This window comes from Gorilla gorilla, chromosome 17 (genome assembly GCF_029281585.2).
Source record: "Gorilla gorilla gorilla isolate KB3781 chromosome 17, NHGRI_mGorGor1-v2.1_pri, whole genome shotgun sequence".
Lineage (NCBI taxonomy): Eukaryota > Metazoa > Chordata > Mammalia > Primates > Hominidae > Gorilla > Gorilla gorilla.
Genome location: NC_073241.2, coordinates 83,454,645 through 83,577,690, shown reverse-complemented (window position 1 = coordinate 83,577,690; position 123,046 = coordinate 83,454,645). Strand labels below are relative to the sequence as shown.

Sequence of the window (123,046 nt, the reverse complement as noted above, 5' to 3'; positions counted from 1 at the left end):
GAACAGATTGGTACCCAGACAATTACTGCTGTTGAAATAATCACTTCTTTAAAAACTTTGTACGTAAGATGATTCTTACTTGTCTATAAGCTTTGGCTTATTTTTCTTTTGAATAAATGCCAGAAAGATTATTAAGAAATCAATGGTAGGCCGGGCACGGTGGCTCACATCTGTAATCCTAGCACTGTGGAGACCAAGGTGGGCAGATCACTTGAGGCCAGGAATTCGAGACTAGCCAGGCCAACATGGTGAAACCCCATCTCCACTAAAAATACAAAAATTAGCCGGGCATGGTGGCATGCACTTATAATCTCAGCTACTCAGGAGGCTGAGGCATGACAATTGCTTGAACCCAGGAGGCAAAGTTGCAGTGAGTCAAAATTGTGCCACTGCATTCCAGCCTGGGTGACAGAGTGAGACTCTGCCTCAAAAAAAAAAAAGAAAGAAAGACATGGTAATGAGTACCTGACGAAAGAATTCACAAATTCTGTGAAGGCCGAGGAATCTCCTATCCATCTGAGGATAAGATAAATGGAACGTTAGCTATAGAGTCTTCTGCCAGTGTCTGAAATGGTTCCTATTATAAGGTAGCAACTATTCAAGAATAAGAGGAGTTTGTTCTTTTTGGTCACTTGGGCAGTTAAATTCAAGTTGGTAATGCCATTTGCTACATTCACTTGTGTAATGACAAATTAATTAATAATCCACCATAGAAAATAACCTGGTTTTGGATTTATAAAGAATTACCTGAAAAATTGATACTTAAGACACTGAAGAAAAAACTGTTGACTTGATTTACATTTCTTTACCTTCACGGAACCACAGATCAAAGTCATGAAAGACAAAGAAAGAGTGAGAAATTGTCACAGTTTGGAGGAGACTAAGTAAATATAATAAATAAATCAAAGGTGAGATCCTGGATCAGATTCCAGGACAGAAAAAGGACATTAGGGGAAAAACTGGCAAAATGTGAATAAGGTCCGTTTTTTAGTAATAGTTTTGTTCCAGTGTTTATCTCCTGGTTTTGATAATTATACTATGGTTATGTAAGTTGTTAGCCTTAGGGGAAGCTGGGTAGAGAGTAGATAACAACTTTCTGAACTATTTGGACAACTATTTTGCAACTTCTGTAAGTCTAAAATTATTTCAAAATAAAAATATTTTTTAAATTACATTGGAAAATTCCTCAGGAAGTTGTTACTTCAGAGAGAGGCATAGTATTTCTCAATGTTCTAATTGAGTTTTTCTTCCAGCTTTGAGGCAGAACGTTGTTTCTTCACTTGAGCAGCAGATAAAGTGCAGTTGGCTTGTGCTTTAGTAGCAGTTTGCACAAAAGTATATATTTTTAAATACTAGAATTATGCTCTATACACTGAGATGTTGATACTTTTGAGAGGCCATTGAAAAAAAGGTTCACATTTCTTATATTTATGCCAGAGTATTTGCTCATTGAGAGGAATATTGGGCTGATTTTCCCAGATAAATTAAAATTGAGGGATTTTTTCCTTTTATTTTTTTTTGTTATCAAATGCATATAGTTGAATTTAAATATGTTAAATGTAGATATCATGTGACTTTACTGTGATCCAATGGGGGAAGTAAATATTTAGGAATTTTGCTAAACTGGTTATGGGAGATTCGTTCTTTGAGATTACTCTGTAAATTACAATCATTAAAAGGAGGCCCTTTTGGCAGCTCAGTAATTATACACTATTTTATAATAGTGACCATTCATTAATCACCTACCGCATGCTTGACCATTAAACTGTCTCTAGTCTAATACAGAATCCAGCAATGAAATGTCCCATTTCCTTAGAGATGAAGAAATGGAGGCTCAGAGAAATTAAGTAACTTGCCTGATCCAGGCTTCAAACTCAGTTTGGGCTCTTTCTAAATGTCTAACTATTTACTGGTTGACCTACCCTGCAAGAAATTCTACCCTTAGTGAATTGTGGCATAATGAGATTTCAATGTAGAAGTCTTTTGACTTACTTGAAATATCTTGTTAATTTTAAGAAAAAAATAGGATATTTCATTTGAACATAGTCATAGGTAATTATATTTTCTTCAAAATATAGAAAGTCAAGAAAACCCAAAGTCTTCTAGTAATTAATTGAATTATTAGGTTCTGTTAACAACAGAATATATTAAGCTAAAAATTATATGTTTTGTAAGTACATTGACTTAATTGTATCAAGATCAAGAATGCCTTTAAAAAATGTATAACTATAGTACTCTAAATGTATTTTGTTTAAGCAAGAAAAAGTATCAATGATCTGAAAGAAGTAACTCTTAATGTTTACTTTCAAAATCTACTTTGGCCCTGGATGGTGGCTCACGCCTGTAATCCCAACACTTTGGGAGGCTGAGGCCGGCAGATCACAAGGTCAGGAATTCGAGACCAGCCTGACCAACATGGTGAAACCCCATCTCTACTAAAAATACAAAAATTAGACAGGTGTGGTGGTGCGCCCCTATAGTCCCAGCTACTTGGGAGGCTGAGGCAGGAGAATCGCTTGAACCTGGGAGGCGGAGGTTGCGGTGAGCCGAGATCACACCACTGCACTCCAGCCTGGGTGACAAAGCAAGGCTCCATTTCAAAAAAAAAAAAAAAAGAAAAAGTCTACTTCCTTGGCCCTATATTTACCATACAGAACCATAGTAAAAAATTTATGGGTAATCTCCTTGGCTGAAAGGTATCCTTTCAAAGCAGAAATAAATAATTACCCTTACTCTGATCTCATTGAGCGTTTCTAATAAAATATTTAATTATGGACTTCGGATATGGGAAATATTTTCTAGTTGATCTTTTATTCTAGTATGTATGCTTTATAATTGGATTGAGTGACAAAGATCATTTACCTGATAAAGAGATTAAAAGTGACATAATTAGATCCTATACTTTAGCACCCTGTTATAAGATACAGGTTTAAACCTATCCCTTACATCATGAAACCAACAAGTTTCCCTCCATCTGACCCAGCAGCCCTTCTCAGTGGAGCTGATGAGCATTAAAGTGGTTCTGATATCCTGTTTGCCTGAGCAGACAATGTTCCCTCAAAGCTCTCTAATAAACACAGAACACCAATGTTCCCTACTGGAGTTTTCAAAACTAAAGTGTGACCTAGATGATCAGTTTCCCAAACATTCCTGGTCCCAAGAATCACCAATCAGTTATCATTAAAAGTACCTTCTTTTAGGCACCTCATCGATAAATTATGGTGAAATAGATTGTGCAGGGGCTTGAAGATCTGAATTTTAGACAAATGTCACTGGTGATCAGGCATATTTGAGGCATCGGTCTCAAATTTCAAAACAGTAACATACAATAAAGCATCAGTTACTCCTGTGGGGTGTTATTAGGGTACTGGAAAGAATATGAACTTTGTTATTAGATAATCCTCATGTTTCCCCATTTATGAATTTTTAACGTCTCTTTTAAGGTCTGTTTTAAAAGATGATAATATCTATCTCTCAAATTTATTTTAAGTATTAAATACGAAGGATCTGGATTTGTGATAAAGTGTGGTCTGGGAAACAGCAGGTAGCAGTCGCTAAAACCTTGTAAAAAAAAAAAAAATGCAGAATCTCAGGTCTCTTCCCAGACCTGCTGGATCAGAATATACTTGTTAAAACAATCCTCGGACGATTCACATGCACATCAAAGTCGGAGGGAGGCACTGACCTAATCACTAAGTGTTCAGAAAATGCTAGATTCTTTCCTTCTCATTATGTTTCTTGTACCAATATTTCAGCTCAGCTGGGACTCAGCGTCTGTCATCGCCGCTTCTTACTGTTGGTTTAAGTCCATCGGGTACACTTTGAGCTCTTGCATGAGGGAAAGGCATTCATAAATAAACAAATGCATGGGCTGGAAATCAGGCTACTGCAAAAGGTAACTGAGGATTTCTCTCTCAGACCTTTGCCCTCGCATGCTGCTGCAGGCATGAAGCTGACAACACTCATTTTTCAGTCTTTTCTAAGCCTGGTTTCACGGCTTCTTATATGGGCTTTACTGATAGTTTCCTACGCAGCTTTTACTACCATAGGAATTGTTGTTAGCAGGGGAGACCTACAGCTAATAACTAAACCTGTTACTGCTTAAATAAAAATTGGGGGAAGCCTTCGTGAAAAAGTTTTGAGTTTTTTTCATTTCCAGAGTTTATCATTGAACCCTGTGGAGTCAGAGAATTAGGCAGAACCTGTCTTACTGCATCAAAGACATATTCGGTAATTGCCTGTAAGATGTATGGCACATGTTAGTGTAAGACAAATGAAAATGAAGATTATATTTTGAATTTTGGGGGTTCACTGAGGGAACAATGGGAAAGGCTTGCTGTTGCAATTAATGTTTTTGCTGGAATAATTTTATGAAAATGGCACATGAAATTAATATTGCTTTTAAATAAATAGACTCACTCTCAGATTTACAAATATTTTAGCCATAGAAAGGCTTCTCCAATGCCTTGAGTTTCTTTTCCTTTTGTTTTTTGTTTTTTGTTTTTTGTTTTGAGACAGGGTCTTGCTGTGTCGCATAGGCTGGAATGCAGTGGTGTAATCTTGGCTTACTGCAACCTCCGCCTCCCAGACTCAAACTATTCTCCTGCCCTGCCTCAGCCTCCTGAGCAGCTGGAATTACAGGTGCATGTCACCAAGCCTGGCTAATTTTTGTATTTTTAGTAGAGATGGGGATTTCACCGTGTTGGCCAGGCTGGTCTCAAACCCCTAGCCTCAGTGCCCGCCTCAGCCTCCCAAAGTGTTGGGATTACAGGCGTGAGCCACCACGCCCCAGCCCTTGTGTTCCTTAAAGAGTTTGTTGTCCAACAGAATTTATTGAGATCTGGTATTTGTAAGTGTTCTATCACTGATATATTCCCTAGAAGAATATTCTTCACCTGAGGTCAGGAGTTCAAGACCAGCCTGACCAACATGGAGAAACCCCGTCTTTACTAAATATACAAAATTAGCCAGGTGTGGTGGCGCATGCCTGTAATCCCAGCTACTCGGGAGGCTGAGGCAGGAGAATCACTTGAAACCAGGAGGCAGAGGTTGCTGTGAGCAGAGATCGTGCCACTGCACTCCAGCCTGGGCAACAAGAGCGAAACTCCAACTCAGAAAATAATATATATATATTATTTTTTATTTTCCCTTTAACACCAGTGAACACCCATCCTCAGAGGCTTCTCGTTACACTGTAGTCTGTAGCTAAGCCCACAGCTTGACTTCAACCATAACACACCTCTCTCATTTTCCACGGGTCCTATAGAAAGTTTTAAGGTGTGTTTTCGCTTACTGTTCCTAAGTTCTTGGAGAAAGATCTGTATATTGAAAGACTGACACACCAAGCTGGGTATGTTAGAATTCCACATGGTAGGTCTTTGAATTCACTGTCCACCATTTGCAATACTATGCAGGGTAAGCTTATATACTCCTTTGTTTCAATAACATAGATTCAGCAGGATTAATGAGACATGCCTTGAAATTGAGGAAATAAAGAAAGAAGAAGTTTCTTTCACTAAAATTAATGGATTATCATGGCCAAGTGCAGTGGCTTACACCTGTAATTCCAGCACTTTGGGAGGCCGAGGCGGGAGGATCCCTTAAGCCCAGGAGTTCAAGACCAGCCTGGGCAACATGGCAAAAATCTGTCTCTACAAAAAATACAAAAATTAACTGAGTGTGATGGCACATGCAAGTGATCCCAGCTACTGGGGAGGCTGAGGTGGGAGGATCACTTGAGCCTAGGGGTCAAGGCTGCAGTGAGCCATGATCATGCCACTGCACGCCAGCCTGGGAGACAGTAAGACGCTGTCTCAAAAAGAAAAAAGGACAATTTTCTTTTTGGTCTAAATATCTGGCACAGAAATCACTGAGTGTCCTAAAATTTATAATTTATAATGGTTATTGGTTTTAATGGCTATTACTTCTACCATAGAGATTGGCAACCATTTTCTATAAGGGCCAGATAATAAATGTCTAGGCCTTCTGGGCATAAGGTCTCTGATGTTTATCACAACTGTTCTACTCTGCTGTTGTAAGTGAAAGCAGCCATAGAGACAAAATGTAAACAAATGGGTGTGTTTCATCAAGGTATTCTTTTTTTTCTAACCATTTAAACAATTTAAAAACCACTCTTAGCTCAGAGTTTCTACAGGAGCCAATGGCTGGGGGATTTGGCCCTTGGGTCTGATATACCACAGTTTCCCCCCAAACAACTGAAGCCTGTGAACTCATGCTTGAAATCAGCCTTAAAGGTCATCTAGTTCACTGGCTTTGGGAGGAAAAAAAAATGTTTTGAAACAATGGGAACTTAAAAAAAAAAAGTAAGTAAAAAAAAAAAAAAAAGGAATGCTTCTCCGGTTAAACGGGGACAGGGATGGAAGGCACGCCTGGCATACTTCCTGCTTTGCTGTTTTGGGCCCAAAATACTTTTCCAGAATCCACAGAAGAGTTTTTAAATCACTGATCTAGTCCAAAACCAATTTTTCCAAAAATAGTCCAAGACTGCATAGCTACTTAGAGGACAAATGTGAACCAGAATTCAAGTCCACTGATCTGTGTATGAAATACTACATGAAATTCTTCTCAGCTCTATTAAAAGTCTTGTAACATTGCTGAATGGCTTAATGGCTGTGCTTCTATCACTGCTTTTTTCTTTTACATTTGATTTTGAAATGATTCAGACCTACAGAAAAATTTTAAGAATAATGGAAAGAACTATCATGTATCCTTTACCCAGATTTATCAGTCTTTAACATTTTGAGACACACACACACACGCGCACACACAAACACAATTATTTTTTCTTAACTATTTCAGAATACATTTTGCACATCATGTCCTTTATTCCTTGGTATTTCAGTGTGTGCTTCTTGTGTCCTATCACTTTTTACAGCTGTAATTCTGTAGGCACAAACTTTGTTTTTACTGCGACCTAACCGTCAAGTTTATATCCTCTTCTAGTCTTACTTTTATCCAACATGGTACATGATATGTTTCTCATATGCTATTGCATTTCAAGTGTTTTTATGCCATTAGTTTTCTCATTAATTTTCACCTAGCTATGTAATGAGGGTTTCCCAGTTTTTCCTCTTTCCTCATAGCTTTGCTTCTCCAAACACCTCTGTACATTTTCAGTACAGGGGAGAGCCATAACTGAATCATAACTGTGCTCCACACTGTTGCCTCAAACCTAACCCTCAGAGCTCAGCTGTTATTTTCCAAACCATTGTAATTAACCTCCTATTCATATTACAATAAAGCACTGGTTATTTTATTACTTTTATTTCTATTATTAACTTTGAGTTTAAGTGTAGTGTAGTTTCAGTAGTTAAAGGAAGTATCACTTCCTTTAGAAGTAATTCATGCATATAACTAATGATTCCAAGCAGTTATACTTCCTGTTGTGTGTGTTTCTGTGGCCTATGTAGAAATTTGCTGGAATCAGAGGATCTGAGTTTATGTTCCAGTCCTGCTATTTACCAGATAGGTAATTTTTGTTTTTTTTTTTTTGAGGCGGAGTCTTGCTCTGTCACCCAGGCTGGAGTGCAGAGGAGCGATCTCTGCTCACTGCGACCTCCGGCTCCCAGATTCAAGGGATTGTCCTGCCTTAGCCTCCTGAGTAGCTGGGACTACAGGTGTGTGCCACCATGCCCAGCTAATTTTGTATTTTTAGTAGAGACGGGGTTTCACCGTGTTAGCCAGGATGGCCTCGATCTCCTGACCTCATGATCTGCCCACCTTGGCCTCCCAAAGGGCTGGGATTACAGGCATGAGCCACTGCTCCAGTCCCCAGATAGGTAATTTTTACCAATCACCTTGAATTAGTCCATTTTCACACTGCTGATAAAGACGTATCCGAGACTGGACAATTTACAAAAGAGAGGGAGATTTAAGGGACTTATAGTTCCATGTGGCTGGGGGGGGCCTCATAATCATGGCAGAAGGTGAAAAGAATGTCTCACACGGCAGCAGACAAGAGAAGAGAGCTTGTGCAGGGAAACTCCCCATTTTAAAACCATCAGATCTCATGAGACTTATTCACTATCACAAGAACAGTACGCAAAAGACCTGCCGCATGATTCAATTACCTCCCACCAGGTCCCTCCTGCAACACGTGGGAATTCAAGATGAGATTTGGGTGGGGACACAGCCAAACCATATCACACCTAATCTCCCATAACCTTAGTTACCACATCTAAAATGATACCCAACCTACCTATCCTCTAAACTTCTGCCTTATCTATTTCAGGAATTCTTGTGAGGAAAAAATAATAAAGTAAATGTGAAAGGGCTTTATAAGAAATGCCAAAATATTTAGAAACAGTAGATATCCAAGTATGCAGAACGTGGAAGGGATCATAGAGATTATCCAATTGAACTGGGTTATTATTTTACAGATAAGGAAACTAAAAACCAGAAAGAACTCACTCACAATTCTAACTCTTGGGCAGAATCAGGTTTTCTGGTTCCTAGACCAGTACTTTCTAACTTCAGCAAACTGTCTTCCTAGGCAGAGTCCACTTCTTGGTGGCTCAAGTTTATCCTCTCCATATCATGGTTTGATATTGTAAAGAACACAAACACAAGAGCCAAGTATTTTTTTAAGCACCCACTGTAGAGAGTTTAAATAAATATAAAATTTAGAAAAAGCTAGATTATTTAAAGAAAATACACAAGAATTGTAGGTGGCTTCAAATTATATTTAACATTATTTGAAATATGCCAGGACATTATTTGAAATATGCCAGGACATTATTCTTGTCCACTGAAGTGCAGGTTTTATAAAAGTGTCAACAACCAGGATCTATATTGAGCTTGTACAGATTAGCCTTTAGTTCAAGGTCAATAAGTGGCCAATAAAAGCTGCCAATAATATTATCTTTTTTCAATTGACTTCATTATAAGATGTTAAAATAGTATAACAGGTTAATAGCAGAATAGTCATGCCTGAAACCCATTTCAGTATTGATCTGAAAATTTAGACTTGCAATTATTGAAGAGGATGCTGTCATAACTAGTAGATGAAATAGGCAACAAATTAATTTGTCTATAGTGTTAGGTGTTGGAAGAATATTCTCTTTGACATTGGGTTGAATCTACTCTTTAGTCCATTCAAACAGATCTCATTGATTGAATATAAGTAGGTTAAAAGATTGGCAAGACTTGAAGTCCACAAATCTGAAAAGGTTTTTGAACTGTTCTGATAGCAAAAGTCTTTTACTGTATGCCCTATTTAATTCAAACCTTTTATTCACATGAATTATATAAGGAGATATTAGTAGATTTCAATCAGAGAAAAGACTGCAGTTTACAAAGTTCAAGGCAGTTGTCTTAAGATGATAGAATTGAAAAGGCCTCCAAAATGTCTGTCAGATATAGAACCTTCATAATCTTAAACACCAGATTAACCCTACTGTCAGGGAAGGTTTGAATGGCCAGATCCAGGATTTTATAGATACTTTTATAGGTAATAAATTTATGATAACACTAAAAATTATCAAATTCTCAGATGGCCTCATGTGAGTTTGTACCTCTAGCCGGCTAACTAATCATAATTTTTTTTTTTTTTTCCGTGACGGAATCTAACTCTGCCACCCAGGCTAGAGTGCAGTGATGTGACTTTGGCTCACTGCAATCTCCACCTCCTGGATTCAAGCCATTCTCCTGCCTCAGCCTCCCAAGTAGCTGGGACTACAGGTGGGTGCCACCATGCCTGGCAAATTTTTGTATTTTTTAATAGAGACGGAGTTTTGCCATGTTGGCCAGGCTGGGCTCCAACTCCTGACCTCAGGTGATCCACCCACCTCAGCCTCTCAAAATGCTGGGATTACAGGTGTGAGCCACTGCACCCGGCCAGTCATGAAACTTTAAACTTTAGAAGGATAAAGTCAGTTTCGAGGTTTTTACTGATCTGTTTTTAAATATCTGGAGAAAATTTCAGGAACGAATCAATATAATTTATAATGTTGATATAATTTATAAGTTTATAATGTCAAAGAGGGTATTCTTCCAACACCCATGGGTATTTTGGATGTGCCTCCAGCTTATGATTTTCAATCAGAACATTTAAATTATTTTATTTTTATATTTAATGATTCCCTTACCCACCCCACCCCCCCCCCCCCCAACAAATCTAAAAGGAACATGTTCATCAATTATAGAGGTTATGTTCCTGAACGGGACTGTGGTTGGCAAAACTATTATTGCTAAGATCATGATCACAAAGAATATACAGTTTTAAGGGGAAAATGTATGCCATAAAAATATTATATGCATTTTTAACTCAGTAAATTAAAGGAGACGTCGTCTGCTTTTGAAACAAACCAGATTTGCTGGCATCCATACCTGCTCTGGTATTTTCCCTGAGTCACCTTTATCAATTCTTCAAGGAAAAATTTCTGAGCTTCTCAGGTTAGCATCATGTTATCAGACTATAGCTCTATTTAATGCTTTTGAATCAGCCCTTTCTGCCTTGAAATTTACTGTTTCTTTGACTTATGCTTTCCTCTGTTTCCTGTCTCAGCAAATGCCTGTGTAACACCCAGGCTTTTTACAAGGTATCTAAATACTTAAGTATTGAACGAGACAGGAGGGAGTCTGATCTTGAAGGCATCTGCAAAGAAGGTGGGACAACAGAGTTCTTCATTAACTGCGTTTCCGCTGAGCTGAGCAAGTCGGCCACGAAGGGAACAGAACAGCCATGTGTTTACATAAGTCAATCACAGCGTTTTATTTTTGTTGTTGTTTTTTAATCTCAAAGCCATAGTTAAAATCCCCTCCAGATTCTACTAACTCAGAAATAGACCCAAGAAGGTAAAAAATGTTTTGATTCTCAACTTTATTAGCAGTAAAAGTGGTTATGGAGGGGAAAAAGATGTTTTATCCTGAGGTCCCCTTCCTACATCTCTCATAGCTCTACCCATGGTGAATTGGAAATGAAGAGCCCCATGTGAACAGCAAACCTGATTCTTCCACTTAGTGGCAGGGTGAGAAGCTGCTTCTGAGAGAACAAAGGCCTGTCGGGGCCTGCAGGAGGCCGAACACACCTGCCAGCTTACTGATGAGAACCTGAAGCACAGTGAGCCCACAATGCCTCGGGGGAGGAAACCCAGAAAGGATTCTAAAGGCTGGGCCACAGCACCATTAACCCCACAATAGCCTTACGATTGTCAGACTCTCCTCCTCTCACTAATTAAATAAACATCTGTTCTTGCCTTGGGGAAGAACAAAGATGGGGGGTGGGGCTGTGGAGAGACAGAAAGAGAGAGAGAGAGAGAGAGAGAGTGTGTGTGTGTGTGTGTGTGTGTAAATACAGCGTCTCTGAAAGAGGAGAGCAGAACTCTTCATTATTCAAATGGTAAAGACCAAAAGGGTTTAAAAACTATCCCCTCTTTAGGTTGATTTTTTGTAGAGACAGGGTTTTGCCCTGTGGGCCAGGCTGGTCTCGAACTCCTGGGCTCAAGAGATCTGCCCACCTCGGGGCCTCCCAAGGTGCTGGGATTCCACACCTGGCCCTGAAAAGACGCTTAACATTACTAGTCATCAGGGAAATGTAACTTAAAATCACAATGAGATGCCAATACACACCCACTGAAAGGCTCAACTTTTTTTTTTTTTTTTTGAGACAGTCTCCCTCTGTCACCCAGGCTGGAGGCTGGAGTGAAGTGGCATGATCTTGGCTCACTGCAACCTCTGCCTCCTGGGTTCAGGTGATTCTCCTGCCTCAGGAAAGTCTCAACTCTTTAAAAAAAAAAAAAACTGACTCTACCACATGAAGATGAGGATATGGGGCAACTAGAACACTTAGACACTGTTGGTGGGAATGCAAAATGGTGCAGTGACTGTGGAAAGTTGTTGGTAGTTTCTTTAAAAGTTCAATATACATCTATTATGTGTCATTCCTCTTCTAGGTATTTATCCAAAAGAAATGAAAACATATGCTTGTATAAAGATTGCAAATATTCATTGCAGGCTTTTTAGCAATAGTCAAAAACAATCCAAATGTCCATCAATATATGAGTAGATATATTGTGGTACAACCATGTAGTTAAATACTACTCAACAATAAAAAGGAACAGAGTATTGATGTTCACTGTTTACCACAACATGGATAAATCTTAAAATAAGTTGCTGAATGAAGGCTGGCATTGTGGCTTATGCCTGTAATCCCAGTACTTTGGGAGGCTGAAGTGGGAGGATTGCTTGAGTCCAGGATTTAGAGTTGGAGACCAGCCTCGGCAACATAGTGAGACCCTATCTGTACAAAAAAAATTAGCCAGTCATGGTGGTACTCACCTGCAGTCCCAGCTACTACTCAGGCGGCTGAGGTGGGAGGATCACTTGATCCCGGGAGGTCAAGGCTTCAGTGAGTTGTGATTGCACCACTGCACTCCAGCCTGGGTGAAAGAGCAAGACCCTATCTCAAAAAAAAAGAAAAAAAAAAGAAAAGAAAGAAAGAAAAAAAGTAGCTGAATGAAAAAAGTCAGGCCAAAAAAAAAAAAAAAAGTACGTACTGTATAATGCCATTTATGTAGAAGTCTGGAACATGCTAATTAATCAATGGTTACAGAAGGCTCAGTGGCTCTCTGGAGAAGGGGTTGGAGGCAGGGAAGGATTGCCAAAGGGCAAAGGAAACTTGAGGCTTATGAAAACGTTTGTTACCTTGACTATGGTATGTATATATGTTAAGACTGATCAAACTGTACTCTTTAAATGTGTTTGGTTTGGTGTACTTCAATTATACCTCAATAAAATTGAAAACAACAGCAACAAAATACATTGAAAAAGCTAGCACTTCAGGATCTTTCAATTTAGGTCCTTTCCTGGCCCCATTGCAGAGGAGGAATCTTTGTCACTTAAAAGCATATACCAAGGAATCTACTTTTTTTTCTCTGTTTGGAAAATTGTATCATGAACATCTTGAAGCCTACAGTTGACTAAAACTATAGCTGACAGTCAAGACTAGACCTTGTCTGATAAAATGCATATAGTCAGCTCTTGGTGATAGGAGAGTTATTTATTCAGATATATGGCTTAATCAGCCACACAAGATGGGTTATCATGTGTCACTGTAGGAGAACATGAATGTCATCCTAAGTGGGTTCAATAAACCCGTAGGTTAAAGAGGTGACATCAGTAGTCCTGTTATCAGACTAGGTAGATATGGTCAAATTATAAAATAGCGCTGTAATCGAAGGAGGAATTGAATGTAATTATTACTTGATGAGGCTCCTGAATTTCTTAGATTCATTTACCAGCTACAGGTCCAGGCTTCCCAATACACTACTATCATTGCTCAAATTGTTTTGTGGCTTTCAAATGTTTTTCAAGCAACAGACCCTTTAGTCAAGCAAAATCTCCAATATCTCACTCAAAACACCCACCTTGGGCCGGGCGCGGTGGCTCACACCTGTAATCCCAGCACTTTGGGAGTCCGAGGTGGGCTGATCACGAGGTCAGGAGATCGAGGCCATCCTGGCTAACACAGTGAAACCCCATCTCTACTAAAAATACAAAAAAAAAAAATTAGCTGGGCGTGGTAGTGGGTGCCTGTAGTCCCAGCTACTCGGGAGGCTGAGGCAGGAGAATGGCGTGAACCCGGGAGGCAGAGGTGGCAGTGAGCCAAGATCGCGCCACTGCACTCCAGCTTGGGCGACAGAGCAAGACTCCATCTAAAAACAAAAACAAAAACAAAAAAAACCACACACACCTCAATCACCACCCCGCTGTGCATAACAGAATAATTTTATGACTATGTATTTACTTTGTAATCCTTAATAAAAATAATGTAACTAGAGAATAATGGCCATACGATTTCCCAAGGAGAGTTTGTGGATGACCGTTGGTGATGTATCAGCATCAGCATTCATTTCTATATCGTGTCTGTGTGAAATTCCAGATTCACACAAACAAGAAGTTCCAAATGGTGGTGGTTGTTTCTCTTTTTTTTTCTTTTTTGTCACCAGTGCCAGTTGAAAACTGAGTATACTCTTCAATTAAACTGATTCAGAAGCTTGAGAGAATGACAACAAATATTTGCCTCTAAATTGAATTACTAAGGATATCTAACAATTGATTTCATTCCTTATAAAAAAATTCAGGCAAGAAACACAAAAATTTAAAATAAATGTCAAACTGATCTAATGTGAAAACATCACAATTCAATATGCTGTACATTTACTTGTTACTGATAATTCACAATGGTACCCACATGTTCTAAGAGTGTTTTTAGTTGTACAATTTTATGTGTTCAGACATGCAAAAACCTAAATTAAAATTGACGAGAAAAAACAAAAAGCTAAGTCAGAACAGTCAATAACCATTAAAGCAATACAAAAACTTTGGCCAGGCTCGGTGGCTCACACCTGTAATCCCCAGCACTTTGGGAGGCTGAGGCGGGTGGATCACCTGAGGTCAGGAGTTCAAGACCAGCCTGGCCAACATGGCAAGACCCTGTCTCTACTAAAAATACAAAAATTAGCTGGGCGTGGTGGTGGGCACCTGTAATCCCAGCTACTCAGGAGGCTGAGGCAGGAGAATCTCTTGAACCAGGGAGGCGGAGGTTGCGGTGAGCCGAGATCGCGCCATTGCACTCCAGCCTGGGCAACAAGAATGAAACTCTGTCTCAAAAAAACAAAACAAAACAAAACAAAACAAACACTTTAAATATATTAATCCAGATGGCAGAAAAGTTGTGGTGGTCAGAATCTTACGTGTGACCCTGAAAAGCTATAGATTTTGTATACTCCCCTCCCCTTTGAGTGTGAGCAGAACCTTTAAGTAACTTTCAATGAATAGAATATGGCAAAAGTGATGGGCTATCACTCCTGTGATTACATTATGTCAGCTGGCAAAGGTAAAGAAATTTTGCAGATGTAATTAAGGTCCCCAGTTAGTTGGCTTTATGTTAATCAAAGGGAAATTATCCTTAGTGGGCCTGATTTAACCAGATGACCCCTTTCAACAAAGGGTATCCAGATGGAAGTCAGAGGCTCTCCTGCGGGTCTTGAAGAAACAAACCATCAAGAATTCTATAGCTAGCTGGCCGGATGTAGTGGCTCACATCTGTAATCCCAGAACATTTGGAGGCTGAGGCAGGAGGATTGCTTGAGTGCAGGAATTTGAGACCAGCCTGGGCAACATAGTGAGACTCTGTCTCTACAAAAAATACAGAAATTAGCTGGATGTGGTGGCTGTGCCTGTAGTCCCAGCTCCTCGGGAGGCTGAGGCAGAAGGATCTCCTGTGCCGGGGAGGTTGTGGCTGCAGTATGCTGTGATAGTGCTATTGTACTCCAGCCCCAGTAAGAGAGTGAGATCCTGGCTCAAAAAAGGGGGTTCGGTAGCTGCAACGAATGAACTGTGCTAACCACCACATGTGCTTGGAAGAGGAGTCTGAGCCTCAGATGAGACTGTAGCCCTTGTCAACACCTTCAATACACCCAAGAGCATAATATTCAGAAATGAGACTGATGGCAATGGCAGGCCGTCCGGAGCGGCTGCTACCATCATGCTGGTTGCAGCAGGGAGGCACGAGCAGTGGCAGCAGGGGTGGCTGTGGGAGTAGCAGTAGTGGCGGTGGGTGCTCTGTGCCCCGCATTTCCGACGCAGCCAAATGTGCCACCCCTACCTCGCACAGCTGGGCAGGACCTGCTCCCAGGTCTGGAGCCTCCACCGTGACCTCAACCTCACTGCCCCCTGCATCCCAGGAGCCCACGAGCACCCAGCTGAGGGCGCAGCCGGGACTCACAGGGCCAGCCCTGGAAGCACTGGGTTCATTTGTGTGGGGATGGCCGGGGCCAACGCACTGCGGGGAAAACGTGAAGAGAAGGCACCGCCAGGGCTGCGCGGGGTTCCACTGAGCCTGCTGGAGCCGGGGACAAGTGGAAGCTGCGCCGCTTCTGAGTTGGTGGGGCAGGAGTTCCCCAGGTGCGCCTGCAGCCGCTCAAGCCTTCTGTGACCTGAGCACCCCTGTTCTCTTGGGAGCCAGGAGCTCCCCAGGCCCAACGGCAGCTGCCCAAGCCACTGCTGCCACCCAGGTACCCCTGTGCTCTTGGGAGCCAGGAGCAGGCAGGAGCTCTACCCTCTCAGGCACAGCTGCAGCCACAAAAGCTGTGGCTATGGGCCCAGGGATCTCTGCACTCTTGGGGACCCAGGGAGCCGCGGCTTCCCTTGCAGGCTTGGAAGTGCCTGCTCCCACTGTCTGGTATCTCCCCACTGTTGGCTCCCACTCCAGTTGCCCAATCCAATCTTGAAGCAAAGTTGGGGCTGAACCCGAGTGCTGTTGCAGCCTGGCAGGGTGTGCAGAGGCTTGGGGCAGTGCTGACACAGCAGCACCTGCCATCTCAGACCCCTCCAGACTTTGGGTGCCGACAAACATGAGAGAGAGGCCAAGGGGGTACTGAGGACAGCCCAGCACTGGCCTGCAGGCGGCCCTTGGCATGAACAGCCTGGGCATATGAACAATGGCAGGAGGCAGACAGGCTCCTGGATGGAAGGGGGTGGGTCCCTGGTGAAGCGCCACCTTCAAGCCCATTGGGCCTGAAGCCTGGGGGCCAGGCTGCCCATCCCGGGGGCCAGAGTGGGAACTTGTGGTGCTTTGACCTGGGCCCGCCCATGGCCACCCATAGACCAATCAGCCCACACTTCCTCCCCTCTGAGGCCCATACTCCCACCTCATTCAGCCAGACTTGAGGTGAGGAAGGAGAGACACGGGACAACCAGCTTCCAAGAGGGGCTACCCTCTCTGCTGAGAGCTGAACACTCATTGGTATAACCTGCCTGTAGAGAAGAGGTACCCTCTCTGCTGAGAGCTGAGCACTCACAGGGAAAATCTGCCTAGCAGAGAGGAGCTATCCTCTCTGCTGAGAGCTGAACACTCATCAGGACACCCTGGCTATGGAGAGGAGCTACCCATTGTGGGTCTCCTCTGAGCTGTTCCATCACTCAGTAAAGCTCCTCTTTGTCTTGCTTATCCTCCACTTGTCTGCATACCTCATTCTTCCTGGATGCAGGACAAGAACTCAGGACCCGCTGAATGGCAGGGCTAAAAAGAGCTGTAACACAAGCAGAGCTGAAACATGTCCCTTGTTCACCACATTGAGGGTGACTAGAAGAGAGAAGCAGAGAACAGCTGCAACCCTTCAGGGATCCCAGACCTAGAAGCTCCCCAAGCCGGGGCTGTGACACCCTCTTTAGGGATCTATGGTTCCTGGTGTTTCCAAGCTTTTGGGCACCACTGCATTCCCCGGTGTCAGCTGTGGAAGCTGCTTATGGTACACCTGGTCTAGCTGCAGCATCGCAGGGAGCCGGTGCCTGTGCTGGGCCTGGAGCTGCCCGCCCCACTGCAGCCAGTATGCCTGGCTATGCGCAGTGACCAGACCCCACGCTTGCTCACAAACCCCTCACTGCTCCTTGCCTGGCTCACCCTTGGCAGACATGGGATCCAGGCTGGTAGTGGAAGCTGAGCACAGCCTGCCAGGCCGAGTGGGTGGAACAAGCCCAGCGGGCCAGAGCAAAACTCGGGCAAAGGCACCACTAACCACAGAGGTTTCCAGCTGGCAAAGAAACGCCCCAAGGATCCCATGACCCATGACAAGACCATTAGTAGAGGACCCAGTGAAGCCATTTCCACACTCCTGACCTATGTAAATTGTGTAATAACAAATGTGTGTTGCTTTAAGCGGCTAAATTTGTGGTAAGTTGTCATCTAGCAAAAGAAAACTAACACAGATGCTTTATTCCCAGGCAAATAAATACTGAGAACAGTTCAGTGTTCTCATTCAGTGTTAAAATTTCTTTAAGCTCAGAATTATAGCTGAGCATAATCTCTGAAATGCAGCTCAGTTAGAGAAAAATACAATATGAAGAGTCCTTCAATATTATACTAAGAACCTGAGGAAAACAATAAACTGCTTGCTAAGCTCTATGCAAAAATGAGTTAAGCCAGCAGCATAAAATGACCTCCAATAAGTTAAAAATTGATGGATGGCTGGACGCAGTGGCTCACGCCTATAATCCCAGCATTTTGGGAGGCAGAGGCAAGCGGATCACGAGGTCAGAAGATCGAGACCATCCTGGTTAACACAGTGAAACCCCATCTCTACTAAAAATACAAAACAATTAGCCGGGCGTAGTGACATGTCACTGTAGTCCCAGCTACTCAGGAGGCTGAGGCAGGAGAATCGCTTAAACCTGGGAGGCGGAGGTTGCAGTGAGCCGAGATCGTGCCACTGCACTCCAGCCTGGGTGACAGAGCAAGACTCCGTCTCAAAAGAACAAAAACAAAAACAAAAAAATATCATTGAGACAATTGTCAGAACTTGAATGTCGTCTGAGGATCATAGTAATGTATCAATTTTAATTTCTTTATTTTGATGGTTACATTGCCATTATTAAGGAGGAGAATGTCTTTATTTGTAAGAATTACAAATTAAAATAGTTGGGGTTATAGAAGGTCATGTTAGCAATTTTGTTTTAAAATGGTGAGGAAACAGATGTTCTTGCAATCTTTCCGGAAGTTTGAGATTGCTTTAAAATGAAAAGTATACAGAAAGCTAAAACTTGGACTTTAAAAAAATTATGCATTTGGGAAACGCCTCAAAAAATTCCCCTGAAGCACTGTTTTAAAAGTCTCTGTTTTGCCTATCTTTAGAAAAATAACAATGTTTAACGAAACTATTTCTTATCTATATGGCAACCATATAATTTTTTATTCATTTTTAAAACTGTAAAATTCATCATTTTTTGATTTGTGGTTTCACTAATTACTTTTTTCCTTTGTGATAGATCATGATTTGGCTTTGAAAAGTTTGCAGAAGATATATGCTAAAATAAGAACAAATTTATCTTTTCATATTTTCATACATCTATTAATTCTCCATTTCTCTCTATAATTAGTTTGATGCCAGGCATAGTGGATCATGTCTGTAATCCCAGCATTTTGGAGTCTGGGGCAACAGGATCGCTTAAGCCAGAAGTTTGCTATGGCAACACAGCAAAACTCTTGTCTCTACAGAAAAATTTAAAATATAGAAATTAGCCAGGCATGGTGGCACATGCCTCTGGTCCCAGCTACTCAGGAGGCTGAAGCTGGGGGATTGCTTGAGCAATTTTAAAACATTGCTACTAGATTCCAAGAAGTGTTATCTTCTTATGTATTTACTCTAGACAAATGGCATGTTTAGAAACATTTGCAAACATTTCTGTTTATATGTCTTTTAAAGAAAAAATATTTCTCATTAAATGTTTTGATATTGCTTTAATCTTTTTATTTACTTTTATCTTCATGAAACTCCTATATTAGAACTCCCTGATTAATAGATGAAGGAGATGAGTAAGGGGAAGGAATGAGGGCATAATTCTCACCCAAAGAGCAAGCTTTCCTCTCTGTCTCTGGTAAGACTGCTGCTCTAATATTCAGCTTTGTAGTCATTGAGCCTACAGGGACTCTGATTTTCTAGACACAACTCTCCTTCTTTAACAGGTATTTTTATTCTGCCTTCACCAAGCAATCAGACTTGCCAGTAAACACCATGAACAGTTCAGAGCTATCACTCAGTGCTAAAAATTTATTTTGGCTCAGAATTACAGCCAAGAGCAATCTCTGAACCTCAGGTCAGCTAAAGGAAAAACAGGAAGAGTACTCCAGTACTATATACTAGGAGCCTGAAGAAGATATTAAGCTACATGCTGAAAATGTCGATTTAAGGAATAACGCCATCACAAACAACAGTGACTCAAATGTACATAAAGTGCACACAGGGAATAATTAGTTACCGTACAAAAATTAAAATTGCATATAAACAAAGGTATAGTTGTACTTACCCACGATGTGTAATGGAAAGAGCCTACGTTTTAAAACTAGATGGACCTAGGCTCAACTTCAAATTTATTATTTGTCATTTGGGTAAACAGCGATGGGTAATTTAATCTTTCAACGCCTTAGTTTTCTCATCTGTACACTGAAGATAATAATATCTACTTTGCATGGTGTTGCGATGATTAAACATAATGCATGCATAGTGTCTAACACAGGGGCTGGCATGTAATAGCCACTCAGGAAAAAGAGATAATTAACCTTAATATCATTAGGTTGTTAATGAAGGTACCAAAAGAAAATCACATTACAATTTTTAAAAATTGTCAGATTTTATTCAAAATAACACAGGCACATGGTTCAAAAAGTTAAAGAATGGAAGTATATAAAGGAAACATGCAGTACCTTGTTGCATCTCTTTATTTCTTAGTCCCACTCCCCAGAGGTAACACATTTCTGCTTTTTTAGCTGCCTCCTCTAGTGTAGGTTCACCTTTCTAATTTTTGATTCAATCACTTAACCACCGTTACATACTACAAAATATCACTATATTATGACCATGATTATATTTCTTTTCTTTTTTCCCTTCATCAAGGAAGTTCATCAAAGAATTTCATCAAAGTTCAATGATGACCTCTTTTTAAAATTTTCTTAGTATTCTATGTAACTATCACCGATCTTTTCCTCCCACACTCCAAGAGCTTTTTAATATAATTTTCTACACAGCCATCAGCACAGATAACCAATCCTCTTTTTTTCCCCACTAGAGATGTGCCTTCCGTAACCTCTGTCCTCTTCCTTTAACCTGGAATATTGCTCTTCAGGCCTGTTGTGCAGCTAAGAGCTTCATTCCTCATCATCCTGGGGTTCCTTTCCCCCTCTCTTGTGCTGGAATCCCTCTTGCCTGGATCTCTCATCTTCATAAATCTAGTCTACTCCTTTGTTTTGGTAGAACACATCCTCCAGCAGCTTTCTAGGGAAGGGTGCTCGAGAAACATATTTTTTGAGATCTACCTTGTAGTTCTGAGGATGATTGTTGACTGGGTATAGAATCCTAGTTTGAAAATAATTTAAAAGCAAATTTTTAAATGCATTGTTTCTTTGCCTTGTAGCTTTCAGTGTTGTTGAGAAATTCAACGAAATTCTTATTGTCAATCTTTTACATGCGCATTTTCTTATCTCTGAAGCTTTTATGGCCTTTATTTGTGATGTTCTGAAGTTTCATGACATTGCATGTAGGCGTGGGATTGCATTTTCTTCATTATGCTGGGTTCTCAGTGGGCCTTTCAATCTAGAGGACTCATGTCAAGAAAAATTCCTTAATTAGAAAAAAATCATTTCTCTATGTTATGTCTGTTATTTGTTTCTGGAATGTCTGTTATTTGTTTCTGGACCTCCTTGTTTGATCTCCTTTTTTTTTTTAACATCCTTTTCTGGGAGTTTTCTTAACGATTTTCTAATATTTCTATTGATTTTTTTAAAAAAATTATGCTATTATAGTTACATTTCTAAGAGCTCTTCCTTATCCTCCAATTTTTTTTTTTTTTTTTTTTGAGACCGAGTCTCACTCTGTTGCCCAGGCTGGAGTGCAGTGGCATGATCTGGGCTCACTGCAAGCTCCGCCTCCGGGGTTCATGCCATTGCCTCCCTAGTAACTGGGACTACAGGCGCCCACCACCACGCCCGGCTAACTTTTTGTATTTTTAGTAGAGACGGGGTTTCACCGTGTTAGCCAGGATGGTCTCAATCTCCTGACCTCGTGATCAGCCCGCCTCGGCCTCCCAAAGTGCCGGGATTACAGGCGTGAGCCACCGCGCCCGGCCAATTGTTCTTTTCTAACATTGTCTGGTTCATCCTAAAGGATCTTCCGAGTATGTTAATCTCTGAATAATATTATATCATCAGATTTTTTAAAAGCTTCTTCAGTTCCCTTTGTTTCCTCTGTTTCTGCCAAAGTTATTTTTTCCGCTGGTTTTTTTTTTTTTTTTTTTTTTTTGTTGCGCTGTTTTTCCATGTTAAAGGCTTTCTTCAAATGCCTGGAGATCCTGGCTGCCCATATTAATGAGTAAAACATAGGAAAGCTGTTTGGAATCTCTGTGTATACGGGCAGGAAAGACCCTTAAAATGTCTTGAAGGAATAAGAAAATGGTACAATATACAGAAAGCAGGGCTTCTATGTACCTAGAAAAAAAACTTGGAGATATGTGCTGAAAAGTTAAATAGTGTCCTCCTAGAAAAATCTATTTTATTTAAAAAAGTGGAAGAAACAAGATAGGAAGAAACCAACGCGTTCTGGCCAACCTGGTGACGCATTTGAAATGTAATCAGCTGAAGGACTTTATCTGTTTAAGACAAAGTGAGAAGGCACAGTAAGAACCTAAGAATGGGATGGCCTGATCAAGAAGATAGTGAGAGAAAACATTCGGAAATGAGTTAAGAACAGGCTGTTGTGCTGAGGAATCCGGTGATGATATCATAATGTTAGTTCAAGGAAGCGAAGTTAGTAGCCTGCACATTCTGCTATTTCTATGGGGCTGAAAATCATCTGCCCCTCTGCCTATGGAAATAAGAGCAACACCAAAGTATCCATGAGTAAAAGGAATGTTAAAATTTGACATCCTGATTATTTCTTTTATTTCTACAATCCAATTATCTGAGCAACGGACATGCAAAAAGTGCCATCTGCACAACCCAATCCCCCTCCAATTCAGCTGTATCTTGGAAGAGTAAATAACACATATTCTAAAGTCATAGTTCTTTGGCAAAGAAAATATATATATTCTCACAATGGTCACAAAAGGCTCATTTAAAAGAAGTATGTTCAGAGATTATCTCCTTATCTTAACTGTTTCATGATAAAACAAGGTTAGGCAAAAACTAGACCTGAATAAAATTATATTTCTTTTAAATCACATTACTGACTTTTTCTTGTGCTACCCCTACCTTTACAATATATGGCCCAGTGAAATCTCTAAACTTGCTTTACTTTACTGAAATATTATGGCAATATCTTGTCCTTCTATCTTTTTGGACCATTTAGATTTTATAATCTGGTATTCTAAATTTAGTATTAATTCATCTGAATATTTTCCAAACTTCTCAGAAAAAATACCAACACTTTAACATAAAATTTTTTAAAATTTCTTTTAAAATTGTCCTGGGTATGTAGTAGATATATATTTATGGGGTAACATGATTTTGAAACAACACTTAAGGAAACAGTTTTTAGCACTCACAAATGATATTACTATTAAAGGGGAATGTCACCTTTCTATTCCTGTTTTTCAACAGTGTTTTGTTGTTGTTGTTGTTGTTGTTGTTGTTTTCCTTCTTCTTCTCTTCACACTTGTGGTCTTTTTCCCCAATCCCCTGAAGAGATAGAGTGAATGGTGAATTTAGAAAGAACAGGATCTTGGTAGCTCAGCTCCTTCCTCTCTTTTCTTCTTTGTTTGGCATTTTCCTGCCTGCTTAGCACATTTGTTCTTGGTTATTCTTGGTCATGTTACAAAATGTAAGAGTAAAGGCCAGACCTCAAGAAGTGGATGGAGAGAGACTGTCGACAGCCTCGTTACAGCAAGGTAGGTTAGGCCATTAAATTTTGGAATTCAGTGACAAGCCCATTCAGCTTTCACACATCCTCTAAGCGATACTTTCTCATGATGGAGTTATTCTGGATGTCATTTTTCTCATTCCTTTTCTTGTTTCTTAATTAGTTTCACTACTCAGGAGGGACAGGGGTACTAGTTTTAGGACCTCCTCAAGACCTCAAAAGTAGCCAATGAGTGTGATCTTTCATCTGGAAAACTGCTATAGGGTTATCTACAGCATATATAGGATGATCTTGCCAATGCCGCACAAGCCATGTTGTCATTGGAGGGCAAGGGTGAGTTCCTGTAGCTAAAGCTGGTAGGTAGGTGACATTGACAAGGCGGAGCAGGTAGAACGAGCAGAAAAGGCATGTAAAGATGGAACCTGGGAGAACAGAGCGTTTGAGGAACTATCCAAGAAAAAAGGTATACCAAACAGAACTGGAAAGTAATAGAAGGACAATCAGAAGGGTATAATATCTCATAAGCCAAGGAGAGAAAGAATTTCAAGATGGGTCATGAGAGACACTTACACTTATTAATTTCTCAGAAATCTCATCACATAGGAAGAAAGAATTTGATGGTGAGACTGAAAATTAGAGAACTGTTTCTCAAAATTGAAAAAGGATATATATTTCTTTTTTAAGGAAAAAGTTACTGAGGACGCTATTCCACAGTGTTGAGTTAAATAGTAAAAAGAATTACTATTATTTTGAGACAGGGTCTCACTCTGTTGCTCAGGCTGGAGTTCAGTGGCACCATCTTAGGTCACTGCAGCCTTGACCTCCTGGGTTCAAGCAAGTCTCCAGCCTCAGCCTCCTGAGTAGCTGGGACAATAGGCAGGCACCACCATGCCTGGCTAATTTTTTTGTTTTATTTTTAGTAGTGACTATGTCACACTATTTTGCCCATGCTGGTCTTGAGTCTTGAATTCCCAAACTGAAGCAATCCTCCCGCCTCGGCCTCCCAAAGTACTGTAATTACAGGCATGAACCACCACACCCAACCTGTGTTATATTCTTGTTCTGATGTTACATAAATATGTGAAAACATAAAACTCATTTTAACCTCATTTAACTCATTTTAACCTTACGGCTGTTACGTAATTATAAAAATTGAATACATTTATAAGTTAAATACAAGTCAAATTATTAAACAGTAGTCAAGTCAAATTGCTATTATAGATTATTATTTTCCTAGAAACCAAATTATTGATCCCAAAGTGATGATGCAAATTGACACTAGTCAGATAGTTTGGGTTTTGGCCTATAGATGCCACTGTGTTCTTCAGGTGACTAAGTTTTCCCACCACTTTTCTCTGATGGAATGATTACAAAACTTTCATTCAGTGTGCCCTGAAGTCTTCATACGCACAAATTCGTTATTTGCATATTATGTTGGCATCTGTTCCTTTATCATTAGTCAATGTCATTCAAAGTAGCATTCCTTATTACCAACTAGATCAAGCTGGGGCAGTGAAATAAGGAAACATGACTCAGATACCAGATGGTTATGCAGACAGTCCATTGTATGCTTATGTTGGGGCTTAAAAGAAAATAAAAACATTATTATGGAAATGAAAATTTTATGCGAAAATTTTGTGGTAGGGAATTGGCAAACTGAGTCCATCTGTGGATCTCAGTTGGAGAAACGCTGATCAAGGGTCTCCTTCCCCACACCTGTTACTGTATTCAGAAAAGAGGACAGTTGCTATGAAATGATCAAGTTCAAAGATAATTTACTGGGCCATACCTTCTGGAGCTGGAGCTTCCATTGTGCCTAGCAAGGGAATTAGAGCCCAAGTAGAGGTGGCCCCTTGGAATGCCTTTCTTTCCACCAGAGTGTGAAAGGGAGACCTCTCCTGGACTGCTGCTACTAGGGGAAAGCCTACTAACCACTTTCCCCTGCTCTCTCTTTATATTTCTCTCTGGCTTCTTCCTTTACTCTTTGCAATCTCTTACACCGAGGTCTCAAGCTTAGGAGCTGCCTGAATTTTAGCAAGATTTAAACAATCCATTAAAGGAAGAAATTTTATTTGAGCAAAAAATGCTTTCTGCTGCACGTATCCAAAAACCAAACAGTGGTTTAATCAAACATGGTCTTTCTCATATGACAAAAAGTCTGGAGATAAACAGTTGCAAGACAGTTCAGCCGCTCAATAATGTCATTCAGCTCTCCATTTTCTGGCTCTGCTATTCTTAGGATGCTGGCCTTTTATCTTAGTGTTCTTTGCTTCATAGTTGCCAGACGGCTGTCACAGCTTCAGAAATCACGCCCAAGTTCCAGCAGGAACAAGGGCAAAAGGGAGGTGCCGATCATATCTTTTTATTTCTTTTATTTCCTTCTTTCTTTATTTTTTGAGATGGAGTTTCGCTCTTGTTGCCTAGGCTGGAGTGCAACGGCATGATCTCGGCTCACTGCGACCTCCACCTCCCAAGTTCAAGCAATTCTCCTGCTTCAGCCTCTTGAGTAGCTGGGACTACAGGCGCCCATCACCATGCTTGGCTAATTTTTTGTATTTTTAGTAGATACAGGGTTTCACCATGTGGGCCAGGCTGGTCTTGAACTCCTGACCTCAGGTGATCCACCCACTTCGGCCTCCCAAAGTGCTGGGATTACAGGCCTGAGCCACTATGCCCAGTCTCTCTTTTTTTTTTTTTTTTTTTTTTTAGATAAAGAAGTAAACAGTTTCCCACAGTCACTCTTGCTTCTCTCCTATTCTTGCCTAAGTGAGATTGGGAGAGTGAGTATTTATACTTTCTAGTTTCTATAGAGAAGGTGGGCAAGGGAAACTCAAATTGCTAATGGGTGTTTGATTTTGCCAACCAGTGTGTCTGCCACAGATGGTGACAGGGAAAGTTGCTGGGTCACCATTGCTCTAATCCCCCACCCCAGAGGACAGACTTCCAAGATATGTAGAAGGATACGTGGCAATAATAACAGCTGCCTGGAGAGAAGCAATTGTGTACAATGGTATATAACTGTGATTAACTTGTTGGGGAGTCTTGAGGTAGGTAACGATTTGGGATACAAAGTCTGAAAGTGTTTCAGAACAAGGTCACTGGGCCAAATCATGGGCCCTCTATTAGGTTTTTAAACTATGCTCAAAAGTACTACAGATTAGGGGCCCATTAGAAATGAGCAAAGCCATAAAGAAAATACCCTGACAACTTTGTAGATGGTTCCAAAATAAAAAGACATGAGACACATGTGAGTATATATAACTTAGACTATTAGGAGGAGTCAAATTATTTGAAGTCAAATGAGCGGAAACATGAATGCAGATAAATATTTCAATTCAGAAATAGTTTTTCAGAAGTAGCCATTTTGTGATTATCTTTTATGATATATAGTCTACAATATTTTTGAGGAGCTAATGAATAGTTCAAGTTAAAGTTGATGTAGAAGAGACTAAATAAAACATTATAACTGTTATAAACAAGCATATTTGTAAAATGAATTTAAGCCTCATTTTTAATTAAAATAAAGTTAAATTCTGCTTATCAACCCAAAGTTAAAGAAATTATTCGAAATCATTATATCCAAAATATATCCATACTCATATGTTTATTGCAGCACTATTCACGATAGCAAAGATATGGAATCAATGTAAGTGTTCATCAACAGATAATTGGATGAAGAAAATGTGGCATATATATATACAATGGAATACTATTCAGCCATAAATAAGAATGAAATCATGTCTTTTGCAGCAATGCGGATGGAACTGGAGGTCATTACCTTAAGTGAAACAAGCCAGACACACAAAGTCAAATATCACTGTTCTCACTTATAAGTGGGAGCTAACTATTGTGTATATATGGACATAGAGTGTGGACTAATAGACAGTGGGGATTTGGAAGAGTGATGGGTGGGGGAGGGTGGTTGCTGAGAAATTACTTAATGGGTACAATGTATATTTTATGGTTGATGGATACCTTAAAAGCCCTGACTATCACTACACAATAGATGCATGTAACAAAATTGCGCTTGTACCCCACATTTATGCAAAAAAAGTCAAATTTATTGTTAAATATCTCTTAGGCATGGAAACCTTTTCAAATTTTCAAAGATTGGATGAGCTGTGAATTTCTTTTTTATATAATCCATGTGATTATACTTTCATTGAGAAGCAAATATGCTGCTCATTATTTTAAGACTATACAATTTTTACAAAAGGGTCACCTAAGGTCAGGAATTTGAGACCAGCCTGGCCAACATAGTGAAACCCTGTCTGTACGAAAAATACAAAAATTAGCTGAGCATGATGGCAGGTGCCTGTAATCCCAGCTCCTCAGGAGCCTGAGGCAGGAGAATCTCTTGAACCCAGGAGGTGGAGGTTGCTGTGAGCTGAGATCGTGCCACTGCACTCCAGCCTGGGTGACAAGAGCGAAACTCCGTCTCAAAAAAAAAAAAAAAGTATTAATTCAATGTATTCATCAGGTATCTAATGAACCCTTCCCATGTGCCCGGCAAGTCCAGTAATAGGCACGGAGAATGCAGTGGTGAATATGAAAAGTGCCTTGTGGGCTGGTGGGAGACAAAAGACAATTAAAAAACTAATTCAATAAAGTACAATAAATGGATGAGGAAGTACCAAATGATACTAGTGTGGCGCAGAGTATACAACCTGGGGGGCACTGAATCAGCAGTGGGGTTTCTGGGGAGGTTAGAAAAGGCAACTTGGATGAAGTGATGTCTAAGGTGAAACCTAAAAGATAAGTAGAAAATAGCCAAACGGAAGGTTGGGGTGAGAGTGTGGGTGGAAACAGACAATCTTTTTCCAATTTGAAGTAGCAGCAAGTGTGAGAGTGAAGAGGCCATTGAAGGTGGGACAGGCAGTGAAAGCAGATAAAGCTCTAAACTTGGAGTCAGGAAACTGGGGTTCTAGTCTTTGCCTTGCCTCTTGTGAGTATGCGTGAGGACTTGGGAAAGCCATTTGAGGTACAAAGTCTCTTGGCGAGATGTATTTTCTGATTTACTCAGTGACTACTCCTCCCTCACTTGTGAACTGCAATCATAGCGTAGTCAGCCCTCATTTCTAATGGATCACATGTCCTAGCATTCTGGTGTTTTGTAGCCAGAATTAAAGTTAAAAACCACTGTTCAGCATATTAATTGGTATCCGAGGGCTCTAAAACCTAAAGATCATTTTCTTTCTACTGGTTGCGCTGTTTTTTTTTTTTTTTTTTTTTTTTTTATTTTGAGGGAGTTAAATAAAATAAGCATGTCTCCATCCTTTATTCCTAAACATTTACTTATGACAAATGTAACAACTGACAGAAATTTAAAAAATACCAGACCCTTCTTAAATGATTTCCCTTGGTTCAAAATTTACCCCTTCTTGTTTTCTCTTGCTTTTCAGGTAATTAACTCTTCTCTTTTTAGTTTGAACTATGCAGTGCAAGATTCCTCTGTAGTCTTTCCAAGTGGAAGGGTATAAAAAAAAAAAAACAACTTTATATTATGCCAGGTGAGGTGTCAGAGCCCTGGCATTGGAAAGTGGTTGGCTCACAGGTCATAGGGTAGTAAGAAGAATTTACAGAAGACAGTATAGGTTTGAAAAAGAAAGTTTTATTGGAAAGAAAGAACAGTGCAGAAGAGTACAGCAGGGCGCCTCAGCAAGAGAGGACTGAGTGGATTTTCCTTAGGGATATTTATGAACCTTAAAGCAGGAGCTTAAAGGGAATTTGGGCCATATTAACCACTTAGGTCATGATAAATGATTACATTTTTGGACATTTTGGTGTCTTAATGTCAGCAAGGGTTGCACGATAAGTTTTGACATGCATGCATGGGAGACATGTAGAAATTCTAGTTACTTACAAGTTTTTGGGAAAGAAGCCTGGACCCAGATGCCAGCTTTAAATAACAGGGGAGTCTAATTACTTCTAAATTCCTCACATAAGGAGTTTTGCCTCTGGATGGCCTGCCTGATGGTCACTAGGTGATCTCTGCCCTCTTCATACTACAAGCACTTGCACTTGAAAGTGTCATTTGGCCTCCTGACATGCTGTGCCTGGGAATTAGGTGAGAACAGTAGTTGGGCCAACCTAGTGAATCATAAAACCTGTTAATTAGTGCTGGAAAATGTCCTCCCCCCACCACCCCCGGCTGTGCCCTTACTCCTATGTAATGTCTTGATAAATTCTGACCTTACTGTTTGGAGTCTAAGAGAAAAAAACCCTAATGTCCCTGTTACCCCTTGATGCAAAAATGCTCATTGAAAAAAGTAAGGTTTTCCAATATTTGAAACGTTTTTCTGGCTGGGTGCGGTGGCTCACTCCCGTAATCCCAGGGCTTTGGGAAGTGGGGCGGGTAGATTGCTTGAGCCCAGGAGTTTGAGACCGGCCTGGGCAATACGGGGAGACTCCCATCTCTACAAAAAAAAAAAAAAAAAATTGCCTTAATTAGCTGAGTGTGATGGCATGTACCTGTGGTACCAGTTACACAGGAGGCCAAAACAACAACAACAAACCAATAAACCAACAACCAACCAAACAAAAAACCAAAAAACAAAAACCAAACCAAACCAACCAAACAAACAAACAAACAAAAAAACCCCCCTGCTTTTATTGGGTATTTTATCACACTCAAAGATTTAAACGCAGGTTATATATTTGACAAAATATATAGTTCTCAAAATCAGTCTCACCTCCTAATATTCTTTGAAGTTTCATTACCTGAATTTGTTCTAATTTTCAAAATAAAAATCCAAATTAACACCTTTCTTTAAAACAACTTTTTCTTTTCTTTTCTTTTTTTGAGACTGTTGCCCAGGCTGGAGTGCAGTGGCGTGATCTCAGCTCACTGCAAGCACCGCCTCCTGGGTTCACGCCATTCTCCTGCCTCAGCCTCCCCAGAAGCTGGGACTACAGGCGCCCGCCACCTCGCCTGGCTAATTTTTTATATTTTTAGTAGAGACAGGGTTTCACCGTGTTAGCCATGATGGTCTCGATCTCCTGACCTTGTGATCTGCCTGCCTTGGCCTCCCAAAGTGCTGGGATTACAGGCGTGAGCCACCGCGCCCAGCCACAACTTTTTCTTTAATGTCTTAACTTCATTCAGCTTTACCTGCTAAACAATAAAGGGAAAAATCAAAGAAAGAACAGTCTTCTAGGGGTGACAGTTGGTGTTTTAGCACCTGCCTTTATACCTGGGAGGCAGAGATCACAGGTGGTTACATCTCTGTTGTTCATTTAGTGGACCAGATTTCATACATAATCCTATCTTGCTTTTGTCTTTCACTTTCTCCAAGAGATAAGCTAGCAAGCCTTCTCCATTGTAAGAGAGACCAAATTGAAAATTTGGTCACAGCTTTACTACCCGAGAAAAATAATGTTGCTATGCTTCCTGGAGGAGTGATAGAAAATGCATTTTCCTAGAATTATAAAAGGTTTATTATTTGTCCAGTATTTTAAGAGAAACAAAGGGGTCTGTCTCTCAGGTATTTAGCATCTATTCTTAACTCTTTTAGATCTCAATCTAGTCCCCTTTGGAATTTATTGTTGTCTTAATTGGAGTATTTTTTTTTTCTTTTAGTGGGAGAATAAATAAGAGCATTTATTTTTATTTAATTTTTTTTACTTTGCTCTATGGTATCACAGCAGAAAAGTTCAAGTGTAACCAAAAAGCTTTTGACATGTCTAAATGAGATTTTTCTTAACAGAGGGAACATTAAGCTACATCTTCTGGGATTTAGCAAATGGAATCTGGTAGTAGAAGTCAAAATAATGACCCGAAAATCCTGTGATTTATTTCTTTAAGCATGCTTTTATATCCAATATATCATTTGATCTACAGCCTTATTAGCACAGCATGAAAAGGTACAATTTTCCAAAAGTATACCTGTTCCCATCTGTTGTCTCAACTACCTGTCTCAATTACCGTTTCTACTGAGATTTTTGCCATGTTTACCCTTTACTTTCAATTATGTGTGAAAATCAGAGTACTCTCGTATGTCATACAAACTTTAATATCATTTTTTTCCTTTATTCCTTCAGTGGAACCTTAAGTACTGGCGTTCCTCAAGATTCAGTTCTTGATCCTCTTTCCTTTTATTATTAACCACGCAAGCCCTTCCTTGGAGAGCTTACTTACTTGCAGGGCCTCCTTCAACTGTCACTTTCACAAATGACTTTTTTTTTTTTGAGACGGAGTCTCGCTCGGTTGCCAGGCTGGAGTGCAGTGGCGCGATCTCGACTCACTGCAATCTCCGCCTCCCGTGTTCAAGCGATTCTCTTGCCTCAGCCTCCCGAGTAGCTGGGATTACAGGCGCACGCCAGCACGCCCAGCTAATTTTTGTATTTTAACAGAGACGGGGTTTGACCATGTTGGCCAGAATGGTCTCTATCTCTAGACCTCGTGATCCGCCGGCCTCGGCCTCCCAAAGTGCTGGGATTACAGAAGTGAGCCACCGCGCCCGGCCACAAATGACTTCTTTTTTTTTTTTTTTGAGACAGAGTCTCGCTCTGGCTCTGTCGGCCAGGCTGGAGTGCAGTGGCGTGATCCAGTTCACTGCAAGCTCCGCCTCCCGGGTTCACGCCATTCTCCTGCCTCAGCCTCCGGAGCAGCTGGGACTACAGGTGCCCGCCACCACGCCCAGCCAATTTTCTGCATTTTTAGTAGAGACGGGGTTTCATCGTGTTAGCCAGGCTGGTCTTGAACTCCTGACCTCAGGTGATCTGCCCGCCTCTGCCTCCCAAAGTGTTGGGATTACAGGCGTGAGCCACCGTGCCCGGCCCACATATGACTTCTGAATGAATGAATGTCTCCAGTACTGATCTCTCTCCTCAGAACTCATTTCTTGATGATTTTTTAGATTCACATTTCTAAATTTCTTGTAGGAAACCACAAATTAGTGTCTTTCAACTAAAGGACATTAAAAGAAGACTAAGGTCAGGTTTAGAGACAGACAAGTTTGTGTGTATGAGTTAATGTTTGCATATACTGCAAAGATAAACCAAATTAATTTTAGATTTTTGTTGCTTTATATTAATCAACTTTTTCTATACGTTAAACTTGGTCCTCAGTTTTTAGGGCATATGAGTATAGAAACCCAAGATAGCTTATCATCATCAGGCTGATAACATGTGCTTTACATTTTTCAATCTTCCAAATATTTCATAATATATTATCTTGAATATCAATAGCACACTTCTATAAATGTTCAACAACTTATAGAAAATATGCATTTCTAAAATTCAAGTTGGCAGACCGAAAAGAATACCACACAGTTTCCTAAAGGCTTGTGACAGTAAGTTAGGCTGGACTTTCAACATAATGGAATATTTACCAAATAAAAGGCCACTGATTTTTGTATTAGACAAAGACATCTGGAAATTTCTAGATGGATTTAGGGATTCTGGTCATTCCAAGGAGAATCTAGAGGTAAGCCCCATCTGACTCATGGGCATATTCCAAGTTATCATTTCCTTTCCTACATCCTTACAAGGTTCCAGGAGAATCTGTCAATGGCTCTGAAGCCAGGCTCAGGAGGGAACTGGTATTCAGCGAATGGGACACTTTGCTTCATTCCTTCATTATAAGCTCCCCTGCAAGCTTTGTGCAGAGGGGCGGGAAAAGGGGCTATCACCCCCTTAAATGAATAGCCGAGTTGTTGAGTATGTAATATAAGATCTATTTTGCTTGTTATTCATTAATTGGGAAGCAAACATAGGTAAAATCACATAATGGTGGAGGTTACCCCGTTTGAAACAAACTAACCACAGTCACTATGACACCCCCAGCTGGTGGCTAGCCCCACCAACCTTCCCAGCTCCGCGCGCCCAGCGGGGGCCCGGGCCGGAAAAGCGCGGGAGGGGGCGTGGCCCCGAGAAGGCGGAGACAAGATGGCCGCCCAGAGCGCTTGGAGGACCTAAGAGGCGGTGGCCGGGGCCACGCCCCGGGCAGGAGGGCCGCTCTGTGCGCGCCCGCTCTATGATGCTTGCGCGCGTCCCCCGCGCGCCGCGCTGCGGGCGGGGCGGGTCTCCGGGATTCCAAGGGCTCGGTTACGGAAGAAGCGCAGCGCCGGCTGGGGAGGGGGCTGGATGCGCGCGCACCCGGGGGGAGGCCGCTGCTGCCCGGAGCAGGAGGAGGGGGAGAGCGCGGCGGGCGGCAGCGGCGCTGGCGGCGACTCCGCCATAGAGCAGGGGGGCCAGGGCAGCGCGCTCGCCCCGTCCCCGGTGAGCGGCGTGCGCAGGGAAGGCGCTCGGGGCGGCGGCCGTGGCCGGGGGCGGTGGAAGCAGGCGGGCCGGGGCGGCGGCGTCTGTGGCCGTGGCCGGGGCCGGGGCCGTGGCCGGGGACGGGGACGGGGCCGGGGCCGGGGCCGCGGCCGTCCCCCGAGTGGCGGCAGCGGCCTTGGCGGCGACGGCGGCGGCTGCGGCGGCGGCGGCAGCGGTGGCGGCGGCGCCCCCCGGCGGGAGCCGGTCCCTTTCCCGTCGGGGAGCGCGGGGCCGGGGCCCAGGGGACCCCGGGCCACGGAGAGCGGGAAGAGGATGGACTGCCCGGCCCTCCCCCCCGGATGGAAGAAGGAGGAAGTGATCCGAAAATCTGGGCTAAGTGCTGGCAAGAGCGATGTCTACTACTTCAGGTACCTCCCTGGGGGCGGGGAGGGGGGTGGCGGGGTCAGGCCGGGGTCAGGGGTCAAGAGCGGGCCTGGGCAGGGGATGCCAGGATGAGCGCTGGGGCCCGGGGGCATGTGGCAGGGACAGGCTGGTTTGGTGGTGGAAGGTGGCGGAACCCTTGGGTGAGAGTTGACCCCAGTGCGGTGGGAGGCAGTGTCAAAAGGTGAGGGCCCGCAGGAGGGCATCTTATGTGGAAGGCGTCGGGGAAGATGGTTTGCGAAGAAAGGGTTAGCCTGGCAGGGATGGTTAGTCCACTGAAGGGTTAAAAGGAGGTGTAATTCATCGAAACTATAAAACCCAGTCACTGTTGGCTCCTGTCCCAGCCTGTCCCAGATTCATCATCACAAGTGTTAAGCATGCACATGTGGAAGAATGAGCTATCTACAGTAACAAGGTTTCATTTACTTCATCCAAGAAAGTTTTGTATAAAGCAGCTATTTGGAATGCCTGAAGTTTTTTTGGAACTTCTTGGTATTGCAGAATATACTCTTTTGAAACTGACACACTGTACTAAGTTTTTAGACTCCTAGACCAAAATTTGCTCCCCAGGGAACATTTGTCAATGTCTGGAGACATTTTCGGTTCTCACACCTGGGGAGGGTGTGATACTGGCATCTAGTGGGTAGAGGCCAGAGATGCTGCTACGTATTCGATAATATAAAGGAAAGCTCCCACAACAAAGAATGATCTGGCCCAAAATGTCACCTGTGCTGAGGTTGAGACATCCTGTTTTAAATGATTCAAGGTTTTTCACCTTAGTGTGATCTTGCAATCCCGTGGTCATGCTGCTGATGTCTTCAGTTTGTGTGACCCAGTAAGCTCAGGAAAGTGCCTATGGCAATTGACATCCGTGGACTTAATACACATTTACTAAATCTTGTAATAAGCCATGCTATTGACAGAAGATAATATAAACTTGTATTCAGTAGTTTGGAGGTACGTGTTTGTGGACTGACTGAAGCATTTTTCAGGGAATGTATATGGGTATCGGAGACAATTGTCATTTAGCTATTGTAATAATGTTATAAAGGATTTCCTGTCCTCTTCAAGTAGTTCTGGGAAAATGTGTCTGTACACATACCATGCTTACGAACTAAAAATACTTTTAACTAGATTGAAAAGGTTAAAGAAATGTACATACACATATATACATACATATGCACACACAAGAATGTGATCACTGCTGGTGCAGCATGTAAATACGAACACATTCCTGATGGTTGCTATATATGGATGAGTAGTTGTAGTAAGTTCACCTCACCTCAACTAAAAAATAAAAGTGATGTTTCATAGAACTTAGTCTTGTACTTGATCTGGACCCTCATCTTGAAACCTCATATGATAAAATGGAGAACTTATTTTAAACATAAGAAGGTAGTAATCACCTGTGGTCCCAGTTACGGGGCTGGGGCGAGAGAATCTCTTGAGTCCAGGAGTTCGAGACTGCAGTGACCTATGATTGTGCCTGGGCAATAGAGTGAAACCCCATCTCTTTAAAGAAAAAAAAGAAAAAGTGTGATAGTCTTGGTTTGTATTTCCTCATCATTAAATATTTGATTTAATGGTAAGAAAGTTATTGTGAGCACTTTCACAGGTCCTCCCTCAGGCTGTAGGGCCAGGATTTGGTAGCTGGTGCTGAGAGAAAACCTTCGTTGGCATCCTTGCCCTGGGACTGTGCCAGTGGCAGCTGTCATTCAATGGGACAATTTCTTCTGATTTAAAAAAAAAAGGTTATTGTGGTTAAAAAAAGATTAGTCTTCTCAAGTTCATTAGTTTCATTTAGTGCCGTTCACAATTGTTCGTTTTCTAGTATTCTTTCATTAACAGAGCATTCTGTTTTCTTTCTAAGCAGGCAGTCTGCATAACCTTCTGTGAACTATGTGCTGATGTCTTGTAGGCAATTATATTTGACAAGATTATTCTGTATCTGTGATTGAACTCCTTGAGGAATAGATGACTAGGCTATTCTCAGTAGAACATCTTAAACTTTGAATTTTACTCTCTGTGGCAGTTCTCCTGGGATATGGTTTGTTTGGTTTTGGGATGATGTTTTTGTTCAGACTAACTTTGGGTATTGCAAAGCTTTTTGTTTGTTGGTTTTCCTTGTAGTTGGAAAAGTTATTTCAAGAAGTCAGATTGTTGTAGTGCTCATTTGGATTTGTGGCCACTTAACATTTTCTTGGATGTTGTGTAAATTTTCTGATGTTAAATTTATTTTATTTTTTTTGAGATGGAGTCTCGCTCTGTCGCCCAGGCTGGAGTGCAGTGGTGCGATCTCGGCTTACTACAAGCCCTGCCTCCTGGGTTCACGCCATTCTCCTGCCTCAGCCTCCCGAGTAGCTGGGACTACAGGTGCCCACCACCACGCCCAGCTAATTTTTTGTATCTTTTAGTAGAGACGGGGTTTTACCGTGTTAGCCAGGATGGTCTCGATCTCCTGACCTCGTGATCCATCCGCCTTGGCCTCCCAAAGTGCTGGGATTACAGGTGTGAGCCATCGTGCCCGGCCCCGATATGATCAATTTAAAACAAACTTTCTAAACAAATTCATCTTAAGGCAAGTCGTAAGCCACTATAGTGGTAATTGCTCTCTAAAATGAAAGTCTTTTTCTGGGACATTGCAGCATGATTTGCCTTTTACTTGTTTATGTAAAATGGAAAGGACACATTGAACAGATTTGTGCCAAACCTGTTTCGTTCAGGGCCACAAGGAGCATTGTCTGCTGTTTATTAACTGTCTACAGAGGTTCCGTTACTTTGCAGGATTGTTAACAACCAGTCGTGTTTTTCTTCTGAAACGTTACATTCTGAGTCAGTAAGGTGTATGTAGCGTAATATGATAATTGTGATACAGTAGTTAATTTGACTTGTGACTGTAGCTTTCTGTGATGAATGATGGCAGTCACTTATTGTAAAGGAAGACAAATTATTTTTCAGCTTACAGTGTCACTGCTTTACATATTAGTGTCCCCATATTTAAAAATTCCATTAGTTCACCAAACACCCACTATCTGCTAAAAGTGGGTTAAGAGTTAATTCTCCTGTTGGTAATGTGAACACCTGCACCCAATTGTTCACACAGATTCTAATAATACTAACCCTTGAATTAGCCTGCCCCTGGGGAGATTAATTTAAACAAATCTGTGCCTGTTAATGTAGGGTGTGGCAGGCACTTATTAATTGGACTGAAATTAAGCTCATCGAGAAAGCCTCAAATTTTGGTAGTATGTTTTTTGGGTGCTGTTTTGAAACTGCCAAGTTCTAATAGGAAGGCGTGCCCCTAGTTGCCAGTTACGCAACATAATTATGCCTTCTGTCAGGATTACTGATAGTGTTGTGGTGGTTCATATATTATCATCTAGTGTGTTTGTTTAAAAGGGTGTGGTTTGATTGGATCCATTGGTATATTTTCTGAAAAAGTTTGTTGCCATCATTTGAACAATAACTTTCTAACTTGTCTACTTGACTCCTGTCATTTCTAGTTGCTTGCATAACACTTGCTGATTGATATTTTTGAAATATTTTCTTCCTCACATAGTCTTTTAGTAGCCCCCTCTTGCCTTTTTTAAAAAAATCAAGTCTAGGCCGGTCGCTGTGGCTCACACCTGTAATCCCAGCACTTTGGGAGGCTGAGGCGGGTGGATCACGAGGTCAGGAGATCGAGACCATTCTGGCTAACATGGTGAAACCCTGTTTCTACTAAAAATACAAAAAAATTAGCCAGGCATGGTGGCAGATGCCTGTAGTCCCAGCTACTCGGGAGGCTGAGGCAGGAGAATGGCGTGAACCCGGGAGGCGGAGCTTGCAGTGAGCTGAGATCACGCCACTGCACTCCAGTCTGGGCGACAGAGCGAGACACAGTCTCAAATATATATATGTGTGTGTGTGTGCCATTTGTTGCTAAAGACTAGTATGATGCTTCAAGAGCATGAATTCTGAATCACTGAGGTTCAACCATGCTCCTCCCCTCACCTTGGTTTGCCTTTAAAAACAAACAAACAAACAAACAAAAAATAAATGGACCCTCCATGTAGTATCTAGAAAACTGACTGAGTGGACCCAGGTAAGCAATGTGACTATTGTCATAGTTCTTACATATTTGTGTTAAAGTCTTCTTGGCTTTCAATAAAAAGCCTTTTCTGATATTGTCTTCTTTCTCATAATTCCTATGTAGTTAAACTTGGTGTCCCTTGTATAACTCACACATTCATTTACTTAGAACTTGTGGCTTTCTCACATAGCTGTCTTTCCCCTCGACACAATGCCAAACACTCAGATGCTAAATAAGGGTTTACCAATTGATATTCCACCTAACGTTTTGTAAAACAAGCCTTAAAATGACTTTGTAGTTTTTACTTTATTTCTGTTCTTGTGGTGTGTTGGGATAAAATTGGTTGAGATATTTTATTAATAAGGCTATGCATTTTGTAGTTTCTCATTTTCATCATCAATGTGAATGTACTGTGGAAAGCCTTTTTCTGGAATTTTGAATATTAGAGATACAGTGAAAATGGTAAATAGGATGCTCATAGTGCACAGACACAAGTGAGAAATCGGCATTTGAATTTCATCGACTGTGTAACATCGGGTATAGTAGTGTAGGGTCTTCTGTGCCTTAATTCTATGTGTATTTGTGTTACAGCTCTCAGAATTTTGGCAGCTATTAGTAGTATTTTGCTAAATGCTTTACATGAACTATCATACTGGATTTTTTTTTTTTTTTTTTTTTTTGAGATGGAGTCTTACTTTGTCACCTAGGCTGGAGTGCAATGGTGCAATCTCAGCTCACTGCAACCTCCGCCTCCTGGGTTCAAGTGATTGTCCTACCTCAGCCTCCTGAGTAGCTGGGATTACAGGTGCACACCACCACGCCTGGCTAATTTTGGTATTTTTAGTTAGAGACGGAGTTTCACCATGTTGGTCAGGCTGGTCTTGAACTCCTGACCTTGAGATCCGCCTGCCTCAGCCTCCCAAAATGTTGGAATTACAGGCGTGAGCCACCGCGCCCAGCCTATCATACTGGATTCTTATAACCCTATGAAACATAGGTACAATTATCTCCATTTTACAGATTGGGAGTTAGCAAAGGGAAGTAGCGTGCTTGGGGTTGTACAGCTAGTAAGTGCAAAGGTACAACCTGAAGCTGGTGGTTTAACCTCAGAACTCCTAACCACCATGCTCTGTTGCATGGCATAGAGATCCCTACTTGTATTCTCAAATATTGCAACACCCCATGTCTAATCTACTTTATTGGGCTTAGTGTGCCATTAAGATAATGTGATTATTTACTATTACACCTGTATCCTGAAGATGGCAAAGGGTAAATTTTAAATCCTATTTGGTAGTGAAGCTATTGTACCAAAGGATAACCCTCCAGCTTTAAATAATCCTGGAGGGGAAAAAAATGTAATAAATCCACATAATTAAAGCAGTATTGTTCTGAGTAATAAAAGTGATCAATTTGTTCAAAAATATTCTCTTTGATAAATGTTCAACCTAGGATTAACCCTGTTATTTCTCAGATATAGAGGTTTGAGATACAGTTGAAATATACTGTACAGATCAATTTTTTAAAAATCTCTAGTTAGAGAAAGGAAAGAAATCCAATATTTATTAAGAGCTTAATTGCATAATAGAAAGTTTGGCTTGCTTTAAGTCTTTTCTCTTGATGTTGTGTGATTGAAGCCTGCACCCAGAAATGAAAGACATGGTGTGGTGGAGATTGTGCTCTGATACATCTTCCTTAGCTGTACTATCACATCTTTTTGTGAGATACCAAAGGAATTTTTGTTAGGGTGCAGCATTGCTGTCTGTCCTACATCTGATTTTTAGAATCTGACATGCAAAGTCTCACCAGCCACAACACCCACAATACTTGTATTAGAGGAAATACATAGCTCAAAGGAACTGATGCATATACATTCTAAAAATAATCTCCAACAGAAATTTGTAGATTTTTTCACATTGCTTTTAAAAATTTTGTTAATGAGATATACAGTCATTTTTTTCATAATTTAGTTTTAATGGAATTTTAAAGGAAGTGATGCTTTTTTTGATTTTGTTTTTTAGATTCTATAGTGGGGCTCATAGAAATTCATAACTTTTTTACTCATGTTTAAAATCTTCTCAAGACATGCATGATGAATTAGAAATAAACCATAAACTCTTCCTGGATTTAGTGTTTGGCTGGGAATCTTAATGCCTCTTACAGCTCTTATGTATTGATCTTTCATTGTTCTTTGCCATTTCCAGTGAGAAAGGATTAGGAAAATTTTGTAATATGGTGTTTTACTTAATTTTATCAGAACTTCTAAAAACTAAAACTTCCCAAGGAAGGAGAATAAAAATATGGAATAGAATGAAGTTTGAATAATATCTGCAGGTTTCATGATTTCATCCTGTCTTCGTTCTCAGTATAATACAAATTCAGACTCATTTTGGGAACTTGATGTACATAAACTCTATGTGAATATAAATAATAAAATTTAAAATTAGATTTTAAAATTGAACACTTAGCATTTCTCAGGAGTAATCGAGTGTTTTACAGATGTGAGGAAGAAGAACATCGTCCCCTTTTATTTTTTATTTTGTTTTGTTTTGTTTTGAGACGGAGTTTCGCTGTTGTTGCCCAGGCTGGAGTGCAGTGGCGTGATCTCCACTCACCACACCCTCTGCCTCCTGGATTCAAGTGATTATCCTGCCTCAGCTTCCCAAGTAGCCGGGATTACAGGCATGTGTCAACCATGCCCGGCTAATTTTGTATTTTTAGTAGACGAGATTTCACCATGTTGGCCAGGCTGGTCTCGAACTCCTGAACTCAGGTGATCCACCTGCTTTGGCCTCCCATAATGCTAAGATTACAGGCATGTGAATGCTGAGATTACAGGCATGAGCCACCGCGCCTGGCCCATCATCCCCTTTTGAAGATTTTTTTTTTTGAATGCTGTATCTTGGTATTCTTTTCTTTGTTATTTTTACACTGGAAGAATGCATGGATAAGCAAGGATGCATGTCCTTAAAATTCTTTTTAACAGGCATTCATCTCTTTTAAAAAGCCTTTCCTAGAGTCCTTTAGCAGAAATGGGAAACTCCTATGGCATTTGAGTATTATTCTGTTAACTCTTATCTCATTTGCTTTAAGAAATAGTTGGCAAGTCTTTGTTACCCATGAGATTCTGAACCTCCTCAGTGTCAGGAGCTGTGTCTGATTTGTTTTTGAATCTTCAGTATCCAGCATAGTCCCTGGTATAATATGGAACATTTTTCATAAATCTTTGCTAAGTGAAGCAAACAGTAAATACATTTCTCTATTAATCCAAAAAGTTATGGTTAATCTGGCTGTATACATAGGCCTGACTGCCCTTATAGGGGCTGTTTTGTGTCGCCTGCAGTTACCAGCATCCTGCCTTGCACTAAATCAGGTATACAAATATTGAATAGCTGAAGTAAATGTAATTTTTTTCCTCAAACTTGTATGTGTGTAGTGTTGATGTATATATATTACCTACGCTTTTAGGTCTAAAATGATTTATGGGACTTTTGGTTTCATTTTTAATATTAAAATTCTTTTATATTTTGCTTGAAAAAATCTATCTTCAAGGGCTGGATGCGGTGGCTCACGCCTGTAATCCCAGCACTTTGGGAGGCCGAGGTGGGTGGATCACCTGAGGTCAGGAGTTCAAGACCAGCCTGACCAACATGGTGAAACTCCATCTCTGCTAAGAAATACAAGAAAAAATTAGCCGGGCATGGTGGCAGGTGCCTGTAATCCCAGGTATTCAGGAGGCTGAGGCAGGAGAATTGCTTGAACCTGGGAGGTGGAGGTTGCAGTGAGCCGAGATTGCACCATTGCACTCCATCCTGGGCAACAAGAGCGAAACTCTGTCTCAAAAAAAAAAAAAAAGGCAGGGCTTGGTGGCTCACGCGTTTAATCCCAGCACTTTGGGAGGCCGAGGCAGGCGGATCACGAGGTCAGGAGGTCGAGACCAGCCTGACCAACATGGTGAAACCCCTGCTTTACTAAAAATACAAAAATTAGCTGGGCGTGGTGATGTGTGTCTGTAATCCCAGCTACTCGGGAGGCTGAGGCAGGAGAATCGCTTGAACCAGGGAGTTGGAGACTGCAGATTGCAGCTAGCTGAGATCGCGCCACTGCACTCCAGCCTGGCAGCAGAGGGAGATCCATCTCAAAAAAAAATCTATCCTCAGAAATTGCTTTTGTATCATCTTGGGAGGCTATGTTTCTATCTAGTTTTAACTAATTTATTTTTTGTTTTGCTGTAAATGTGAAGCGTTTGTTCGAGTGGTCTGTATTAAAAAAGAAGAGAAAAATGAAGTAAAAGTGAACATACAAAAAACATGTTGCAACTTCTTAGTACCAGATTCCTGAGTCACATAAACTTACCCTGTCAAGTTACCATGACAGTTTCCAAATGCTTTCTCTACACTTGCGGACTTACTTGAGGACCAGTAAATTTGCACACAGACCACACTTTGGTTGTCCTGGTTTAGAATAAACAATGGAGACTTTTGAGTCAGAAGATCGGGGCTTGTATCTTGCTTTACTGTGTTAATCTTGGATGGATAAGTTTTTGTAAGCTTTTGTTTTCCTCAACTATAAATCTAGTGTAAGAATTCTACCTTGTGGAGGCCGGGCGTGGTGGCTCACCCCTGTAATCCCAGCAGTTTGGTAGGCTGAGGCGGGTGGATCACGAGGTCAGGAGATCGAGACCATCCTGGCTAATACCGTGAAACCCCATCTCTACTAAGAAATACAAAAAATTAGCTGGGCGTGTTGGCGGGTGCCTGTCGTCCCAGCTACTAGGGAGGCTGAGGCAGGAGAATGGCGTGAACCCGGGAGGTGGAGCTTGCAGTGAGCCAAGATCGCACCACTGCACTCCAGCCTCGGTGACAGAGCGAGACTCTGTCTAAAAAAAAAAAAAAGAATTCTACCTCGTGGAAATTTTTTGAGATTAAATGTGCTTGCCATGTGTAGGTGGATAGTGCATCAGTAAAATGTTAGCTCCTTTCTCTTCGTTTAATTAGCCAACAGAAATAGAAGCGCATGCTTGGTAATTATGTGAAGGTTTACTGTATTTTGTTGTATTCTGAAGTGTGATTAGGGCAGACCTTAGGTTATAAAGGTTCCTCAGAGTTTTAAAAAAATATTATGCATAGGTCAGGTATGCTGGCACATACCTGTAATCCCAGCACTTTGGGAGGCTGAAGCAGGAGGATCACTTGAAGACAGGAGTTTGAGACCAGCCTGGCTAACATAGTGGGACTCCTGTCCCTACAAAAAATTTTTAAAAATTAGCCGGGCATGTTGGCCTGAGCCTGTACTCCCAGCTACTCTGGAGGCTGAGGTGGGAGGATTCCTTCAGTCGAGGAGTTCAAGGCTGTAGTGAGCCACAATTGCTCCACGCCACTCCAACCTGGGCAACAGAGTGAGACCCTGTCTCTAAAAAAAAAAAACAAAACAAAGAAACAAACAAACAAACAAAATATATATATGTATAGTATGTATGGGTTATAAAAGTAACCCCTGCTCAGTGGGAAAGTTGGGAAAATATAGAAGAGTATAGTGAAGTAATGACAGTCATTATTATAGTCCCAAAGAGAACTACTGTTTTATCAGGCAATGTTTGTTGTTAAAAAAAAAAAAAAAAGAAAGAAAGAAAAGAGAACCACTGCTAATTTTGACATAGTAGCTTCCAGTCTGGTTTTTGGGCATATTTGTCTAAGTAAATATTAATATGTGTGTGTATGTATATATGTAAGATATATGTGTAAGGATATGTATGTGTATACACACACACATATACCTACATACACACACTTGTAATTATGGAAAAGTTCAGACATAGGCAAAAATAGATGGAAAAGTATAATGAATCCCTATATAATCATCCAGTTTCAACAGTTACCAGCTCCTGGCCAGTCTTGCTTTATCTGTATTCACCCCGTTCCCCCAGTTATATTTTGAAATAATTCCCAAACATACTTAATTTCTGACAGTGTCGTAGCAGTGTCTAGTCCCCAATTCAACCAAAATAACCAGTATTTTTCTTTTTTCCTTTCTCAGAAAGCAAATGCCTTAAGGATGAGACTAGGTAGAATTCTACATAAATTCATTTTTTCGCATTTTAGTGGCATACACTGGTTTTTAATTTTTTAAACAAATGATACAGAGCAGTGGTCCCCAACTTTTTCGGCACCAGGGACCGGTTTCATGGAAGACGGTTTTTCCATGGATCCCGAATGGTTTTGAGATGAAACTGATCCACCTCTGATCATCAGGCATTAGTTAGATTCTCATAAGGAGCATGCAACCTAGATCCTTCGCATGTACAGTTCACAGTAGGGTTCATGCTCCTGTGAGAATCTAAAGCTGCCACTGATCTGACACGAGGCAGAGCTCAGGCTGTAATGCTCGTCTCCTGCTGTACCTCCCGGTTCTTAACGGGCCACGGTCAGTGGCCAGGGCTAGGGCTTAGGGATCCGTGAAATAGAGATAATACTGTTAGCTATAGTGATTTACTCTAATAAATTTTTTCCTTATACTTTAAAAATAATCCCCCCCCCCGCCCCCATAATCCTTCCCCACTCGTCCCCACTGCCAAGGAATTTTTTTTTTTTTTGAGACAGGGTCTTGCTCTGTTGCCCAGGCTGGAGTGCAGTGATGTGGTCATGGCTCACTGCAGCTTCAACCTCCCAGGCTCAAGCAATCCTCTCACCTCAGCCTCCTGAGTAGCTGGGACTACAGGCACGTGCCACCATGCTCGGCTAATTTTTGTGTTTTATTGTAGAGACTGAGTTTCGCCTTTTTTGCCCAGGCTTGTCTTGAACTCATGGCTTAAGTGATCTGTCCACCTCGGCTTCCCAAAGTACTGGAATTACAGGTGTGAGCCACTTTGCCCAACCAGCAGATTCTTTAATGCTCAGATTGACTTGCCCAGAGTCTTGATATTTTTGTTTTAAAGCTTTCCTATTTTGGGGGGAAATCTTCAGCTAGCATACTTAATGTTTAAACAAAATAGAGAAATTTTCATTCATACATACAGAAGTAGTGGGAACTACCCGGCTTAAACAATTTGTCAACACATAGTCAATCTTATTTCATCCCTATCCCAATTTACCACTCCTGACCCAACCTTCATTATTTGAAGGAAATCTGACCGTCAAGTAAGTTCATTCATAAATAAGTATTCAATATGCTATTTGAGAAGATGTAACTTGTGAAAATTTCTACCAGTGCAGAACTCAGTGTTTCAAAGCTAGAATGAGGCCAACAGGCAGTTCATGATTATTTGCCTAACATAGGCAATAATTACTATATGGGTTCAGAGGAAAGAAAATTCCTATTACTGGGTTCTGTGAAGGCTTTGTGGAAGAGGTAGTATATAAGGTGGATTGGTATTTCTGGGCTCTTGGAGACTAGGGGTAGCATCATGCATTATGGACCAAGTAAAAGACATGGTGCTTGCAAAGAACTGTAGAAGCCATTTAGACTATTCAGAATAGAGTGATTAAACCAATATGGCTGGAGCAAAGGTCACTAGGTAAGAGTGGAAAGTAGGGTTGAAAGGTTAAGAGAAGGCCATAGGACCAACATAGTGAAACCCCGTCTCTACTAAAAATACAAAAAATTAGCTGGGTTTGGTGGCAGGCGCCTGTAATCCCAGCTACTTGGGAGGCTGAGGCAGGAGAATCGCTTGAAGGCAGGAGGCGGAGGTTGCAGTGAGCTGAGATCGTGCCATTGCACTCCAGCCTGGGCTACAGTGCGAGACTCCGTCTCAAAAAAAAAAAAAAAAAAAAAAGGAGGCCATAGGAAAAAGGATCTAAAATGCAAGCCTAAGATGTTTGGCTTTTTTGCTTATGGGGTAAAAGTCCACTGAAGGCTGTTAAGCCAGAGCTGTTGTCAAAGTGGTGTTTTAGAAAGGGCTATGTGGATAGTGTAGAATGCAAAGAGACGAGCAAAGTTAGCTTATCATGGTGATTTAGACCTGACGTGATGCAGACTTGATTTGGGCAGTGGCAATGGAAAGGAAGGCTGTGTTTAAAGGTGATCACTTAGGAAGTGATCAGACATGGGAGATATGAATAAAATAAGAGCAGATAAAATCTATCAGGGACAAGCTGTAGAGGAGTGCTGAGGATGGTGCATTGTAGGAAAGGCCTACATTTAAAGATTAAGGGGAAAGGAGTTAAGGAGGTACAGGGAGCTGACTTACGTAGATTTTTCTCGTGTGTGTGTGTGTCTGTGTGTGTGTATAGCAATAATATACATTCTTTTAATTTGGCGGGTTTCTGATTGTTTTGTATCTAAGTACAAAACAATAATTCTAATTTCATGTTTTTAGTCTCAGATGAAGTTTGATTTCTGAAGAAAATTGTTATTTAAAGTTAGGGAAATGTTTCGTTGAATACTTACTGTTGTAAGTGAGAAGTAAGTGTTAACATTTAAAGAGATTTAAAAAAACAGAAAGTTGATGTTTCTTTTAGTCTCAACATTTCCAGTGCTATAGCTTACAGAATTTTTAGTGTGGAGATTTTTATTATTCCCCATAAAGTATTTCCTGATACTGATGGGAAGTGATGTGCCTCTGAACATGCTGTTTAGCTATCTAGCTAGCCATCTGCCATCTGTGACACCCCTTGTCACTCACAGGCCATTTCATCTTACTCCAGTCTGGTGACTCCTACCCCCATCATGTTAGAAATTGATTTGAAAATAGACTTGTGTTTATTTAGAGCCCTGGCCTCATAATGGTTTGACTGAACATTATGATTATCCATGTTATCAAAGAAACAAGAAAAGGTAGCTTCTGCTATATTAGAGTGGTGGTTTCAGAGTACAGTTTCACATGCAGGCAGCAGGTCTTCTGGAGATGTAATTTTATGTCATAGACTGGCAGGGCCTATTATAGTTGTCTAGCTCAGGTAATGGTAATTACAAGTAAGTTCACAGTGCGACAAAATATGAGTACCACTAAATTAAAGTGAGCGTAATCTGAGTATTTCTGGTTTCAATTACTTTTTTTTTTGTTATTTTATTTTTATTTTTAAGTGATGAAATGTTCCTATGTGAACTGGAAAAATACAATTCATGTTTTGATTTTCATTTAATTAGTATGTTTCTTCAGGGCTTTTTTCAGAGTTTATTTAAATAGTGGGTAGAAGAAGTTAAAGGTGTGATCACAGTTGGTTCAGGAATGGCATATCTAGGGGGCAGTTGGTGGGGAATTTTTTTTTGTGGTTGAAAGTGAAATAGTATTTCATTACTGGGATTAGAAGTAATCATAATGGGCAGAGAGAACTGAAAATGACTAATATCCTTCACTCAGTCTTCTAGAGTTAAACAGGTTTTGAACTTCCCTAAGTTACAAATTGATGCTTTTAAAATAAAAGCTTAGTCACTTTAAGTCTTGGTGTTTCTGAGACCAGGATCTACAGCAGCCATTATCGAGGGTAGACAGGTGATTAAACTTAATCACTTTGGGTAAGACTAGAACTTAGGTGACATCCTTTTTGTTCATCTAGCATTTATTTCCTCAGTTTGCCTCTCCCAGGGTCAGTTTGCTACTGTACAGATGGTCTGTATCTCATCTCATGGGCAGAATTCCTACTTAACCATTCCCTTGGGCCTTGCCCTCCTCCATGTTTGCTTTCACCTCCTGAAGAGTAAAGTCTCTGGCCTAAAATCCCCTGGGGCAGCCAGGTTGACTTTCCTTAAAGCACCACAGACAGACTGTAGCAGTTACGGAGAAGAAAATGGCTTGTACTACTGTTTTCTGAAGGCAGCAGTATGTATGATAGATACTTGTAGCTATCCAATACAGATGTTTCATAGAATTCCATCTGTAAAACAGGAAATGGTTATTCATTATGAATAAGAATTTACTGGTTACTAGTGAATATTCCAGCTTTCTTTTGGATATGCTAATAGTTAAAACTTCTACCTTTTTTCCTTCATTGCTAACTTAGTTTATTAGTAGAGGATGTCTAGCCTTTTTGTTTATAATAAATATCTTCCTTTTTTTTTTTTTTTTTTTTGGAGATGGAGTCTCACTCTGTTGCCCAGGCTGGAGTGCAGTGGCACAATCTCAGCTCACTGCAACCTCCGCCTCCCAGGTTCAAGCAATTCTACTGCCTCAGCCTCCCCTAGTAGCAGGGATTACGGACGCACGCCGCCACGCTGGGCTAATTTTTTTGTATTTTATTAGAGATGGGGTTTCACCGTGTTGCCCAGGCTGGTCTCAAACTCCTGAGCTCGGGCAATCCGCCCTCCTTGGCCTCCCAAAGTGCTGGGATTACAGGTGTGAGCCACCGTGCCTGGCCCCCCATTTCATTTTTAAAATCAATAAACAATAGAAATAATATGAAGCCGTGTTAAACTGCTGATGAACTGCTAATCTAGATGATAAACAAGTGATCACATTTCGTGAGTATAGCCTTTTAATTGAGTTCAAATTATCTTGATTTGGGGGAGATATCTAAAATGAACTGATCTCTGAGTTTTGTTCTGTAGAGGAACATTGTAGTGAGGCTCTATTATGTTTTCAGCTGCAGTGGATAACTGACATTTCAACTTTAAGATAAGGAACTACTTATTGCAGGTTTAATTTGTGAAGTTTGTCAATTGATTCCCTCATAAATAGCTTCCTATTTGTCTCTAAGCCATAAGCTAAGAACAGTGTGCTTATCTTTTTGGTAAGAGTTACTGCCTGAGTATTTCATCTTCTGGAAAATGAATCTGTTGAAATAAGGTATCTACTCTAGAGCTGTTTTTTATTGCACTAAAGAGATCTATTTGAGGGACAGCTGATTGAGAATGGTCATTTTATTTTATTTTATTGAGACAGGGTTTTGCTCGTTGCCCAGGCTGGAGTGTAGTGGCGCCATCTCGGCTTGCCGCAATGTCTGTCTCCTAGGTTCAAGCGATTCTCCTGCCTCAGCCTCCCGAGTAGCTGGGGTTAGAGGCACGCGCCACAACGCCTGGCTAATTTTGTATTTTCAGTACAGATGGGTTTTCTCCATGTTGGTCAGGCTGGTCGCAAACTCCAAACTCAGGTGATCTGCCTGCCTTGGCCTCCCAAAGTGCTGGGATTACAGGCATGAGCCACCGTGCCTGGCCACAGAATTGTCATTTTTATTTTGTGGATTTTGTGTTTTCATTTTTTTGTGGTATGTTAACTAGTTTATCAGAATGTCGTTTACCAATAACTTGAGTATCTGATATCTGATAATAAGGACCATATGGCTATTGCAGCTTTTTTTGTTGTTGTTGTTGTTTTTTGAGACAGACTCTCGATCTGTCGCCCAGGCTGGAGTGCAGTGGTGCGATCTCAGCTCACTGCAAGCTCCGCCTCCTGGGTTCATGCTATTCTCCTGCCTCAGCCTCCTGAGTAGCTGGGACTACAGGCGCCCGCCACTACACCCGGCTAATTTTTTTGTATTTTTAGTAGAGACGGGGTTTCACCGTGTTAGCCAGGATGGTCTCGATCTCCTGACCTCGTGATCTGCCCGCCACGGCCTCCCAAAGTGCTGGGATTACAGGCATGAGCCACCGCGCCTGGCTATTGCAGCATTTTATAAGTGACATAATAGCAGAGTAATGTTACTAATTTTTCATATTAATTTAGGTCATTAGTAATACTTTATTTCTTATGTGGTAAAACACATTAATCATGAAAATATTTTCTAGCTTAGTTTTAAAAATTCTTTGCCATATAGCTTTTAAATAAACAATAATATTTATCCCATTGTGTCTGCAAATGAAAACTACATCCTTTAGTATTGAACTGATAACGTTTTTTGCTCTCAGAAAGTTACCTTGTTCAGTGCTAGCCTATAATGGTGCTTGAAGTTTAAGAGTGGCATTGTTGTTTGACTCAGCAAGGAAATATATAGGAAATATTGTAATGAAAATAGAATTTCGAGTGGTAGTAGATTATTTCTGACTTGAATTGAAGAATCCCAGAAGACTTCCTAGTTGAGGTGGAGGATATTTTAGCTGGGCTTGGAGGATTTAATAGCTTTTTGATAGGCAGGATGTTGCTGTGCTCCTCCTTCCATCTGGAAAGACATGACTGGAAGATTCAAAGGTATATGGCATATTTTGGTGATTTAGAGTTTGGAATGTAGGCTACCAAAGCTGGTGGGAAAAGAGTCTGGGAAAAATTATATAACAGATATAAAGCTTTCGATGGCTTATTAAGGAGGTGAAGCTTTTTTGTCAACATTGAGGAACTTGAACATTTAGAACTTGGTACTGGATGTGTGGCTGAGACATGGGGGTGCTGAAAGATTGTGATGTGGCCTTCTAGCTTGGAGAATAAAGCACTAAGTGGACAGCAGCGCCACTGACACAGGTGCGGAATATAGAAGATCAGGTTTTGGGGTGGAACTCTGGTGGGCAGAGATGGTTCAAGTTTCGGACAATATTGCGAGTGACTTGCTATTTTATTTTGTGATACCGAGTATTCTGGAAGTCTAGGTTAGAGTTGGAGTTGAGCTTTCCTTGTGTAGAATCCTGTACTCTTTCCTCTGGTGCTTTCTTGTATTGTTTTGTTGTTACTGGTTGTTATTTTCATCTGCCTGCTGAACTCTATACCTTGAATTGTGTTTCACGAATACTTAAGTCATGTGGTTGTGGAAAAAGAATGTTGATAGCATCTTCAGTTGTCTTGAAGTGTGGTGGGACAGAATACCAAAGAGTTTGTGACAAGTCCGGGGTCTATTGCTGTGTATTTGACCCAGATAGAAGTTTTCTTGTTCCAAGAGAATATTTATTGCTTGGTTTTTCAGCCTTTTTCCTTTTATCTTCCTATGAGTTATTTTTCTTTTATTGTGGTCACTTGGTGCAAGGTTAAGTTCTAAATGTGACACATTGGCTTCTTTGAGAAGTATTCTAGGATTCTCACAATTTTCTTGGGACATATCACACTGACTTTGTTCTAGCACATTTATTTAGTTCAGAAAATTTATTAGGTAACACTTTGGGGCATTATTCCTATAAAAAAAATTTCTTACAGATTAATGCCACACAGGAAAAAAATTTTTTAGGAAAGACTAGTCCTCCGTATAATTCTGGCACTTTTGTAACTTTCCAGCTTTGGCAGTATTACTTACAAGAAGTAAATTATTCTTCATATGCTTCCCTAAGGGAGGAGTTTGGCTAACAAAACTCATGTCAGCATTGTACAAGCACGTTCACAAATATTTGCTCTAGTTTTCTCATTTCAGTAGTATTAGAGAGCATTTAAATATTGTCAAGATGTAAGAATTTTTTTATTGTGAGTGTTATGAGCCCAAATTGGTAGCTCAGATATCACATAGATTCCACATATTTGTGTGTGTGTGTGTGTATGTGTGTGTTTTAAACAAGGGTTGCTGACTTGAGAAGAATTTGTTCTCAAGTTTTTTCTGATTATTGCTGGCATAGTTGTATATGTAATACTTGCAGGGAAAAAAAGCATTTCAAAATCAATTTGGAAAGGAAGTTTGTGAGATTGAAGACATTTTTAGTATGCCTGTTACACTGTGCATGAAGTTTGGATTTAGGTTCTCGCAAGTAGTTGCTGAGTGACCAGTGGGATAGGCTGTGGCAACATGTTATGTATTCCAGTGGACTACCTAGGGGAGCATTATATTAGGTGACACTTGATTTTTTCTTACAGGGAAGTTACGGAATTCCCTGTAAAACTTTAACTTTTTTTTTTTTTTTTTGAGATAGAGTTTTGCTCTTGTTGCCCAGGCTGGAGTACAGTGGCGCGATCTTGGCTCACTGCAACCTCCACCTCCTGGGTTCAAGCGATTCTCCTGCCTCAGCTTCCTGAGTAGCTGGGATTACAGGCGCCCACCACCACGCCCGGCTAATTTTTTATTTTTTTTTTTAGCAGAGACGGGGTTTCACCATGTTGGCCGGACTGGTCTTGAACTCCTGACCTCAGGTGATCCACCTGCCTCTGCCTCCCAGAGTGCTGGGATTATAGGCGTGAGCCATCGCGCCTAGCAAAACTTTAACATTTCTTTAAAAATATGTAAAATTAGAATGGGGTATCAATTGAGGGTAGGGGAAGACATGAAGAAAAGGCTTATGTGGAGACCTAGAGTAACTATTGTTGCCTTTTTTTCAATTAACCTTACCTTTCTTTTAGTCCAAGTGGTAAGAAGTTCAGAAGCAAGCCTCAGTTGGCAAGGTACCTGGGAAATACTGTTGATCTCAGCAGTTTTGACTTCAGAACTGGAAAGATGATGCCTAGTAAATTACAGAAGAACAAACAGAGACTGCGAAACGATCCTCTCAATCAAAATAAGGTTGGTTAATTTACTTATCGCATGTATATGCTACTTCGAAAGCTCTCCAAAAAGTATCTCACATCATAATTAAGTGACTGGAATTTTGGTTGTCCAAATGTCCCGTGCATGTCCCCATACCCTGCCCACCCTGTCCCAGCAAGAGAGAGCATAAGTAAATTGTGCACAGCAGAAAACAGCATTTCAGTATCTCTCTAGGTCAGTGAACATCATACTTTCTGACCCACTGGGTCTGTTTACAAAAGGTTTCTTTGGTGTTAATTGTCTGCTTTTTTCTTTTTCCCTCAAAATAGTTCCTGTTGTCCAAAAAGTGGCAAAATTTTAATGTGTCAGGTATCTTCACCCCATAGTTTATAATTACGTATTGATTTTCAGGTTCAGATTTTGAGAAAGGGCAGTGTTTTTTTGACCTTTGATGATGTTGAGGATAATGACTTTTTGAATAATATCCTAATTCTGTGTTTGGATATTTTTCCGTTAGCGCTTAGTTTTATCGAGCTGTTTGGTTGATAGTTTATTGTATAGCAATTTAAGCAAATCTCATTTGAATTATGATACAGTTTGAACATTCCAAATCTGAAAAATATCTGAAATCTGAAACTCTTCTGGTCCCAGGCATTTCAGATGAGAGATACTTAAGCCTGTGCTAATTTAATTGTGTTAAAGGACCCAATCAAAGAAAGCTGCTTTTTCCCTGGGGACAACTAAACATATGTGACTATTTTTTCTTAGTTTTTCTTCCTCTAAACTTCAAGGATCTGTGTGTATGGGTATTGCCACCACCATTGTCTTCACACTGACAGTGAAAATAGTGGAGGGAGAAGTAGGGGCTCTCTTTCTTAAGATGTGACTGATGTAACCCCATAAGTCCCTTGGGAGTGTGTGTTCATTTTAGGAACCCATTGGCAGTGTAGTGGAGTAAGAAGGGCTTTGGACCCAGGAAGGCATGGCTTGGTGAACTGGCTCTGCTACTTATTAGCTGATGCAGTCATGAGAAACTTTCTTAGGCTCCAAGGGCCTTCAGTTTCTCATTGGTAAAATTAAAGTAAGAAAATTTTCCCTTAGCATTGTTGTAAGGAGTAAATGGGAATTTATATAGAACATCTAGCAAAGTAAATTTGACCCATGTTAATTCCTTTGCTTTCCACACTGCTCTTTCCCTAGGCCACCCCCTTCCTGAGCACCAAGCCACCTTGGTGAATAGTGTTGCCTGGTGGCCTGCGTTGGAAACTTTCTGACCCGAGCTCTCTTGCCTCTTGTCATTTTACATTTTCTGAGGGGCATGGGGTCTCTGCTTCATACCTGGCTTCACTCAATTTGTGCAGTTTACAGTAATATAATTCCTGATAATTGATACAGAGGTCAAAATGCATTGTTTCTTCATATCATACCTCGCATTGGTTTTCATAGGGACATTGGCAGGTCCTTTGTTTAGAGAGGCAGAATGAAAGAGAAGGCTAAATTGCCTCTGTATTGCTTAACTATGGGGTGGATTTGAGTTGGTCATTACGAAGATGTTAAGAAAGGTAAGAATAGCAGTAGAGGGAGCCCAAGTTAGCAAAAGTTAGGACCTTGTGTGTGTGTAAATCACTGTGATTTCAGCTTCAGGAAACCTTTATTCTGGGGTTACTTTGCTTCTTAAATGCACAGAGGAAAATTCAGGCGTATTTTTCTAAAATTGCCATCTTAAAACACAGTGCTGGGTACCTATAAAAGGGGCTTCAGTATTTATGAAATGAAGAGTACTTTTAGATTACTGTACTGTTACCAGAACCACAGTTTAGTTACGTTAAGTGTAATGTGCAGATTTATTTTCTGACACTTATGTTTCATCAAAAACCAAACACTAATTCATCTCTTCAGTTTGTGTGCACCTTTCTGCTTTAGCTGCGCTGGAACACTCATCGTCCTGCACCATGGCATGCGCTTTCAAGACTCTGCTTGCTCATACGCTGTTTGCTCTGCTTGGAATGTGCTTACCCCCTTCCCCTTCATCTGGCGAACTCCTACTCATCCAAGACCCAGCTTCATTGTCTCCATCTCTGGGAAGCCTGCCCTGCATACTCCAGGCAGAACCAATCCTTTCCTCCATAATGCTTCCCTGGTGCTTTGCCATTGTATTTGTGACTTGTTTGTCTGCTTCAGCTAGACTGTGAGCTCCATGAGGGCAGGGACCATGTCTTTTTTTGCTTTTGCACACGGTAGGTACTTAATATTGCTTTATGTTTATTTGATTTACCATCCACCTCATTCTAGAAGTGTATAGTGGTAATAAATGTTTATTAAATAAATAAATTATACCATACATTATTTTGGAAATACCTTTCATTTTCATTGTTTTCTGAAGCTTTCTGCCTTAATTTTTGGAGGCATGGTCTTTTTTTTGCATCTGATTTTATTTAAATGGTCAGAAAGTGGAGTTTTGCATTTTAAAAAATAAGTTCTCTTGGAAAGTAACACCAACAACATATTAGATAGTTCTATAAAGCAGAAAATATATTTGTGGCTAGTTAAGTAATAACCATATTGTGTCTTTTTTATGATAGTACAGTGTAAAGAAAGCTAAGAGCTTTAAAGTAATTAATAGAAATCTGAGGTAATGTTTTGCTTTGTGGTTGTGAATCTGGCTTCAGTACATTATTGTGTTTGTTTTGTTGTGTTTTGAGACAGAGTCTTGCTCTGTCGCCCAGGCTGGAGTGCAGTGGGGTGATTTCGGCTCACTGCAACCTCCGCCTCCCAAGTTCAAGCGATTGTCTCTTCCTCAGCCTCCCGAGTAGCTGGGATTACAGGCACCCACCACCACGCCTAGCTAATTTTTGTATTTTTAGTAGAGATGGGGTTTCGTCATGTTGGCCAGGCTGGTCTCGAACTCCTGACCTCAGGTGATCCACCCACCTCGGCCTCCCAAAGTGCTGGGATTACAGGCGTGAGACACCACGCCCAACATGTTTTGTTTTTAAACTGTTATCTTGAAAGAATTAGAGCTTTAATTGACAAAATAAACTTTGAAACAGGCTACATTATAATTTACATTAAGTAATTATAAGCTATGATTTTAACATGTTTTCCATATCAGAGGTGAATTATTGGTGATGAATAATATCTTTAGGTGTGATTGGAAAGACGTCTTTTTTTTTTTTGAGATGGAGTCTCGCTCTGTCGCCCAGGCTAGAGTGCAGTGGCGCCATCTCGGCTTACTGCAAGCTTTGCCTCCCAGGTTCGCGCCATTCTCCTGCCTCAGCCTCCCGAGTAGCTGGGACTACAGGCACCCGCCACCACGCCCGGCTAATTTCTTTGTATTTTTAGTAGAGACGGAGTTTCACCGTGTTAGCCAGGATGGTCTCGATCTCCTGACCTCGTGATCTGCCCTCCCGGCCTCCCAAAGTGCTGGGATTACAGGCGTGAGCCACCGTGCCTGGCCAGAAAGATATCTTTTTAAGAACTCTGCAGAGTGGTTTTTAATTATTTTAGGATGGGTGGGTAGGGTGAAGTGGGCATCATTTTTAATCTCTACTACTATTTTTGGCAGTACCTATTTCAGATATCTCAAACTCAATCTTAACCTTACCCTGAAAATTGATTCCATTCTTGATTACATTATACCTTATTGATTTTCTTGACTGCCATAATTATTTCCAACCACCACCTCCATCTCTTCAACTGACGTTGAAATATCAAGAAGGTTACTGAAGATATTCCATTAGGTTAATGGAAAAAAGACTAGAGAAAGATTTGGAGGTCATCAGCACGTTTATATTTGAAGTCATGAGCAGGTTTCTCAGACCTTAAAGGGGAAAAGTTACAGAGCAGCATATCCAGGGGAACATTCTGTGATGATGGGACTCTTTTCAGCCACAGGTGGCTGTTGAGTGCTTGACATGTGGCTAGTCTGACTGAATAACTCAATTTTTCTTTTTTTTTTTGAGACGGGGTCTCGCTCTGTCTCCCAGGCTGGGGTGCAGTGGCGTGATCTCGGCTCACTGCAAGCTCTGCCTCCTGGGTTCACGCCATTCTCCTGCCTCAGCCTCCCAAGTAGCTGGGACTACAGGCCCCCGCCAACACGCCCAGCTAATTTTTTGTATTTTTAGTAGAGACGGGTTTCACCGTGTTAGCCAGGATGGTCTCGATCTCCTGACCTCGTGATCCGCCCGCCTCGGCCTCCCAAAGTGCTGGGATTACAGGCGTGAGCCACCGCGCCCGGCCTCAATTTTTAGTTTTACTTTAAATAGCCAGATGTACCTAGTCACTATCCTATTGAACAGCACGGAGCTTTGCCTCTCAATATGCAAATAAGCTTTGCCTCTCAATATGCAAATAAAAACCAAACCTTTGCTTCAAAAGCTAAATATTGTTTAGGGATTTATGTTTGATTTTTCAAAGAGGTGGTGTTGCAGGGTTTCACAGATGTGACTGTCAACATTTTTAGCAGGGAACTGGGAGGAGAGGCAAGATGATACTAAAATTTAATTGGAGACACTCTAGGATTGGATAAAGAGTACAGTAATTCTAAGTGCAAGATATGTTTAGGGGACTTCATGCAGCTTGGTTTGTCACTAGAAGTTTATTTTAGTGTTTTAGATGTATAAACATACTGAATTTGTGTTTCTAGGTCTTAACATCAAATGTTTTATAAATTAAATCTACAAAACTAATAAAATTCACGTTCCCTAACATTAATTTAATGTGACATATGACATATTCTACAAATTGCTTACAGTATGAATATGGTATGGAACAAATTATTTTTTAGTTTTGCTTGACAATACTACTGGTATCTTGGAAAGGCTCAATTCTTTCGTCACATTTCTCTATTCACCCAAGTTGGATACATTTGAAAATAAAGAACATCATATTTTCTTGAATGGAATCAGTTGTGTGTTAAGTCTGCCATTATTTATTTTTCATGAATGATCTTGGTTTAAGGTGGTAGTATGTTTTTGTGAGTATAAATACACACTTGGATTGGTATATGGCTGTATGCTAGGTTCTCAGTCACATGATCTAGAAAGTACTTGTTTTAATTATCCTCAACAATAATAAAAAATTTTGTGGAGAGCTTACCTATCTTGGTGGCAATTTCTGTGTAGTTTGAGAAACTTAGTGGTGATGATAAGAATCAGATTTGGGTATATAGAGTGGGGCACAGTATGGAGACTGGATTTGGGAAGGGATGAAACTAGAAGTAGGGAGAATAGTTGGGCTCTTGTAGTCTAGAAAAATAAAGATGGCCTGAGTGAATCCTGTGCAGGAAGTATGGAAAGGTGAGACTCGAGAAATTAGATGTAAGTACCTGATGGTTACACAAAGAGAATGGATGCTGCAATAACCCTGGCTTTGGTCACTTGGGGCAGGGGAGTCAGGGAATAGGGGAATAAGGGCAAGTTTTGGGGGTGGAGTGAGGAAGATCGAGTTAAAATAGTTTTGTTTCTTGGACTTCCAAAATGATCTTGGGGACCCCCAGGAATTCTCAGGTCACACTTTGAGAACTCCTTTCATAGTGTTTTTGTCATTGATAATGCCCAAAATAAGGACAAATGAAGTGTATCTTGTCACTCTGTAGGTCCATGAATTAAATGAATAAATGAATCTTGTGGAGAGTAAGAGGACCTTCCAGAAAATAAATAGGAGAATCAAGAGAATGTGGTGTTACAACAACCTGGAAAACAAGATTTTTGTTAGAGATCAGGGAGGATAAAGACTTTGTCTAGCCATTGGATTTCTAAATTATGAAGCAACTGGTGACTTTACCAGTTTCAATGGATAGAAAGGATAAGTCCTATTTAGAATTCCAGAAAGTTTCTGGGAAATGAGAGACTAGAAACACAATGTGCCTGTTCTTTCAGATGTTTTAAAATTTTATTATTTGGTTAAGTAATTTGGGCCCATAATGAAAAGGATATTCAGTGAAAAATGTCTCCCTCTCTCCTGTCTCTTAGTCCCAATCCTCTTTAGAGGAAACTTGTTAATGAGGCTTTTTGTATGTCTGTCTAGAGCTTATATGCATTTACGAACATGTACACATACGTGCATTTTTACCCCTTTCCACAAAAATGGTTGGCCTACTCTTAAGAAGCTTGAATGAGAAGTGGAAGAGAGAAGACAATATTCAGAAGAGAATGCATGATCAAAGAACATTATGGTTATTTTTCCTTTAAAGATTTAAAGAGGTCAGCTTGGAAGGAACCAGTAGGCAGGAAGGTTTCTAATCTGGGCGACCATGCCTCAGAAGGACCTCCAGGAACCTTTGAATTGTGTGCAATTTTTGTGTGTGTACATTTTATTGTTGAGACAGGGTCTCACTTTCTCACCCGGGGGAAGTGCAGTGGTGCAATCACAGCTCACGCAGCCTTGACCTGGGCTCAGGTGATCCTCCCATCTCAGCCTCCTGAGTAGCTGGGACTACAGGTGCAGGCCACCACTCTGGCTAACGTTTTGTATTTTTTGTAGTGACAGGGTTTTGCCATGTTACCTAGGCTGGTCTCAAACTCCTGGGTTCAAGCGATCCACCTGCCTTGGCTTCCAAAGTGCTAGGATTACAGGTGTGAGCCACAGCATCCAGCCTTGTGTACATTTCTCCAAGAGCTTATTTTCCTCAAATTCTCAATGGAATCTATAACTGAAAAATAACCACTTTTTTAAAAGCAGGAGAAGGAGCTTGGCAGAAGATGTGAGGGCGTAGGTGAAGAGCCAGGTCACTTGCTGCAGCTCAGATTAGGCATTTGTTTGACTATGGATTTTTCAGTTAATGAAGTAATGCCTTACTGGGTTGACTTATTTCTGCCTGAAGTACTTCATGGTCAGTTCACCACCATCAGAGCCCTGTGGTAGGACCATTCTGATGACCAGCTCCTGGTAGGGCATAGTGTGGTAAGAACTGCCTCTTGGCTTCTACCTTCCTAGGATTCCTCCATCCAAACTGAAAACAAAGACTTCATTTATTCCACCAACATTCCTGACTTATGGAGAAAGTAAAATTGTTGCCAAAGATACTGATACCCTTTTTGTCAGTTATTAAAGTCTTGCTCAACTGAGTGTTGTCTGGTCTCTGTAGATAAAGTTGGGGACAGGGAAGGGGAACGAATAGGTCGTAGGTGATAAGTCTAGCATTTCTAGGCCCTAAAGTCCCTCCAAGGGATAAGTGTGGGCCACTGTTGAGTACAGGTTTCTATTAATTTGATACTGAAATCAAAAGTAGAAGTGAGGAGCAAGTAGCTGTTGTAGTATGATGATGATGATTTTGATGATGATGATGATGATCTAGACACATGCCCGTGGAGATAGAAGTGGACAGATTCTAAATCTCTTGAAAATAGGATTGACTGGTTTTGCTGATGAGTCGTGTGTAGAGCATAACAGAAAAAGAGTACTAAAGGGTGAGTTCTTGGTTTTTAGATTAAGTGGGTAGATAGAGGTGCCATTTACTGAGGTCACTTTAGGGAAATAATTTATGTGAGTAAATAAAATCAATTTTAAATATTCAACATTTGAGGTGCTATACAAAACCAGAAGGAGAAGCTTTCCCTGTAGAGGGAGTAGCCAGTGTAAATTCCCTAAGGAAGGATGCACTCATCATGTGAAGACAAAAAGGCCAGGTTGGCTGGAGCTTAGGGAGTGGAGGAGTAGTACTAGGTGAGGTTTAAGTAGGCAAGCCTGGTAATAGGGCTGTGTCAGCCAGCATAAGGAATAGTATAGAATGCTGTCTGAGGGTTTTACATAGGGGGAAATACGACTGCTTTGACTGTGTGTGGAAAATGTAGAGACACAGAAGTGGAAGTCGGAGGCCAGTTAGGAAGCTGTTGTATTTGTCCAGGTGGGGATGATGGTGACTTGGACAGTGCTGGTTTAATGAATGAATAAAGGAAGAAAGGGAAAGATGTAGCAAAAGACAGTAGAATGAGTTCATGTTCTCTTGTTCAAAGAGCTTCTAATTTTCTCATATACAGAAATATTTTTAATAAGTGAATACATAAAGGATATTTAGCTGATATTCTTTAGCTAATGAAGATAATCAGGTTATTAGCCATTAATAATAGTACTGTTCCATCCTTTTGGCTAATTTGAGTCATGTAGCTATTGATTGGATAGCGATTGCTAGGAAGCAGAGTGACAGAAGAATGTTAGCCATGTTAGCAAATAGGCTTGCTGATGAGAATGATTTGTTCAGTATGATACTAGCTGTATTATATTATAAACTAGTGCTTCAAATGTGTCTAAGCGTGATAGAACTTTCTGAGAGGGTCTGGACTTGGCTATAGTGATAATCATGAAGGGAGATTCGGAGACAGAGTTGTCCATGATATGGCTTTAACAAGATTTGTTTGGTATGCCCAGGTGTTAACAGAACTTTTATAGGTCCTGAAGAGTTAACCTAACTTGTAGACTCCAGGTCAGCAATAGAATTAAGCCCTACAGAAAACCATTTGTGTCACTGTTTCCATAGTTCTCCCAAGGATGTGTACATAGCTAATGCCAACTGAGAAGTAAAGGAGATGATTAACGCCATAGAATAACTGTCTGAGTTTGAGTAGGACTGTTCTAGGATATCTGGCTGAAACTCTGGCATCTTTGGTGATGTCCGTTACATTAACTAAAGCTCCAGTAAGTTATTTTTCAAGCAGAACTCTTCAAAACGTGTTTTCATTGATGAATTGTAATCATTCTTCTGTGAACAGGTGTAGTCCTTTTTAATGAGTTCAAAGTGTACTCCATCCATCCTATTAATATTTTAATATGCCATTAATCTCCTTTAAAAAATCTTGTTCCCCACATAGAATATTAGACTAAGTGGATTTTCTGCATAGACATCATGGGTACCGGATAATTTTTTCTTTACTTTTTGTAAAAACCTATGAAGTTGCACAAATTAGTGAATATACTAGAAACCACGGAATTGTATATTTTAAAATGATGAGTTTTGTGGTATGTGAATTATATTAATTAAAAACTTACGAAGAATTGTAAGGCACTTTCCATTGTTGGCATTTGATTTTGTGGAAAGACATTCACTATGGACTACCGTATATATTCTGGAGCAAATCTCCAATTACTTTTTGAGAATAGCCTTGATTTGACCTAAAGGTATCACTCAGGCACACCTTTGTTTGAACCAGGGGATAGCTTTATTTCTGGGAAAACTTAACAGGTTAAATTTCTAAATTTTAATAGCATGTTCAATAACCTGTTTAGGTTAAATAAATAACTGCTATTTATTTAGAATTTGTACCAACATGACTATAAACTATAAACTTGTTTTACTAAGGGCTGATTTTTTTTCTTTTTTTTTTATGACTATATATGGATGGTCCAGTTAGTGCCTGCCACGTAGTAGGCACTCAGTTTTGTTCAATGATCAACTGAATGAAAGCTGCATTTGTAGCAGCAGCAGCATAACATGCATTATCTCGTTTGATTTTTGTAAGAATTTTACCCAATAGCTATTATTCTCATTTACAGATGAGGAAACTGACCTTAGAGATATAGTCTCTGCTTCTCAAATTGGAGTATCTTTTGGGGAGTGTGCGGTGTATGCAAAAACCACAGAATTAAAATGACGCTTGAATAATACTTGGAAGTGTCAGTTTTATTTGAACATTTTGGGTAGGTAGAGCAACATTTTTACCTTAAACATGACTAATGTTTAAGGTAACGTGCAAAATTTGTGTGAATTTTAAAGATAAAATGAGTCTACTAGGCTTGGACCCTAGACTATGTATAATTTGAACTGTCATACCACTTTATTTCAAAGCCATACTGAAAAAAAGTGGTATTTACAATATAGTATAGCGTAAGTCCCTGGTGCTCAAACTATGCTGTGTGGAGGCTTTACATGATATTCATAGACATGGATGGTTTTAAAGGAATCCATTTCGATATCTTTAAATTCCATATACACTCTTTCCTTCAACTGATCTGAGAATGTAACCTGTGACAGAAGTACACATTTTTTTTTTGTAATTCTCCTTTATAGTCAACCTCCCATTTTACAGAACAGCATACTTCTCACTTGTGTGCAATATTACCATGGTACAAAATGTTTGATATCATAAAGGGACACTATGAGATACTGGATTGAGAACACGAATGACTCAGGCACAGTCAGTTCTTTCCACAAGTACAATTACTTGCTTTCAACAAAATTTAGAGGACTTTATGTAGATGTTGACTGATTTTTAAGTTTTTTTGATGGTTCACTGTTACATTCTATCATATAACTCAAAAGGAGTTCAGAGAATTTGAATGACGTGGAATAAAATTCATTCTATCTACTCATTAATGTGAACAACATTTCTCAGTGCTACATCTATGAAAAAGGAAGACTAGGAATAGAATTGATGCTATACCTTGTCCCATTCTAGCAATTAGTAATACACACTTGAGAATATAAAATTATTTAAAAAAATTTTTTCATTAAGCTACATATATATATATATATATATACACACACAATTTCTATATATGTAATTTATGTACTAAAAATTGTAATACTTTATTTTGGTCACATATATACTAATAATTGTAATAAAGCAGAAGAAATTTGTTGTTTTATCACTAAGAGCTTTATGGTCACAGAAAGTGAAATAATTTCATGATACCTAAATGATCAGTGAAAGATTATCAAGTTTAAAATAAGAAATAAGTTTGGAAATGGAATTCAAAGAGTGAAGGGAGTGAAAATTTATAACCATTGAAGAATTTGTTTGTATATAAATAGGTAATGTAGGTAATGGTGGGTGCATTTAGATTCTGTTAGATGTAACAGTTTATTATTAAAGTATTAGCGCTTAAATTACTTCTGGTAAGTGCATCCTTTGCAACTGATTACATTAAAATATGAAATATTCTTGCTGACTTTAAAATGCAGGTGGGGTATATATATTTTCAAATTTCTCATAAGGGGTAGAAATACAAAAATATTTGACAGCCACTGGCTTATGATACATGTTCTTCATCTGCCTCTTTAGTTATTCTCTTGTATCCTTAATCACATGAGATCATTGGAAGGTTACACAATAATTAGGCCCTTTCAGACTCACCTTTACTGAGTTGTCCTTTAAGTCTTATGTTCTTGGTTTTCATGGAAAGTCACTGAAAAAAGAAAGAGCATTTGAAATCTGCTTAATATTTGTTGTGAAGTTTAGTGTCTTTATCGATTTTCTTCTAGATTTAATACCTGGACATTTTTTGTTTTCCTCATTACTTGGTATGTGTCCTCCTTTCTGACCATGGTATCTGTGTAATTGAATGTTTCTCTCTTTGCCCAGGCCCCTTGAAAATTCAGATCCACATTTGATGCTTAGCTCTAGTATCACTATTGATCTTTTCCAAAGGATATCTGTTTTTTTCCTTGTCCTTGATTTTCTGTTTTTAAAAATTAATTTTTGTGTATTTTGTCCTTTGGGAGTGTACAAAAGATATATCTCAGATACTTACTGGAAAGAGAGGAAGTAAAATTTTTAAAAATAAGAAAGATTTATTTTTATGTTCCTCCCTGCAACTAGGGGATAAAATAGATCCTCAAGAAAAATACTTTCAGCCTAATATACACATTATTATAAAATGTATTAAATTTTGATTTGAGGGCTAGTCTGCACATAGTTTTGTCAAAGGTTGGAAACTTAGTTCTGATATTAGAATGTGTTTGCCAGTTTAATTTTGTAACAAAGAATTTCTGCTTCACTTTTTCTAATATTGAAGATATAAGAAGATTGCATATACATAAACAGCTTTAATCTTGTCCCATAAAAAAAGTGTCTGGCTTTTAACTCTGAAGGTGATAGTAGATTGGTCCTTTAGATTCTAAACTAAACTGTAGAAAAACTCAGACACACAACTGGGCATAAATTAATAGTGACTCAGGGCAGTCCTCAGGGTAGAGGTAATAGAATTGACTGTTTTTGTGACAGTTTCTGGGAAAACTAGTTAGTCCAGCTTTACAGATTGCTCAGCTTCATGTGATACTGTTTTAGAATAATAAATTAAAGACATTCTGTTGTCAGAGCTTCTAGGCCAGTTAAAAGGAGAAAAAATACTAAAAACCAAAATAAGATTGAGTGAAGAATAATGCAGCACATTTTGAATAATGTCTCATTCTGTGCCAGTAGGGAATGAACTGTCTCATTAGACAATGGAAGTTAGTTGTATATCTTAAATATTTTAGCCAGGCTTTTCTTTTAATTTTTTTTATTGCACAGAAACATAAGTGAATGGAAAAACGTCCATCTTACCAGTGTAGCATCAATAGTTTGATGTGTTCCATGCTTCCTTCCAGTCTTCATGGATTCAGGATTCATAGTTTGAAACAGTTTAGAGTAGTTGCCTCCAGTCATCCTTGGTAACCATGAGAATCTCACAGGTTTGAATATGTTTACTTATGCAGACGGTTGCAAATACTTCTGTGTGTCTACTGAAGTAGACCCGTGATGCCACCTTTGTTCTAATACCAGCGGAGTATATCATTCTTTATTAAGAACAAAGGCCGGGTGCAGTGGCTCATGTCTGTAATCCCAGCACTTTGGGAGGCCGAGGCAGGCGGATCACGAGGTCAAGAGATCGAGACCATGCTGGCCAACATGGTGAAACCCTGTCTCTACTAAAAATAAAAAAATTAGCTGGGTGTGGTGGTGCATGCCTGTAGTCCCAGCTACTCGGGAGGCTGAGGCAGGAGAATTGCTTGAACCCAGGAGGCGGAGGTTGCAGTGAGCCAAGATCGCACCACTGCACTCCAGCCTGGTGATAGAGCAAGACTCCGTCTCAAGAACAAAAACATTAAAAGCCAAACAAGGCATCGTTTAGTGATACATACTGATTATACCTAATTAGTGACAAGAAGTTCCCTGTAAGCATTTATGTGTGAAGCTGCTTAAGGATTGAATATTGTCTACTGTTGTTAACAGGTTGGGTGACTTCACTTAGGGCCTCCAAATGGTCGAGATGTCATAAATCAGAGGTGTTCAACTTTCTTTGCATCACAGAATGACCAGGAGAGCATTTAAAATGCGTACTCCTGAGCCTCACACTTGGTAGAGTTAGCAACCTAAGTGGTTACTTTGCAGCTTGTCAGCCAAATTTGCACATTTTATATATTTTTTGAAAATCCATAAAGATAAAGCTAAATACCTGAGAAATAATACTGTTAGTCATTTGAGATGAGCATATCTTTTAAAGGTAAGCAGAGACATTGGGGGAGAAAATGAGATAAAGGAATGACAGGATTGCCCAATACAAACAGGAGGGCTGTGTTGTGTGGAGAGGTGTAGAGGTGAGGACACAGTTAATATTGGATCTAAAGAATACTGTAATTGTAATAATTGTCAGATTATTGTGAGGCTTACATTTCTAGGCATGCTAATGTTCTTTAAGTAGAGGTCACAAACTCAGTGCCTACAGGGCCCAGACAGGTAATGCAAATGTGAGTTGTTGAGGAATGTTGCAACAGGAGACCCTGAGGCCACTACTGGACAGCCATTTCTAATCAGTCACAGCCTATTGTTGCCAAACCAAGTCCAGTATTTCTAGATCTTTCAGTTTTTAAGAGAAGCTAGAATTCTGGATTTTATATGAAGACTCTAGATTTTTAGATGCTGACTTAATTCATTAAAGGCACTAAAAAATGAACACTCATCTCTGGGTTAGGCTTGATCCACCTGCCATCAAGTTGCAATCTTTGTTTTAGAGCTGTGTTTCTCCAGGTGTGGTCCCAGGATTAGCAGCATCAATATCACCTGAGACCTTAATAGAAATGCAAATTCCTAGGCCCTGTCTCAGACCTGCTGAATGCCCAGTGCCAGGGGTGAGACTCAGTCATCTGTGTTTTAACAAGCCCTCTGGGTGATTCTGATGCATGCTCAGGTTTGAGAACCCCTGTTCTGGAGCATGGAAGTTGAGATTACAATTTATATGTGGGGGTAGTAGTAAAGATAAAAGTTCATCAAATATCCTGTAAATATCAAAAATATATCAGACGTATTTTGTTTTCAGGTATATGTAACTTCATCCTTTTTGCCAGAATCTGAGAAAACACAATAATTGTGTTTTCTCCCTTTTCTTTCTTGTTTGTTAAGAGTATTGCAAATGAACTTAATAGCAATTCTGTGCCACATTTTGACCTCACTGGAACACATCTTAGATTTTATTGATTGATTGATTAAAACTAGGTAAATAAGTTATATGGCTTTACGAAGCTTCAGTGTTAAGTCTCCTTTAAAAGTATTAAATATAATATTCAGTAAGTCCTCACTTAATGTTGTTGATAGGTTCTTGGAAACTGACTTTTAGCCATATGATGTATAATGAAACATATTTACTCTAGGCTAATTGATATAAACAAAAATTAAGTTCCTGTGGCATATTTCTGGTCACAAAACATCCCAAACTTCTAAATAAAGACCAAAACACTTCTAATGATAAACACTGAAATTAATGTGAGCTCTCCGCACATTTAAGAAAGATTAATATAAACAAGATTATTATTTACCCACTGATTCCAGTTCAGGGTCGTGGGTGGCCAGAGCCTCTCCCAGCAACTCAGGGTGCCAGGCGGGACCCCACCCTGGACAGCACCCCATCCCATCACAGGTCGCACTCACGCTCACTCAGGCTGGGACCATGTGGATGCAGCACTGAACCTAAAGTGCACTTATCATTGGGATGTGGGAGGAAACAGGAGTACACAGAGAAAACCCAAACAGACCTGGGGAGAACATGCCAAATTCACACAGATGGGCTTAGGCTGGGAATGGATTTTTTTTTCTCATCGTTATAACAAAATGACATTGAACAAAACGACATTATTCAAAGACCTACTGTATATTAAAAATAAGGAACACTTCCTTATCACATTTTTCTAAATTGAGTTCTGTTTGCTGGAATTAGAACTACCATTTGTACTTATTTGTTTTTATATAAAAGAGGTTAATTTATGTGGTATGTGGTTTTATGTAAGTCTGGCCTCCTAATTGCTGGTCAGGTTGTTTATATTTTAATGCCCAAGTATGCCAATATCTTCCTCCATTCTCAGAATGTAGAAATGATTGCTATCCTGATTGGTATCCTTAAAGTTCTTGGCCAGGTGTGCTGGCTCACACCTGTAATCCCAGCACTTTGGGAGGCTGAGGCCTGCAGATTGCTGGAGTCCAGGAGTTTGAGACCAGCCTGGTAATGTAGGGAGACCCCATCTCTACAAAAAAAAATACAAAAACTTAGCCTGCTGGTGGCACTGCCTATAGTCCCAGCTACTCGGGAGGCTGAGGTCGGAGGATTGCTTGAGCCCAGGAGGTCAAGGCTGCCGTGAGCCATGATCATGCCACTGAGCTCCAGTCTGGGCAACAGAGTGAGACCCTGTCCCTAAACAAACAAGCAAAACCCCAAGTTCTTTTTTTGGATAAACCAATCTTAAACATATTTGTTCATTTAAAAGTCATTAGTGCCTTGCTGATCAGATACGAAATTTATGTAGAGAATTTTCTTACACTTAAAAGTATACAAAAAGCTGGCCGGGCGCGGTGGCTCACGCCTGTAATCCCAGCACTTTGGGAGGCCGAGGCGGGTGGATCATCAGGTCAGGAGATCGAGACCATCCTGGCTAACACGGTGAAACCCCGTCTCTACTGAAAATACACAAAATTAGCTGGCTTGGTGGCGGGCGCCTGTAGTCCCAGCTACTCGGGAGGCTGAGGCGGATGGCGTAAGCAGACCCGGGAGGCGGAGCTTCTAGTGAGCCTAGATCGCACCACTGCACTCCAGCCTGGGCGACAGAGTGAGACTCCGTCTCAAAAAAGAAAAAAAAAAAGTATACAAAAAGTTTTTCATATATTTTGAGGAAACTTCATACATGTGTCACTTATTAGGTGCTTAAAATGTACCCTAGAGTATTTAAAATGCTGCGATAGACTGAGAAGTTTGGAATAATTTGATTTAAAGTAATAGATATTGAATTAGTAGGAAGTCATCTGATTGTGTTTATATATAATATTTTAAATAAAAATACATTTATATTCACAGGGTAAACCAGACTTGAATACAACATTGCCAATTAGACAAACAGCATCAATTTTCAAACAACCGGTAACCAAAGTCACAAATCATCCTAGTAATAAAGTGAAATCAGACCCACAACGAATGAATGAACAGCCACGTCAGGTAAGGATCTAATTCGTTCTCCAATCTTATTTTTCAGAAAAATGCTGGTATTTTTACCAGAAATAATTCAAATAAATTCTGGTTAAAATGGAGTATATTTGGAAAGAAAATTATTTTATGTCCTAGGCTATTACATGAATGCTGAAGTATGCAAAATTTAGGTAAAATATTTTTAAGAAAAAATTTAAGAAGTTAATAATGAATCTAATTCATAATATGGACTAAATTTTTATGCTTTTCGTGTGGTAATATACATCAGACTTGGTTCTGCTAATCATAGTTTTTTAAAGATTATCTTTCCAAGGATAATATTTCATAGAAGAATGAAGCATGTAGTTTGTGTTGCTTAGTTTAAAAATATTTTCTATTATTTGGAAGCTAAAACTACTTTTTATTCTGATTTCTTGTTTTGTGAAATCTGTCCCACCCCTTTTGAAAAACAGAATTAGATAAACTTTGTCAATATGGTATATTGTCCTGTGACTTCCATTTTTGTACCAATTCAATTTATTTTTCTCTTTCTTTATTGCTTCAAGCTGTATTCCACCAGAATCTTTTCTTAGAAAAAAAGCATTACCTGAAAGGCCTCCCTGCTGCCTATTAATGCCATATAGCCCGGGGAGGGAGACTGGACAAAATGCTTAAACCTTCCATGTAACCTTGCTTATTCACTCCCTAATTGTGGTCAAAAAGCCTAGGTAGCTCATGAATTTTTAGTAGCAATTGGGGTGAGGGAGTGGAGGGAGAAACATCTGTGCGTTTTGTTTTCCTCTCCTTTCTCTGCCTCCTCCCACCTGAGTCCACCTAAGGATTAGAAACACTGATTTACCTACGACGGTTATCTTTTGCTCTCGTATTCCCCTTTTAGATATCTCACTCCACCTTTTCATTTGAATTTTGTTTTTCACTAGTCCTTCAAGTGTCTCATCTCCAGACTTCATAAAGGATTGGGCCAAAACTTTCAGACAGTTGCTCTAGAAGAAACTACATAAAGAAATTCAGTTCCCACATCCTCTGTAGTGTTTTTTCCTCTTCAGGTGAGCCAGGAAAACAGAAGATATTTGGAGCCACATTGGATCAGCATCTTGCTATAGATGTCTCAAGATTTGAAGTTCTAAACTTGCTTTACTGTTGGTCCCCAAGAGATTCAACAGGGGCCATGTAAGTGTATCACATCCAACATAAAAGATGCGTACCTGCATGTGCCTTTAGGCTCTTGTCACCACTTAGGTTTTCTTTGGGCCATTCAGCTTTCTGTGTGAGGCTTTTCCCTTCTGTTTTACTACCGCACCCAGTGATAGTCACGAAACCACAGGAGGTTGCAGTATATTCATTACAACAGGGAAGGAATTCTGGCATTCTGAACTTTGCCCACCTTGATAAAGCCGTTCCCTGGTTGTATTCTTTCTCAGATACTGTCTAAAGTCTTGAACATCTTGTCCTTTGACTTTTTGGTGATTTAAAAATCATTTCCCCACAAATATATTTATTAATTGAAAATTTTGAAAGTATATAATTGGGTAAAACAGATTTGCTTCAAAAATTCTGAAAGATAAAGAAGGTGGAATGTAATCTTTAATTAATAATATCATTCCACGTTGGAAATTTGAGTTTCCTTATGAGATCAGATAGTATTTAATAGATTTTATCCTCATCTTTTCTTTGCCAAATCATTCTCAATGTAGTCTATAAACCCAAATGTTTTATTTAAAGATCAATTGATTAGCAAATTCTGGCCATTTTAACAGTAATTTTTTTCTGCACCTAAATTCAGTCACAGTTTTAAAAACCTCTAGTCATTATTTACTGGGTGTTTACCTGGCTATAGAGATATTGGTAACTTAGAGTTTTAAAGTTGAAATAACCAGACTAGTTGCTCCTTGTTCTTTGGTATGTTGAATAGTTTTAAGTTTTCCTTCTTTTATTATGGTGTATGAGATTATTCTCAAATGAAAGGTATGTGTCCAAAGAGCAAAGTTCTATCTCCTCCATCTCTCCCCAAAAAACTTACGTCATTTCAACCCAGATCTTTTGAGGGTTTAATCTTCCTTTTAGCTTGCATAGACAGGAAGTGTTTAAAATTATTTAGCAGGCCACTTCTCCAAAAGCTTTGGCTGTTTTTTACTTTATCCTTATGGTACCTGACAATTTTTGCTGGATGCTTTTGATTGTGCTAAGATATTAGTTGTCTTTCCTCTTTCTTTATCATCAATGTAAGAACTGAGGTAATATTTGACCACTGTCTCACCAATAGGACTGTGCATTGGGCAGAATATTGGAAAATAGTAAAAAGACAATTTTCATGTTAATGTTTTAAAAATCATGATCTGTTATCCCAAGTATTCCAGTTTAGATTCAGTTTGTTAGTAAAGGAAAGATGTTGGTTTTAATTCTATTTTGATATACATATGGTAGATGACTGCTAATCAGCTATTTGTAATTGAGGAGATAGTTGGCAAAATATACATAGGCAGAAATGATTCTTCCAATTTTGCTATCCATTCTTAGATTCATTGAATTCAGTTGATAATATAAATTGCCAAATATTCCAATTGGAGAAGTTATTTTTATTAGAGAGTAAATGAATTAGACAATGAGGTTTCTATTTTTGAGGTTCCCATAGATATAAATGTTTTTATTCTTTGTATCACATTCTTTTAATAAGATGTTCAAGATAGTGATATTGTAATTCCTTTTAAAGTGTTGAATTTTGAGGCCTATAACTAGGATTAGGCTTCTGAATATTAACTAGGCTTTACTGTGAGAAGATCTGAAGTGTTTAATTTAGATGAGAAGCAATCATTAAAAATAATAATTCTGTCTTTTATAACCAACATCCTATGCCCAGGTCATTTATATGGCAGCCTAATTTGAATTCTATAAAATATATAAATTATGAATTTTTAATGTATTGACTCCTTGAAAATGCCTTAGCTTTAAAAGTGCAAATTAGGGTATGAAAAGAAAAGCATTAAACAGAATTCAGTAGTGATTTCTACTTATAATTAAAATTTTAAGGTAGTGATGGGATTTGTAAAACCTAGTTATAATAGGGTGGTAGCCAGCCATTTTTGTATACAGCATCAGTGTATTTGATGATTGCTTGTCTTTTCTTTAGATTAAAAAGACCCCTGTAGTGGAGAGGAGGGAACTCTGCCAGTTATCAGACTATTATCCCAAACAGTAATCACTGAAATATCCTTATTCAGCTAGATGGATAAAACACATCTCAAGATCTTTTTAGTCTAACTGAGTTGTAATTTTTGCTGGTAACAATGCCTTTCCTAGTTTACCCCCTTCATAATGTGAAGAACTACCATTTCTATTTCTTATTTCTTTGCTGCTGTCATCTTTGATACTATCTGGTCTCTTGATTGCTTCTTTTTCTCTTTTAGCCTCAAACCAAAGAAGCTTCATCTTTGAACTATTACTTCTTCCTTTTAATTATTAGATTATAGAGGGCTAAAAGGCTTTTGTGTTTTTGACAGTCTTTGCATAGTAATTACATTTCTTATAGAATATTCACTTTTTTGTAGGGGTAATTGTTTAACAGTAAAGAAGCAGATTTGAATCTTCCACTTGATCTTAGATTTTTTTTCCTTTTATTTCATTTTGCCAATTCCCCTTTCAAGGATATGAAACTTTCCTTTACCTACTTCCAGAAGCCAGCCTTTTCTTTTAGAAGGAATGTTTTAAATTGTATTAGAAGAAACTTTCCTGATAAAAGATAAATTTTGTAAATGTGCAGTTTAAAGTCACTGTGTATGAAAAGTGTGTAAAATAGATCAGCTTTCAGTTGCTAAAACCCAGAGGGTTACTATTTCAGGCATTCTAGCAGCATTTTCTTGTTTCTAACAGTTATTTCTAGTATAGTCTCATTATAATGTTCTTAATGATTGACAAATAGATAAGCTAAAGCAGAGTCTCATGGTGGATATATTCCTTTGCTCTGGACAGAAAAATTGACTGTCTGGGCAGAGAAAATAGAGGATGTGTCCTATAACACTTAAAAATATTACTCTGGGTACTGTTGGGAAGATGCCATATACAAAGTGCCAAATGAATAGTAGAGTAGTACAGGCAAGTGCTATAGGTGTTTAAGAAAAGTGAGGTTACTGTTGCTAGGAGGCTTGAGGAAATCTTTAGAACAGGCATGAAACATATGCTGGACATATTTTTAAAATGTAAAAAATATTTTCTAACAATATTTTATAATGTTTCCTTGGGCTAGATTCCCAGAAATATAATTAGTGTGAATATTTACATTTTTGATACATACTAGCAAATTGATTCCAAAGGGTTGTACCAAATTAAAAGACTATCAGTAAGTTAGATACTTTACAGTTTCAGCTTACCTTCTATAGCAGCAGTCCCCAACCTTTTTGGCATCAGGGACTGGTTTTGTGGAAGACAATTTTTCCATGGACCAGGTGAGGGCGAGGGGGATGGTTTTGGGATGAAACCATTCCACCTCAGATCATTAGGCATTAGATTTTTATAAGGAGCATGCAACCTAGATCCCTCACATGCGCAGAGCACAATGGGGTTCGCGCCCCTATGAGAATTTAATGCTGCCTCTGATTGGACAGGAGGTGGAGCCCAGGCGGTAATGCTTACCTCCTGCTGTGCCGCCCAGCTCCCAACAGGCCACAGACTGCTACCCGTCTGTGGCCTGGGGGTTGGGGACTCTTTTTCTATAGCTTTGAGTATTATTAGTACTTTTTTTGGGGTGGGGGGAAGTAATTCAGTAGTTTAAAAGGGCATTTTATTTTAAATTTATATTTATTTCAATATGTATAAAGTTAAATAGACTGAGGCATTTGTGTTAAATTTTAAAAATGAGAAACATTTAAAGCTTTTTTAACTAGGGAGTAGCTTTTGTATTACCCATCTGAACTGAACTTAAAGGAATATCCTGGTGGCCTAAAGCTAATTCCAACACCTGTACTCTGCAGATACACTTCCTCCTTCCTTCTCAGAGACCCCATCCAGGGGAATATGTCACTTAACTTTTATCTTCAACCTGTCTCTAAACTGGCTTCTTCCCAAAGCATTTAAATATATTCAAATCCACCCCATCTTAAAAAAAATTATCCACTTCACTGCTCCCCTTTTAGCTTTTGTTCTCTTTCTTTTCTTGTTAAAGTCAAACTTCTTGGCATTGTGTGTGTTTACTATCTGCTTTACCTCTTACTCAGTATGTTTATATCTCTGAAATAATAGCTTTTGTTCTCACTGAAACTGTTCTTTTCAGAATTGCTGATGTTCCTTGTTAAACTGAATGGACAAGTTTCGGTCTTTAAATTTCTTGCCCTGCTTTAACATTAAATAATATGACTACCTCTCTTTCTGAAACATTTGCTTTCATTCTTTGACTCTACACTTTCTTTGTTTTCCTCCATACTTTTTTTTCTGAATCCCCTTCTTAGGTTCTTCTTTCTCTATCTGTCTTTTAAAATGTTGAGGTTTCCCGGGGAATACTATGCATTCTTTTTTGTATGTAAACCCTCCATGGGTGATTTCACTCATTCTCATGGCTTCAGTTATCATCCATATGTTAATGATTTCCAAATTTATATCTTCATCCTGAGCTTCAGTCGTTTGTGTCAATTCTCCTACTAACATTGTTCACTTGGAAGTCTCACCAGCACCTGTAATCTATTGCTTTATCTCTATGAACTCCTTTGTCATCCAGTCAAATCTGCCTTTTATTAGATGTGCTTTATCTCAGTGAAAGGACCACTGTCCACTTGGCTGCCTAAGCTGGAAACCTGAGCATCATCCTTGATTCTTCCTATCTTTCACCCCAAGCGTCTATTTAGCCAGCAAGTCCTATTGATCCTACCTCCTGAATGTTCTCTTGCTGCGTTCTGAGACTAGGTAACTATTATTCATTTCATCTGATCTCTCTGCTTTTTGTCTTTTTTTTTTTTTTTTTGGAGACAGGGTCTTGCTTAGCTACCCAGGCTGGAGTGCAGGAGTGCAATCACGGCTCATTGCAGCTTCAACCTCCTGGGCTCAAGTGATGCTCCCACCTCAGCCTCCTGAGTAGCCGGGACCACAGGTGCACACCACCATGCCTGGCTAATTTTGTGTTTTTCATAGAGATGGGATTTCACTATGTTGCCCAGGGTGGTCTTGAACTCCTGGGTGCAAGTGCTTCCTGTCTTGTTCCCTTACTTCACTCTTCATATTGCAGCCAGGTGTTCCTCTGGCATGATGGTCTGATAGTGTTAATAGTGTTATACTGCTGAAAACCCTGCAGTGCTTTCTGGTAGCTTTTAGGGTAAATTCAGAACACTTTAACATGACTGCCAAGCCCTTTTGCTTACCTCTCTGGCCTCACCTTCTTCTCTTGTTCTACATTCAAATCATATGGAACATTTTTCAGGTTTTTGCATATGCTATTCATCCCCTACCCCTGACCCTTACATACCTTGATCAGATTTCATGCTGTTTCCTTTCCCTCCTTCAGCGGCTGTTTCTTACTCATCTCTCAAGTGACATCAAGAACTTAGACGTCACTTCTGTTCAGAAAACCCCTGATTTACCAAGTTTGGATTTAGAGACATTCCTTAGTGTTTCTTCTTTCTTCTTTTCTGATCACAACTATATTAGGTTATTCATTGCTTTATCCCCAATTTCTCTATTATGTAAGTGCTTAATATGTAAATTAGTTGAATTAGTGAATTAAATTATTCGTTCATTCAAATATTATTTATTGAGCCTTCACCTTGTACTTTTCTAAACAATGGGATACTGCAGTGAACAAGACAAAGTCCCTGCTGTCATGGAACTTTCCATCTAGTGTGAGAATAGGAAGTGAGTCAGACAAATACATGTATAGATAATGTATCATGTTGTGTTAAGTGCAATGAAAAAAACACCAGAAGAGTGAGAGAGCATGTGGTCTTCAAAAGCAGAGAAATATGGAGGGAACATTCTAGACAGAAGTCTGTCAATTGTGTATAGTATGAGGACTGACAGGGTTAGGAGATCACTGAAGAAACTCTTACAGGAAGTTAGGGCATAAGCGATAAGATGTGTTTTATGCTGGTCATAAAATAACTGATGGCCGGGCACAGTGGCCCACACCTGTAATCCCAGCACTTTGGGAGGCCGAGGCGGGTGGATCACGTGGTCAGGAGTTCAAGACCAGCCTGGCCAAGATGCGAAATCCTGTCTCTACTAAAAATACAAAAAAAATTAGCTGGGTGCGGTGGCAGGTGCCTGTAATCCCAGCTACTTGGGAGGCTGAGGCAGAGAATTGCCTGAACCTGGGAGGTGGAGGTTGTAGTGAGCCAAGATCGCACCGCTGCACTCCAGCCTGGGTGACAGAGCAAGAATCCGTCTAAAAAAAAAGAATAAAATAAATAATTGACAAAATTTATTGACTTATCAGCTCTGCCTATATGAAGAATCTTAGAATAAAGTGGGAGAATGATATCTTTGACAGAAATATGGACATAATAAAGGGTAGCTCAATATTTTTTAAAAATAATAAAATATGAATTTCAGTGGTAGAAAATTTATACTCTTAAAGTAATTGTTGCGTGTTGAGCTAGTAAAAGATGATGGGCTAGAGCCCAAGAGAGTCTGGAGATATGGTCAGTCTTTATGGAGGGAAGAATTGCAATTGAGACATTACATGTGAATTTTTAAAAATTAAGGAATGAGGCTAGATGCAGTGGCTCAACATCTGTAATCCCAGCACTTTGGGAGGCTGAGGCAGGCACATTTCTTGAGGCCAGGAGTTCAAAACCAACCTGGCCAACATGGTGAAAACCCATCTCTACTAAAAATGCCAAAAATTAGCCGAGCATGGTGGCGCATGCCTGTAGTCCCAGCTTGGGAAGCTGAGGCATGAGAATTGCTTGAACCCAGGAGGCAGTTGTTGCAGTGAGCCGAGATCAGGCCACTGCACTCCAGAATGAGACCCTGTCTCAAAAAAAAAAAAAAAAAAGAAAAAAGAAAAAATTAAGGGATACATAGGCTGTTGGTTCATCGTTACCAATAATTGTGTACTTTTCTAGTTCATTTTAAAAACATGACAACTGTCATGAGGGAGGATCTGTGAACTTTTTTTATTTCTCTAAGTAACATAGGAATACAGATGAAAAAATCGAATAGTGTTTTTAAAAACTACTTCTCAAAACAGTAGTTTACTACTCCAGTTAAGTCTTCTAGTCTCTGCCAGAAACATTTATTCTTAATTCTTATCATATCTCTTTATAATTATCTTCATATTTCTAATTAATATACTTGTTAGGCTGTCTTTGTTAATTTTAGCCATTATTTCTTTACTTTCCCCAAGGATAGGTGACTACATAGTTCTCTCTCTCTGCCGTCATGCTCCCAACCTAGATGTATCACAATTTTAGGTAAATAGGTTAAATAGTCAGGGTTTACGTTATTATGAATGAAAATTTTTCTGGGTAGGGTAAGTAATGCCCTGCCACTCCTTTCTGTCATAATTCTTTGTTGTTTTTAATCTTAATAACTCTATGTTAGGTTTTCTAATATAATTATAGTTAACATTTTCTGATTTTAAAATTTCTGCCACATGCTCATCAAAAATATTTTCTTTATGCTGCTAGGATGTAAATCTGTGGGGAGAATTAATATTTTTATAATATTAAGTGTTACTGTCCACAAATCTTAGGTATTCCTCCAGTAAGCTTTTATAGTTTTCAGTCTAGTGATCTTATATATCTTTAATTGATTCTTAGATATTTGATGTTACTGTAAATGGTGTCATTTATACAATTTTTATTTTCTAATTATCTTTTGCTAATATTAGAAATGAATTGATTTTGTGTATTGACTCTGATTTCAGTTATCCTTCTAAATTATTAAGTCATCTATGATTCTTTTGGACTTTACATGTGAATAAACATGTCATCTGTCAATGAGAGTTTTTCTTTCTTTCTTAACAATCTTTAAACCTTTGATTTTTTGTCCTTTTTCTATTTTATTAGTTAGAACTTCCAATACAATGTTGAATAGAATTGATGGTAACAGATATTCTAGAATCATTCGTGATGTCAGGGAACATTTTTAATGTTTCTCCATTAAATGTGATTCTTGCTGTAGGCTTTTTTGTAAATATTCTTTGTCAGATTAAGGAAATTTACTTCTATTTCTGTTTTACTAAGAATATTTCTTATGAATGGATATTAAATTCTATCAATTATTTTCCTCTACCTAGTTAAGTATCAAATAATGTTTATTTATTCTGTTAATAAAGTGTATCATATTGATTGGTTTATGTGATTAATTTCACTGTTTGATGTTTTTGAATGTTAAACACATCTAGAATTCCTGGAGTAAGCCCAATGTGGTTGTAATGTATTATCATTTTTATCACTGTTTAGAGTTGCTGTTATTAGGTTTAGGATGTTTTGCATTTATATTCATGATTGAAATTGACTTGTACTTTTCTTTTCTTGTAATTTTCTTCTCAAGCTTTAGTGTCAAGGTTTTCTGGCTTTGTAAAATGAGCTTGGAGGTGATCCTTCTTATATTCTCTGGAAGAGTTTCTATAAAATTGGCATTTTTAAAAAACAAAATTTTCTTTTTGGAATAATTAATTGGGAGGTCATCTCAGCCTATTTTTTTATGGAAAAGTTTTAACTTTCAGATTCATTTTTTTTCTTTGTTTTTGAGACAAGGTCTCGCTGTATCGCTCAGGCTGGAGTGTAATGGTGTGATCACAGCTCACTGCAGCCTTGCCCTCCTGGGCTCAAGTGAGCCTCACACCTCAGCCTCTAGAGTAGCTGGGACTACAGGTGCACACCACCACTCCTGGCTAGTTTTTAAAAATTTTGTTACTTTTTGTAGGGATGGGGTCTCACTATGTTGCTCAGGCTTCAATTTTTAAAATAGGTACATGGAAGAATATTCATTTTTTCTTTCTAGTTTTTTTCATGTGATTTTGTAGGAATTTGTGCATTTTATAATTTTCAAAGTTAGTGGCAAAAGGTTGTTTATATATTTCTAGTAATATTTTTAATGTTTACAGTATCTATTGTGATATTCTTTTCTCTGATATTGGTAGTATCCAAATGAAAAGTGGAATGAGGTATTGGGGAGACCTTTCCTAACAAGTTTTGAACTCAGTCTGTATATGAGCTTTTCCTCATTGAAAATCAAATCCAATACTATCAAATTTCTTTTTATAAGAAAACATTTCTTTTATAGAAGTTATTTTTTTATAATGGATTATGCCTTGTCTTATTTGACACTGTTGCCTTGAAGTAATCTTATAGTACTATTGGGATCTTTGTTTTTTTTTATGCCTGTATTTGTTTGCTGTTTCTTTGCACTTTCTTTTTATTTCCAGCTTTCTGAGTCTCTTTATTTTTAAATCTGTCTCTTACATAAAACATACAGTTGAGTTTTTAAATTTGTTTTAAAATATGATCTGAAGGTCTTCATAATTGGTGAGTTTACCCTTACATTTATTGTTTTACAGATATGTTTAGTCCTAATTCTGTCACTGTGTTTATATACTGTTTTTAATATTTTGTGATTTTTTTTGGTATTTCTGTTTTTGTTCTGTGGTCTGGGTTTTTCATTTAAATTTATACTTCTGGTAATTTTGAGGATTTATAACCTGATTTTAATTCTAGTGGTTGATTAATGTCATATTCTAAATAGTGCATATGTACTTCTATTTCTCGATGTATTGGTATTAAAAAGGAAGAACGGCTGGGCATGGTGGCTTATGCCTGTAATCCAAGCACTTTGGGAGGCTGAGATGGGAGGATTGCTTGAGGCCATGAGTTTGAGAGCAGCCTGCCAAGAAAGTGAGACTCCATCTCTACAGGAAATTTTTTAAGAAACTAGCTGGCGCAGTGGTGTGGGCCTGTAGTTTCAGTTACTCGGGTGGCTGAGGCAGGAGGATTCCTTGAGCCCAGGAGTTGCAGGTTGCAGCGAGCTATGATCATGCCCACTGCATCCCTGACTACTGCTTGGGCAACAGAGTGATATGCTGTCTCAAAAAAAAAAAAAAAAAGAGGAAAAAAAAATAGTGCCTGTTAGTGTCCTACAGAAAGAATAGGAATTAATTTGGCCGGGCGCAGTGGCTCACGCCTGTAATCCCAGCATCTTGGGAGGCTGAGGCGGGCGGATAACGATTCAGGAGATCGAGATCATCCTGGCGAACACAGTGAAACCCCGTCTCTACTAAAAATACACAAAATTAGCCGGGCGTGGTGGCGGGCGCCTGTAGTCCCAGCTACTCCGGAGGCCGAGGCAGGAGAATGGCGTGAACCCGGGAGGCGGAGCTTGCAGTGAGCCGAGATTGCGCCACTGCACTCCAGCCAGGGCGACAGAGCGAGACTCCGTCTCGAAAAAAAAAAAAACAAGGAATTAATTTACACTACCGAGATTAGTTTCAAGAAAGCTTTTCTTAAGCACACATCTTCTTATAAAGAACTAATGATAGATCCTTATCTATTAGAGATCAAAGTTCCTGCAGTCGAGTGGGTTTTGAAATCATCAGTTTATTCATTTCACAGCAGATATTGCTGATTAACAGATGCTGTATAAACAAAAAAGTCGAACATGCCCCCATCTTCATAAAACTTTGAATCTGAAAATCAACACTGAACAAATAATTTCAAGTATACTGACATGTGACAAATATGTGAAAAGTAGTGAAGGAGCACATCTAAGTTCCTATATGAACTTGCGTATCAATAAGAAAATGATTGTAGCTTTTTCTGTGGGAGGAGCACATGAAAAATCTAGGCACCACGAATGATACTCTTATTCCATGGTCATCTTAGGATAATTGTACCTTTTCAGGCACTTGACAAGTATTGTATACCCACTGTGTGTAAGTTAGAGAGTATTCATGGCAAAATTTAGTCAAACAACTACAGCAAACGCTTACTGCACCTCTGTCTTCATCAGCCCTAAAATTTGCCCTTTGCTTTATTCATCTATCCTGTTTAGCCCAAATTATCTTTTGCCTTAACGAGAGATGACATTGTAGTTTGCACAGCCACACGAAACAACCTTTTCCTTGGTTTATGCAATAATTTTCTTGTCATTATCTAGCTCTTTCTTCTTAGGCCACCCTGACAAAATAAGAGGGTAGCTCATACTTGATCTTTGATGTTTGCAGGCCATGGTATTTAAGTTGTTTTTGCTGACCATAACTAGACAATTCAGATACTATATGGGGCTGATTGGAAATAAAGCAGTTTATAAACTGGACAGTGAATTTCTTCTTGGCAGGAAACACCATTCATCCACGTAGCCCTAACCCAGTGTCTTGTATATTTAGCCTTTTGAGAGTGACTAGAAAGTACACACTTTCTGGATTTTGCTTTAATCGACAATTATGTGACAAGAGTCTCTATTATATGATTAGATTTAGTAACTGCCTTATGAAAGTAAGATATTCATTCAATTGATGGAATCCTAACATTAGAAAAAAATTCTGAGCAATTTGATAAAAGATTTGTATTCTCAAAGAACTTTCTCATATTTTATTAGTGTTTTGATAACCTGAGATAGATCTGACAGTTACTAAGACTTCTAGTTTACTAGTGAAAATATATGCAAAGAGATTAAGTACTTTGCCTAAGCAAATCTATTTAGTGTTTCAGCCAGGATTAAAGCATTTAGCTGCCAAACCAGCACTTTCTATCACCCTGTCCTCCCTCTACTTAGCCAAATATTCATCCCACAAACATCTGAGTGCGAATTTTGTGTCTAGCATCATGCTCTTGACAGATGTAGATTGCAGATAAAACTCTAAAAATGATGAGATTTTTAAGGTAACTTTTGCTTCTTCTGTTTTATAAGGCATTAACACTGTTGTCCTCATATACTTTAAAAAGTATATCACATATCTTACGCATTTAAATTTTTTTCATTAGAAAAAAGAAAAGAAATGCTTGTAGTCTAAATCTTTGACAATTAATGTTAGACATTTTAATTTGTTGCTTAATAGTTGTAAAGAATACAGAAACATACAGAGAGCCATCACAAAAGGTCCTCAGTCCCCTGACGGCAGGCGAATGTATCAGCGAAGTAGGACAGGGGAGGCTTGAGCTAGGAATTGGATTTGGTAATTAGGTGACTGTGACCTTGGGCAAGGTCAGTGTTCATATAAATAAGAGGGGCAGAGCCTGGGTTAGAAGGAAAAGAATGAATAGAATGTGAGGAAATAAGACACAAGTTCTCTCTACTAGTGGGAGGGGAAGATAAAGATGGCTTGAGGGGGAAGCAGTGTGAATAAGGACATGTTTTAAGTTGTCAGTGTTTAAGTGCATCTGTCACTTAAAAGAAGAAGTCCCAGGGGAGGAGGGGAAAAATGGAAAATGTGAGAAGAGAAATTGGGCAAATTGATGGGGCAAGATGAGGAGGAGGTAGAAGATGTGATCAGGAGTGCAGGTGGTGGGATAATCTTAGAAGGGCAGCAGGATTCTTATTTCTCTAAAATAGGAGGAGATCTGAGGTGGAAAGGACGATGTTCATAGAGGCTCTAGACCTTCAGGCTTCACGCCTGGCTTTTCTAGTCAGTCTGAAGTTGCTCTGTAGGCTTCTTGGCTTGGGGGTTAATATTCAGCTACGGTGTCTAAAATAAACAATAAAAAACAGGAGTTTGGATATGTAGGAATTTTAGATGAACTTCCCTTAGTTTCATTATTGAAGTTCAGCATGTTTCTCTGGTCAGTTCACTTTGTTCTAATAGAGATTATAATTTCAAAAGGGAAGATGCTTTTTAAGACAATACGTGAGAGCTAAAATAAGTTTTAGGTTTTCGTGTGGCTCAGTTTGGTGAATTTTCTCCAGTTTTCATGTAAGAATAAGCCAGACCTACTGATAGCTACCTGCTAATTTATGGAAATTAACATGTTCCAAATAAACCTGTCTGTTCTATTTTGCTACTGTACCTACATTTGAACACTTAATGTCATTCTAAATGGAGCCGTGCCTTTCTCAGTAGTCAGTGACAGATTCACACATGTGTGGGAACCCCGATCCTGTGGTAAATAAGAGAGCCCCTTCTAAAATCTAAGATCTCTCTGTACAGACACTTTCTAGTTTATAGGTGGTGATATAAAATTTCATGTTTCATTTATTTGGAACTCTACATCTTCCAATAGAAATGATATTATAAATGGCTCTAGTGTCCCAGACCGACCCATAAAATACCATTTAATCTAAAGTATATCTGAATTATTAAAAATAATTACAACCACATTTCTAGCAGCAAATACATTGACTATCAACTTTCTGAGGTAAGAAATGTTTCTCCCAGTTGTGCTTTATCTTACTTTCCAGAATGACTGGATTCTCCACCACTCCTAGTTGTCTGGCTGTAAAAAAAAAAGAGGCACCCACCTCCAAGCCATTTAGGTTGGTTCTTCTAAGGCCCATGAATGAGGAGCTGGGAGAGACACTACTGAGAACTGAGAGAGGAGCTTGCAGTGATGGTGCATGCTGGCAGGGGCCCTTCTTTCTGTTTCTGCTGTGAGATCTGGGCACCTGCCTTTATAAACCTCCTATTTCCCTATCCTTTTTCTCTTTCTCTGGACCAGTGGTTCTCAACTAGACATGATTTTGCTTCCTCCATTTCCTCTTACTGCCCCACTCCCCACCTACCTGGGTACATTTGGTATATCCAGAGATATTTTTTGGTTGTCACAACTAGGGTGTTTCTACTGACATCTTGTGGGTGTATAAACCAAGCAAGCTGATAATCATCTACCCCAAATGTCAAGAATGCCAAGACTGAGAAATTCTGCTCCAGACAGTTGCTACTGGTTAAGGTTGTTTTTGCCTTTTTTGATTCATTGTAGCATAGAAATATAGTCTGTGTTCCCTGATTCTCTCCCACCTTCTATTCTTGAAACAAGCTCACAGCTCTTTTGAGGTTTTTCTAAGGGCTTTACCATCATCATAACATGAAACTAGATGGACTAAAAATAACAAGAAGATTACAGTTTTAGGAAATCTTAATTAAAAGCTATCCATGCTCTCCACTGGACTTTAAATAGAGCAAAATTCTGATCCTTTTCTAGGCTTCAGTCCTTTCCTCCCCGTGATGATGGTTTCCTCATTCCCTGGTCTTCCAATCTTCCTTACTAATACTGCTCCACCATGGAGAGCCTTAGTAGTGATTCTGTTCCTCCCAATGAGAAACAACAGGGATGAAAAATCCTTGCGTTATTTTAATGAGGAGTTAAGGAATGGTTCCTTTCCTTATTGCATAGATTGTATTGCATAGATCCGGCCAGAACTGTTTTCTGTTGTTCTCCTTCTTTTAAGAAAGTTTCAGGATGAGATTACATCCCAGCCTTTCCTTACGTACTGCTGCACAACACAGGGACCTCCTTTCTCTACTGTTCTCTCCTTCTTTCTACTGCTGCGTCATACTTGCCACCAATGCCAGCTTTGTGGACATGGGACCTGTGCAGTTACACAGGGCCTTGTGCTTAAAAGAGCCCCTCACTTAGAAGGAAGGGCCATGCCTGGTTTAATGCTCTGCTGCCATACCCTTGAAATTCTTAATATTTTTTTTAACAAGAGGCCTCACATTTTTAATTTGTTCTGGGCCCAGTAAATTATATAGCCAGTACTGCTTACCAAAGTACTCCCAACCGATCTTAGGTCCAGGTGAGAGGCAGTCTGGCTTGGAGGAGGGGAGGAAGAGAAATAATTTTAAAATATTTGTAGTAGCAAGAAATCCCCAACTGAAAGGGAAGGGAAGGGAAGATTCATATTCATGTGCTCAGACTCTTCATTTGCTAATACTTACCTTTCAGAATTGATTATTTTTGCTTTGTTTATACTTACTAATTTTAATAAAATGACCAACTACTTATTAAGTGCTATTGTATGATCAGCAATGTGCTACAAGCCACAGGTGAAACGAAATAGTAAAATGATAGTTGCTGTGTACTGGGCATGTTCAAGTGTTTATAACGCTTCCTCATTTTGTTCCCATAACTCTTTGAGATTGCTTATATTGTCCCATTCCATATAGTATGAAACCGATATTTAGAGAGGTCAATTGTCCAATTTATAAAGCTAGTGAAAAAGCAAGTTTGAACATTGGTTGTTCAGATTCTAAAACCCAATCCCATTCACTCTGCTAATAAGTTAGATATTCCCGTCCTCAGGGTTGACTGTCAAGTTGAGGTCGTGAGTATACAGGGAAAGTCAGTTTCATTTTGTCTAATGAATTTTTTTTTTTTAACACAACAGAGACACATCAGTACTTTTCAAATTGGATATAATGATTAATGAAAATCATGCTAGGATATATGATGTAGATGCTTTTCAGTGTGGTCATGAGAAGTAGCTATTAGTATAATTAATCTGAAACAGTATTCTTAAGAAAAAATTCAAAAGCCTTCAGTTATATATGCAAATCACTCCCTTTCTTTTTCCATTTTTTGAAATACTTGCTCCCATACCATTGTTAGTGTCGCTTATCTGGAAGTGTTTTCTTGGAGTAGGGTCTCTTTAATTTCTATCCACCAAATAACAATTTCATGTTCTATGTGATTGATATTTGTAATTGTGGTCTAAGAAAGCTAATTTGCAGAGAAAATATGTTACATCAATTCTTTATTTTTTACCATGTGAGCTACTTCTCATGACAATTTGATATCCCCATAAAACTCTATGCTGGTTTTAGCTTCAATATATTATAAGCCTGTCTTCTCAATTCTGCCTAAGGAAGAGGCAGGCATGAGGCACAGATCACCTACAATTGAGACTTATACAGTATCTATTACTTAGGAGTTAAATGGATTAAGAGTAATTTGATAGTTCTCTTAAAGTTTACTGATCTATTATTATCAGCCTTTGATGGCATGAGTAGAAGTGTCTGAGGCTTGTACTATATAACCTAACAAGAGCCAAACATGCAAATGCTCTTTCAGAGCTTTTGTTAAGAGAAGGACTGTTTAATCACACTGACCTGAGTTTTAATTCCAGCTGCACCACTGATTAATTGTGTAAGTTATTTAAGTTCCCCATGCTTCCGTTTCTTTATCTGTAAATGGGAGTAATATCTTCTCCAAAATGCTGCAGGAAAGTTTAACTGAATTTCTGTACAGAAGGCGCTTAGCACAGTGACAGGCCTATGGAAGGGTGTTGATGGCTAGGTGGTAGTTTTCCTCCTCTTCCTCCCCCTATTTCATCAAGACAGTATGACTGGGCATAGTTTCACTGGGTAAAACAGAACATTGGGTAAGCCCTTTCTTCATTTAACCTAAACAATTAGCTCTACTTTTAAATAAACTTATCTACTTTTAAATAAACATATCTCCTCCTGCAATGAAATAATAGGAAGGCAAATGTCTTCCTCTTGTTGTCTGCAAGGAAGAGGATAGAATAATATTTTTTAAAATCTTTCAGCATAGTGAAGAATAATACTTGGAGATCTTGGTGGTCACTACACCCCCACTACATGCATGCTTTTTTTTTTGAGATGGAGTTTTGCTCTATCACCGAGGCTGGAGTGCAATGGTGCGATCCCGGCTCACTGCAACCTCCACCCCCTGGGTTCAAGTGATTCTCCTGCCTCAGCTTCCTGAGTAGCTGGGATTACAGGCATGCGCCACCACACCCAGCTAATTTTGTATTTTTAGGAGAGATGGGGTTTCACCATCTTGGTCAGGCTGGTCTCGAACTCCTGACCTCAGATGATCTGCCCGCCTCGGCCTCCCAAAGTGCTGGGATTACAGGTGTGAGCCACCACACCTGGCTACTACCACTCTTTCAACACAAACCAAACCAGTCTTTCTCATACCTCGAACCTGCATCAGAATCACCTAAAGTATTTGTAAAAAAAAAATAAAACTAGCTTTCTAATCCCAGATCTATTGAATAGAATCTCTGGGGATGAGGCCTTGGAATATATTTTTAAAATAAGCCACCTTGGTTATTGTTCTTTATAAGATCTTTAGAAACACTGACCTGCACTCTGTTACTTCCTTGCCCATACAATTTCTTGGGTTGGAATAGTCTTTTCTCTTCTACATGCCTATAGAATTCTTACACAATTTTTAAGGGCTACCTCTTCCTAGAAGCCTTTCCAGGTCTTCCCAAATTGAAGTTAGTTTTGGATCTTCATTATTGCGGTCGGCCTTGTAGAGTTTTGCATGTTTTCCGCCAAACAGCTCCTGGAGGGCAGTGATTGCCGATTATCCTACCAAGCATCCCCAGTGCAAGAAAAACACGTTGCATATCATGGGCATTCAAAGAGTATTTGTTGAATATTGTTGATCCTCAAATTCCTTTTTCCTAGTAAGCCATCTCTTTTGTTCTTCACTAAAGAGTACAAATCTCTTAGAGTAATATTAATACACTTGGAGTGATGAAGGTAAATAATAATCAACATTATCAGCCTCAGTTCCCAGAGCATCAGAATAGGGATTGGTGTCTGTGAATGGTGGCAAGGAGTTGTTTGTGATCCCTGTTTCTTTCTCATCCTCTTTAGATATTCTTCATAAGGCAAATTGAACAAATCCCTCAAAGTCCAAGTTAAATACATAACAATTATGAAAAGAAAATGCTATCGTGGGTTCATTTTACTTTCAGTAAACAGATTTGATCATTGACCTCACTAAAGAAGCAGTTTTTGTAATACACCTTCATGTTAGTTCTTTGGGACACTAAGTGGGGGTAAAGTACATGCAGCTGTGCTTCCGTTGATGTCCTTACTAGGAGAACTGTGCAGAGAAAATGTGTAGAGATGAACTGCAGTGACTACTAAGATGGTTTCTCCAAAGATGCTCTGCACTATCACTTAAATTTTAGGCACTTTTGTGGCTTTAAGTGACTTTTAATTCCATCCCATGTTTCTCCCTCAATCAGCTGGTTTCCTGGATAGGACATTGCCCAGACCATTAGTGTTATAAGGTGATAGGCATGTGGAGCTAGCCAATGTTCTAATATACTGGAAGGTAACAAAGAGAACAAGATATTAGATGTACTCAGAGCATCTTGTTAGTGAGGATTAGAGGGAGATGTAATAACTGAAGGTGATAGCACGTTTTGGGAGTTTCTCCAAATATTAAATCACTGTTCCTTATACATATTCTATTTATTGGTTATTTGGCCTCACACCAGGCAGCAAGATTAAGCTGAGAAAAACCACTGGATTTGGCAGGGGAAATCAGATTTTCAGTGAGTAGTTTAGGATTTATGACAGCAGTAGTGCTTATGAAGTGTATTGCAAGAGACTAGGTAGCCATCATAGAGGGGGAGTCCTTACGTATGTTTTGAATATTTTGAATATTACTCACCTTTTGAATATTACTGTCTTTGGACTTCTAATGGTTGAGAAAGTAATAGAGTGGGGAGACCTCCAAGTGAACAGAATCGCCAAAGAAAAACCTACTCACCTAAGTGAGTACATCAGGAAATATTAAACTTAGGCAAAGGAAGACCTTTTCCTTCCCTGCTCCCTCTGAAGCACTGAGGCCCATAGTGGCCAAAGATAATGAGAAAAGATCATGGAATTTGGTGAGAGGAGCTGACTGACTATTGGAGTACGTTTAGTGCAAGTTGGCTAGAAAGGGGGTGGGCTAATAAAGTTGCAGTAGACTTGGGAAAGGGCGATCGTGCACATTGGGCCATTCCTTGAGGAACAGGCTTGGAAAGAAAAGAACATGGTCATTATATAAGCTGGATAAAGTCTCAGTGTATTAAAAACCAGAAAGTACAGTCCTAGCACCCCAAAGAAGTTGCTTGTGCTGAGCCTTTGTTGTCAGACTCCCCTCCATCCCAATCTGGGGCAACCTTCCCTATAGGTTTTCCTTTTCAGGGTATCATAGGAGTGGAATCACACAGAGTGGGAAAGACTGGCTTCTTTCACTTAGCATAATGCCTACTGTACGTACCTTTAAAATGCATTTTAAAATGCAAAGAATCCTTGCCCTCGTCCCCCGCCCAAACAAATAAAACAGGGATCTGAGAAGATGGATGTACAGAAAAGGTGAGTTAGGAACATACTGAGATGTAAACAGACATTTACCTCCTGAGGACTGTTTCAGTTTTCAGTGAAATTAGTTGAGCTTCTTAGCTTTGAGTGAGTGTTGGAAAGGTTGGAGAGGAAGTGACCTTGACCAGTTAAGTGTTTTCTTTTTTTAAACTAGCTTCCTTTCCTTCTCTGACCTTTTTCACTCCCCATTTCTCCCCTGGGTTGCGGATGGGAGAAGATACACACACACACACACACACACACACACACACAAATATGCATACATAATAAAAAATATATATATATATATGTATCTCCATTTTCATGGCATAACAATTTTATTATTTTTGCTCCTGGACTCTGGAAATGGTGCTTTTACTATTGAAAGAGCATACGCAAAATCTCAGTTTCTTATGTCCTCTCTTATAAAAAGGGCATCCACACATATCAGATTCTAACTTCAGCTGTAGTTGCGGGGTATCAGATGACATGTGGTGGTACCAGGATGTGATATAAGCTAGAGCCATATACTTATATTTCAGTCCAGGATTTATTTTTACTAATTTTTTCTTTATAAATTTTTTGTATTGTTTTCCTTGTTACTGATAGAAGTTTGAAAGTTGAGAATTAAAAATGATAGAATAAAACAAATTATTTTTTAATATCTGGAATTGGAACTTTTAGATGTAAAATATAAACAATGTATCTGTTCATAATTCCCATGCTTTTATGTGGTAGTGTTGATTTATTTTTACAAATCAGTGACTATGAGATTAATAAGTGCTTTTATAATTGTATATATATATACACATATATATAAATGTTTAATTATATTTAATTATAAAAGCACTTACTAATCTTATCCTCACTAATTCTCCTAGATGCTTTGTCATTAGAAATTTAACTGGGTTTTGTTTTCCTTTTTTTTTTTTTTCTATGGCTGTGATATTCAAAACACAGATGATGTTATTCCACCAGAGAGCAAATAGAAAGCAGGCAGGGCAGGTATTCTTGGGACATTTATTGCATTCATCAATTATTACCTTCACCTTACTACTTTTCATCCATGATGATTAATATATTTATATCCTCATATTGTTGACCTGCTTATATTGACAACATATTCTACTGATAATGTGATTAGCAGGGAGATGTAAGGAAATGTTACCATATACCAAAGGCTTTCCTTGGTGCTAGCATTGTGCTTATTACAAATTCAGCATATTGCTCTTCTGACATAAATAGAATTACACTACTTTATCTTCTCATTTGTCTGGAGGACAATTATCTGATACTTCACATATATCCAGAAGTCGGGATGTAAGCCCCAAAAGCCCTCAGAGTGGCCACAGTGTGCTAAAAGCAAATGCGATAAATCTTGTGCCCAGTATATAACGGATACTTTATACATATTGCCTTATTTAACTCCCACAGTAATCTTTTGTGATAGCCATTGTTGCCACATTTATAGAAGAGGAAATAAATTGAAAATTCTGAAGAGGTTATAGACCTTGTCCAAGGTCGTCTATCTAGAGATAGAGAGTGTTGCAGCTGAGATTTCAGCATGGGTTTAGACCTTGTCCAAGGTTGTCTATCTAGAGATAGTGTTGCAGCTGAGATTTCAGTATGGGTTTGTGTGTCCCCCAGATCCTCACACTGAGTCCAGTTGCTCCCATTTTCAGTCATTCCCACAAATATTTTTTCAGTACCAACTATGTGACAGGCCCTGGTATCCAGGATTAAAGACAGTTATACAGAGTCCTATAGAATTCCTTTATCTGTTTCTTTTTTGGCTGCAGTAAATGTGAAACAGACTAGAAAAGAGATGAGGCATGAGGACAGTGACATTGTCTCTCTTACTGACTGTCACATCTGCAGGGTGAGCACAGCACCTAGTAGGAGCTCAATAAAGATATGTTGAATGGATGAGTGATATTAGTGAAAAGTAATAACTAGGAGAGAGAATCAAATATGAAAAGGATATAAAATAAAAACCATAATTGCCTTGGACCATTTAGTGTTTGAATAAGCAAAAGGCTCCATAGCCCCTAGGGCACGAGGAGCCACTCAGTGTACTCACTGATGCCCGTAATGATGACCTGGGGCTACTAAGTGACCATGGTGACCCAGGCCCTGTGCAGCAGGGAAAGAGTCACTCATGAATGTGACATCCAGTTTAAAAATAAAGGAGGCATCTAAAACATTTTAGAAAACTTTTCATTGAAAATGGTCTTTTCTCCCTTAAAGTGTGCAAAAGGGCTAAACTTCATTGTATTGGAAAAATCCTATGTTGGAGTAGCTCTTTCTCTAATGATATTGGATAAAGGGGGATAACACATCATATAATTTGTTTTCTTTTCCTTAATAAGTCGTAGCATTAAAATTTCATGCCAGGTGAATCTTTAAAAAATTCAAATTATTTTCTTTGGAAGATACCTTATAAGAAACTATACATAGTATACAGCATATAACCATCTATAGTACTGTAACAAGTGAATAGGTTATGTAAAACAACCTTTTTTGAGCAATGCCATCTGAGAGGATTATGATGTGTTGAAATAATTCATGTTTGGAATATCATTTAGCTTTTTATAAGGAAAAAATGAGGAAATTATAGGAAACTATTGAAATGATTTAAATTTCATTATTCAACAGCATCGATGCGCTACTTTCTTGTTTCAAGAATGTATCTATTAACAGTGATATTTTGCCTTACAGCTTTTCTGGGAGAAGAGGCTACAAGGACTTAGTGCATCAGATGTAACAGAACAAATTATAAAAACCATGGAACTACCCAAAGGTCTTCAAGGTATTATCTAAGTTCAGTTGAGCAGACATTTATTAAGTACCTACTGCATGCCAGGCACTCTGTTAGATGCTGTGGATTCAGCAATGACTGACAGGAGGCCTTTGCTTTGGGAGGTCATATGCCTTGCTGGATGACGTACCTCTTGTGTTTTAGTAAAGCCAGGAAGAAGGTACATGAGAAACTTGTATGTTGCAGGGATGCTGCAGTGTAGTATATTATCTTAGATTTTTTTCTTTGTAAAAATTTTGGCTTTAGGTTAGGTTCATCATAGAAGCTAACCCATGTGCTGCTCTTAGCACTGGATGCGAATGAGTAACAGAATTTCTCAAAGCTTCCTGCTTATAGCAGCATCTGGCCCTACCACCTGCTCTTTCTCTCATCCTCTTCCCAAAAGAACAACCAACAGCTCTCCTCCTGCCCCTCCCTCCACAAACTGGTGCTCCAAGTAGCAGTGGGAACAGATGCACTTTGGTCCAGCAACAGCAGCCAGTGGGATCTGGGATGGAAAACTCAGTCACTAGTCTACATTTCATGCTGTATGAGAACTCCAAGTTCTAGAGAAGAGTTATTTTTCAAGTATTAAAACTTTGGCTTCTAAAGCTTGATATATTGTGGATTGCTCAAAAATCCTCATAATTCATGGTTAGATTATTGCCTTATCCCTTTATGTTCTTGGAAATGTTGGCCTTAACTAGTTAAACAGGTTTAGGACTTTAAGCATTGCATTTAAATGTGACCATGGTACCAGTATCTTACAAGTAATCAAAGTGTGCAGTTATTAATTCTCTGATTTTTGATATTTTGTTAGGTTTATGAAAAAAGCTGTTAAAGCCACAGATACAGCTTGCTTGCATTGGCTTTTTCTTTGAATCCTGAGACAAAGAAGATAATTGTTGAGATATTGCTGGAAATTAATGTTAAAAGCTACAAGGAGAAACTATACCAGTACTCAAGGAATACATTAAAAGGGATACTTGGCTATAGTCGCTTCACAAAGTCTTACCTCATTAAAATAATTAACATTGCTTGAGGAAATATAGCCAACTTTTTAAAAGTTTAGTACCTTGGAAAATGCATTTTAAAGTTCTGGTAAAGTATTATTAAAATGCTCAGCTATAAGCTTACAGCAAGCATGAGGATTTGTTTTTTAAAGTAAGAAAAAATGCTCAGCTATTTTGTTACTATTTCTTTAGTATGAATTCTTTAGTGTGTCATATCTATTAAGTAGATATATTATCTTTTGCTGCTTTGTCTTATGTCAGTTTTACATATATGATCCCAAATGAATACAAAAATATCAGTTGTTTTATGTCACATAAAGTTTGCTCAGCACATTGAGACATTTCCTTTAACTAGTACTTGTTTCTCATTGCAGGAGTTGGTCCAGGTAGCAATGATGAGACCCTTTTATCTGCTGTCGCCAGTGCTTTGCACACAAGCTCTGCGCCAATCACAGGGCAAGTCTCCGCTGCTGTGGAAAAGAACCCCGCTGTTTGGCTTAACACATCTCAACCCCTCTGCAAAGCTTTTATTGTCACAGATGAAGATATCAGGTAATGCAGTTTAACATGACTTCATAAACTTGGGTTTTTACATTTGGGTAAATTTTATACTGTTCATTAGGTTCAGTGGCATATCTAGTAAGTGATATATCACCTAGAAAGTTATACTTTTCTTTTTTAACAGAGTTTTTCAGAAACTGATAGAAGGTGAAAAAAGACCATTATAACAAATACATGCTTGAAAGGGGTATAAATGCTGCATGCCAGGGGTATCGTCATGGTCCTGTCCAAAGGACAGGCACCAGATCAGTTATATTCCCTAAGCATCATTTTTACAGTGTCTTTTGCAATTTGGGATTCTGACTTTCTATTCTAAAGAACCTCTTTCTGCCAGACACAGTGGCTCATGTCTATAATCCCAGCACTTTGGGAGGCCGAGGTGTGAGGATCACTTGAGCCCAGGAGTTTGAGACCAGCCTGGGCAATACAGTGAGACCCCATCTCCACAAAAAATTTTTAACAATTAGTGAGGCATGGTAGTATGTAACTGTAGTCCCAGCTACTTGGGAGATTGAGGTGGGAGGACTGCTTGAGCATGGGAGGTCGAGGCTCCAGTGAGCTGTTGTCACATCCCTGCCCTCCAGCCGTGGTGACAGAGCTAGATCCTGTCTTAGAAAAATAAAAATAAAGAACCCCTTTCACTCAGTTATGCCTTTTCTGATTGCCTCCTTCACTGGTTTGTCTGGAAACCAATCTCTCTTTAAATCAGATGATAGTGATGCTGCTCTTAAACTTACCTGTGACACGGTAGAGCAAGAAGAGAAGCAAGTAAGAAACAAGAAGCCACAGGTAAAGCAATAAAACAGAGCCAGGAATGAGACAAGACACAAACTATGTCTACTGACATCTTTTACTCTTTCTAAGGCTGACTCACAAGTTAGGGTTTCAGCAGCAAATGGTAAAAGGAAAACATCCAGCTCAGATTGGTAGAACCCAGAAAGTAGAAGCAAACCATTGCATAGGAAAAGCAAAAGTACTCCAGTTAGTAAGACCACAGAGCAATTCTTATGTGGGTTTTATGACCTCAATATCATTATTTTATAGTGATACTGCACTATATTGCATTTATATTATATTATAGTGTATTATATTATAGTATATTAAAAATATGACCTTGTGTATACTTCACTATTTCTGTCCCCTGAATGTAAATCAGTTTAATTTGAGTATTATTCCTAGACAAAATCAGCAGATGACACTTTCAAATCATATAATTTTAAAATGTTTTATATTTGTTCTTTTGTTTGTTTGTTTTTTGAGACAGAGTTTTGCTCTGTTGCCCAGGCTGGAGTGGAGTGGCACAATCTCAGCTCACTGCAACCTCTGCCTCCCGGGTTCAAGCAATTCTCCTGCCTCAGCCGCCCGAGTAGCTGGGACTACAGGCGAGCGCCACTATGCCCAGCTAATTTTTTTATTTTTAGTAGAGACAGGGTTTCACCATATTGGCCAGGCTGGTCTTGAACTCCTGACGTCATGATCCGCCTGCCTCAGCCTCCCAAAGTGCTGGGATACAGGTGTTACAGGTGTGAGCCACCACGCCCAGCCTATATTTGTATTTTTAAAAAAAATCCATACAAAGTTGACATGAAAGTGTTTTTAAATGGGTAAGTCTAGCTAGGTTTATAATGGGAAAGCCCTTCTTGGGTCTTAAAGTAATTATTTTGCAAAGATAAAAAGTGGTGCAAAGTTGTATTCATATGCCTTGATTGCATATGAATATGAATGAAGTTTCTTAAAAACTTTATTTTTTTAAGAAAACAAAATGTAAAATCAATGAAAGGAATCAACTTGCTCATTGGATTGTTCTTACCCTTGAGGAAGAAAATTACTCCAGAGACAAGTTCTTTTCCATCTTGGAATGAATGCTGAATTAATCAGCAGGGATTCTGCCAGGTCCTTATATGTGTTGACGGAGGTTCTCTGAGTTATATCACAGGAATGTTGATGGCTTCAACACCAGTTCTTTTGATAGTTGAGGAAACTATCTCAAAGCCAATTCTGGATGATTTCCTTTTTGGGTAAATTTGTCTAACAAATTGCTCATTTGATTTAATTGTCATGACAGAAATTAGGAAGAAAATACTCCTTGTTGAATTAGTACATGTTCAAAATAAATTACTGCAAATGGAACTGTTACTCTTTACCTAATTGGGTATCCAATAGTGTGTCTACATTAAACCTCCAACTGAAGACCCCAACAAGATATATCTCAAGTATTTTTAGCGTATTTTATAATGTTTGCATTGATGAGTACTTTCGTTTTTTAATACTTTGTAACAAATTCTCACAAACTTTGCAGCTTAAAACAATACCCATTTATTAGCTTAAAGTTCTGTGGGGTCAGAAGTCTGGGCCTGGTATGACTGGCTTCTGTGTTTGGGTCTTAAAAGTGTCACCAGACTGTGTTCCCTTCTGAAGCTTGGGGTTCTCTTTCAAGCTCATATGGTGGTTGCAGAATTCATGCCTTGTGTTTTAGGGCTAAGGCCCCTGTTCTCTTCTTGGCTATGGGATGGTGGCTGTCTTAGCTCCTGAAAGCTGCCTGTAGTTCCTTGTCTCGTGGCTCCTCCATGTGCCCCTTTATGCTTCTGTCAGGATGATCCCAGCTCCACTAAGGGGCCCTATTAGGTCAGGCCCACTACAATAATCTCTCTCTTGATTGACTCAAAATCAGTTGATTGGTAACCTAATCATGGAGAGATATCCCATCATATTCACAAGTTCTGCTCACCCTTAAGAGGAGAGAATTATATAAAGAGTGCACGTAAGGGTGGTTTTGGGGAAGAGGGACTGTTGGGGACCATCTTACAATTCTGCCTACAGCAATGGGCAAATGATTAAATTTCAGCTTTCACAAATGTGGAAAGTAATGCTCAAGATAGAAGGAAATCAATGGCAAATGTTAGAGTTTAAGATAAAATTCTCCATCCAAATTACTGCATATGGTGCCATTTGCTCCATTTTCTCCATCTTCCTAATGAGGTTACTCTAGGACAGCTGTGAAGATTCTTGTACTCTTATTAGTGAGAGACTGCCAGTGAAACCAATATGTCATTTGTCATAAACTTTGAGTCACTGACCCAGAGGTGAGACTAACTGTATAAGAAATAAACAAATGTGTTCTGCTTGACCCTGCCCCATGACATGAAAATCTGTCAAATTCCAGTTTCTTTTAATATGACAGAGGCTATAGAGCTAAGACTGACCCAGTGACAGCTTCCCTCTTTTTGAAAATTCATTTAATAAGTGGAAGTCTATACCTTTTAACTCTTTGTGGTGTTTTGGAGTTTAATAAAGATATCCAAAGTTTTTGTGGGAAGCAGTACATATATGTTACCTTGACTACCTTGGACATAGTCTTATTTGGTCAAAGGGGTGTGATCTTGAGTAGACTGAATATAACTTGGCAGCTGGTTGAGCCCCTATGGAGTGAATACTCAGGGACCCTTAGTGCAATCTTCTATAGCATTGCTCCTCTACCTCTCTGCTGTCCCAGGTATGGGAATTGCTGCAATCTGTCTTCCTTGGTTATTGGTAGAGAAAATTACTTTTTTTTTTTTTTCAGTAGAACCCTTTGTATATTCCTTGTTGCATCTTCATCTCCCTGTCTGCATCTTTCCTTATCTCCTTTCTTCTGGTCTCAAGAGCTTTGCCCCCTTTTCTGTTCTGCTGGCTCTCCCTCCTCTGCCATTGCCTTCTGTTCTTGTTCCCACTGGAATCTTTTCCTACCAGTCTTCTCTCTTCTCTTGTCTTTCTTCAACCTTTGCTTCTCTACTTGGTTCTGGATGTCAATTTCTATTTACCGAGCTTTGTTTGCTAGACACGTATTAGGAATTTATCTCTTACCCTCTGGGGGATCTACTTTCTTTTTTTTTGCTTTTTAAAGGTAAGTGTATACTGATAGCCTTTCTTCCTGTGCTCTAATGGTTCAGAGCCTTTTTAATGACTTGGAGTTATTAACCCTCACTTTTGAGGTTCCTTTGTAATCACCGAGACACAGAGAAACTCATGGCATGTTCTTAAGTAACTCACTTTCTCATTTGAAGAGAGGCTTTTCAGTGTCTGTCCTCGGTGTGCAGGATCATGTAGTCTTGGCTCCTTCATGCTGACCTGTTGCCTGCAGACCTGGGAATCCAGGAGAGAGCTCTCTCCTAACTAACCTAGCCGCAGAATGTCAATCAAACCCCAGCTTATCACGCCTCTGCTTCCTCCATCTTTCTCAGTGCTTCTATGAACAAGTCACTTTTCCTTCGTTATTTATGTTCCCTCCATCTTTTATACCTGCTTCTAAGTTATTTCTAATTGTCCTTATAGGAATAAACCCAAATCTTGACACAGTTGACATTTTCAAAGTTGAAGAAAAGGTCACTGACGTCAATCTGCTCTTTCTAGAATTTCATGTGTGATGAGGGATAACTGCCTCTGTGAACATTCCTCTTTTTGGCAAGGCTCATTGGTGAGGTTTGATTTGTGTGTAGAAGCAACCTCTGCAAAAATCTGAAAAGGAAGTCTATTCTTCCTAGGAATTTAATTATTTTGAAGTAAGGATGAACTTCTGTAGCAGATTCATATTGTCATTACTTGCCAAATTCTCAGTGCCTTTTTATTCTGTTTTTAAAAAGGAAACAGGAAGAGCGAGTACAGCAAGTACGCAAGAAATTGGAAGAAGCACTGATGGCAGACATCTTGTCGCGAGCTGCTGATACAGAAGAGATGGATATTGAAATGGACAGTGGAGATGAAGCCTAAGAATATGATCAGGTAAACTGACACCAGAGAGAGTGACTTGGAACTTAAGGTGTGTTTTCTTGGCCGGACATAGTGGCTTCTGCCTGTAATCCCAGCACTTGGGTGGCTGAGGCCGGCGATCAGTTGAGCTCAGTAGTTCGAGACCAGCTTGAGCAACATGGCAAAACCCCATCTCTACCCAAAATACAAAAAATTAACTGGGTGTGGTGTTGTGTGTGTGTGGTTCCAGCTACTCAGGAGGCTGAGGTGGGAGGATCACTCGAGCCTGGGAGGCAGAAATTTCAGTGAGCCAAAATTGTGCTACTGTTCTCCAACCTGGGTGACAGAGTGAAACCCCATCTCAGAAAAAAAAAAAAAAGGTGTCGCTGTATTTTCTTGTTATTTTCCCTTTAGCTTCCTCAGCAGTGAATGAAAAAGCTTCTCCTCTGCTCGGGTTCTGCATGTGCTGTTGTTTGTTTCTTCTCTCTGGATTGAAGGACCATATAAGTTATTGCATTCTTTTGTTCTCATACTGGGAGGACATTCACACCCCTACAGTCACTTGCAAGGGATCTAGTCTCCTTTATTAAGACCAGGTGGAAAGCCTCTAAGGTGTCACTAGAGAAGAGCAGCAGCAGAAGAAAAGGACTTTGTCAGGTAGGGAGGAACGGACCCAGAAGAAGAAGGTGACTGTCATCTCCATCACAGTAGCCTCCAGGGCATATTGCTTCCTCTTTAAAATTATGGTGGCAAAGCAGGCAAAATCTCTTTCTTTTTCTTAGATTCTCCCTAGCACAGATTTGATGCAGGGAGAACAAGAAGGACACTAAAAAGTATAATAAATACTTTACCTTAAAAAATACACATTTTTAGGCTGGGTTTGGTGGCTCATGCCTGTAATCTCAGCACTTTGGCATGCCAAGGCAGGCGGATCACTTGAGGTCAGGAGTTTGAGACTAGCTTGGCCAACATGGTGAAACCTTGTCTCTACTAAAAATATAAAAATTAGCTGGGCGTGGTAGAATAGCTGGAATTTTGTAATTCTAGCTACTCGGGAGGCTGAGACATGAGAATTGCTTGAACCCGAGAGGCAGAGGTTGCAGTGAGCCGAGATTGTGCCACTACACTCCAGCCTGGGATGGAGTAAGACTCTGACTCAAAAAACAGCAACAAAAATGCACATTTTGATCTTATCTCAAACTCACATTCCAGGCTCATGGCTCTGTGCCATGGGCATACCTTGTCTTCAGAGGAGCACATGCAGATCTTAAGGCTTTCTGTGACGTCTTGCTTCCCGGCTTCCATCCTGCTTTGTTTCAGCAGGCCATGTCTTCCTTTTTGGCACCCCAAAACCAATTATTTACTAGTTTCCTTTGAAGCCAAAACAGAGGGAGGGATGGGGTGCTAATATGATGTCAAGGGTCAACAGAGCCTCTCTGAGAAAGTGACATTTATGTTGAGCCTGAAAGATATATAGGAGTGAGCCAGGAGAGGTTTGGGTAAAAGTGTTCCCATTAGAAGGAACAGCAAGGAGAAACTTGGTTTCTTTAAGGAATGAAGAAATTATCCACGTGGTTGGAATGTAGTATGTCTGGGGAGGGGTGGGGGGAATGTGTGGGTGGTGAACCTAGTCACGTAGGACCTGTGGGTTGTCAGGGAGATTGATGACCACTTGAGATTGATCATGAAAATTAGCAGGAATCACTGAAGAGTCAGTAGCATGATCAGATTTGCTTCTTTACAAGAGCCCTATGGCTGCTGCATGAATACAAGGATTGGAGTAGGGAAAGCTTGGAAGCAAGGAGACCAGTTGGGATGTTGCTGCGGTAGTCTCGCAAGAGATGATGGTGGCTTTAGGAGGATGTTGACATGCCAATGGGTTGGGAGAAGAAGAGATGGGTAGATCTGAGATATAGCTGGAGAAAGAATCACGTGACCAGGTGACTGCCTGGAAGTGCGGGTGAGAGAGTGGCGAGGATGCCTCAGGGTTTTCACTTGAGCCATCACTTGAGCTGGGTGGGAGGGAACTCTGTTTGGTAGGGGAACAGGCTAAGGGTAGGGATTGCAGGGAGGGTGAGTTTAATTGTTAACACAATTATCCCCTTCCGTGAGTGCCTTTATCTTTCATGCCACAGCAAGACCAAAATCCAATAATACATATAATGTCTTACATTTACATGTCCATCCATGGCAGCACTCACTTCTGGGTCACAGTTTCCTGACCATACAGAATCATTTCAGGCTGGGTGTGGTGGCTCACGCCTATAATCCCAGCACTTTGGGAGGCTGAGGTGGGTGGATGTCCTGAGGTCAGGAGTTTGAGACCGGCCTGGCCAACATGACGAAACCCTGTCTCTACTAAAAATACAAAAATTAGCTGGGCATGGTGGCGGGCACCTGTAATCCCAACTACTTGAGAGGCTGAGGCAGGAGAATCGCTTGAACCTGGGAGGCAGAGGTTGCAGTGAGCCGAGATCGCGCCACTGCACTACAGCCTGGGTGACAGGGTGAGACTCTGTCTCAAAAAAAAAAAAAAAAAAAAAATCATTTCAATCCAGTTCAGTGCTGTTTTAGCTCTTTTCTCTTCCCTTATTGAAGACATGAAGATGCTGTGTTGATACTTGGATTTTGTTTTCCAAGCTGGCAAGGATGTATTTATGGGCTTTGATGAGTATACTTAATATGCTGGAAGTCTTTCAGAGGGAAGTCTGAAGTGTGTTTCTACTGTCCACGGCTGCAGCCACACCGTCTCTGGAGCACAGAGGGATCTGGATCTCACCTGATCCAGATTCTGCACTGTTGCTTCGGAATAGACTCTCAGAAAGCCCTTCTCTTCTGTCAGGGCTTTTTGGTTTTTTTCTAGACTTTTCTCATGAAATCATTTCAGATAATTCAAGGGTCACCTAACTGAGGTTTTACTAGACTTCTGTTTCCTTTTTTTTTATTATTATTTTTGAGATGGAGTTTCGCTCTTGTCATCCAGGCTGGAGTACAGGGGTGCAATCTCAGCTCACTGCAACCTCTGCCTCCCGGGTTCAAGCGATTCTCCTGCCTCAGCCTCCCAAGTAGCTGGAATTACAGGTGCCTGACACCATGCCCAGCTAATTTTTTGTATTTTTTCTAGAGACGGTTTTCGCCACATTGGGCAGGCTGGTCTTGAACTCTTGAACTCCTGACCTCAGGTGATCCACCCGTCTCAGCCTCCCAAAGTGCTGGGATTACAGCATGCGCCACCGGCCGACTTTTGCTTCCTTTACAGATTACTTTGCTGATTGACATCCAGGCTATACCCTTGTTTATGTGAGTAAGGCTGTGTTGTAGGCACTGGCACTATACTTACACAGAAGTTGGCAACTGCTCATTGCCTTGCACAAATGTGGATAATAGTAATAACAAACTAATGTTGAATGATTAGAATTTTAATCAGTTCTTTAAAAGTAGCCATTATTTTGGTATGTTAGTTAGGGAGAGATTCAAATTATTTATGTAATCTTCCCAACTTGAGAATGGCATTATTAGATCAAGCCATTAGACTTATAGATTGCGGAAGATTTAGGTGTACTTCTTAATTATGAAAATTACATTTACCTTACTCAAATAACCCCATATATACCTAAAAGTTTTAATAAACTAAAGCATGACCGCATGACTCAATCAGCTGTCCATAATAACCTGTGGTATAGCTAGGACTTAGTTGGGCAAAGGGTGAGACGTGGCCATCTTCACGGGCTCATAAGAGATAACCAAGGTCCCTTCAGGTCGGCCAGCCTCATCATGCCTCAGCTCTTTCTAATCCTGCTTATTAGTAAGGTGGATGTTTATTCATTTATTTATTTGGTTAGTTAAATAACAGGCCGCAATTTACTGTGTTACTTAAATTTTACTTAAGTAAAATTTAAGAAGAAGAAGATGACTGTAAAAACAAAGGTGTGAATATATTTAGCTATACATGAGATAGGATATCAAATACATAAATAGTTCAATTTGCAGTTGCACAGTGCCATTTCACCCAGGTTAAACAATAGGAAGACTCGATGCATATGTGTCATCTGTAAATGCTCTCATGTGAAAGAAATTGTGAAGTAAAATAAAGTATCTTGAGTAGAAATTTTTCTACATTTTCTCAAAATATATTTGGATTGGTCTGTATCTGTTCTGCTTTTTCATTTGTATGCCCTTTGAATTCTCTTTTTATGCTGATGTAGTTAATTGTAGTTAGAAAATATTTGCATAAACATATAGAAGAATACATATGATTTCTTTGGAAAATTAACAGGATAGTAAAGGTTATCATCAAAATAAAACGAAACAATGAGGGGATATGTTGAGCACTTTTTATTTATGAAGTGCTGTAACTACATGTTCATCAAGGCTGTAAAAGCATGGTTCTTAAGTGGAATTCAATCTCTAATTCTTTTTTGAGTATTGCTGACCTCTCACCTGATAAATCACTGGATTACTTAAGTTTGTTCTTTTTTTTTTTTTTTCCCCACAGGTAACTTTCGACCGACTTTCCCCAAGAGAAAATTCCTAGAAATTGAACAAAAATATTTCCACTGGCTTTTGCCTGTAAGAAAAAAAATGTACCCGAGCACATAGAGCTTTTTAATAGCACTAACCAATGCCTTTTTAGATGTATTTTTGATGTATATATCTATTATTCAAAAAATCATGTTTATTTTGAGTCCTAGGACTTAAAATTAGTCTTTTGTAATATCAAGCAGGACCCTAAGATGAAGCTGAGCTTGATGCCAGGTGCAATCTACTGGAAATGTAGCACTTACGTAAAACATTTGTTTCCCCCACAGTTTTAATAAGAACAGATCAGGAATTCTAAATAAATTTCCCAGTTAAAGATTATTGTGACTTCACTGTATATAAACATATTTTTATACTTTATTGAAAGGGGACACCTGTACATTCTTCCATCATCACTGTAAAGACAAATAAATGATTATATTCACAGACTGATTGGAATTCTTTCTGTTGAAGAGCACACACAATAAAGAACCCCTCGTTAGCCTTCCTCTGATTTACATTCAACTCTGATCCCTGGGCCTTAGGTTTGACATGGAGGTGGAGGAAGATAGCGCATATATTTGCAGTATGAACTATTGCCTCTGGACATTGTGAGAATTGTGCTTTCACCAGAATTTCTAAGAATTTCTGCTAAATATCACCTAGCATGTGTAATTTTTTTTTCCTTGCCTGTGACTTGGACTTTTGATAGTTCTATAAGAATAAGGCTTTTTCTTCCCTTGGGCATGAGTCAGATACACAAGGACCCTTCAGGTGTTACTAGAAGGCGTCCACGTTTATTGTTTTTTAAAGAATGTTTGGCACTCTCTAACGTCCACTAGCTTACTGAGTTATCAGGTGCAGGTCAGACTCTTGGCTACAGTGAGAGGCAGCTTCTAGGCAGAGTTGCTTAATGAAAGGGTTTGTAATACTTTACAAACCATTACCTGTACCTGGCCTGGCCTCCAAAATATTAACATTCTTTTTCTGTTGAAACTTGCGAGTGTAACTTTCATACCACTTGAATTTATTGATATTTAATTACGAAAACTAGCATTACATTATTAAACGATTTCTAAAATCAAAACATACTTAATCTGATACCAAGGAAGGGAGGGAGTGGTTATAAGCAAATGAAAACAAATTTTTAGAGACAGAGCAAAAGTAAAATCATTCTATAGAAAAGGTGTGTTTATTTCTTAACTCTTGAGTTCTTTTAAAATTAGAACCTAAATGATGCAGTCAGGGGTATGACCAATTCCACATGAGTGTCACCTGTACATTTTATTACCACTACCTCCAGTTTCCAAGGCAGGGAAGAAGAGGGGAATAGTCAAAGCAATATGACTAGCTAGGTTTGGGCTGCTGTTTGGGCTGCTGTTTTTCCTGGACTTTTATGCCAAACTACATAAATACTTCTTGGAATTCCTGATTTACGCTCAACTTTGATCCCTGGACCCTAGGGCCATTAGTTTCCTTGAAGCAGTCCTGCTGGTGGATGAGCAGGGAAACTTGTAGACCCTGGGAGGCCAATTGGTAGAGGGTGCCTGCCCGCCCCATCAGACTGTCCCAACTGGGGTGGGGGTGAGGATCATAGGGATTTCTTTTTAAAAGCTAGTATGACTAGTGAGAATGGATGTCCAAGGGCTTTTCTCTTCCTCCCCCGAGTCCACGATTCTTCATTTGTGATCAGGGTTGGGGTAACTTCACCTTGGTGATCATATATTCTTTTTACAAACCAATCCAGCCAAGATATATGTGCTTTTCTAAACAGCTTGTAAAAGCAAAAACACAATGTATACACATATAAAACTGATTTTTTTTTTTTTTTTTTTGCTTATATACTTTGCTTAGGTGGAGAACAAGGTATGAAAGCCATTATATGGTGTCCCTTGGGGACCATCCCATAAGTCCAGGGTGTTCCCAATATACCCACAAGACAACATGTTCAAAACTTCATCACCTGGTCCCCACAAACCTACCACCCTCTTCCATTCCCTCACTCTGGTAAAAGCAAGCCATCTTCTCCAGTTACGCAAGGCAGAAGCCCAGGAGTGAGCACAATGCTGCCCTTTCCGTTGCTTCTGACTTCTCATCAATCCTATTAGAACTACTGACTGCACCCCACCTCTCCTCCATCCCCACGATCACTGCCTTCATATGAACTGCCTTTCCTGTCCTCTGGACTTTCAGTGGCTTCCTTTTTTGCTCACCTGTCCACTTTCTTCCCCTTCCCTCTCTCCATCCCTCCACATAGTCATCAGAAAGATCATCAAAACAGGCAAATGTGACTGTATTATTTCCCTCACTTATCTTTGTATGCAGTTTAGAGTGATTTTTAAGAGCACACACTTTGAAATTAGGAGAACCTGTGTCTGAATCCTGATTTTTGCCATTTGTGTGACTTGTCAGGTTATTTAATCTCTTTGAGCCTGTCCCTCCTCAGTGAAATAGGAATAATAATACCTACCTCATAGAGTTGTTGTGAGGATTCAGTGAGATAGACTGTTTCTAAAGTGTGTAGCACAGTGCCTGGCACATAGTGGGTGCTCACATTGGAGCACACTATTGTCGCTATCCCTGCAGGTGTGAGTTTTACATCCTTTCCAAGAGGCATTTGCTAATAACCCTAACTACCGCCTATCCCTGTGACACTATTTTCTGCCTCAGCACCCTATTTCCTTTGTAGACATTTTCTAAGTCTGTATTTTATTTATTTGTTGGCTTTTTGTCTATTTCTCTACTAGAATGTAAGCTCCATGAGAGCCAGGATGTGTTTGTCTGATTTCCCGTTACAGCCCCAGCACTTAGCTGAGTGACTGGCACCTAGTAAGCACTCAGTAACTGTTTGCTGAATAAATGGAAGAATGGTCAAAAGGCTCTTCTTGATCTGATCCCTGCTTGTCTGTCTGGCCTCATGCTGCCACTATTCCTCATTGCACCTTCAGCTCAAGAAAAACCTCTTTACTTGCTTCTTTGAAGTGCCCCTTGGGCCTCTGTGTCTTTGTACCTGTTGTTCCCTTTGCCTGAAACACCCTTTGCCTGCCCGTCTACATGGTGAATTCCTAATCATTGATGAAGTCTCAGCTCAATGGCTACCTCCTCTGTGAAGCTGTCCCTGATTTCTTCAGGCAGATGTTCTTTCCCGCCTTCCCTGTTCCCACTGCACTTTGTAAATACCTCCATGGAAGCACTTTATTGTATTGTATTGTAATTTTTTTTTTGCATGTCTGTTTCTACTATTAGACTGTAAGCACCGTAAAAGCAGAGATTGTGCTTTTTCATCCTCATGTTCCCAGAGCCTAGCCCAGTGCCTGGCACGTAATAGCTTGTCATTAAATATTTGTTGAATGAATCTGTGAATGAACAAGAGTCATGCAGTTGGAAAAGTGTTAGAAGCTGTATGTATTATAAAGGAAAGAAATGCCCTTGGTGGCTTCCAGGGTGTTTTTTTTTTTTTTGGTCTAAAGAGGAGATCTAGAGAGTGTTATACAATCTCTTTGAATATAAGATTACTCGTTTGGATTTTTAAAATAATATAGATCTTCATAAATAATTGCAAAGATATAAACAAGCTTTGTGATTTCTCAAATGCTATGAAGTCCAAAATAAATATTTGCACTATTAGTATTTCCATAGTAAATGCTATGAGAAAATGTACAGCAATAAATTTTGAAGCTTTAAAACTGTTTGTGTAAGTCATCTTCAGTGACTTAATCCATGAAGGACATCTCTGGATCATGTTTCTCGGGCACAGGGGACATCAGACTGGGGGGTGGGGTCCCAAAGTTCACAGGTAGGGCAGCGAACACCAGTCAGTTACAACCCAATTAGCTAGCAGTAGCTGTGGGATTTGGACTTGGAGCAGCAGGCTGTCAAATGCATGCCTCCAAGGATCTGGAGTAGGCTTTAAAATTTTAATTTGCATGCTGGCTTTCTGTATAAGGGCACATGCAAATTTTATGTGAAAATAGTTACTTTTATCAATTATTTGACCTTTAATGATGGGAAAACAAAAAGTGTTTTATTTCCTCACATTTATATAGCATTTAATAATTTATGGAACACTTTCACCTCCATTAATGTTATCTTTGAATTTTAATCTACATGTAAGCCATGTAATATGTACATATTCTTCTTTTCCTCATTTATGAGTTAAGGAATCTAAGACCCAGATAAGTTAAATGACTTATCCTAGCCAATAAGATTCAGAGAGGGAAATTTGAATGTAAAGGTTTTCTGTCTCGAGAACGCCACACAACCTTCCAATGCTATTCTCCACTCAGGTCTTAAGCTGACAAAAAGCAACACAGTTTGGTTTAACAAGTACAGTATGACTGTGGCCTGAAAGCAGAGCGATTCTTCCTAGGAAATCTGGTCCTTTTGTGGGTGACTAGTCAAAGCTTTTCCAGTAAACCTCCCTGCTGAGAAATCTTTACTAGGATTATTTATCTTATAAAAGAGGTGAGAATAGGTAAAGCTTCTTAATCACAGAATGTTAGGAATTATTTTTATCCGACGGTTAGCGTTTTCTTTGTAGTACTTTCAGCTTTTTGCCTCATGAACTTGATCCTCTGAGAAGTCTGGCAGCAAGATGCAACTGGACCATAGGCCCTGGGGCAAGAGTCCCCAACCTTTTTGGCACCAGGGACTGGTTTCATGGGAGACAATTTTTCCAAAGAGCAGGGTGGGGTGGGGTGATGGTTCTGAGATGAAACTATTCCACCTCAGATCATCAGGCATTAGATTCCCATAAGGAGTGTGCAACCTAGATCCCTCGCATGTGCGAGTCACAGTAGAGTTTGTGCACCAATGAGAATCTAATGCCACAGCTGATCTGAGAGGAGGCGGAGCTCAGGCGGGAATGCCTGCTCACCTGCTCACCTCCTGCTGTGTGGCCCTGTTCCTAACAGGCTGAAGATCAGTACGAGCCTGCTGCTGCCCAGGGCTTGGGGCCCCTGATGTAGGGCATGTGTAAAACCATTCACTGGGAGTGGGACCTTTTAATATTTGTTTTTATCTAATGTTATTGTGATTCTAATTTTTGAGTGTTTTTTAATATACATATTAGTAGAACAGTACATGTATATTATTTGTAAGTAAATATCCATAAATTTGAGAATACGTTTTTGTCTCAGAAAGGATTTATTAGCAAAGGAGTTTTGAGACCACTGCTCCAGTGCAGGACTCCTCATCGGGGGTCCATATTCCCCTGGAGTCAAGGAGCCTGCCAGACTTTTGCCATTACATACACAATTTTATGACGATGTGCCTTTCTCCTGGGGTAGTATCAGTAGCTTCTGTAGAATTCTCAGTGGGGAATGTATATCCAAGAATGAACCACTGAGGGCTGGTCTAGTGATTTCACTCCACTCTTGAGGCAGAATGGCTGTCACATACAAATTCAGATCATCTACAGCTTGATTTGTTGTTGTTGTTGTTGCATTTGTTGGTAGCTTCCAAATGACTTTCCATTTTGATTTAATGAATTAATGCTAACAAAATACCTAATACAGTGGCCTCCGTATGGTAATGTATTTCATAAATGGGAGCAACCGCTTCCCCCAAAAACAAACAAACAAAAAACGCTGGTAAATTGTTAGGTATTGGAATATGCTTCTTGGGGAGTTACCTTGATTTTTGCTGACTGGATAAATATTCCCTGGACTGAGAGAGAACCAAAGCAGGGAGTTAATTGTGTGTGTGTTGGGAGAGGTTGATAGCAAGCAAGAATATGCTTGTTGAACACAGCATGATTCATACGAAGGCCTTACACCCAACAGTAGCTAGTTGTGAGAAAACAGAAACATTTGGAAACTTGAGGGGACTGATACAAATAGCAACATGGTAGAATGTGCTACTGGGAATGAATGCCTTCTTTTAAACCTTTCTCTTCCTCTCCTCTGTCTCCTACAAGAGCCGAGTCACTTAGTATAATTTTACAAATGAGAAAACTATAACCTTCCAACTATGACTTTCATTTTAAGAAACTCATGTGGCTTTTTGGAACAAACAAGATTTTGGTTTTACAGAAGCTGCTGTGAGAAGAGGATGAATTAGTCACCTAACTCTGAAAACATTTAACACTGGGGGTGGAGGGCTGGGGGAAGGGTGAATGCATTATTACTCAGTGAGTCAGAAACACACTCAACTTTACTGGAACTTTGTATTCATTCAAGGAATGGTCACAATCTTTGTTGTTGTTGTTCTTCCTCTTCTTCTTTTTCTAAAATGACATTCCATAGGCTCTATTGCCATTTTATTAAAGATCAGTAGAAAGGCAAGAGGAAATATGGGTGTGAATTAAAAAATGGAGATAATTCAAATTACTCAGGGAAATTTCTTTGTGATAGGGTGGGACTGAGGTCCCTGGTTTTTGCTGACTGTTAGTCGGGGTTTGTCCTCAATGTCTAGAGGCTGCCCACATTCTTTGGCTAATGGCTCCTTTCATCGTTTTTGTTTATTTGTTTGTTTGTTTGTTTGTTTTTTTTGAAAGCCTCGCTCTGTCATCCAGGTTGGAGGCTGGAGTGCAGTGGCTTGATCTTGGCTCACTGCAGCCTCTGCCTCCCGGGTTCCAGTGATTCTCCTGCCTCAGCCTCCTGGGTAGCTGGGATTACAGGCATGCGTACCACCATGCCTGGCTAATTTTTATATTTTTAGTAGAGATGGGGTTTCACTATGTTGGCCAGGCTGGTCTTGAACTACTGACCTCAGGTGACCCGCCCACCTCGGCCTCCCAAAGTGCTGGGATTACAGGCATGAGCCACCATGCCCAGCCAGCTGCCTTCATCTTTAAAGCCAGAAATCAGGTCAATTTGTCTTATTGCTCCAACTTCCCCTTCTGCCTCACGTCTTTCACTCCAGCCAGAGAAAGTTCTCTTCCTTCAAAAACTCATTTAATTAGATTAAGCTCACCCAGATAATCCAAGATAATCTTTCCATTCTGCAAACTTAACTGTATCTGCAGAATCACTTAGCCATGTAACCTAACATGATTACAATTTCTAGACATTAGAGCATGGGTAATTTTTTGGAAAAGGGCCTTCTGCCTGCCACATACTATTAGCTACAAGTAACAGATTATCAGTCTCAGATGGCTTAAACAATAAGGAAATGTACATTAAATGTATCTAAAAGACAATTCTAGGCTACTTTAGATTCTTAATGCAAACCACAGGGCTCAAGCTTTGCTTCTGTGTAGTCTTCTAATCATGGCCTCTCCTTCGTGAATTGACTTCAGCCTCAGCTCAGTAGCAAGATGGTTCCAGGTGTCCAGACATGACAATGGCAAGAAGGAGAAGATAGATGTCTTCCTGTGCCTGCTTTTTATTATTTATTTATTTATTTACTCTTTTAAATATATGATAGAGATAGGATCTCGCTATGTCGACCAGGTTGGTCTTGAACTCCTGATCTCAAGCAATTCTGTCTCAGCTTCCCAAAGTGCTGGGATTACAGGTATTAGCCACCACACCCAGCCATATGCCTGCTTTTTAGAAGGCCCCAAACACTTTCCCTTGTACCTCATTGGCTAGAATTGATTAACACGCCCATTCCTAAACTAGTTGCTGAGAAAGGGGGTTGGAATTACCCCAGATGGCTTAGATTAATCATCATATGGGAGTGTTGGGGCTGCTAGGGGGTCAACCACAACACCTGCTTCAATCTTCTGTCTCAAACTGCCTGCTATTCTTTTGTGCTTTCCCTTACCTTTGTGCTTTCATTTTTACTGGTTTCTCTGTAGAATTAGCTTCTTTTTTTCTCACAATCAGTCCGGACCCTATATTTTCTTTTCTTTTTTTTTTTCCAGATCCCATCATTTACTTAAGCCAAAAAAAAAAAAAAGCATCACATTTCTTTCCTAAAGCCTTGTCAAATGCATTCCTCCCTCCAATCTGTCCCTTCTCAGTAGCGTGACTCTGCCTGACACCTTGTATATGAGTACATATTGCCTGTTCCTCAAATGCTTCTCATATTACCTAAGTTATAAGTTCCTCTAAGACATGAATATGACTTCTTAAAAGAATGGATTTAGGCATGAGTTCATCAACTCATTCCCAAATGAGTTAAGTATCAAAGTTGGAGGACACAGTCTTCCACAAGACCACCCTCACTTCTGACACCACTGCAATCTCCTAAACTTGCACAACCACCCTCAAGTTTGATAATTTGCTAGAAGGACTCACAGGACTTGCTAAAAATTATTATGTTCATGGTTATGATTTGTTGTAGGGAAAGAATACATGTTAACATTAGCCAGAGAGATACACAGTCTGCAAGGGTTCCAAACTTAAAGCCCACATTGTCCTCCTCCCATTGAGTGAGGAGACATTACCCTCCTAGCATTGATGTGTGATATATACGGGGTATTGCCAACTAGGAAAACTCACCTAAGCTTTGGTGTTCAGAGTTTTTAACCAGGACTGTGCTTAAGACATGATTGATTGACTGCCCACACGATTTTACTCAGTCTCCAGGTCAACTGAATGCATAACACAAAATCCCCACCCTAACTCACATGGTTGATCTTTCTGGAGTGGTCAGATCCTACCCTGACACATGTGGCCCTACCCTAAAATCCAGTCTGACCAGGTCACACCCTAAAAAGAAGACACCTTTTATCAGATATGACCTAGAATATCCCCCAGACACTGAGGGGAAAGGCTAGTTCTTTATTTGGGCAAGGCCAGATTCTTTATTTCATACTTTGTGATAAGTATTTTGGTAGTAAACACTAATTTGGTTATTACTATGGCCCTGAGAAAAGTTCCCTTGATAATTAAATTAAATATTTAGGTATTCTAGAATTATCATATTTTAAGAGCAATTAGCATTTAATGCCATGCCACTAATGCTTTTTCAACTTTATTCTTTCTATGTAGGAATACTTTCTTGTAATCATCACATAAAATAAGCAAGATAATTTCTCTGTTGTGCTTCTTCACAAATTAGATAAGATAATTAAGACATAATTGCTTTCTTTTTCCTTAATCTGGAGCAAATAAATAGTTCAAGAATATACAACAAGGGCAGAGACTGAGTAATCTTGCAAACACTTTACCTCCTGGAAAGCAAAGGCAATGATCTCCATTAAAATTCAGCAATAATACTTAGTTATTATAGCAATTACAAAGCCATAGGTCTTTCCTATCTTTAATATATTTTAAACCTTTTTAAATACATTTTTTGTCTATACCATATTAGAACTATTTTGGTTCTAATCTTATGACTCTAATAAAAGAGATAAACCAACTCAGTGAGGCTATAGGACAAGAGACAAAGTCTTGACATATATTATTTCTATAATAAAGTCATCATTATCTGGGCAGTCCTGAGGTTCCAAAGTCGATATATCAAGGTGAAAAATCTCTCTCTCTATCCACCCAGTCAAAATTACCCTAGAAAACTTTCTAAACCCCTATAAAGTACACAATATATAGTTTGGCATATTCAATTCTATAAAGTAATTCTTTTTTTTTTTTCTTTTGAGACAGGGTCTTGCTCTGTCAATCAGGCTGGAGTGTAGTGGCAAGATCTTGGCTCACTGCAGCCTTGGCTTCCCAGGCTCAAGTGATTCTCCCATCTCAGCCTCCCAAGTAGCTGGGACTACCAGCACATGCTACCATGCCCAGCTAATTTCTTTTTTTTTAAATAGAAATGAGGTCTCACTATGTTGCCCAAGCTCAAGCCATCCTCCTGCCTTGGCCTCCCAAGTGTTGGGATTATAGGCATAAGCCTCTGGGCCTGGCCAAAGTAGTTCTTAAAATTAGTCTAAAGCAGTGATTCTCAGTCTAAGACAGCTTTGCCTTAGACTGCCTAGGAAATACATGACAACAGTAAACCATTTTTGGTTGTCACAATGAAGGGAGAATAGTGCAGTAGTTACTGACATCAAGTGCATAAAGGCCAGGCATGCTGCTAAAAGTCCTGCAACGCACAGGACACACCCTGAAATATCAATAGTGCCAAAACCCGATTTAAGGAAATACCTATTTTTAAGGCTCTGTGGAGAAGTCTGATCATTTCATTTTGCCTTTCAGGTAACTGTCAATCTCCAGAAGTGAATGGAGGGTGGAGGGGAGGGTAGAGAATTCTAAAGTGTTCCCGCATGCCTGAAAAGCTACATACCATTTTATTTTTGTTTTTGTGTTTCTGGTTGGGGTTCATTTATTCAACACATATATTAAGCACTTAGTTTGTACAGTTGCTTTTTAAAAAACTAGGCATAATTCAGTGAACAAAGATGACAATCCTCGGCCTCAGTTCTCTTTTGGGAGTCAGACAGACACTCACAGGTCATGTCCACAGAATGTTAAATGTGATGCCCTATCAGGGACCCCTCTAGGTATGGATGCATTTCCCCAAATTCTGACCTCAGGACCAAGTATACCATTTAAATAGATTCAGAAAAAGTATTTGACATAACTTACCATTCTTTTATGATAATAACTCTCAGTATATTCAGTGTAGAACAAATGTACCTCAACCCAATACAGACCATGCATGACAAATGCACAGGTAACATCATACTAAACAAAAACAAGTAAGGCTTTTTCTCTAAGAGCTATAACAAGACAGGGAAGGCCACTTTCATCACTTTTGTTCGACATAGTACTGGATGTCCAAATCTGAGCCTTTAGAGAACAAAATCAAAGTCATCCAGATTGTAAAGGAAACAGTTAAATAGTCCTTCTTTGCAGATGATGTAATTTTATATAATAAAAATCCTAAACACTCCACCAAAAAACTTCGAACTAATAAATTCTGCAAACTTTCAGGATACAAAATTAAAACACAAAAGTCAGTAGCATTTCTATACAGTAAGAACATATTCTCTGAAAAAGAAATCAAGAAACAATCACAACTACAATAGCTGTAAAATATATATTTAGAAATAAATTTAACCAAGAAAGTGAAAGAGCTCTACATTAAAAGCCAAAGAATATTAAGGTAATAAATTAAGTAAAGATTGGGCATGGTGGCTCACTCCTGTAATCTCAGCATTTTGGGAGACCAAGGCAGGAGAATCATTTGAGCCCAGAAGTTCAAGACTCCCCTGGGAAACATAGAGAGACCTCATCTCTACAAAATTTTAAAAGTTACGCAGACATGGTGCCATGCACCTGTGGTCCCAGCTATTCAGAAGGCTGAGTTGGGAGGATTACTTGAGCCCAGGTGGTTTAGGCTGCATGAGCCATGGTTGTGTCACTGAATGCCAGCCTGGGTGATAGAGCAAGACTCTGTCTGGAAAAAAAAAAATTAAGTAAAAGACAAACAAAAAGAAAGATGTTCTTTATTAATAAATTGGTAGAATTAATATTGTTAAAATGTTTATATTACCTAAAATGATCTACAGGTTTAATACAATCACTGTCAAAATAACAATGACATTCTTCACATACAAAAGGAATCACCCAATTTATATGGTACCACAAAAAACACTGAATAGTCCAAATAATTGAGCAAAATAAAGTAAAGCTGAAGGCATCACAGTACTTGACTTTGAAATATACTACAAAGCTATAATAAGCAAAACTGCATGGTATTGGCATAAAAACAGACACATAGTACAATAGAGCAGAATAGAGAGCCCAGAAATAAATCCATGCATTTACAGCTAACTGATTTTAGACAAAGGTGACAAAAACACATAATAGTTAAAGTACAGTCTCTTCAGTAAATGGTGTTGGGAAAAAATGGATATCCACATGCAGAACAAAGAAATGAGACCCTCATCTCATCTCATACCACATATAAAAAACAACTCAAGATGGATCAAACACTTAAATATAACATCTGAAACTACTGGAAGACAACATAAGGTAAAAGAAAATACGATATTGGTTTGGGCAATTAGTTTTTGAATTTAACCTGAAAATGCCAGGAAACAGAAGTAAACACAGACAAATAAGATTATTTCAAACTGAAAAACTTCTGCACAGCACTAGATACAATCAATGGAATGATAACCTAGGAATGGGAAAAATATTTCCAAATTATGAATCTGACAAGGAATTAATATCTAAAATATTTAAGAATCTCAACCAACTATATAACAAAAACAAATATGTATTAAAAATAAGGAAAAAGCTTAGGCATTTCTCAAAGGAAGACACACATATGACAAATAGATATATTAAAAATGTGAAACATTAATAATTATCCAGGAAAGGCAAATGAAAACCACTATGAGATACTAACTCACTCCTTTTAGAATGGCTATTATTAAAAAGGCAAAAAATAACAAATGCTGGCAAAGATTTGGAGAAGGAGAATGCTTGCACACTGTTGGTGTGGATGTAAATCAGTACAGTCATTATAAACTTTCCCAGTTGTATTAGTCTATTTTCACACTGCTATAAAAGAACTGCCCAAGACTGGGAAATTTATAAAGAAAAGAGGTTTAATTGACTCAGAGTTCCTCATGGCTGAGGAGGCATCAGCAAACCTACAATCATGGCAGAAGGAGAAGCAGGCACATCTTACATGGCAGCAGGTGAGAAAGCGTGTGAAGGAGGAACTGTCAAACACTTAAACAACCAACAGATCTTGTGAGAACTCACTATCGCAAGAACAGCATGGGGGAAACCATCCCCATGATTCACTCACCTCCCACAGGGTCCCTCCCTTGACACCTGGGGATAGCAATTCAGATTACAATTCAAGATGAGATCTGGGTGGGGACACAGAGCCATACCATATCATGAGTCTTTCCTTAAGTGTAAATTATAATGACCACCACAATTTCCATACGTTCTCAGTATTGGTATTTTTTTTTTTTAATGAATCTTTTGTGCATTGCTCTGGCTAAAGATCTTGGGTCAAATGAGAAGACATAGCTGAATGTTTGACTACTGTCTCATGTCTCGTCACATTCCAGGGCTCTATTCTTTGCTCTAGGCAGGTGATCAAACCTGGCTTAGAGACAGTGAGGCCAATGGAGAACAAGTTTCCATAGTTCTCTAACATCACATCCCTATACAAATTTTGCTGAGCAAGGTCGAGGAATTTCCACTTCTCCAGAGAGAATTCTATGGCCACATAATGTCAACAGCTTCATTTCCTGGCTTCCAGGGATCCTGGTGTTTGACTTAGGGATCTCCCAATACCTTCAGGTCACAGGGCCGTATATGAGCAGAGAACATAGAGCAGTGAAGACAGGAACTGGAACTCTGCCTGGAGTGAGAGACAACAGCCCCACCTCATTCTGGTTTAAAACGAAACTTGAGTTTATTTTAAAAAAAATATACATTAAAATTTAGCCTTTTTGATGTGCAGTTCTGAGTGTTGACAAATGAATAGAATCCACTGCCGTAATTACACAGAGCTATTTTATCACCTCCCCAAATTCCTTAGTGATACTCCTTCATAGTCAACACCTTCTTTACCCTGATCTGTTGTCAGCCACTGATTTGTTCTCTGTTTCTATAGTTTTGCCTTTTCCAGAATGTTGTATAAATGGAATTATGCAGTATGTAGACTTATGGGTCTGGTTTCTTTCACTTAACATAATACATTGAGAATAATTCACGTATCAAGAGTTTATTATTTTATTGCCATAGATTTTTAAAATCCATTGTTATCCTTTCACTTGTTGAAGGATAATACTTCATTCTGTTCTAATAGCAAAGATTGATAACCTTGACACATTTTGAAATTTTTTTGTTGTTGGGAGAATCAAATACAAGAGAAGCCTTATATCCTGTACATAATGAAGTTCCAAATTCAATGTAGGTCAAAGGCACAAATGATGCAATTGCTCTGTTTTTAACCATTGTGTTTTTTGCTTCAGAGAACTGCATTCATTCACCTCAGTATATGCTCAAGATTGTGCTGGATGCAATCATGAAAATGTAAAATACTCTACAAATGCAACACATATCCCAGCATAATAGTCAAAGCCTGGCAGGAAATTGATGCCACCCTCGAACAGATTAACTAAATGTTACTCAAGGAAGGAACTCAATGAAGGGATTATTTTCATAGGTGTTGACAGTGTTTGAATCAAATGCTTGTTAAACATTCAGAGACCAGCCACACCAAGAACCGAACAGGAAGCCAGAGGGCATGTGTGTAGAGCCCAGCTTTCTGGAACACAGGGCAAGTCAGAGAAAGATGGGTTGGGACAAGGGGCCACACTGAGTAACCTGCACACCCTGTTAGGCTCATCTTCTGTCCTTGTCTTTCCACTAATGTTGGTTTTGCTCTTGTTCTTGTCCCCAGTTCTTTCCCCTTTAGTTCTACAGAAATATAATCAATTCTTTACGGCCCTTTCTTTATAAATCGCTTCACCCTTACTCCAGTCAACTTTGATCTTTTCTCACCTCTGCTGTTCATGACATCAGTTATCTGTATCCCACATTCTGGCAGTTGGTTACGGTCATTTGGGGTTGTTATTCTATGCAGTCTTATTCCTAACCAATCCTATTGCTTTGTCTCATCTTCATAACCAGATTGTAGTGACTAAGCAATGTTTCTTGTTCCCCACAGTTCTTGGCATAGAGGAGACCAGATATTTTTTGAATGAATGGCCAGTCTATATCACCAGAAAGCACTTATTGCTTACTTTAATAACTGTTAGATGGAACAAAGCTGGCATATTTGTTCTCACACTGCTATAAAGAACCACCTGACACTGGTAAGAGAAAAGAGGTTTAATTGATTCATGGTTCTGCAGGTCCTACAGGAAGCATGGATGTGAGACCTCAGGAAACTTACAATTATGGTGGAAGGGCAAAGGGGAAGCAAGCATATCTTCATCTGGTGGCAGGAGAGAGAGAGTATGAAGAGGGAAGTGGTAAACTCTTTTAAACAACAATATCTCATAAGAAATCACTCACTATCATGAGAACAGCCAGGGGAAAATTCACCCCTATGATCCAATTACCTCCTGCCAGGTCCCTTCCCCAACATTGGGAATTACAATTCAACATGAGGTTTGTGTGGGGACACAGAGCCAAATTCTATTATTCTGCCTCTGGCCCTTCCCAAATCTCATGTCCTTCTCACATTTCAAAACACAATCATGTCTTCCCAATAGTATCCCAAAGTCTTAACTCATTCCAGCACTAACCCAAAAGTTCACATCCAAAGTCTCATTTGAGACAAATTTCTTTTGCCTATGAGCCTGTAAAATAAGAAACAAGTTAGATACTTCCAAGATACAATGGGAATACAGGCATTTGGTAAATGCTCCCATTCCAAAATGGAGAAATTGGCCAAAACAAAGGAGCTACAGGCCCAGTGCAAGTCTGAAACGCAGCAGGGGAGTCACTAAATCTTAAAGCTTTAAAATAATCTCCTTTGGCTCAATGTGTCACATCCAGGGCACACTGATACAATGGGTGGGCTCCCAAGGTCTGGGGAAGTTCTGCCCTTGTGACTCTGCAGGGTACAGCCCCTGTGGCTGTTTTCATGGGCTGGCATTGAATGCCTGTGGCTTTTCCAGGCACAGGGTGCAGGTTGTTAGTGGATCTACCATTTTAGGGTATGGAGGACAGTGGCCCTCTTCTCACAGCTCCATTAGGCAGTGTCCCAATGGAGACTCTTTGTGGGGGTTCATATACCATATTTCCCCTCTGCACTGCTCTAGTAGAGGTTCTCCATGAGGGTTCTGCCCCTGCAGCAGACTTCTGCCTGGACATCCAGGCATTTCCATACATACTCTGAAATCTAGGCAGAAGTTTTCAAACCTGAACTCTTGCCTTCTATGTACCTGCATGCCCAACACCATGTGGAAGCTACTGAGGCTTGAGGCTTGCACCCTCTGAAACAACAGCCTAAGCTGTACCTTGGCCTCTTTTAGCCATGGCTGGAGCTGGAGCAGCTGGGACGCAGGGTGCCATGTCCAGGCCACAGATCAGTGGGGCCCTGGGCATGGCCCATGAAACAACTATTCCCTCCTAGGCCTCTGGGCCTGTGATAGGTGGGGCTGCCACAAAGGTCTCTGAAATTCCCTGGAGTCATTTTCCTCATTATCTTGGCTATTAACATTCGGCTCCTCTTTACTTATGCAAATTTCTCCAGCTGGCTTGAATTTCTCCCTGGAAAATGGGTTTTACTTTTCTTGCATATGGTCAGGCAGCAAATTTTCTGAAACTTTATGCTCTGCTTCCCTTTTAAACATAAGTTCCAGTTCCAGATAATCTCTTTGTTCACACATATAAGCATAGACTATCAGAAGCAGCCAGGTAACACCTTGAATGCTTTGCTGCTTAGAATATTCTTCTGCCAGAAATCCTAAATCATCTCTCTCAAGTTCAAAGTTCCACAGATCTGTAGAGCAGGGGCACAATGTCACCAGTCTCTTTGCTAAAGCATACCAAGAGTGACTTTTACTTCAGTTCTCAATAAGTTTCTCATCTTCATCTGAGACCTCAACCTGAACTTCACTGTCCCTATCACTATGAGCATTTTGGTCACAACCATTCAACAAGTCTCTAGACAGTTCCAAACTTTCCCATCTTTCTGTCTTCTTATAAGCCCTCCAAACTGTTCCAATCTCTGCCCATTACCCAGTTCCAAAGTTGCTTCCACATTTTCAGCTATCTTTATAGCAACACCCTACTTTTCTGGTACCATTTTTTTGTATTAGTCCATTCTCACACTTCTGTAAAGAACTATCTGAGACTGGGTAATTTATAAAGAAAAGAGGTTTAATAGACTCACTGTTCTGCAGGCTGTACAGAAAGCATGGCTGGGAAGTCTCAGGAAACTTACAATCATGGCTCAGAAGGGCAAAGGGGAAGCAAGCACATTTTCACATGGCAGCAGGAAAGAGAGTGAGCAAACAGGGATGTGGTACACACTTTTAAACAACCAGATCTCATGAGAACTCACTATCATGAGAACAGCAAGGGGGAAATCCACCCTTGTGATCCAATCACCTTCCACCAGGTCCCTGCCCCAACATTGGGGATTACAATTCAACATGAGATTTGAGTGGGGACACAGAACCAAACCATATCTACCAGTCACAATAAGACAAATAATGTGTAATTCTACTTGCTTGAGATATCTGGAATAGTTACATTCATAGAGAGAGAAAATAGGATGGTGATTGCCAGGGGCTTAGGGAAAGGGATATTAAGAAAGTTAGTATTTAATGAGTACTAAGTTTCAGTTGGGGAAGATGAAAACATTCTCGAGATGAATGGTGGTGATGGTTGTACCACAATGTGAATGTACTTAATGCCACTGAACTGTACACTTAAAAATTGTTAAAACTGTGAATTCTATATTATGTATATTTTACCATATTATAAAAATAAAAATAAGATAGTTATGTTAGATAATGAGTTGGACATCATTTTTATCCTCTGGCCTAACCCAAGATAATACGGGGACGTGATTTGCCTGGTAATCACAATCTTTGTGGGGCTAAAGAGAAAAAGGAAACAATATAGTATAATGCTAATGATATTCTTATGGAACTATAACTTAATTCTGATATTTATTTCCACATTTCTGTAGTATTTTTGAGTGATCTTTTTCTTATCTTAGTGACTTTCATCCTTAGAGATCAGAATTTCTTTGGCTATCATACTATTAAACAAATGTGGATAGGAGGCTACACATCTGGCTGCAACATCTACCATACCACAAATCTGCAGGATAGATTCAGCAGATCTGGCCGGAAAAGGGTATGTTGCCTTTCTCATTTATCGTTTATCAGAGAAAACAGAATGGTGATTGCCAGGGGCTTAGGGAAAGGGATATTAAGAAAGTTAATGTTTAATGAGTACTAAGTTTCAGTTGGGGAAGATGAAAACATTCTTGAGATGAATGGTGGTGATGGTTGTATAACAATGTGAATCTACTTAATTCTACATTATGTATATTTTACCATATTATAAAAATAATATGGTAATATGACCCTCCTCAAGCTCTGAGAAAAGGTAGACTTTCCAGGTAGATCTTGGCCATGGTAGTCCAAATGTGGAACTTATAAGTCATAATAGCATCTTCCTTACTACATACATTTCAGTTTTAATTTCTTTCCTTTCTTGATGGCAGACTAATTTCTGTGTTTTTTTGGATAGTTGTGGGACAATTTTTGGTTAATTCCTGAAGAAGAAAAGGTGAAATCTGATTTCATCATCTGTAGTAATCCTAAATAATGAAAAATTGGCAGGCTGAACTAGTGAGCATAGGAAATAACTCTCAGTTTGATTCAGTGATGTGCTATCAAAAGATGCAACTACTTTTAGAACCCTATGTGAAGAAACAGATGAGAAGGGGAAGAGATACAGGAGGCAAGAACCCAGAGTCACTCTTGTGATCAATTAGGGGGACACATTGGAAAAGGGAGAGAATGTCCTGCAATGACTGCCCTTCCTGCCTGGGAAATTACATAGGTAAGATACATCCAGGATAAATACTACTTTCTTGTTTCTTACCACAATCCATTTTTGCTTCCATAGAAAATGTTAATCAGTCCTTACTGAATTGGTGAACTTCCAGAGCCTAGCTCATGAAATATAGTTGGCTCTGGAATAATGTGCACAGCCAAAAATCTGCACATAACTTTCAGCTTCCCCAAAACTCAACTACTAATAGCCTGCTGTTGACTGGAACCCTTGTCAATAACATAAACAGTCAATTAAAGCATATGATGTATGTTATATGTATTACATACTGCATTCTTGTGATAAAGTAAGCTAGAGAAAAGAAAATGTTATTAAAATCATAAAGAAGAGAAAACATTTACTATTCAATAAGTGGAAGTGCATCATTATAGAGTCCTTCTTCCTCATTGTTTTCACATTGGGTAAGCTGAGGAGGAGGGGGAAAAGGAAGGGTTGCTCTTGCCATCTCAGGGGTGGTAGAGGCAGAAGAAAACCTGCATGTAAGTGGACCAGCACTGTTCAAACCCATGTTGTTCAAGGGTCAACTGTAATAACAATAACACCAGATATACATGATCTCAATTTAAACTCACAGTAACCCTACAAGAGAGAGATTACTATCCCAATTTTGCAGATGAGAGAACTGAGTCCTAGAGGACCTTCAGCAGGGCCACTCAGCTGGTGGGCCGCAGACAGAGCTTGAACCCCAGCAGTGTGGTGCCAGGGTCCACACAGGACACCATCTTCACCTCTCAATTCTCTCTGTGTGGGTCAGGTTAGTATATTTGCAGAAATAATGGCACTGGGGAACCACCACGATCCTAGAGCAAGACGGATTGTGTTAAAGGGAGAGAACAACCTTTTTGGCAACAATTATTGTAAAATCTCCAGAATTGAGAGAAGTAAAATAACCTCTATTAAGTGGTGAATGGAGAGTTTGAGAGCAGTAGGGGAATTGGGAATGAGGAAAGAATGAGAAAGGTGAGAAAATGTGGCTTATGATAGAAATACATACATATATATTCCTTATGCCCTATTTTAAAATGTATAGATGGGACCATACTCATATATACAGGAAATGATAAGGAAAAATGATGATTAAAAAAAAACCAAAAACAAAACCTTGCGTCAAAGATTGAAAGAAAATAAAGGAATAGTCTCACGGTGAGAGAAGCCACATTTAGATGTTAGAAAATATTGCTTCTTTAGCATTTTGCATCTTTGCTAGTCCCATGGTGAAAGCAGCCACATTTAGATATGTTAGAAAATATTGCTTCTTTAGCATTTTGCATCTTTGCTGTGTTTCTTTAATGCTTCACTTTTTCTAGCCTTTGGTTGGGGAGGCAGCCTCATTACCTTCATTTTTTTCCTAGCTTTCCAGATAGCTCAGGTTCAGATGGGCCAAGCAGAGTTAATGACCCAGGCAGGGTAAATGGGAAACTTTCTGTACTCTTGGGAATAAGTCATCAATTTAATGTCTTTCCTGACTGCTACATTCTTTCTAAAAATAATATAAAAAAAATGTGCAAACCAGTTTCTGAATTGTTTTTATTCAAGAAAATTTAAGATGAGCATTGCAAGCTCATTCATCAATGTCAGTGAAATACTTAAAGTGAAATGTGTTCCGTGAAGCAGGCGTTAAAAAGTTACTGCTAAATTTCTAAAATAACTCTTCTGAGGTCTATTCAAGTTTACCATACTCAGACATTTTGTCGTGATTTCTTTACAGAGCCGGTGTGTAATGATTGCCCAGGCTACATCAAAGAGAACCATTTCCAGGATCCAGGATGGGGAACCTTTTCTTTCCTCTTCTTTCCTTCCTTTCTTTCTTTCTTTCTTTCTTTCTTTCTTTCTTTCTTTCTTTCTTTCTTTCTTTCTTTCTTTCTTTCTTTCTTTCTTTCTCTTTCCTTCTTTCTTTCCTTCCTTCCTTCTTTCTTTCTTCCTTCTTTCTTTCTTTCTTTCTTTCTTTCTTTCTTTCTTTCTTTCTTTCTTTCTTCCCTCCCTCCCTCCCTCCCTCCTTTCTTTCTCTCTTTCTTTCTTTCTTTCTTTCTTTCTTTCTTTCTTTCTTTCTTTCTTTCTTTCTTCCCTCCCTCCCTCCCTCCCTCCCTTCTTTCTTTCTTTCTTTCTTTCTTTCTTTCTTTCTTTCTTTCTTTCTTTCTTTCTTTCTCTTTCTTTCTTTTCTTTTCTTTTCTTTTTGAAACAGTCTGACTCTGTCTCCCAGGCTGGAGTGCAGTGGCCTGATCATAGCTCACTGCAGCCTTGAATTCTCGGCTCAAGGAATCCTCCTGCCTTAGCCTCCTGAGTAGCTGGGACTACAGGCTTATATATACCACCACCCCTTAGCTAATTTTTTTTGTTGTTTGTAGAGAAAGAGTCTTGCTATGTTGCCCACGCCGATCTCAAATTCTTGGCCTCAAGTGACCTTCCTATCTTGGCCTCCAAAAGTGCTGGGATTACAGGCACGAGCCACCCCACCCATCCTCCTCTCCTCTTCTTTCTTTTCTCTCATTAGCACCACAGCATGCACAGCTTCATTTCAGAATCTGCTTCAGGGGAGGAAAAGCAATCAGGGTTGGCTGACAGAATTGAGCAATTATTTCCCTTGAACTTACATTTGGTGTTAACATTCACATCCCATC

General features: G+C 39.6%; 1 protein-coding gene and 1 non-coding gene across 3 annotated transcripts; both read left to right on the top strand.

The window, feature by feature from the left end:
- Positions 1–33,286: 33,286 nt before the first annotated feature.
- MBD2 (methyl-CpG binding domain protein 2) lies at positions 33,287–102,507 on the top strand. Of its 2 annotated transcripts, XM_004059440.5 has the most exons (7): positions 33,342–33,994; positions 52,190–52,349; positions 68,349–68,486; positions 91,165–91,255; positions 92,631–92,808; positions 97,437–97,575; positions 102,038–102,507. In XM_004059440.5, exons 1-6 carry the CDS (start codon positions 33,453–33,455, stop codon positions 97,561–97,563), a joined length of 1,236 nt encoding a protein of 411 aa, XP_004059488.2. In that variant the 5' UTR covers positions 33,342–33,452; the 3' UTR covers positions 97,564–97,575; positions 102,038–102,507. The 2 variants fall into 2 exon arrangements, with proteins under 2 accessions (XP_018869727.2, XP_004059488.2); XM_019014182.4 differs by lacking the exons at positions 68,349–68,486; positions 91,165–91,255; positions 92,631–92,808; positions 97,437–97,575; positions 102,038–102,507 and adding an exon at positions 54,237–54,668 and having other exon boundaries at positions 33,287–33,994.
- LOC115931482 (small nucleolar RNA SNORA30/SNORA37 family) lies at positions 35,608–35,736 on the top strand. The gene has a single exon (XR_004067966.1). It is a non-coding gene; the product is annotated as a small nucleolar RNA SNORA30/SNORA37 family (small nucleolar RNA).
- Positions 102,508–123,046: the final 20,539 nt, after the last annotated feature.

Bases quoted from the DNA above. Each gene is read 5' to 3' on its own strand.
- MBD2 (XM_004059440.5), top strand. From the start codon at position 33,453: ATGCGCGCGCACCCGGGGGGAGGCCGCTGCTGCCCGGAGCAGGAGGAG. The intron at 33,995-52,189 runs GTACCTCCCTGG...CCTTTCTTTTAG, and splicing joins AGCGATGTCTACTACTTCAG to TCCAAGTGGTAAGAAGTTCA. The intron at 92,809-97,436 runs GTAATGCAGTTT...GTTTTTAAAAAG, and splicing joins GTCACAGATGAAGATATCAG to GAAACAGGAAGAGCGAGTAC.